General features: G+C 38.0%; 1 protein-coding gene across 1 annotated transcript; it reads left to right on the plus strand.

The window, feature by feature from the left end:
- Nucleotides 1–22,932: 22,932 nt before the first annotated feature.
- ATP6V0A4 (ATPase H+ transporting V0 subunit a4) lies at nt 22,933–108,903 on the plus strand. Its single transcript, XM_053718942.1, has 21 exons — nt 22,933–23,071; nt 31,286–31,459; nt 31,775–31,853; nt 35,279–35,376; nt 36,308–36,433; nt 40,499–40,596; nt 41,358–41,484; nt 46,847–46,929; nt 48,157–48,250; nt 52,574–52,786; nt 53,394–53,544; nt 55,148–55,287; nt 67,394–67,551; nt 68,193–68,286; nt 69,585–69,703; nt 81,842–82,058; nt 83,846–83,953; nt 86,370–86,516; nt 86,999–87,116; nt 88,706–88,877; nt 108,404–108,903. Exons 2-21 carry the CDS (start codon nt 31,337–31,339, stop codon nt 108,495–108,497), a joined length of 2,559 nt encoding a protein of 852 aa, XP_053574917.1. The 5' UTR covers nt 22,933–23,071; nt 31,286–31,336; the 3' UTR covers nt 108,498–108,903.
- Nucleotides 108,904–144,179: the final 35,276 nt, after the last annotated feature.

Consider the following 144,179-nt stretch of genomic DNA (forward strand, 5'->3'; position numbering starts at 1 on the left):
AAATAAGGGGGCAGTCAGCAGAAGCTTAGATACAAGGTAATCACAGAGGTAAAAAGTATATTAATATAACTGTGTTGGTTATGCAAAACTGGGGAATGGGTAATAAAGGGAATATCTTTCTTTTTAAACAACAAAAATTCTGGTGTTGACTGTCTCTTTAATACCTTTACTGTAATTATCACTAGATATTCAAGTAATGTTATTACAGATATCAGCCTTCATCAATTTAATAATATTTTTACATTATATTCTTATGATTACATTTGATAAATGAAAGCTTAGTTCACCTTTTACCATTTTTTATGAATCTCACAATGTTAGCAGCACAGGTTGTGGGGAGGTAAAGTCTGATGCTACTGGTCAGATGGGAACGCACCAGTTTACTGTTTACAAAACAGCAGTTTAGTGAATGTGTACACAGCTTGATAAAGGTGACCTGCTAAGTAGATAGAACTGAAACCACTTATAGCTTTCAGTGACATCTACATTTCTTTTCAAGTGCAAAATAGTTCCTGACCTTTTAAAGCAGAAACTTGAATTGCTAAAATGTGTTAATTTCAATTGAATTATTTGGGGATAACAAATTTTTTAAATAATAAACCGCAGTATCACAGCTAGGAGTTATTCTATTCCTATGGATGTGAGACAGTATTGAGGCCTGAATCTGCACCCACCTAGCACTGACATATAATTTTTTGTTAAAGGAACATTAAACAAATTCTAGATAGAATGATGCATTCAAAGAAAAGATTAGACTGAGAAGAACATGTAGATGTATTTTAAAGTTTAATTAGCTGTTTAAATATAGACAAAATAAGTATTGTGTTAGTGTCTATAAAACAATGGGACAATGGGAGTTGCCATGTTACCTTCTCTGCTGTGGCCAATTAGGGAGAGTTATAAATAGGTCACTAGAGTGTGCAGCCAATGGCTGTGTGGAATAAAACAGTGTTCTGCACTTCCATTTCTTACAGGAACTGAAAAGCGCGCAATTTCAGAATGGAATTACAGGAAAAGGAGACAAAATACAAAATAAAAGTATATTGCAGAGTTTTATTTATATATACGATTTATCATTTTATATTACCATCTCAAAATGTTTAATGTCCCTTTAATGCTAAAAAATTTGAACATAATCATCAAACATTTCACAATTACAGGTTGCTCTGACGTTTTAAAAAGCCTCTGGAAAAATGACACTACTAATACTGATAAATAAAATGTCACATCATGGAACATTACAAATAAGATCATCTTGATATGGTTTGATTTAGTTGAAATATTTAACACTAAAAGGACATTAAACCAATTTGTTTGTTTAAGCCCATGTTTTTTTTAAAACAAACAAAAAAAAATCAGGAAAGCAAATTGCCAACTGGTTAATAAGGATATATCTATTAAAGGGATATAAAGGTCAAAATTAAAATAACCATGGGTGCATTTTAGCTTTAAAAAGAAGCATTTTTTGCAATATACTTCCATTAGCAAAAAAAAAAAAGCGAATAGTTTTGGGACTTGGCTCCTCTGCTGTTGTCAGCACCCCGGTAACTGTGAGGAAGTTTTTCATCATGATTCTCCTGCTGGGATCTGTTACCATGAGTTTGTGTGTTTTAAACTCGCATGTCCACTTAGAACCATGAAAATGTAATTATTTAATTATGTCCCTTTAAATTCAGCTGCAATGCACTATTGGGAGCAAGATAAACGCATCTCGTGAGCAAATGACAAGAGGCATCATCAGATAGGTCATAGTAATGCATTGCGGCGTCTGAGCCTACCTAGGTATGCTTTTTAGCAAAAGAAAAGAGAATGACGTTAATTTGGTAACAGAAATAAATGTACCAGCTTCTTAGCATTATGTGATCTAGCTGAACCATGAGAGTTTGTTTCTCACTTCCATTTCCCTTTAATTTATTAAAATCTCATTAGTGAGGAACACAGGGTAAGTATCTCATCCAGTTAAATAACAAATAATAGAAATAATACAGAAGTGTAAAGCTTAGAGACATCAAACCCAAACATATTCTTTCATAAGCTCCCAGTAGTGCATTGCTGCTTCTGAGCCTACCTAGATATGCCTTTCAACTAAGGATACCAAAAGACTGAAGCAAATTAGATAACAGAAGTAAAATGGAGAAAAAAAATGGGGTTCATGTCCCTTTAATATATTATTTAAAAAACAATTCCTAAGAAGGGCTGAATCTAAATCCATGTTGTAGGGAGTTGCAAGACGTTGATGATATATTAGTGAGCCCAGGAGAAAGGCAGGAAGATCTAAGAGGCCCATTAGCAAGTTTTCATTTCAGCTGAGACATTATAATAAAAAAATGACATTCTATAATGTGTCATTTTAGCAGTAGTGCCCCTGCAATGCTATATGTTTAACCCGGTAAAGGGATTATTGTTAAAGTACCATTCAGAGCATTGCTGCACCAAAGCAGATACAGCTGGTGATCCAATTATCAGAGGCGGCTGAATGATCCAGCTGTGTGTTTGGCTCACCAGCTGCGTCTGCTTGGGACCAGCAGTTCTCTGCAGCTCCTTAGAGGTACCGTAATTATGTAATTAACCCCTTGGCAGAGGATAAACATATAACTTTGCATGGTTGATAGGGCTAACATTACATGGTCTAATGAATTATATCCCTTTAAAATATGCTTTGACAGCCATGTATTTTCTGTTCTGATGGAAACAGATCTAATAACATTTACATCTTTAACATGTATATTTTATGTAAAATAGTTACACAAAATTTGTGTTTAAATAAATGTAAATGGTATTTCATATACAAGTGTGTATATTTTACGTCTGTGGCTTTTTACTACAGGACCACCCAGGGTGCAGATCCCAGAGAATAAATAGATAATGATTGGTGTATGTACGGTGAATGAGCTTCAGTAACAGGGTGTAAATTACAAAACTTGTGTCTGTATATATTACTGTCATTTGTCATCCAAATCTGTAAAGGAAAACGCAGACGATACAGCATGTACAGGAAGACATGGCATTTTGTTCTGAATTGTTGTATTTAGGTATTTAGGTTTGGAGGCTGAGCTATATACTCTCAGCCTCCAAACCTGACACATTGCCCTCTGCCTTATCTCTACACAAGCCTCATGCTTACAGATGCTAAACACATGTCTCTGTGCCCACCTCTATTCCATCTATATGCTATATAAAAGTCAAATTTCCCACTATACAGTGTTTATTCAAATTATGCAACCATAGACCCAGGACCAGATGCATGGCAGTGTGTAACTGCCCTAGGCAAACATCTTCCAACCTAGACAAATACTCCTATCACTACTATATGCCAACTAAATACTCAAAGACCCTAGGCCAATTGACTCCTGCACACCCTCTATGCAAGTTAAATCACTGGAGGCCAAGATCCATGTCCTTGTGAACTCCTCTTCTATGCTAGATATATTTCTCTATAAACCCCAGACAGACACATCTCTCCTACACTTGCTCAATCTATATGCTCACAGATCCTAGACCAGACACATTACCCCCTTGTACACCATCTATGCAAATAAATCCATATAGTCCACATACTTGTGCGCCCCTACACATTTTTGTTTTATGCCTATAGACCTTGAGCCTGAAACCAGTTTTTATAGCCAATCTATGTCCGTTATGTAATCTGAGATCCCAGACCAGACACATGATCCTTTGTACCTGTTTTGTGCCAGTGATAAGCCTAAAAGATACAGACCAGACCTATTTTATGTCTTTGGACCCTAAATGTGACACATGGTGTTTTCCACCCAATCTATGCACCAAACACGTATTCCCTTGCACCTGCTCTATGCCAGTAATATGCCCAAAGAACACAGATGAGATCTATGGCCCCATGTTCCTGGTATTTTAGAGGTGCCCACATACCCCTGCACTTGATGATTGTTTAATGTTCACAGACCAAGAAGCAAAAGCTTTAGATGCCCCCTCTATTCCAGGTATGTCTACAGACCTCTGTCCAAACACTACTACACGCACATACCTTTATGCCTTCAATATGTCCCAAAATATCCCATAGAGATGCATACATTCTGCAGACCTTTATACTATGTACAACCCTAATTCCGAAAAAGTTAGGACAGTATGGAAAATGCAAAAAAACAAACAAAAATAGTAATTTGAAAGCTTAATTCACCCTGTACTATTTTGAAAACACATTAATAACACATTTGATGTTTTACTTTGTGAATTTAATGTATTTTTGAAAATATACACTCATTTCAAATCTGATGACTGCAACACGTTCCAAAAAAGTTGGGACAGTCGACTGTTTACCACTGTGTAACATCACCTTTTCTTTTAATAACACTTATTAAGCGTTGGGGCACTGAAGACACCAGTTGGTTAAGTTTAGCAAGCGGAATTTCCCCCCATTCATCTATTATGCACGTCTTCAGCTGCACAACTGTACGGGACCTTTGTTGCCTTATTTTGCGCTTCATAATGCACCACAGATTCTCAATCGGAGACAGTTCAGGACTGCAGGCAGGCCATGCAAGCACCCACACTTTCTGCTTACGCAACCATGTGCTTGTAATCCAGGCAGAATGTGATTTGGCATTGTCCTTCTGGAAAATGCATGGACGTCCCTGGAAAAGACGATATCTGGATGGCAGCATTTGTTGATCCAAAATGTATGCATATCTTTCTGCATTAATGGTGCCATCACAGATGTGCAAGTTACCCATGCCATATGCACTGACACATCCCCATACTTTGACAGACACTGGCTTTTGGACCTGACGCTGATAACAGTTTGGATGGTCCTTTTCCTCTTTGACCCGGAGAATACGACGGCTGTTTTTTTTCCAAAAGCAATATAAAATGTTGTCTCCTCAGACCACAAAACACAATTCCACTGTGCTACTGTCCATCTCAGATGGGACTGAGCCAAGAAAAGTCGACGGCGCTCCTGGACAGTGTTGATGTATGACTTCTGCTTTGCATAGTAAAGCCTTTACTTGCATCTGTGGATGCAGTGGTGAATGGTGTTGACTGACAAAGGTTTACCAAAGTATTCCCTAGCCCATGTCAGAATATCCATTACAGACTCATGACGGTTTTTGAGACAGTGACATCTAAGCGATCGTAGAGCACACGCATTCAGAAGTGGTTTTCGGACTTGCCCTTTACTTACCAAGATTTGCTGGATTCCTTGAATTTTTAAATTATATTGTGCACTGTAGAAGCTGAAATGCACAAAATCCTACCGATTTGTCTTTGGAGAATGTTGTTCTCAAAGTGTTGAATTATTTGCTGATGCATCTGTTGGCAAATTGGGGAGCCTCGACCCATCCTTGCTCTTGAAGGACTAGGCCTTTTTTGTAGGCTCCTTATATACTGCAATTACACGATTGACTCACCTGTTTCACATCACATTCTTATTTCAACTTGTAACATACCTTTTAGTACTAAATTGCCCTTGTCCCAACTTTTTTGGAGTGTGTTGCAGTCATCAGATTTGAAATGAGTGTATATTTTTAAAAACACATTAAATTCACAAAATAAAACATTAAATAATGTGTTAATAATATTTTTTCAATGTAGTACAGGGTGAATTTAATTTTCAAATTACTCTTTTTATTTGTTTTTTTGCTTTTTTCATACTGTCCCAACTTTTTCAGAATTAGGTGTGTACAATCAGACCCAATACATATGAATTACACGTGCAGGTTCTTTATACAAGTTATATAGACCCAAGAGATCCAAGACAAATGCACAGCAAAGATGGCTGATGGGGTGTAGGAATTTCTCCAGTGGTTCTTCATTATTAGGGGAAGTGTGAAACTACAGGGTACAAGGTTAGGCATAGCTCAGAGCCCGGAGGGATACAGGAAAGCTGAGTTAGTACAAACAGCAGTGTGGTTCACTGAAGGCAGCGTGGCACTAACGTGCGCCGTCACAATCCAGCATGGTGCCAGTCAATAGGAATCAATGTAGAGGAAAGACAGCACTCGTTGGTCCGTAAAATTGAAGTTTATTGATGTTCATAAAATCAGACACACTAAACACACAAGGTATGGACAGAGGGGCGGGTCCTTAAGCGTTTCATGCCATGCGGCACTTACTCATAGGATAATCCCCTGTACATAGGGTGACCATATTACTGCTTTAAAAAGGGACACATATAAAAAATACATATGGCAGGGTTCTTATACAAAACATTTGTTTAAACAGCACTGAAAACAGCCCTGACATATGTATTTTTTATATGTGTCCCTTTTTAAAGCGGCAATATGGTCAACCCTACCTGTACACCACTTCCACCATATATGGCAAATTGTACCAATCACAGGCCACAAACAAGCGACCAATCGGACCACAGCCAATAGGGAAGAAGAGGTAACACTGATTGCAATTTAAAAACAACAAAGTGTCAAACTGAAATTCCAAATATTCAAACAAACAAAATTTGTTAGAATGACACAATGTTATATAGTGGAAGTGGTGTACAGGGGATTATCCTATGACTAAGTGCCGCACGGCACGAAATACATAAGGACCCGCCCCTCCGTCCATACCTTGTGTGTTTAGTGTGTCTGATTTTATGAACATCAATAAACTTAAAAAGTGTAAAACTAGCCTTGGCTTCTGCATCACAAAATACATTTATTTGTTTAGCCACACACATAACATACATAGCAGCCTAGCTGCCATACAGATGCAGCAGCCTGGTGTACAGTCTTAAAAGCACTTTCATTCTAAACCCACATAGGTGTCCAATAGGTGGCAGAAAGAGCACACTCTCCAGGGAAGTGGAATGGAAGAGATTAGAGCGTGTAAAACTGGCTGTCATATCTGTAAGGGAATTGTGTTGAAGAGCATGCAAATATTTGAATTGATTTTTGTACAATACAATTAATAAGTATATATATATATATATATATATATATATATATTAAATATATCTATTATGTATCTACTAATTAAAAAATAACACTAATGTATTTTATTTGAATGTATACATTTAATTTTCAACATTCGAAAACACAAAATAACATTTGTTTAGGTTTTTTTTTGTGTTTTTCATCCTTAACATAAACAAATGTCCATGTGAGTATTTGTTCTACCAAATTTTTATTTTTTTTACACATTTGCACATCCATAGTTCTGACTGGTACTTTAACTATGTATTTAACTTTTTTGGGCTAGGTTACAAGTGGAACGCTATTTAGTGCAGCCTCTCGCTCATTAACATCAATAAAATGAGGATTTTTGAGTGCATCGGTTTGCGATTGTATTACAAGTTGAAAGTAAAAAGTTTCCGTGTGTGCGAAACCCGAGACGAGCTAACAAAATATCACGACCGTGTTAACTTCTTCACCCCATAGAAGTCAATGAAGAGCGCAAACTGAAAAAGCCAACAGGAGTTATCAAAATGTTACATTCCAATGTTCTTCAAATACAAAATCAATGTACTTTTTATTGTAAATACATATTTCTATATACAGTATATATCTATATGTACCTATACATGTATATCTATTTCAATCGATATATAGGTATAGATCTCTATTTTACATAAAAATGATCAGAAATTTATAGAAATTTATATTTATTAATAAAATATGTGAAGAACATATGAATGTAAAATATGCGTAACACGCATCTGGGTTTGAAACTTAGTATTAACGTAGTCGGGTTAGCACACATGAAGAAGGTTAGCACACATAAAGAATTGCTATCTTCAAAGCACGTTATTGAAATATTAAAAATAAAATATAAAAAAAATATTTGAAATTATTATACATATTGTAAAAATAATAATAACCACCCAGGTGGTAAATCGCCATAGAACAGGCTAACAATGTTATTGAGCCAGTTGTTCGTTACTGTGAGTGCACTTCTCTCTGTGTATATATATATATATATATATATATATATATATATAAAATTAATTTTTTTTCTATGGATTATTTAGAATATTTTACAGTATGTGTAATAATTTTCAACTCATAATACGCGTGCTATTTACGCTGCACGAAAAGAACCGTGAAATACCCCATATTGCTTGCATGCTACAGCTAGCGCTCCTCTCGTAATGTAACCCATTATCGTTAGTGATAAAATGACATGCTCTAACAAATTAGAACATTTTAATATATGACTATTATGACCCTTTTAATTATTAGATTTTGTGTAGAAGTATGATTTGAACTATACAGTATTTGTAACTTTTTATGAAACAAATTAAAAAAGAGCTACTTTATTAACTGCACATACTTAATACTTTAAAATTAAAAAAAACTAAACATGCAAACAACTAAGAAATGCTACTTATAAAAGACAAACATTTAAAAACGCCCACAACGTAATAATTGTGCAAAAATGGTTTAACAAACATTTGTGTATTTTCTGATCAATTGGATTAGCTGTGACGAATTGTCACACACACCAAAATGCCGGAATGTTCCACAGTCCACACATACAGGCCGCACAACTATCTTCAGTGTAGGCACTGCAAACCTGCAAACACATGGAGACAGGTTGGGTGCGGAACATAAAGGTATAAGAGTCTGAAGAGACTTATGGCATTGGTCAGATCCTGCCGCGCTAGAACGTCAAGCCCGGATAGATGCTCACTTGTGGCATGACTGAGGTAAGGAGGCCAGCCCAGGAACGTCCTTACACAACGTCCTTCACCAATGAAAGATTAGGGACTAAGCCCTAGTTTCCATTGAGGTGGTAAAGTTTGGAAACTGGTGGTAACATGAAAATTCACCATAGACTTTAATGGAGATAAATGTTTTTACCACCAGTTTCCAAACCTTACCACCTCAATAAAAACTAGGCCTAAGAGTTTGTAAGTTATTAGTCATCCTGCTTGAGAAGCTGAGGTCATTATTGTCTACCAGACAGTAATACATGTTTTAGCTTTAGGGAGCACATAGACGTCTTTGTTTCACTTTTAAAAGAACATTCAGGCAGAGATGTCATTCCGGAAGCTCATCTTTTAGAAAAAAGTTTATTGTTAGTAGTGTTGAACAAACTATATAACTAGAAAAATACTTTTTCAAAGATGAGCTCCTGGAAAAATACATTGGCAGCATTTCATTACTTTGTACACCAACCAAACACCAAAGTACTGCAACCTCTGAGTATTTATTCTATTTTGTTCTTTAATATTACTTAGTAGTGTTGAACTGTGTAGACAAATGTTATGTAACAAAATGCTTCCAATCATTTATTTTTGATATCTAGTTACATATATTTGTCAACATACAAGATAGAGGTTGGCTCAGTGGATATCCCATAAGGCAAAGTAAACTCTTTAGAAGTTCCTTCACAGCTGGAAAGGAAAACCTCAAGTAAAGAAATGAGCAATCTTCATATTACTTATACTACTAAAAGGGGCCGTGTACCCTAACATTTTCTCTCCTTTATTTTGTTCCCAATGATCCATTTTACTTGCTGGAGTGTATTAAATTGTTTATGAATATCTAATTTATCTTTATTTTAGAATTTGAAACAGAAGCTTTTGTCTGTGGTATCCCCACCTACACTGAAACTTTCTATAATTAGAGGGTCACTTAACCCAGTAGAATAACATACTTAATACGTTCATAATAAAAATACATTGCAAAAGCACTTTGAATTTCAAATAAGTAGTAGATTTTTTTCGACAAATTTATGTTAGTTACATTTCCTTCCCAGTGCATCATGTGACAACCATCAGCCAATCACAAAATAGAATATACATATGTTCTGTGAATCCTTGCACATGCTCAGTAGGAGCTGGTACCTCAGAAAGTGTGCTTATAAAAATAATGTGCACATTTAGATAATGGAAGTTAATTTTTAGCATTTTTGCCATCACTACATTAAAACAGAAATAGAGCCTTTTTATATATTTACCTATCAAAACTATATATTTTTTTTAGTAGACAACCCAAAGTATTCATCTAGGCCCATTTTGGTATATTTCACACCACCATTTCACCGCTAAATGCAATCAAATAAAAAAAACTTTTTCAGAATTTTAAGTTTCTCACTGAAATTATTTACAAACAGCTTGTGCAATCATGGCACAAATGGTTGTAAATACTTCTCTGGGATCCCCTTTTTTCAGAAATATATGGCTTTGACATTGCTTTTTGGTAATTAGAAGGCAGCTAAATGCCGCTGCGCACAACACTTGTATTATGCCCAGCACTAAAGGGGTTACTTAGGTAGCTTGTAGGGTTAATTTTAGCTTTAGTGTAGAGATCAGTCTCCCACCTGACACATCCCATCCCCTGATCCCTCCCTGACGCCTCTCAAACAGCTCTCTTCCCTCCCCACCCACCAAAGGTCACCCCCATCTTAAGTACTGGCAGAAAGTCTGCCAGTATTAAAATAAAAAGGTTTTTATTTTATTTTTTTAATTATATATTTTCTGCAGGGTAGTATCCCACCTTACCTCCCAACCTCCCTGATCACTCCTAAACAGCTCTCTAACCCTCCCCCTTCTACCTTTTTGCCACCATCCTGGGTACTGGCAGCTGTCTGCCAGTACCCAGTTTGCTACAAATAAGGCAAAAAATGTTTTAAAAATGTAAGTACCCATTTTTTATGTAGTGTAGCTGCCCACCCTCAATAACCTACCCCCCCTCCCAGATCACTTCCCCCCCCCCAACGGATCCCACAGAGGATACCCTTTATTGCCTCTCCTTCCCCCTCACTGTGACTCAGCACCAACACTTTTTTTTCTTGAAAGCCAGTAGCGGGAAGTAGCAGTCCCAACCAGTCCTGCCCTCCTTCCGCCCCCTACAGTGATGGGCCGCCCACCCACCTTCCTCCTTAAACTTCCCACCCACCGATGATTGGCACCACCGCTGCCCGATGCAGAGAGGGCCACAGAGTGGGGCATGCAGAAATAGCGCAGAGAGAAGCCCAGGACTGCAGTGACGTACAGGGTACATTGTTGGTCCTTAAGGGTTGTTAAGGGGTTAAAATTGTGTGCTATATCTGAATCATAAAAGTTTAATTTTGACTTCACTATTCCTTTAAGTATAGGCTAAAGAAAATATGTATAACTTTAGCCAGCAGAAGAAATTAAACTCCCAGTGTGAGGTAAGGGTGTTAAGTAATAAAATGTTAATTTTTAGTTGTTTTCTCTAAGTATTTGGCTTTAGTATACAACCAGAGATAGTATAAAGAAAAATGTGTGTACAGAAACTGATAAAATAAGGAGATGTGATTTCCCTGAAAGCTCAACCCATTTTAATTGGATGTGATCTCAAACAAAAAAAAACGCTATTTCATATACAAAAGTAAACATAACAAAGCTATATCTCATACATTTTATACTCTGCAGCTGGTATTATAAGTCTTCAGAAATGCATTAAGGACAAAAACAATTTTATAGTACATTGTCCTTTTAGGCCACATGAAAATTAACAACACACAAGATTTGTCAATATTTTATAATGTCTATGTAATTTTTATAAGGATGTAATAAGCTGCTTGACAGTTTGTCAACTCACCACCAACACATTTCAAATCTGCTGCTGCTTTAACACTTTATTATTACTGGTGTTGCAGCTGCTGAAAATAAGTATCTGCATATTTATGGGTATGTATGGTCAAAATGCTGACAGGGTTCCACAGTTTATACATTAATACACATAGTGTGACTGCAATTTACTGGTTAGGGCAATAGGCTCTGCCCATGCATTGATCAGACACAACATGCCCCTCATACAGTGGTGGGATTCAGCAGGTTCTCATCAGTTCTTAAGAACCTGTTCCTAAAATGTATAAAACACAAATGTTTTTAATTATAGAGAAGTTATAGAACCTGTTACTAATATTTTGGAATCCCACCACTACACACATATCATGGCCTGACTCAACATGCCCCTCATATCATGGCCCAACTCAACATGCCCCTCATATCATGGCCCAACTCAACATGCCCCTCATATCATGGCCCAACTTAACATGCCCCTCATATCATGGCCCAACTCAACATGTTTCTCACATCATGGCCCGACTCAACATGCCCCTCATATCATGGCCCAACTCAACATGTTTCTCACATCATGGCCCGACTCAACATGCCCTTCAAATAATGGCCCGATTCAACATGCCCCTCATATCATGGCCCGATTCAACATGCCCTTCAAATAATGGCCCGATTCAACATGCCCTTCATATCATGCCCTTCCACACAAGTAATACCTTAGTGGATCAGGTTTTTCCCAAAGCCCCCATGAACCCCAAGGGGGGAGGGAATACACAGAAAGCTCAGAATCGTTATCCCTCAAGGGCTTTGAAAGGAACCAAAAACAAGTATGCACCTTCAGTGTGATTAATTTATCCAGCATTGTCTTGAGTGATTCACAAGTCAAACTTTTAAGTCTAGGATTAGGCTTTGTACCACTTGCCAGATTTGACTTGTTCAAGACGATGTTGGACATTAATCGTTTAGTCCGCAACATAACATTGAAAAAACACTTTTCTGACACAGAGCAAGACATCTTACCCACCGCAGCTGACTCTCCTGGCTCCAATATCACAAGGGTAAATTTAAACAATGACCTTACGTTTTCTGAAACTTGTGATATTATTACTTTGGATTCTATGGATAGGGAGAGTACTGCTGATATGGGAACAGCACATATTGACAAATTTGTTGGCTATAAAAAGCCCTCCACATTTTATCCAGTCCACAGCAGAGGCCCCCTTGTAGAAAAATTCTACAATAGGGTTGAGAAGGATCTTAGGGACCTTGCTCTTCAGGGTAAAAAATCTCCTGATAATTTGTCACAATCAGAGAGAAAAGCCCTAAAAGAGTTAAAGGATAATGACCAAATTGTGATACGTAATGCTGACAAGGGGGGCTCTGTTGTGGTCATGGATACCGTGGACTATAAGAATGAGGCCTTACGTCAATTAAACGATCTTATCCAGTACACACTCCTCAATACTAATCCCACAAAGCGTTTCCAGGTAGAACTTATGCACCTTCTGGATGATGGTTTGGAAAAAGGTTTTCTGGACAGAAATACCTTTGATTATTTATACATTGAGTTCCCAGTAACTCCTGTATTCCACCATCTCCCGAAGGTGCATAAGTCCCTGGAAAATGTCACTGGTCGTCCTATAGTCAGTGGGATCGGATCCCTTTTTGAACATCTTTCAGAGTGGCTTGATGCCATTCTGTGCCCTCTGGTCAAAGCTCTACCAAGCTATCTACAGGACACTAAACATGTTTTGAGGGTCATGGACAACCTGACATGGGATCCTTTGTGCAATTGGTTAACTATTGATGTCACAGCTTTATACTCCTCAATACCCCACACATCTGGCCTTGAGGCTATGGATTATATGTTGACACATTATTCTAATTTGGATTCTGATTTCAAAAGATATGTGATTGAGGTCACAGCATTTCTTTTAAGCCATAACTATTTTGAGTTTGAGGGGGTTTTCTATCTCCAGAGATGTGGGACAGCAATGGGGGCGAAGTTTGCGCCCTCTTACGCCAACCTGTATATGGGTTGGTGGGAGCTGTCCCACGTCTATGGAGATGGGAACCCCTTCAGACAAAGCATTGCATACTACGGTCGCTTCATTGACGACCTGTTGTTAATTTGGCAAGGCAATGCTGGAGATTTGATCAATTTTTTGGCTTACATCAACCAGAACAATTTAAATTTAAAATTCACCCATGAAATACACAGGGATACCATCAATTTGTTGGATATAACTCTCTATGGCAAAACTACAGGTAAAATTGAGACATACATTTACAGAAAGCCTATTTCAGGCAATGCGGTTTTACACGCCAAAAGTTGCCACCCCAAAAGTGTATTATACTCCATAGCCAAGGGCCAGATGATTAGAGCGAAGAGAAATTGCTCGACAGAAAAGGTGTACATGGAACATCAAACAGATCTTGTAGATTGTTTGAAAAATAGGGGGTACCCAAAAAAAGTTATCAATTGGGCAGCTAGGGAGGTACAGTGTATGGATCGCACACCAATGCTACATGAGAAAAAAATCGTTAATAACAAAAAACCAATATTTAATACCAACAAAGTAACGTTTGTGACTGATTATAGTACTGACTATAATGAAGTATGTAGTATTGTTAAAAAACATTTCAAACTCCTTGTAGCAGACGATAAACTCACCAATTGTGTGGCTGAAGGGATGAGGTGTTCTTATCGCCGGAATAAAACTCTTGGCAATTACTTATCACCTACTGTTTTGAGCCACCCTCAGGCCACAGTGAGCTCATGGCTCACCCACAAGGGTATGTTCAGGTGTGGGAGTAGCAGGTTCAAACCGTGTGACTATATAAATACATCTGACACATTCACGTCCTGTGTCACACAACGTACATATGAGATAAACTTTTGTCTAAACTGTACATCTCAGTTTGTAATATATCTCATAACTTGCACTTTGTGCAAGGTTCAGTACGTAGGGCTTACAACACGGGACATAAGGTCTCGTATCAGGGAACATTTATCCACCATTAGAGTGGGGAAATCATCCTCGCCTATAGTCCAACACTTCTGTACCAAACACAACAAAGATGATGCCTCTTTCAAGTGGCAGGCCATAGATCACATACCCACTCCTAAAAGGGGTGGGGATAGACAAAAGCTGCTTGAAAAGCGTGAGATGCTTTGGATTTTTAAACTTTCCACTAAATTACCGCTTGGCCTCAATGCTGAGTACGATTTAATCAACTATTGGGAATGATCCATTTACAATAGGGACATTATCCCATATACCATATACCCAGGTTTGCTGTCTGCGTAGTATTCCTCTTTTAGTGGTATCATTATATATATCTTTATTTCACTTTACCACCTATATACCAATGGGTTCCGGTTTTATTATATTCAGCTATAACCCCTCAGAACATACACATACCATGTATGCAATAGATAACGATTGCCCAATTTATATTTTTGTTGCTATGATTCATTTTCATATCTAATATTCAGCATGGATACTTATATATACATATTCATATATGTCCATCTTAAGCTGCAGCATCATTAATCTTGGGCTCTATTCATCTGTGTTTTTTATTAAAACATTAAAACATAATCTATCAAGATTTGTAGATGCAGGACCGATGTCTATTTTGCTTATTTTGTTCTATACATCTTTTCATTAATGAATGTTCATTATTGCATGGTTGTGTGTATATACATATAGTCACATATGAGCTTTAGGACCTAGGGTTGATCTTATTATTGTTTGTTGTGTTAGACAATTATTCTGACAGGTTCAGAGTCTCATTAGATACAATTGTGTGATGTCATAAAGGAGTATCCTTATTTGAATATGTTTTAACCAATAGGGGGTTTACACACCCTTTTTAAGTTAAGCTCATTAAGTGTTCTTTAGCAGTAGTGATTACGGCACAACGCCGAAATGCATATACTGTCTTATTTCACTTGTATCTTTGCACCTCCATGAACTTTTTAATGCCTTTGCATCAATAAATGCTACGTTTTATTTTACCTCATCGTTGCTGCTCATTGTTCTTTCTTTTTGGGTCCGATTCCACATGCCCCTCATATCATGGCCCGATTCAACATGCCCTTCACATCATGACCTGACTAAACATGCACCCTCATATCATGGCCCAACTCAACATGTTCCTCATGGCCCAATTCAACATAACCTTCAGATCATGGCCTGATTCAACATGCCCCTCATATCATGGCCCGATTCAACATGCCCTTCATATCATGGCCCGATTCAACATGCCCTTCATATCATGGCCCGATTCAACATGCCCCTCATATCATGGCCAGATTCAACATGGCCTTCACATCATGGCCCGACTCAACATGCCCCTCATATCATGGCCCGATTCAACATGCCCCTTATATCATAGCCCGACTCAACATGCCCCTCATATCATGGCCCGATTCAACATGCCCTTCATATCATGGCCCGATTCAACATGCCCCCTTATATCACAGCCCGACTCAACATGCCCCTCATATCATAGCCCGACTCAACATGCCCCCTCATATCATAGCCTGACTCAGCATGCCCCCTCATATCATAGCCTGACTCAGCATGCCCCCTCATATCATAGCCCGACTTAACATGCCCCTCATATCATGGCCCGATTCAACATGCCCCTCATATCATGGCCCGATTCAACTTGCCCCCACATATCATAGCCCGACTCAACATGCCCCCTCATATCATAGCCTGATTCAACATGCCCCTCATATCATGGCCAATTCAACAAGCCCCTCATATCATGGCACCACTCAACATGCCCCTCATATCATGGCCAACTCAGCATGCCCCTCATATCATGGCCCGATTCAACATGCCCCTCATATCATGACTCGATTCAAAAAGCCGCTCATATCATGGCACCACTCAACATGCCCCTCATATCATGGCATCACTCAACATGCCCCCTCATATCATGGCTAGACTCAATATGCCCCTCATATCATGGCCCAATTCAACATGCCCCTCATATCATGGCCAGATTCAACATGGCCTTCACATCATGGCCCGACTCAACATGCCCCTCATATCATGGCCCGATTCAACATGCCCCTCATATCATGGCCAGATTCAACATGGCCTTCACATCATGGCCCGACTCAACATGCCCCTCATATCATGGCCCGATTCAACATGCCCCTCATATTATGGCCCGATTCAACATGCCCTTCATATCATGGCCTGATTCAACATGCCCCTTTATATCATAGCCCGACTCAACATGCCCCCTCATATCATAGCCCGACTCAACATGCCCCCTCATATCATAGCCTGACTCAGCATGCCCCCTCATATCATAGCCCGACTTAACATGCCCCCTCATATCACGCCCGATTCAACATGCCCCTCATATCATGGCCCGATTCAACATGCCCCCTCATATCATAGCCCGACTCAACATGCCCCCTAATATCATAGCCCGACTCAACATGCCCCCTCATATCATAGCCTGATTCAACATGCCCCTCATATCATAGCCTGACTCAACATGCCCCTCATATTTTGGCCCGATTCAACATGCCCTTCATATCATGGCCCAATTCAACATTCCCCCTCATATCATAGCCCGACTCAATATGCCCCCTCATATCATAGCCTGACTCAACAAGCCCCCTCATATCATATCCTGACTCAGCATGCCCCCTCATATCATAGCCCGACTTAATGTGCCCCCTCATATCATGGGCCGATTCAACATGCCCCTCATATCATGGCCCGATTCAACATGCCCCCTCATATCATAGCCCGACTCAACATGCCCCGTCATATCATAGCTCGACTCAACATGCCCCCTCATATCATAGCCTGATTCAACATGCCCCTCATATCATAGCCCGACTCAACATGCCCCTTATATCATGGCCCAATTCAACATGTCCCTCATACCATGACCCGATTCAACATGCCCTTCATATCATGGCCAATTCAACAAGCCCCTCATATCATGGCCCCACTCAACATTCCCCTCATATCATGGCCAACTCAGCATGCCCCTCATATAATGGCCCAATTCAACATGCCCCTTATATCTTGACTCGATTCAACAAGCCCCTCAAATAATGGCCAGATTCAACACGCCCCTCATATCATGGCCTGACTCTACATTACCCTCATATCATCAGTTCTTAAGAACCTGTTCCTAAAATGTATAAAACATAAATGTTTTGAATTATAGAGAAGTTATAGAACCTGTTGCTAATATTTTGGAATCCCACCATTACACACATATCATGGCCCGACTCAACATGCCCCTCATATCATGGCCCAACTCAACATGTTTCTCACATCATGGCCTGACTCAACATGCTTCCAAAAGATGTGGAAAACAGCACACTTTTCTTCTGTTGAGGGGCACGGAATATCAGATTTGTCAAATCCGCTTGTACATCAAAACAGAATGATTCCAGCCTCCAAATTTTATAAAAGTCCTTTATTATTCCATGTAGGGTCCCATACAAACTGACTCAACATGTCCCTCATTTCATGGCCTAACTCAACATGTTCCTCACATCATGGCCCGACTCAACATGCCCCTCATATCATGGCCCAATTCAACATGCCCTTCATATCATGGCCCGATTCAACATGCCCCTCATATCATGGCCCGATTCAACATGCCCTTCATATCATGGCCCGATTCAACATGCCCCTCATATCATGGCCCGATTCAACATGCCCTTCATATCATGGCCCGATTCGACATGCCCCTCATATCATGGCCCGATTCAACATGCCCTTCATATCATGGCCCGATTCAACATGCCCCTCATATCATGGCCCGATTCAACATGCCCCCTCATATCATAGCCCGACTCTTAAGCAGCTTCAGAGCCCAGCGTTTTAGACTTGTGTGAAGTAGATACTTAAGACCACTGCTACTTAAAGGGAAATTAAACACCAACATATTCTTTCATAATTCAGATGCATAATTTTTTACCTAAATTGCTTTATTCTCTTGGTATTCTTTGTAGAAAAGCATACTTAGGTTAGGCTCAGGAGCTGGGAACTAGCTGATAATTGGTGGATGCACATATATGCCTCTTGTTATTGATAATAGAAGTCAATTTGAAATATGCTTTCAAATGCATGCTCTCTCTGAATCATGAAAGAAAATGTTTGGGTTTCATGTCCCTTTAACCTCTCTACCACCTAAGTGGCGGGTTTCAATCATCATCAATCAGATCTGATTGGGATGATTGACAGCTTATGCTGCAGCTTGTGTTAAATGTTGGCCCGCTTGCCACTAGGCTGTGCAGATGAGGTTCATGACAGAGAACCTCATCCGCCCACTGTTTATTAAATGGAGCCCATAGTGGGCATGCGGCTGTTGGGTAATTGATTTCACTAATTTTTATTAGGATAAAATTGCTTATCATTATTTTTTTTAACTGATTGACTAAATTGATTGGGCAGGTAGCATTTGCATCTGTTTAGAGATATTTAGCCTAATGTCATCCACCAACTCTTAAACATTTAACGTTAAACTATAAATATGTTTGTATTAAGAAAGTGGTTTCCATTTTAATATAGTAAGACAAGAGACTGATCTTTGTTGAACATCTAGCACATTAGACCAGAGAAAACACTGTAACGGCTTTAAGAATATACTGTAGTACTAGTATAGAAGGAACACTTCTAGTTCATGGGGCATATCTATCAAGCTCTGTAACTTGGCCGCCTGATCTGAGGCCACGGACAGTAATCAATTGACACCCCCTGCTAGCAGCTGATTGGCTGCAAATCTGCAGGGGGCGTATGCTGTCAGCATTTATCGATGTGCAGCGGACATGATACGCTACTTCATATCATGTCTGCTCACACATTGATTAATATGCCCCTATGTAAAAGACAAACAAACACCAGATTTCTTGCGTGTTGCTATTTCATGCTAGTCTGGAGAAGTGGAAATTTCCAGCCTTGAACCTTTCACTTCAGACCCCTTTATGATTTCACCCCCCCCCCCCCCGTGCTACTTGTACTGAGACCTCTATATCACGTTCCGTCATTAACCAGTACATGCTTCAAGGTATAATTTGGAAATTTCATCATATTGTTAATCATTGTTTCAGACCAGAAGAACAGAGGATACTTGAAAACCAAAAGAAATATTACTGCTTACTATATGTGTGTATTCTTATCCTTGTTTATGATCTGAGTGCGGAAGAAGGTGGCTGCTCAAGGATTTCTTCTTGTCACAGTTCAACTCACTAAGATCTGTACAAATCTAAATCTTAGTGTGTTGCACTTTCACAAAAATAAATCCGTCCCTGAAAAGAGCCGAAGGTCGCGAGCAGCCACCTTCTTCCGCCTTTCATTCCTAAAGAAGTATCCAAACGCACGTCTACTACTTACTGCAATTATTTTGTTTTTTTGGAATCTACACACAAACACACTACACACGCTTTCTATACACACACTCATACATATGCATACACACACATATACACACAGATATACACATACACACACATATACACATACACACACATATACATATACACACACATATACACATACACACACATATACATATACACACACATATACATATACACACACATATACATATACACACACATATACACATACACACACATATACATATACACACACATATACACATACACACACATATACATATACACACACATATACATATACACAAACACACTACACACGCTTTCTATACACACACTCATACATATGCATACACACACTCATACATATGCATACACACACATATACACACATATATACACATACACACACATATACACATACACACACATATACACAAACACACTACACACGCTTTCTATACACACACTCATACATATGCATACACACACATATACACACAGATATACACATACACACACATATACACATACACACACATATACATATACACAAACACACTACACACGCTTTCTATACACACACTCATACATATGCATACACACACATATACACACAGATATACACATACACACACATATACACATACACACACATATACATATACACAAACACACTACACACGCTTTCTATACACACACTCATACATATGCATACACACACATATACACACAGATATACACATACACACACATATACACATACACACACATATACATATACACAAACACACTACACACGCTTTCTATACACACACTCATACATATGCATACACACACATATACACACAGATATACACATACACACACATATACACATACACACACATATACATATACACAAACACACTACACACGCTTTCTATACACACACTCATACATATGCATACACAGATATACACATACACACACATATACACATACACACACATATACATATACACAAACACACTACACACGCTTTCTATACACACACTCATACATATGCATACACACACATATATACACAGATATACACATACACACACATATACATATACACAAACACACTACACACGCTTTCTATACACACACTCATACATATGCATACACACACTCATACATATGCATACACACACTCATACATATGCATACACACACTCATACATATGCATACACACACATATACACACACACACACACATATACACAAACACACTACACACGCTTTCTATACGCACACTCATACATATGCATACACACACATATACACACAGATATACACAAACACACTACCCACACTTTCTATATACACACTGATACATATGCATATACACACATATACACATACACAAATATACACAAACACACTACACACATTCTATGTGCACACATACATATGCATGTACACACACATAGATACATACACAAACACACAAAACTCTACACACACATACATACTCACAAACACTACACACACACTACACGCAAACATACACACAGATACATACATATAGACACACATACACATACTGTACATATATACACACAGATAGACATATACACCAACACCCTACACAATACACACACACCTACCTATACACATGCACACACACATACACACTCACACACATACATACCCATGCACACACATACATACACATGCACATACATACACACTCATACACACATGCATGCACACACACAAATACATACACACTCACACACATACATATATATGCACATACATACGTACACATGCACACACATACATACACATGCACACACATACATACACATGCACATACATACATACATATGCACACACATACATACACATGCACACACATACATACACATGCACATACATACACACTCATACACACATGCATGCATACACACAAATACATACACACTCACACACATACATACACATGCACACACATACATACACATGCACATACATACATACATATGCACACACATACATACACATGCACACACATACATACACATGCACATACATACACACTCATACACACATGCACGCACACACACAAATACATACACACTCACACACATACATACACATGCACACACATACATACACATGCACATACATACATACATACATATGCACACACATACATACACATGCACACACATACATACACATGCACATACATACACACTCATACACACATGCATGCATACACACAAATACATACACACTCACACACATACATACACATGCACACACATACATACACATGCACATACATACATACATATGCACACACATACATACACATGCACACACATACATACACATGCACACACATACATACACATACATACATACATATGCACACACATACATACACATGCACACACATACATACACATGCACATACATACACACTCATACACACATGCACGCACACACACAAATACATACACACTCACACACATACATACACATGCACACACATACATACACATGCACATACATACACACTCATACACACATGCACGCACACACACAAATACATACACACTCACACACATACATATACAATTGCACATACATACGTACGCACACACACACACATATTTAGCAAGCAGCTTTATATATTTACAGTGTGTATATGATGATTATATAGAGTGAGATGTTGCTGATCTCCTCCTAGTTTTACAATACTTGGCATCTGTCCCACAATAACAGTTTTACGATTTGATCATAAAATCTGTTTGCAAGTGCAGCACCTCCTAGTCATTTTATGGGTTAATACACAGAATACTGAAGAGTTATTTGCTGCTCACTGCTACATCTGGGTTAATGGTGGTGGCTTGTTATTACACACAACATTAGCAGCTTTGTCACAACACACAGGTCATTCTGTGCCCCATAGTGAATATGAGAGGTGGGAGGGAGCAGAACTGGACTGGGACTGTTCCTCTCTGCTATATCCAGAATCCTGGACAAGGTGGGTTGTTGAGAGTTCTGTGCAGACACAAGTCCCTCCTGTGTAATAAACCCTCCTATTCTTCTTCATGTCAAAATATCAACACAAACTATCTAGCAGGACATTTATGGCAAAACACTTTAGTTAACATTCAGCTGCACAGCTAATCAAGTGGGGAGAGAGAGAGCCTGGAACCAAAAGGTAATTTTAACTTTATTTATTTTTTTATTTTCTTATTTTTACTATATTTGGAGATTTAAAAATAAATAAATAAAAAAAGTAAACTTTTTTTCCCTAGTAACTATATACTGATTTGCTAATTAAATGTTTTTTTTGTTTATTAACTTTACCATATTAATTATTTTTTACCCTTTACTGTATGTTAGTTATTAATTACAACTGTGATTTATATTTTTATTTGTGTCGCATTGAATGTACTATTTGTGTAGTTATTAAATGTTATGTATTTTAGAATTTAGCTATAATCTACTGGCGTATTTGCCAATAATTAAAGTGACTGTTAAAACATATTTTAGAGCTATTCATCCCTCTCTCTTCAGTGCATTTCTGTCCCTACACACATTACTCACTTTCTTTTTTGTCCCATTCACACGTAGAGCAACACCTGAACAGTGTTTGTCCTTCAGATTTCAGTTTCTCACTCTTTTTGTTTGGGCTAAATGCATTAAAGAGACATAAAGATTCTAAAATAAAATGTACTTTGCCTTTGTGTTTAACCTTTGCAAAGGTGTTAAACACATAGTTAAGGCCAGCTCCAAAGCAATAATACACTGCAGATCCTGAGCTTCATGTAACTGGTGATTAGAGCTCCTGATTGGCTCAGCGACTGTTTTATGCTGGACCACTAGCGCATTGCTGGTCCAGGGGTGACATTAAAGGGACATAAAACCCACATTTTTTCTTTCATGATTTAGATAAAGCACACAATTTTAAAAAAACTTTCCAATTTCCTTCTGTTATCAAATGTTCTTAGTTTTCGTGTTATCCTTTATGGAAAAGCAAAAATGTAAGCTCAGAAGTGCACGTGTCTGCAGCACTTTATGGAAGCAGTTTTGCAACAATTTTATACATTAGCAGGAGCGCTAGCTGGCAGCACTATTTCCTGTCATGCAGTGCTTCAGGCACGTGCACGCTACCTACCTAGGTATATCTTCAACAAAGAATATCATGAGAAGGAGGCAAATTTGATAATAGAAGTAAATTGGAAACTTTTTAAATTGTATTCTCTATCTGAATAATGAAATATTTTGGGTTTAATGTCCCTTTACGTTTTTTGCAATACTATAATATTCTGATGAGCATTTTCTTTTTGCATAATTACTTTTCTTTAAAGTAATGAGAGTCTTATATAACACAGCTAGTTACTCGCCAATAAGCTTCAAGCTGATTGCAAGCTTTGTTGTACCAGCATCCGCAATGAGTATAAAATCAGATTTGTCTATACATTTTTTTTTAGAAAATAATCTAATAATGAAACCACCTATTTTTAATTTGTGTATTTGTTTCATCATCATATGAGTTATTTAAAACACAAAGGGCAAACTCAGCAGCATTTTAATGTCAAGGCAAAGGAGGTGTTAGATTGTAATCCTAGGCACACAGTTATACCCTATACACAGCAAAAAATAAACACCAAGGTAAAGAAAACACACATTTGCATGTATTGTACAGCACTTTGCTTGATATGCAGAGAGCACCAAACCTCCTAACGTTATAGGGACAGGGAGGTAAGGGGGACTTGTGGGCAGGGACCCACGAGTGTCAGAAAGGGTGGGGCCACATGTGTTATGGGCGGAGCATAATATATTGTGGGTGGGGTTGCCACTTCAGCCATGTTTTCTAAATACATAAATACACACATACATATATATATATATATATATATATATAAATATATTGACTCACACACACATATATATATATAAATACCTTGTAATATACCATATACATTTAACCCTTATGAAAACATTTTTTTTAATATTTATATTAATAATTTTTATCAGTGTATACATGAGTGTAAAACTTTATTTTAATATATTTAGTTTGTGTTTGGTGAGTTAGTGATAACCTCAAATTTTTGTATGTAAAGCCTAAAATATTTTGCCATTGCATTTGTTATTACTAGTCATTCTTAAAGTATACGTGTTAAGAAATAAGATGCACAAATCTTACTATTGTATTAGTAATAAAAGTGAAACACTAAGGTTGATTGCCCACCTTGTGGGATGATAATACCAACAGCCAGCGTGCATTACACATTTGCTTACTTATTTCAGATATGGAGTCTGTTATACAGCACAGCCAACATGCATACACACTTGATCGCTTATACAGCTCAAGACCCCCGATAAATTAAAGGGATACTGAACCCAAAATGTTTCTTTCATGATTCAGATAGAGCATGGAATTTTAAGCAACTTTCTAATTTACTCCTATTATTATTTTTTCTTCGTTCTCTTGGCATCTTTATTTGAAAAAGCAGGAATGTAAGCTTAGGAGCCGGCCCATATTTGGTTCAGCACCTTGGTAGAGCTTGCTTGATTGGTGGCTAAATGAATCATGAAAAAAAAAACATTTGGGTTCAGTATACCTTTCAGCAGTGTTGCCAGCTGGCTAGTTAGCTCCACTGCTATACATATGAGTCCAAAGTACAGAGAAGGAAATAATACATAAAACCTATGTGAGAATACTGGTTTGTCCTGTTGGAAAAAAGTCTGTGTCCGACTTATATAATGAGAAGCCAAAGCATAGTTACCCTATACCAGTGATGTAAGTGGGCATGTGCAATATGATATGCCCATTTATTGTTAGAAGGGTTTGTAGAGAGAGGAGCGCCAATTAAGTCAAGGTCTAGTGTGTGTGTGTGAGTGATGTGTTCACACTGGAACAGAAGAAATCCCTTATGATGGGGGTTATTTCTAGTGTTAATTGTAAATGCTGATATAGTAATAGAAGTAGATATGAAATGTATAGTTTTACACAATTTATTACAGATACAATGTATGATTCATAGACATGGATCCATGGTACAAAAAAATGTATGTTAAAAATATAAAATATATAAAGGTGATAAGATGACTAAAAAATCAATAACTGATTGGTGGATTGGTGTCCACTAAATTTAAGACTGATTTGGGGCAAGATAAGTCTCGGAAAAATGTCCTATATAAACATAATCTTATACATATATAAGCAGAACTAAACTCTAAATAATGTGTCGATGAGGGTCATATGTGGAAAAAATAGTAGTATGCAGTGAAATATATGAAAAATAAAAAATAACAAATAAAAAATTCTTTTGACAAAAATACAAAAAATGAAAATAGTGTTTAAAAGCAAACTAGTGTGTACACATCTAGAAAACTGTGATATCCAAAAACAATGTGATATCAAAATGTGATTAAAGTGATTTAATCTCAAAAATATATAAAAATTTAAAAATGGAAAAATTAAAAATTAAAAATCCAGGTGAGTGAGAGTATGTGTCAACAAAAAATGTGACAATATGTGTCAAAGAAAATGTGAAACAATACACACTAAATCGACAATAGTAGCTAAAATAATAGCTAAAATAAGGCAGTTAACAATGTTTTAGCATAGATAATAAACAGATATATGGATAAACAGATAAATATACAATCAAAGAATTATACAGAATTTTCTACAAAATCGTAGCAATGTGGTATATGTCCTAGTAACTGTATGTCCTAAAAAAGTCCTTTTGAAATGTCTCTTTTCTTCCAATGCGTCCTATTTATCTAATGTTAGGGTGTAAAAAGTATTTCAGATGCCTCAATTCCCAGGCATTAGAGATAAAAAAAATGGCATTTGCAAATAAAAAGGTATAGAAATATAAAAATGTGACGATGATGGTAACAATGAAAGGGCTGGGATATCCTCAAAGCCTAAAAATTTCTTTATTTTTAGGCTTTGAGGATATCCACTTCTATTACTATATCAGCATTTACAATTAACACTAGAAATAACCCCCATCATAAGGGATTTCTTCTGTTCCAGTGTGAACACATCACTCACACACACACACTAGACCTTGACTTAATTGGCGCTCCTCTCTACAAACCCTTCTAACAGTATCCTTTTGTGGGCAGTGGGGGCCCACTCCAGATAGGAGCTACAGGTCCTTCTAGCGCTGTGAGTACAACATACATCTGATATGCCCATTTATACCTCATCTATATAGGCAAGAGCAGGGATTGGTTGGTGGTCCCCATGTTGTTTAGGAAGATACAATTCCTAAACAAAGCTTGTACATAAGATGAGGAAGCCAAGGTGAGTTATTTTGTATGCATACAATCATATATGTCAGAAACATGTTTAATGTAATTGCCCTTTAAAAAGGGGAACATGGACGTTTGAGATTTAGGAAAGAAAAATTAGCAATAAACTAGAAGTTTTTACATGTTTTAAGTGGTGCTGTGACAAAATGCCGATGGACATTTGGCCAACAGCATTCTATCTGACAGAGACATTTGGCTGATGGACAGAATGCCGAAGCATGTTCTCAGTTCGGCCGAGGGCAGATACGCTCCAGAGTGCTCTGTTTTAATCAGAGCCTCGGGCGCCACAACCGCCTCTGGGAACCTAGCCATGGGTCCCAGCCCGCACGTCTTGTAATTCTCTTTCTGGGAAATTATCTATCTATCGAATCTATCTATTGAATGTATTTATCCATCTATCTATCAAATCTATTTATCTATCTAATCTATCTATCTATCAAATCTATCTCGTGGCTGGACTGTTATCTGACAGACACTTGTGTGTCAGACTATTATTCTTTGGCCAAATGTCCATCGGGTAAATGTTCGTCGGCCAAATGTCCGTCGGCTAACAGTCCGGCCACAGTTTTAAGTACAATAGAAGATCCTTTGTATAGATGGCTTGTTTATAGAAACAGAGTTTTGTAGTCAAGTGGTTAAGGCCATTTTTTTTCAATTATCGTTCTAAAATAGGGGAATTAAAGGGCACAAAGATTATTTTCATGCTAGAGTTTATGTTTATCTCGGCTAAATTTTGTTTCTGTGCTTATGAGACATATCACTGTCAACCAATAAATTAGTGGGAGTTCTTCTTATCAACCAATGAGCAATTAGACCCTTTTGCACTTCCTGTTAGCTTTAAAATTAAAATAAACAGCGTTCATATTACCATCAAGCTTTGTTTTTACTTAAATACCTCTTCTCATGGTCTTTGATAGTTTATTTTTACATTTTGAGAATGCAGGTATTAGTGCCAGTTGGAAGCTATACCACCTGACCCACATAAACTAAGCACAATGACCTCACACTGCCCTTATTTAGTGTCTTGGAATGCCCATACATGCACTGTAGATTCATAATCCTAAACGCTGGCACTGTAGGTAAGATCCTTACACCAATGAGCAAGGTAACAGTAGCAAGCTCTGCCTTGTTTGTAACACCTAACTTCTAAAAAATGTAAAATAACAGGATATGGTAGGAGAAAACGTACATAAACAGGGTTAACAGTTATCTGAATTATCTAGGGGCTTCAGTTGGAAACAAGCCTGATTAAAGGGACATGAAACCCAAAAAAATATTTTATGATACAGATAGAAAATAGAATTTGAAACAACTTTCTAATTTACTTCTATTATCTAATTTGTTTCATTATCTTGGTATAATTTGTTGAAGGAGCAGCAATGTACTACTGGTTTCTTACAAAACACATGGGTGAGCCAATGACAATTGGTATATATATGCAGCCACCAATCAGCTAGAACCTAGGTTTTTTGCTGCTCATGAGCTTTTCAAGATAAATCTGTCAGCAAAGGATAAAAAGAGAAGGAAGCAAATGAAATAATAAAAGTAAATTGGAAAGTTGTTTAAAATTGTATTATGTGTCTGAATCATAAAAGAAAAGTTTTGGGTTTCATGTCCCTTTAAGTATTTGAATGTTCAGTGTTCCATTAAGTTCAAGTCCATTAGACAGGCCTGCCCATTGGACAGGGCAAGAGGGGTACCCAGGGCCCCACGCATTGGGGGGCCTCGCACTTTCAGGGTTCAGAGTATGAGAAGGTGCTTTATATATCCTGTTTTGGTTTATTAAGAAGTGTTAAAGGTATGAAAAGATGTAATATATAATGTTATAATTGATATAGGTAAAACTGGCTGTTGGGTCAGGGGTGGGCCATACACGGGGCAGGATATACAGGGGAGGGGAATAAGAGTGCTGGGATGTGGGTCCTTGCAAATTTGTCTTGCCCAGGGCCGCACAAATTCTAAGGGTGTCCCTGCCCTTAGAAGATTGTTTACACCAGGATTTTCTGTGTTTTACAAATAACTTAAACTCTAGCATACATGTTGGATCTATAGATGATGTGCTCCTCTTCCTACCTGGATCTGCATGTGATTTAAATAAAACTGTCAAGGGGGAGGCAGATTTAATTATCACACAGACTAAGGTGCACAGAGTTATTCAGAAAGGGGTCAATTTAGTTAGAACCTCACAATCTTCTCTAGATTCATTCACACATCCCTATGTTGTTCTACAGAGCTCACTGACTAAACCTCACATACCTCTCCATTCCATAAATGCACTCTACTGAGCAACATAGCGCTTGTAAGACTGAGCAGGTCAGATAGACTGTTAGTGAATACAGCTCAGGGAGAGAGAGCAAGAAAGAGACAAACCCAAAGATACACTCATTGCCACCAGCACATGTAAAGAGGAATAGATCAGACAGAAGAACCTGCCTTGCTGATATTCTCACCAACTGACAACACCATTATGGAGCTTTCAATTCTATTTCTGTTTTTCTTGCCGTTAAACACCATTAGTAGGATTAGATTCTGGAAAATAATTACACTACTCAACTGTTAGGTAGTTTATGACATCACCAGAAACCATTGGCTGCATTATAACATCATATTATACATGAACTGTTTTATGTTACTTGTGTGATACATATGATAATTCATTATTCTAGATCTTCCTAGTAAGCTACACATTTTCACTGTAAAGAATAGAGACATTCTGGCCAAAGGTATGTACTGTCTATTAACCTTGAAAACAAATCTGATGTGTTAAGCCTTAAAGGGACATTATACACTCATTTTTTCTTTGCATAAATGTCTTGTAGATGATCTGTTTATATAGCCCATAAAGTTTTTTTAAAAAATAAATGTATAGTTTTGCTTATTTTTAAATAATATTGCTCTGATTTTCAGACTCCTAACCAAGCCCCAAAGTTTTATGTGAATACTGTCAGCTACCTTCTCCAGCTTGCTCCTGTTTGTGTAAAGGGTCTTTTCATATGCAAAAGAAGGGGGAGGGGGGGAGTGTCTTATTTGCCACTTGCAGTGGGCTTTCCAGCTACCTTTTCAACAGAGCTAAACTGACAGCTTCTAAGTAAGTTTTTAAACAGTTTTATACTGGATTTTTATATCAGTATCTGTGCATCTTATTCTTTATAGTAGTGTCTATTACATGCAGCTATATGAAAATGAGTGTATACTGTCCCTTTAAGATTTGAAACTGTATCATCTGTATCAAATGGAGTAACAGGAAAATTATTGGGCAGACTTATCAAAGGGTGAATGTTTATATCTGTTGCAGGCTTTCTCATGTCAGCCTGCAACTCCTAAACACTCTCTGTCACCCTATGAGGTGGCCGATTAAATTCACCCCCAATTGATCTGACTGAGTGATTGACAAGCCATGCACTCAGTTGTACAAGATTAAAGGGCAGTGCTGCACAAGCTTCCACTTGAGCAGTGATTAATACGGGCAGCAAATGTTTCCTGCAAGTTGCTATCCCAGGTAGACAGGTTTCCTTATCTGTGTGGACAATAATAATGCTGCACCTACGTATGTTTAAATAGTCTTTGGCGTATACATTAGACATGTGCGTTTCTATTCGGAATGAATCGAAATTCGGAAGACGAATTTGTTAAATTTGGAGATTCGGATCGATTTGAATTTCCGAATTACGGTAGTATCGAATCTACCGAATAAATCCGAATTAGTTCTGATTTATTCGGTAGATTCGGATGGCCATGGATTACACTAGTATTGTACAGTATATTTGGTTATATCACTCTGCTATGGGTTACACCTAATATACAGTACATAATACTAGTCTAATACACAGCACATCCCACCTAACACATACCGAAATTCCAAATTTCCGAATCCAGACGAATTTATTTGAATCCGAATGAATCCGAAACGAATCCGAAACGAATGCATTCGCTTTTTCCAAATTCGAATCGATCAGAACCGAAATTCGAAAACATCCGAATCGATCCGAAAAGAACCGATTTTTTCCGCCATGCACAAGTCTAGTATACATTTACTGCTATTGTTATTGTATCATTATTGTTATTTACATTGTTTAATTATTTATGTTTCATGCAGGGTCCGAAAGCTCTAGCCTTCTGTGTTCCAACCGAGTGAGGTGCAGTCACCATGGGTCCCGGGTCCCTATTCCGGAGTGAGGAGATGTGCCTGACCCAGCTGTTCCTGCAGGTGGAGGCTGGGTACAGCTGCATTGCAGAGTTGGGAGAGCTAGGACTGGTGCAGTTTAGAGATGTGAGTGTCATTTATCTTGAAAACACATTTTTACTGCTGTGAACACAACTGCTATCTATCCATTGTATTGATCCAGTATCGTGAGCCAGGCGCATACTTTGGCCAAACTAGCTAAGCCTGTTCCTTGAAAAGCAGGATATGAGAGTCATCAATTTTTTACAAGAATTGCCAAATATTGTTGAGGGTGAAGGAGCTTGATGGTGCAGTAGACCTCATAGTGCTTAGGGCAGCACACAAATTACACCACTGAGAATGCTATAACATTGTATGTTTCTATATAGTCTATATAAATCACAATCTTATGTTTTGCTCTAGCTAAATGCCAGCACTAATAACTTCCAAAGGAGATTTGTGAATGAGGTCCGCCGGTGCGAGGGGATGGAGAGAATTCTTCGTAAGTAGAGTGAAGAGCCAGATTTAATGTCAATCAGATTATTAAATGGATACTAAACCCAATTTTTTTCTTTCATGATTCAGATAGAGCATGATATTTTAAGCACCTTTCTAATTTACACCTATTATCAATTTTTCTTTGTACTCATGCCAGTGGCGTATTTAGGTTTTGTGCTGCCCTAGGCACTCAAAATTCTGCTGCCCTCCCCCATAAAGGTTTTAGGCCTGTTTTCGCCTTAATATTTTTTTGGGTCAGTTTGATTTGCATGCATCTCATACCCTTTTCTCCCTGAGAGAAGGGAGAGAAAAGAAGGGGAAGGAAGGGGGAGAAAAGGGAGGGAAAGGAGGGAGAGAGAGAGAGAAGAGAAAAGGGGGAAGGGAGAGGAGAAAGGGGGAGGGCAAAAAGGTAGGTAAAGAAAGGATTGAAAGAAGCGAGCAAGGGAGGGAGTTGAGAGAAAGAAGGGAGGGAAAGCAGGGAGGGAGGTAAAGAAATAAGGAAGGCAGTAGGATTTAGTTGCGGGAGGAAGGGAGTTGAGGGAGGAAGGGAGATAGAAAGGGAGGGAAAGAAGAATACACTTTGAAACAATCACTGCCCTTTACATGCAACAACATACAGTAATTACCATCATTCAAGTAATGAAACTTTTTTAAGTGTCAGTTTACTATTTACTCTGTGGTTCATGAATGCAGACAAAGTTAACCATTAGTAGCTAACATACATTAGCACTGAGAGTTTATTATTAGACATCACAAGCTGATCTAAGCAGTGCACAGACACATCCAGTCTGTTATTTACTAAGACCTGCAATAAGCACTGCGCTTGCAGAACCACCACAGCTGACAAGTGGAGGCAGCATATCAGCACAAGGTCTTCTCCTCCAGCCTTACCTTGTAAGCATATCCCCGGGCAATTTTCTCACCAAAAACGCTTCCACTGCAAAAATGCTGGCGGCTCTAAATGAATCAATGGTTTAAAGGAGTACTGGCTGTGAAGAGCGACCTTAATCAGCGCACGTGCCTTGTCTTTTCTGTAAAAGCCTGCACTTTATCACTCACTGTACTGTGTGCTGGCTTTTAGAGAGAGAATAGGGCAGATGTGCTGCCCCTCCCAAATCTGCTGCCCTAGGCACCGGCCTTGTTGGCCTAGGCCATAATACGCCCCTGACTCATGCTATCTTGATTTGAAAAAGCAGTACTGTAAGCTTTAGAGCCAGACCATTTTTTGTTCAGCACCAGGGTAGCTGATTTGTGGCTAAATGTAGCAAACCAATCAGCAAGCTCTACCAAGGTGCTGAAGTTCTGAACTAAAAATGGCCTGGCTCCTAACCTTTTATTACTGCTTTTTCAAATCAAGATAACATGAGAACAAAGCAAATTTGATAATAGGAGTAAATTAGAAAGTTGATTAAAATTGCATGCTCTATCTGAATCATGAAAGAAAAAAATGTGGGGTTAGTATCCCTTTAATGAATGAATATTGGGGGACATACAATATTAGGGATAATGTGTATGTGTATATATATATATATATATATATATATATATATAATTTTAATGTGCAAAAGGTCATTGTAGCCTCTAATACTGGAGTCTATTTTTTGACTAATTTGTTATAATAAGGATTGATGTGTTTCATGTATAGCATACAAATTAGCTCTATGACAGCATATTAATGTATGCTCAAGGGCATGCACGTGTTAAGCATTATATGACAGCAGTGTTTGTATCAATGTTATTCAGTGCTTAAAGGGACTTAAAAAAATGTTTCATGATTCAGATAGAACATACAATTTTAACAACTTTCCAATTTACTTCTCTTATGTGATTTTCTTCATTCTCTTAGTATCCTTTTTTAAAGAAGCAGTAATGCACTACTGGGAGTTAGCTGAAAACATCAGGTGAGCCAATGACAACAGGCGTATAAGTTCAGCTACCAATCAGCATCTAGCTCCCAGTAGTGCATTGCTGCTCCTAAGCCTATCTAGGTATGCTGTTTCACAAATGATAGCAAAGAAAACAAAGCAAATTGGATAACAGAACTATATTGCAAAGTTGTTAAAATTGCATGATCTATATGAATCATGAAATATATTTTTTTGTGTTTTACGCCCCTTTAAGACTCCCATAAACTCCTGAGCCTACCTCAGAATTTTTTCTTGGAAAGATCCAAAGTTCAACCAAGGAAACTAAGAAAAAGGGGTCATTTGGATAACAGAAGTAACTTGGGAAGCAGTTTTCAATTTTATGCTCTGTATGAATCATTCAAGTTTAATTTTTACTCCCATATTCATTTAAAGGGACATAATACTCATATGCTAAATCACTTGAAATTGATGCAGCATAAATGTTAAAAGCTGACAAGAAAATATCACCTCACAATTTCTTCAGCTCATCAGAGTAAGTGTTGTGCAAACAGTTATACTTTAGCTGCTGTCCATCTGCAAGTTTAAAAGAAAAAAAAAAGAAAAAACTAAAATAGCCAATCGGCATCAGCAGTGCTGAGGTAATGATTTTTCCTTTGCTGTGATCTCATGAGATTTCATAGAACTTACTTAAAGAGACAGTCTACTCCAGAATTTGTGTTGGTTAAAAAGATAGATAATCCCTTTATTACCCATACCCCAGTTTTGCATAACCAACACTGTCATGGACAACGCTGCGGAATATGTTGGCGCTTCATAAATAAAGTATAATAATAATATTAATATTCTTTTTAGCTTTGTGATTACCTTGCATCTAAGCCTCTGCAGACTGCCCCCTTATTTCAGTTATTTTGACTTGCAATCAGTGCTGACTCCTAGGTAACAACATGGGCATGAGCACTATGTTATCTATAGCACACATGAACTAACACCCTCTAGCTGTGAAAAACTGTCAAATGCTTTGAGATAAGAGGCAGCCTTCAAGTGCTTAGAAATTAGCATATGAGCCTACCTAGGTTTAGCTTTTAACAAAGAATACCAAGAGAACAAAGCAAATTTGATGATAAAAGTAAATTGGAAAGTTGTTTATCTATTTATGCCCTATCTGAATCATGTAAGTTTAATTTTGACTAGACTGTCCCTTTAAACTAAATAGGAAAATAACATGACTGTGCCTGCACATGCCAGATGCACATTCCCTTGCAAGTCCTGGGACAAGCATCCTGACTGGCTGCTTAAAATCTCTTTACAGTGGGGTGTGAAAACTTAGGAATTTTGAGGTAAAACATCTTCCTTTTTTACATAGAGATGTTCAGGTGATATTTTCTAGTCAGCGTTTTACAGCTATGATGCATCACTTTCAAATGTTTCAACATTTGGGTATCATGTCCCTTTAGGAAATTAAATAAACGTGCAAGACTTTCAGACCCCATGAGTTATAGAAATAACATTGATGGGGTTTTCAGATATGTTTATGTATGTCTCATTTACTTTTTTGATGCAGGATTTCTGGAGAGTGAGATGGTTAATGACAAAATTGAGATGCGGGTCCCTGAAAAACCACCACAGACCCCACTGCCACGAGAAATGATTGACTTGGAGGTAAATGATGATGATATGGTGCCAAATAATGTCCCCTTTCTCTGTTACACTAATAGTACACAACATTTATTACAAGCACTAGATTTATCATCAGATTGACAAGGTTCACATGTTGTGTGCACATTTATTTCCCCATATTTAGAATTACATTTACTCTCGTTAAATGCGCCTGGGGGGACTTTATCCACTGAAAAATTAAAGATTGGGGTACACTCCTGTATAACTGCCTCTGGTTACACTAAGCAAATGAGGCCGCTATTCTCTGTTCTATGAATAGGTACAGGCTAATATTTTTCAATTCAATTGGCCACATTTGTTCATACAAGTGGAATAGTGAAAATGTCAGCAACAATCCATCATGTATTTCTTAAAATGAAGTATTCTAATGACACCCAACATTGAAATATTACATTTTATTCATTAGACTATTATGTTTCATTGACCTGTTGATCACAATATTCACCTATGGGTGTTACTTATTGCTCATTTATATGTCTCACAAATGATTTATATGTCTCACAAATGATTTATATGTCTCACAAATGATTTATATGTCTCACAAATGATTTATATGTCTCACAAATGTGTGTTGAAAGCAACAGAAATCTATGAGGAACAAACTCCATATGTCACATTGTATTATGGATTTATGGACTTATAGTGATTTTGAGATAAGCCTATATCAATAAACAGGCACATAACATAGCACTTGAAGGATTCTGCAAGTTCAAATTCAATTTAAGATAAAATATTCAATATAGTGAAATGTAGCTTCTGATTCAAGGGAAAATATCTGCACAAGAAAAATTAACATTAGGTGAAGACTTCAAATGATGTTTGCTCAGTAGAAACATTTTATGGCACCTTATGTTTTGCCATTTGAAGATAACAACAGCTTCATATTTTAACCCCTGTGTTCCCTGAATCACAGACTGTCCTGGAGAAGCTGGAGGGGGAACTACAAGAGGTGAACAGGAATCAGCAGACACTTAAACAGAACTTCCTGGAACTCACAGAACTCAAACATCTCCTGAAAAAGACCCAGGATTTCTTTGAGGTATTTTACAATTTAAATGGATATTAAAGTGATTTTATATGTTATATTTATCAGCAGTCAATCACATTTTAAAAGCATGGTATACATTGTATTGCAATCCAGGGATACACCCCTTGAAAAACTATTTGAGTATAGATTATCTTATCTCCATTGCTGTGGTTAATTAGGGAAAGATATAAATGTGCTTCTGCTTATATCAGACACACATTATGCAGCATCTAGTATGGTCAGAGCTCTTGATCCTTCAAAGGACAAGAAACACAAAAAGTTTGTTTAATAATTTAGGTAGAACATACAATTTTAAACAACTTTCCAGTTTACTTCTAATATCAAATTTGCTTAATTCTCTTGGTATTATTTGTTGAAGGAGCAGCAATGCACTACTGGTTTCTAACTGAACACATGGGTGAGCCAATGACAATCGGTATATATATGCAGCCACCAATCAGCAGCTAGAACCTAGGTTCTTTGCTGCTCCTGAGCTTACCTAGATAAACCTTTCAACAAAGGATAACAAGAGAAGGAAGCAAATGAAATAATAGAAGTAAATTGGAAAGTTGTTTAAAATTGCATGCTCTGTCTAAATCATGAATGTCTAACTATGAGTTTTCTGTCCCTTTCAGGTAGCACTCCAACATATCTGGGGCAGGGAAAACCATAAATTCGTGACACCTAGATTACGAGTTTTGCGTTCGTGTTTTAACGCTGAAAAAATGTCAATTTCAGCGTTAAAACAGTAACGCAGCCATTACGAGTCTTGTCGGTATAGCTGTACCGCAAGCATTTTAGTCTGTAACGCAACGTTAGTCCCGCACTCAAAAAATGATGTTTTTGCGTGGGATTTCCATAGCGCTGCCATTACAAGTTTTGCGGTGAGGCTAAAAAGCTTGCGTTACACCCTATACCGACACGATCCGTTCCGCAATCTGAGACCAGTAGTTAATGAGTTTTACGCAACAAAACTGTTACACAAAACACTAACACCCATAAACTACCTTTTAACCCCTGAACCGAGGCCCTCCTGCATCGCAAACACTATTTTAAAGTTATTAACCCCTAATCTGCCGCTCCCGATATCAACGCCACTAATAAAATGTATTAACCCCTATTCGTCCGCTCCCCAACATTGTCACCACAATACTAAAGTTATTAACCCCTATTCCCCCGCACCCCAACATCGCCAACACTACAATAAAGATATTAACCCCTATTCCGCCGCACCTGTCATCGTCGCGACTAAATAAAGTTATTAACCCCTAAACCTCTGGCCTCTCACATCACTGCCACTAAATAAACATATTAACCCCTAAACCGACAGCCCCCCACTTTGCCAAAAACTAAATTAAACTATTAACCCCTAAACCTAACAACACCCTAACTTTAAATTAAAATTAAAAGATCCCTATCTTAAATAAATAAAAACTTACCTGGGAAATTAGACAAACTTACATTTAAACTATATATTAAACTAACTACTATTATATTAAATAAATTAATTTACAAATTATAAAAACCTAACACTACTAAAAAAATTAAATCTACAATTACAAAAAATAAAAAACACTAAATTACGAAAAATAACAAACAAAATTATCCAAAATAAAATCAATTACACATAATCTACTAGCCCTATACAATTAAAAAAGCCACCCTCCAAATTAAAAAAATCTCTTAGCCTACAATATACTATCAATAGCCCTTAAAAGTGCATTTTGTAGGGCATTGCCCTAAAGAAATCAGCTCTTTTCCCTGAAAAAAAAAATGCAAAGACCCCCCCAACAGTAAAACCCACCACCCAACCAACCCCCCAAAATAAAAAACCTAACTCTAAAAAAAACCTAAGCTACCCATTGCCCTGAAAAGGGCATTTTTATGGGCATTGTCCTTGAAAGGGCATTCAGCTCTTTTTCTTGCCCTGAAAAGGGCATTCAGGTCTTTTAAAAAAAGCCCAATCCCTAATCTAAAAAAAACACACCCAAAAAAAGTTTAAAAAAACCTAACACTAACCCCCGACGATCCACTTGCAGTTTCGGAAGTCCGGACATCCAGGTGGCGAAATCCTTCATCCAGGCGGCATCTTCTATCTTCATCCAGACGGCATCTTCTATCTTCATTCTGGCAGCACGGAGCGGGTCCATCCTGAAGACATCCGGCATGGAGGATGAGAGCTACTGAAATTCTATTCGATGATTTGAATAGCCAATAGAATTTCAGTAGCTCTCATCCTATTGGCTGATTTGAACAGCCAATAGGATTTCAGTAGCTCTCATACTATTGGCTGATTTGAATTTCAAAAATCAAATCAGCCAATAGGAATGCAAGGACACCATTTTCAAAAGGCTCCCTTGCACTGCAGATTCATTATACAGTGGCAACCATATGAAGAGGATACTCCGTGCCGGATGTTTTCAAGATGGACCCGCTCCACGCCGGCGGGATGAAGATAGAAGATGCCGCCTGGATGGATGAAGACCTCGCCGCCTGGATGAATACGTCTCGCTGCCTGGATGAGGATGGATGTCCGGACTTCAGAAACTGTAAGTGGATCGTCGGGGGTTAGTGTTTTGTTTTTTCAACTTTTTTTGGGTGGATTTTTTTTTTAGATTAGGGTTTGGGCTTTTCTTAAAAGAGCTGAATGCCCTTTTCAGGGCAAGAAAAAGAGCTGAATGCCCTTTTAAGGACAATGCCCATACAAATACCCTTTTCAGGGCAATGGGTAGCTTAATTTTTTTTTAGAGTTAGGTTTTTTTTATTTTGGGGGGTTGGTTGGGTTGTGGGTTTTACTGTTGGGGGGTCTTTGTATTTTTTTCAGGGATTTCTTTAGGGCAATGCCCTACAAAAGGCCCTTTTAAGGGCTATTGGTAGTTTATTGTAGGCTAGGGTTTTATTTTATTTTGGGGGGCTTTTTTATTTTTATAGGGCTATTAGATTAGGTGTAATTGTTTTTATTTTGGATAATTTTGTTTGTTATTTTTCATAATTTAGTGTTTGTTATTTATTGTACTTTAGTATTTTTTGTAATTTAGTATTTTTTTTGTAATTGTAGATTTTTTTTTAGTAGTATTAGGTTTTTTAATGTGTAATTTAATTTATTTAATTGATAGTTATTTTAATTTTAGTATAATAGTAATGTTAGTTTAATTTATAGTTTAAACTTAGGTTTTTTAATTTTCTAGGTATTTTTTTTTTTTTTTTTAAGATAGGTATCTTGTAATTTTAATTTAAAGTTAGGGGGTTGTTAGGTTTAGAGGTTAATAGTTTAATTTAGTTTTTTGATGATGCGGGGGGCTGTTGGTTTCGGGGTTAATAGGTTTATTTAGTGGCAGTGATGTGGGAGGCCAGAGGTTTAGAGGTTAATAACTTTATTTAGTGGCGGTGATGTCGGGGAGTGGCAGAATAGGGGTTAATATCTTTATTATAGTGTGGGTGATGTTGGGGTGCGGTTGAATAGGGGTTAATAACTTTAGTATAGTGGCGACGATATCGGGAGCGGCAGATTAGGGGTTAATAAATTTATTTCGGTGGCTGCGATGTCGGGAGCGGCAGATTAGGGGTTAATAACTTTATGTAGGTGTCGGTGATGTCGGGGGCGGCAGATTAGGGGTGTTTAGGCCTGGGGTTTATGTCAGGGTGTTAGGTTTAAACTTAACTTTTTTTCCCCATAGACATCAATGGGGTTGCGTTAAGGAGCTTTTCATTCCGTGATTGTAGGTGTTATTTTTTTTCTAACACTCTCTCCCCATTGATGTCTTTGGGGAAAGTGTGCACGAGCACGTCAAAGCAGCGCTTGTATTTTGTGCTGTATGGAGCTCATCGCCACCATATCGCACGCACAAGGCTGCTTTTAAAAAAACTTGTAATGGCAGCGCTATGGACGGTGAAATAACGCAACTTTTGTTGCGTTTGTTTCGCACCCTCTATAGCGCAAAACTTGTAATCTAGGTGTGGGTTAACAAAGTGATAATGTCATTTACTTCTTGATGACAATTCTCTTCTTTACCCAACATCTCTCTGACCTTTTTCACAACCATAATAACAGATAGGATACATGGTCCTGTTTTACAGGCAGAAGGAAACCTTCCTGATGATTTCTTTACTGAAGACACCAGCAGTCTGCTGGAGCTTAGGACAGTCCCCTCTGCTGCTGCAGCTGGAAAACTGGGGTAAGGGATACTTTAAAAAGACAATAAAGGTAAATAATTTCTCAATAACCAATAGGCTGCCCTTAAAGGGACACTGAACCCAATTTTTTTCTTTTGTGATTCATATAGAGCATGCAATTTTAAGCAACTTTCTAATTTACTCCTATTATCAATGTTTCTTCGTTCTCTTGCTATCTTTATTTGAAAAAGAAGGCATCTAAGCTAAGGAGCCAGACAATTTGTGGTTCAGAACCATGGGCAGCACTTGTTTATTGGTGCTCTCCAATCAGCAAGGACAACCCAGGCTGTTCACCAAAAATGGGCCGGCATCTAAACTTACATTCTTGCTTTTCAAATAAAAATACCAAGAGAATGAAGAAAATTTGATAATAAGAGTAAATTAGAAAGTCGCTTAAAATTGCATGCTCTATCTGAATCACAAAAGAAAACATTTGGGTTCAGTGTCCCTTTAATTGCAGCCCTCAAAGAATTTAATCTCTCCAACCAAAGCTGTTTTTATATTTAATTGGCCGTACCGCTTGAAAAAAATACCCACAACTTAAATGGGCAATAGTCAAGTTGGAAACACTGAAAGGCGTTGAGGGGTTTTATTAAGATTAGTCTTTTGGTTACTAAAGATACATGATTTACTTTAACTGTCCCTTTAACAGTCTCTCTGTTAAAGGTGGCATTAGACTCCTTTCTATTGTGCCCTTTCTATTTGGTTAAACTCATTTGATTGCTTGTCCCTTTAACGTGAGTCTGTTTTATATCCTCACTAGATTCACAGCTGGAGTTATTGGCAGAGAACGCATGTCAGCATTTGAGAGGTTGCTGTGGAGAGTTTGTCGGGGGAATATTTATCTGAAATACAGCGAACTGGAGACAACACTGGAGGATCCTGTAACAGTAAGTTTGTAGAATCACTCTAAAGCAGGGGTGGGCAAGAGGTAGATCGCGGTCTACCAGTGGACCACAAGTGAATTTTGAGGTGACCGCCTGTAAGATTTCAAAAGTCTGCATAATAAGAGAAAGATTTCTCAGACATCTACGGCGGCGAGGTTCTTCACTTAGAATCTAGATTCTGAGTGAAGAGCCTCGCCACCCTAGATGTGTGAAAAATCTTTCTTTTATACTCTTATGTGTAGGACAGCGGTATGGGCACTGTACTTCAGCACGCGCGACCCAGCTGTAGCTGAACTCGCTGCCCAAGCTTTGGTTACAGGACCTGCCCCCTAATCAACCTGACATGGCGTCCAGCCAATAAAACTACTTTGTAGAATGAGTCTCGAGCCGTCTTGATTGCGAGACTACTTATCATACCCAGGCGTGCAACACAGATAAGGTTGCTTGACGGTCCCAGCGTGACGTAAGGAGAGAGCTATCGCAGTAAGTAAAGACAGAGCGCTGCTGTATTATTATTATTATTATTATTAAAGAGCGCGGATGATTTTTAAAGCGGTATTATTTGTGTAAAAAATAAAATTTTCAGCCAGCAGGTCCTATTTACGACAAAAATAAAATTTTTGCACCCGGTTACACAGTGTGTGCTGGACTATTCTTTGTGTTTTTTCAATAAATTACATTATTGTAATCATTATTCTCAAAACTGGGTTTTTTTTTTAGTTAGGTGACCACGTCACTTATAAATAAAATTAGAGGTAGCCCTTGCCTTACAGAAGTCTGCCCACCCCTGCTCTAAAGTATCTCAGCTCCTTTGTTTTTGTTTTTTTTGTATATGAAATAGCTGGCTTTGTTCTTAAACAGCACAATCCAATAAAATGGACCGAGTCAGGGTCAGATTATGAGTGGATCACTATCATTTGCGCGCAAGGGATACTGGGTTTTTGCAACTCTTTGCGTGCAAGTTAAATTAAGCTCGTATTACAAGTCAAAAGTAAATGTGAATGCTTGACTGCAATCGCGATTTACGCTAGAATGATTAATGCGACCTCAGAGCAAGTAAAAAAAGTGTCACACAAACATCAAAATTACATTTAAAAAGTACAGTTACACTCATAATAAAACCATCTACTAAAAATGATTAAAATAAAATGTTCAAAAAGTTATATGGGCTCAAAGATATGAGCTCTCAGGTGTTAGAAAAAAAAAGGCTGGCAAAGGGTTTTGACATTGAGATACATGCATATAAATGTCTAAATATGTATATGTATGTATATATGTGTATACATATGTATTTATATGTGTATATATGCTTTTACAGACATATATACACATATGAACATATAAATACATATATATATATATATATATATATATATATAAATACAAAAGATAAATGAACCAGTAGAAGGAATCCACTGGATCACTCCTAGGCGCTCACTATCAAATAGAAGCTATGCCACAGTGTATATATTCTATACCGAGCACCTCATATAAAAATTCTAGCAAGATATGTCCAGCTGCCAAACCCCAAATAACAGAGGAGACCTATCACCCCTCTAAAAGAAATGAAAGTAGGAAGAAGCAGGGTGGCGCAGAGAACCCAGGCTAGAAAACACAACAAATATAATAAACAGAGATAATGTAACAAATTGTGGTTAAAACAATACAAATATTAGTAAATAATAAAATGAAATAAATAAATAAATAAAAATACAAATACAAATAAAATGAAAAGAGAACTGGAATGATCCAGAGCACATCAAATGTAGAGAACACAGTCTTCAAGCGATACTCCCCTATTAGATGTACACTTACTTCAAAGAACCTCAATCAAATGAGGTAAGAATGAAGCACTTTCATAAATGGGCAAGGCACCTCCTGTAGGATAGATGTAGAACGATCAACTGGGTCTCCCAGTGTATGGCCTTCTGTGTCTTGCAATACAGATAGTAGAACCCTCCAAGTATCCTCGTGCTCTCTTCGGCAGGCAGACAGTTACTATGCTAAGCAGCGCACAGCACTTGAGGAGCCTGCGATCATGTGCCAAAGTACTTAGTACTTTGGCACATGATCGCAGGCTCCTCAAGTGCTGTGTGCTGCTTAGCATAGTAACTGTCTGCCTGCCGACTCCATGAGGCTTTCTTTAGAAAGATCAGGAAGCCAGAGCTTAGAATTGTGTTGGATGAAGGGACCGATCTCAGCTGACAGGCAAGAGTCACTTGCTCACTGTGCTGGAAGCCGGTCACTGACATCTTACCGGACACCTATACTGGAATTGGAAGTCACTACTCACTAAAGAGAGCATGAGGATACTTGGAGGGTTCTACTATCTGTATTCCAAGACACAGAAGGCCATACACTGGGAGACCCAGTTGATCGTTCTACATCTATCCTACAGGAGGTGCCTTGCCCATTTATGAAAGTGCTACATTCTTACCTCATTTGATTGAGGTTCTTTGAAGTAAGTGTACATCTAATAGGGGAGTATCGCTTGAAGACTGTGTTCTCTACATTTGATGTGCTCTGGATCATTCCAGTTCTCTTTTCATTTTATTTGTATTTGTATTTTTATTTATTTATTTATTTCATTTTATTATTTACTAATATTTGTATTGTTTTAACCACAATTTGTTACATTATCTCTGTGTATTATATTTGTTGTGTTTTCTAGCCTTGGTTCTCTGCGCCACCCTGCTTCTTCCTACTTTCATATATATATAAATGCATTGGAGCCCTTTGCAGTCAAGTAGATAAAAACATGTAAAAGCATAATTATGCTATATTCATATTTAATAAAGTGTTTATGTATTTACTGTAAATATTATACATGCCAATGTTGTTCACATAAAGGGATATATTCTATGTATTTGAAATAGATATTCATATATATCTGTATACATCTATACCTATAAATAATTATGTATATACTGTTTATATATACAGGGAGTGCAGAATTATTAGGCAAGTTGTATTTTTGAGGATTAATTTTATTATTGAACAACAACCATGTTCTCAATGAACCCAAAAAAACTAATTAATATCAAAGCTAAATAGTTTTGGAAGTAGTTTTTAGTTTGTTTTTAGTTATAGCTATTTTAGGGGGATATCTGTGTGTGCAAGTGACTATTACTGTGCATAATTATTAGGCAACTTAACAAAAAACAAATATATACCCATTTCAATTATTTATTTTTACCAGTGAAACCAATATAACATCTCAACATTCACAAATATACATTTCTGACATTCAAAAACAAAACAAAAACAAATCAGTGACCAATATAGCCACCTTTCTTTGCAAGGACACTCAAAAGCCTGCCATCCATGGATTCTGTCAGTATTTTGATCTGTTCACCATCAACATTGCGTGCAGCAGCAACCACAGCCTCCCAGACACTGTTCAGAGAGGTGTACTGTTTTCCCTCCTTGTAAATCTCACATTTGATGATGGACCACAGGTTCTCAATTGGGTTCAGATCAGGTGAACAAGGAGGCCATGTCATTAGATTTTCTTCTTTTATACCCTTTCTTGCCAGCCATGCTGTGGAGTACTTGGACGCGTGTGATGGAGCATTGTCCTGTATGAAAATCATGTTTTTCTTGAAGGATGCAGACTTCTTCCTGTACCACTGCTTGAAGAAGGTGTCTTCCAGAAACTGGCAGTAGGACTGGGAGTTGAGCTTGACTCCATCCTCAACCCGAAAAGGCCCCACAAGCTCATCTTTGATGATACCAGCCCAAACCAGTACTCCACCTCCACCTTGCTGGTGTCTGAGTCGGACTGGAGCTCTCTGCCTTTTACCAATGCAGCCACGGGCCCATCCATCTGGCCCACCAAGACTCACTCTCATTTCATCAGTCCATAAAACCTTAGAAAAATCAGTCTTGAGATATTTCTTGGCCCAGTCTTGACGTTTCAGCTTGTGTGTCTTGTTCAGTGGTGGTCGTCTTTCAGCCTTTCTTACCTTGGCCATGTCTCTGAGTATTGCACACCTTGTGCTTTTGGGCACTCCAGTGATGTTGCAGCTCTGAAATATGGCCAAACTGGTGGCAAGTGGCATCTTGGCAGCTGCACGCTGCAGGCATAATTATATATTTAAGCAAAAATCTCTGTTAAGGACATATGACGGAATTTTTCCGTCATAAAACAATTGAGCAAACTGAAAGCTGTGTCCTTAAAGGGTTAAAGTCTATGGGTAAATGCGATGTTGCGTTCTTGACTTCTCATAATCTCTTTGTTACTGCAATGTTATAAATTTGTGAGCATAAACTTTTTACTTTCAATTTTTTAATATGAGCATGAATCTCCGAGTGCAAGAAACTTACTTCTAACGGTTTTAACGCTCGACTGTGAACACAAAATACTGCACAACTCATAACCTAGCCCTCTGTAGGGAAATCAGATCTCAATATGTTTATAATTTTTTATACACACAAATGTTCAAAATTTACAGTACACTGTCCCTTTAAACAATTTTACTGACAACCCATCCCAAATACAGGCGAGTAGTTAGGGTTATGGTTAGGAGTAGAGCTGAGGTTATGATAGCTGTAAGCAGGACACAGTATGTAGTTATACTGTGCAAGAGACAAGCAGGAGAAAATGGCTGGGAGCTGAAGATACTAGCAGGTAGTATAGAGAAGAACTGAACAACAGAGGGAGACTTGTGCTCTCTTGTGGGACCATTAAATACAGTAGACTTGCATAATCAGCAAATACATTATAAAGCGTTAATGCAACAGCAAGATTATTGACAGGGGTGAATGCCTCGATCGGTTGCAGGTTCGCTCATTTGAGCTTGCCACTGATATTTATGAAGTAGTGGTTTAAACCGCTGCTTCATAAACTCTCTCTGTCAAACTGGAGTTGGCAGATGGAAATCACCCGGATTTATTAGACTGGGGTGATTGACAAGTCCTATTCTCAAGCAATTGGTTGCGTGAGGGTAGGGAGTGTTCCATTGTGTAATGATAAATAAGGGGAACATATCTGCCCCACAATTTCTGATCAAGTGCGGACAGGTTCACAAATTGATCAATCTTGCCCTTATTATGACTTTCTAATGAGTAGTAGATTATTTTATGACAAACTTCAAAGCTAGTTCTAGTCTCCCTGCATCACGTGACAGCCATCAGCCAATCACAAAATGCATAAATACTATAAATTCTTGCACATGGTCATCAGAAGCTGGAACCTCAGAAAACGTGCATATAAAAAAGATTGTCCACATTTTGCTTATGGAAGTGAATTTGAAAGTTGTTTAAAATGATGTACTCTATCTGAATTAAGAAAGTTTAATTTTGACGTTAGACATTACAGCTATAGTTTCCACTGATAACGTATTTGTTTCCTGTTTCTCTGTAGCGGGAAGAGGTGAAGAAGAACGTATTTGTGGTATTTTACCAGGGGGACCAGCTTAAACAGAAAATCAAGAAAATTTGTGATGGGTGAGAAGGGTTTTCGAAGTGTGTGATTATGATTAAGGGGGCAGGTACATTTTTTTTGGAAAAAAAAATATGATGTTTGAGTGTTAAAATAATGATTTCCCATAATATTTGTTTCCACCATTGATTTTTTTATGAAACAAATGTTAACTAATACTACTTTGAATTTCCTTTTAGAAAATCAAAATTGCAAGATGTAACATTCAACTATTTCTGCTCAGAGATTTAAAGGGACATAAAACCCCAAAATTTTCTTTCATGATTTAGATAGAACATACAATTTTAAACACCTTTCCAGTTGGAAACACCTAACACTCGCATGCTAACCCGACAGGAGTTATTAATATTTAACATTCCAATGTTCTTCACATATAGGAACATTATAATTTTTATTGTAAATACATATTTCTGTATATATTGTAAATACATATATCTGTATATACCTATGCCTGTATATGAATTCCTATAGAAATATAATTATTGATATCTTTTTTTACACACACACACATATATATATATATATATATATATATATATATATATTTAATAATAAAAATTTAAAAAAAATTCTACATGAAGAACATAAGAACGTAAAAATTTAGGTCAAATGCGGTGTCGGGTTAGTGCACATGAAGAATTGCTAACCTGTGTGCGTGTTATTGAAATATTACTTATAAAAAATATAAAAATATTAATACAAAATATTAAACATTATTATACATACTGTAAAAATGCTAAATAATCTAAAGAATATATATATATATTAGCCCGCCACTTGTAATTTAGCTTTTAGATGGAAAAGGCTTTGAGAGTTCAAATCAAATTAATAATATTAATAATAATTTAGCAATTTCCTTGTCAGTTGACTGATTAGTGTTTCAGTCAATAAGCATACACTTTACTTTTGGTTTTGGCCAATTCTGACACCATCATTTTTTTTTTTTAAATAACTATCTTTTGCGTGTGTGCTGCTGCTGGCATGTAGCTGTAACACTATCTACCCTGAAGACATTCCCTTTAAGAAATAATAGTGGATGAACAGATATTCATTTACAAACTCCTACCGACCCCATGATCTAGCATCAGACAAAAAAAAGTTTTTTTTTTATTTAACCAAAAATATATTTTTTTGGTATATCTAAATCTTTTAAATTTTTGTTGCTGGATCCCACGTGATCCACTTTACTAGCACTATTTAATTTCATCAATAACTTTTTTTTCTCAATGCAGTTTTAAAGCCACTGTCTATCCCTGTCCTGAGTCTGCCAGTGAACGGAGGGAGATGGCAGTCGATGTGAACACAAGGATTGAAGACCTGAATACAGTGAGTGATAATTATCCCTAAGCTCTCAATTTAGTTACTGTGACAAATAAGCATCCATATCACTGTTACTATATCCAAACACATATTAATCTTTCCATATCCTACACCTTGTCATCCACTAAAATCTGCATAAAAAAAATCACGCTTTATAAGTGATTAAAACTGGCATTTGGTTAGTTCAATTTGCAGGGTTTTGCACCTTAAGAACATTCCAGGGATAAACCCTGTGAGTAACTTTGCATTATCTCATTTGTAACCAATCAGAGGCCAAATTAAAATAAGCTCCTATTTTCAACTAAGCAATAGCTGTATAGGATGAATCAGGGCCAGATAAACTAAAGCATTTTTAAAGGGACATTATTGTTAAAAAATGACATGCTATAATTCATTAGTAATTTTTATACTAGTGACCCTTTAATGCTATAGGTTAATCCTCGGAAGGGGGTACACACATAGTAGAAGTACAGCTCAGAACCTACAGAGCTCTGCATGACTCAGATGTGTGTCACTAGTGCTGTTGATTGGATCTGCCTCAGTTTCTGCTCTTTGCAAGGGTTAAACACATACGCCTAGATTACGAGTTTTGCAGTAACAGGGGTGAGGTATTAACTTGCACGTTATTCTCACCGCTCACTTTCATGCAACGCTAGTATTACGAGTTTTCAGAAACCCGGCGTTAAAAGACAAAAAGTGAGCGCAGAGCAAAATTTTGCTCCAAATCTCACTTCAATACCAGCGCTGCTTAAGTCAGCGGTGAGCTGGTGTAACATGCTTGTGCACAATTTCCTCATAGGAGTCAACAGGGAGAGCCGGCTGAAAAAAAGTCTAACACCTGCAAAAAAGCAGAGTATAACTCAGTAACGCAGCCCCATTGATTCCTATGGGGAAAGAAAATTTATGTTTACACCTAACACCCTAACATGAACCCCGAGTCTAAACACCCCTAATCTTACACTTATTAACCCCTAATCTGCCCCCCCAACATCGCCGACACCTACATTATAATTATTAACCCCTAATCTGCCGTCCCCTATGTCGCCGCAACCTACTTACATTTATTAACCCCTAATTTGCTGCCCCAACGTCGCCGCCACTATAATAAACATATTTACCCCTAAACCGCCGCACTCCTGCATCGCAAACATTAGTTAAATATTATTAACCCCTAATCTGCCGTCCCTAACATCGCAACTTACCTACATTTATTAACTCCTAATCTGCTGCCCGCAACGTCGCCGCCACTATATTATTATTATTATTATTATTATGTATTAACTCCTAAACCTAAGTCTAACCCTAACCCTAACACCCCATAACTTAAATATAATTTAAATAAATGTAAATAAAATTACTATCATTAACTAAATTATTCCTATTTAAAACTAAATACTTACCTGTAAAATAAACCCTAAGCTAGCTACAATATAACTAATAGTTACATTGTAGCTATCTTAGGATTTATTTTTATTTTACAGGCAACTTTGTATGTATTTTAACTAGGTAGAATAGTTACTAAATAGTTATTAACTATTTAATAACTACCTAGCTAAAATAAATACAAAAATACCTGTAAAATAAAACCTAACCTAAGTTACACTAACACTACACTATAATTAAATAAATTAAATACAATTACCTAAATTAAATTAAATTTGCTAAAGTACAAAAACAAACAAACACTAATTTACAGAAAATAATAAACAAATTGCAGATATTTAAACTAATCACACCTAATCTAATAGCCCTATCAAAATAAAAAAGCCCCCCCAAAATAAAAATAAAAACCCTAACCTAAATTAAACTGCCAATAGCTCTTAAAAGGGCCTTTTGTGGGGCATTGCCCCAAAGTAATCAGCTCTTTTACCTGTAAAAAAAAATACAAACAACCCCCCCAACAGTAAAACCCACCACCCACACAACCAACCACCCAAATAAAAACCTAAATAAAAAAACCTAAGCTCTCCATTGCCCTGAAAAGGGCATTTGGATAGGCATTGCCCTTAAAAGGACAGTTAGCTCTTTTGCCGCCCAAACCCTAACTTAAAAAAACCCCCACCCAATACACCCTTAAAAAAACCTAACACTAACCCACTGAAGATCGACTTACCGGGAGACGTCTTCATCCAAGCCGGGCCGAACTCCTCAACAAAGCCGGGAGAAGTCTTCATCCAAGCTGGGCCGAAGTCCTCAACGAAGCCGGGAGAAGTCTTCATCCAAGCCGGGCAAAGTGGTCCTCCAGACGGGCAGAAGTCTTCATCCAGACGGCATCTTCTATCTTCATCCATCCGGCGCAGAGCGGGTCCATCTTCAAGACATCCGACGAGGAGCATCCTCTTCATCCGATGACTAAAGCTGAATGAAGGTACCTTTAAGTGACGTCATCCAAGATGGCTTCCCTTAAATTCCCTTAGACTTCAATCCTATTGGCTGATCCAATCAGCCAATAGGATTGAACTTGCATTCTATTGGCTGATTGGAACAGCCAATAGAATGCAAACTCAATCCTATTGGCTGATTGGATCAGTCAATGGGATTGAACTTAAATCCCATTGGTTGATTGCATCAGCCAATATGATTTTTTCTACCTTAATTCCGATTGGCTGATAGAATTCTATCAGCCAATCGGAATCTAAGGGACGCCATCTTGGATGACGTCACTTAAAGGTACCTTCATTCAGCTTTAGTCGTCGGATGAAGAGGATGCTCCGCGTCGGATGTCTTGAAGATGGACCAGCTCCGCGCCGGATGGATGAAGATAGAAGATGCCGTCTGGATAAAGACTTCTGCCCGTCTGGAGGACCACTTCGCCCGGCTTGGATGAAGACTTCTCCCGGCTTCGTTGAGGACTTCGGCCCGGCTTGGATGAAGACGTCTCCTGGTAAGTCGATCTTCAGGGGTTAGTGTTATTTTTAAGGGTGTATTTGGTGTTTTTTTTGTACTTTAGCTAATTTAATTTAATTTAGGTAATTGTATTCAATTTATTTAATTTATTTAATTATAGTGTAGTGTTAGGTGTTATTGTAACTTAGGTTAGGTTTTATTTTACAGGTACTTTTTTATTTTAGCTAGGTAGTTAGTAAATAGTTAATAACTACTTAGTAACTATTCTTCCTAGTTAAAATAAATACAAAGTTGCCTGTGAAATAAAAATAAAACCTTAGCTAGATACAATGTAACTATTAGTTATATTGTATCTATCTTAGGGTTTATTTTATAGGTAAGTATTTTGTTTTAAATAGGAATTATTTAGTTAGTGATAGTAATTTTATTTAGATTTATTTAAATTATATTTAAGTTAGGGGGTGTTATGGTTAGGGTTAGACTTAGGTTTAGGGGTTAATACATTTAATATAGTGGCGGCGATGTTGGGGATGGCAGATTAGGGGTTAATAAATGTAGGTAGGTGACGGCCCTGTTAGGGACGGTAGATTAGGGGTTAATTATATTTAACTAATCTTTGTGAGGCGGGAGTGCGGCGGTTTAGGGGTTAATATGTTTATTATACTGGTGGTGACGTTGGGGCGGCAGATTAGGGGTTAATAATTATAATGTAGGTGGCGGCTGTGTCCGGAGCAGCAGATTAGGGGTTAAAAAATGTATTTTAGTGTTTGCGATACGGGAGGGCCTCGGTTTAGGGGTTAATAGGTAGTTTATGGGTGTTAGTGTACTTTTTAGCACTTTAGTTATGAGTTTTGTGCTACTGCATTGTACATAAAACTCATAACTACTGCATGCGGTAGGAATCTTGACGGTTTAGGGTGTACCGCTCACTTTTTGGCCTCCCAGGACAGACTTGTAATATCAGCGCTATAAAAGTCCCATAGAAAAAAGACTTTTATGAAGTTTTTGTAAGTCGTTTTGCGGTAAGGCCAAAAAAGTGTGCGGTGCCCCTAAACCTGCAAGACTCATCATACCAGCGGTAGTAAAAAAGCACCTGTTAGCACCTGTTAACGCTGCTTTTTCAGCTACCGCAAAACTCGTAATGTAGGCCTTAGTATTTAAGGGTTCCTAGTCTTAAAATAACATGCTGTAACATATTTTATATGGTATATATATATATATATATATATATATATATATATATATATATGTGTATATATATATATATAAAGCATAGAAATAAAAAAATTAAAAAATGATTCACTGATTAAACTCTTAAAAACATAAACTTACCTTTATATTTTAGGTCAAAATAGATTTAAAAAAAAAAAAAAAAACCCATTATAAACAAACAATAAAAACAACTTATGAAAAGTAAAACAAACAAAAAAAACACATTATATGGAGATGGATCACTTTTATAGGCCTCTTTCTTTATTTCAGGTGATCACCCAAACTGACTCTCACCATCAGCGTGTTCTGCTAGAAGCAGCTCACATCATTTGCAACTGGAACATTAAGGTCAAGAAGATGAAAGCTGTGTACCATGTGCTGAACTTGTGTAACATTGATGTCACCCAGCAGTGCATCATTGCTGAGATCTGGTGCCCTGTAAATGACAAAGAGCGCATCCAACGCGCGCTTCACCGAGGCATGGTAAGCACAGCTAGACTTTGTGCCCCATCTAACACTCCATTAAATCAAGGCTTTAAAAGGAGCCTTGCAAAATCCTGAGTCTGTGTGCAAAACCTGCATGCACTTTCCTGTCAAGCAGAAATGTATACACCAATCAATGTTTGAACATCCTCCTGAAATCTGTACAGTGGGAGTATCTTTTTTTTAATGGAATATTTAACGCAAATTTGCTTTGCAAACTATTCAAGAGCTATAAAATAATTTAAAGAAAATACAAAATATACATTACAAGAACAATTTTACTAGAATTTTATTAGAACTGGAAAAAAGTTTGGATTTTAGAGTAGTTTTGATTATGGAATATCTGCATATTTGCATTTGAAAAATGTGACAGTTTGGAGAGTGGACTAGAACCAAGTGTAAACAATATCTTGTTATTTAGGCAATATTTACATGAACTTATATTTAACTAAAGGTAGTTTATATTATTTTTCAAATTTTTCATTTTTATACATAATTATTTAATGCTTCATAGTTTTACTTAAAATTTTATTGTAAATCTGTTTAAATATTAAAAAATTGGCAACACAAGTTTATTGTCATATTAAATTTTTCTGATTTATTGCAGGAGCGTAGTGGTTCCACCATTGCTCCTATTTTAACTAACATTACTACGTCTTTGGATCCTCCAACCTTCAATCGTACCAACAAGTTCACATCAGGATTCCAAAATATTGTTGATGCTTACGGGGTTGGAAATTATAGAGAGATGAACCCAAGTAAGACAATTACCAAAATAAATACAAAATATTTACGATGACAATTTGATAACAATGATAATTTGTATTAGTATAAAAAGATTTTTTTTAGGTCAGTTTGCTTCTTGACTTGCTTAAAATTACTGTAGTAAAATTTTTCCTTTAATTTAGGCCAATGAAAAAATATATAATTAAAGGGCTACTATAGTAAAAAGAATATACGTTCTCTAATTCATTAGAGTATGTAATTTTAAGGCTAGCGCCTCTTTAAATGCTATGGGGTTTACCTCCGCAAAGGGTAAAACGCATAGTACAAGTACCACTTGGAATTCACAGAGCAGAAACTGCCACTGATCCAGTCAGCAGTATTGTGACTAGTACTACTGATTGAATCACCATAACGAATTAGGAGCATGTAATTTTTTTACTATAATGACCCTTTAATAGACACGTGTACTTGGATACGGCAAATCCCCCCCCCCCCAAAAAAAATAAAAATAATTAATTTTGCTCTATTCTTTGCATTTGTTTCAAAATGAAAAACAAGCCCCATTTCATAAATAAACAAAGGTGTGAATTATAGTGAACCAAAAAAATAGTTCCTGTGTTTATGCCACTAAAACTCTTACTCTAAAGGTGGGAATAGTTCTTCAGGTTGGAAAGGTTAAAATTTACACTATTCATTAATATTTCCAGCAATTTTTGTGTTGCTTCTGGCTTGTAGTATTAGCACTAGCTACTGCTGTTAACTTTAACTTTATTTCAGTTTAATCTCTTATCCAACTAGCACTCTGCTGCTATGAAGATGTTCTCCATGTAAATAAGTGGCAGCCAGTTTCATTCCTCACTACCCTTCATAGGTCTGGTCTAGCTGATTATTATTCCTGCACATAATTACCTTAGCAACAAACTAGTCATTGCTGTGAGTCCGTAGATGAAACTTAAACTGCTTACACTACTTCCTGACAAGTTAGTTTACACAGCTACAGCCATTTAATATGGAAAAGGTTTTTTTTAGACAGCTTAAACAACCTGTCAGTGCAAGGTATGTAAGATACATCTGCAAACTCACTGTAGAGACTGAGGTAACTCTGTGCAGGAATGATAATCAATTAACGCAGGGCTATCAGGGACAGGGAGTTGGCAGCTGGTACATTTTTTTTGGAAACCTACATTTTTTTTGCAAATGTAATAGAATAGAATCATGTGCACATCTAGCATTATTACAGCCAGTCATGTCTTGGCCACTGAGTAGGTGGTCCTGCATATGTAATACAGCTAGCTAGGGAGCTTAGGAAAACAATGATTTTTATGGAAAAGTAACAATGCAATAGTGTTATACAGCTTATAACAAGGCAAATTTATTCTTAATTTTAGCTGCAAAAGTAAAAAATTTAAAAAATAAAAATAAATAATAATAAAATAAAAAATATATATATATATCAAAAATCCTATGTAAATCATCCTTTGTTTTCTGACTACAGTGTCCCTAAGTGCTCCTTAAATTATCAGCACAGGCTTAGCTCCCTTATCCTGCCCCTGACATAATCTGTTAGCCCAGAGATGTTGTATTTACCTTTCAATATTGACTACATGTTTAATGGTTGCTGTTTTTTTCTTGCAGCCCCCTACACCATCATTACATTCCCCTTTCTCTTTGCTGTGATGTTCGGGGACTTTGGTCATGGTGCGGTCATGCTGGGATTTGCCCTCTGGATGGTCATGAATGAAAAGAATTTAATGTCTTCAAAGGGCAGCAATGAGGTGATAAAACACAGACAATGGGGGATATTTATCAAAAGTATGGCGGACCTGATCCGACAGTGCGGATCAGGTCTGCAAGACCTCGCTGAATGCGGAGAGCAATACGCTCTCCGTATTTAGCATTGCCCTAGCAGCTATTGTGAGCTGCTGGTGCAACGCCGCCCCCTGCAGTTTCGCGGGCCAATCACCCGCCAGCAGGGGGGTGTCAATCAACCCGATCGTACTCGATTGGGTTGATTTTCGGCGATGTCTGTCTGCCTGCTCAGAGCAGGTGGACAGGTTATGGAGCAGCGGTCTTTAGCGGTCTGGAGGCTCGCCAGAAACACGGGCCCTCAAGCTTCATCCGGAGCTTGATAAATGGGCCCCAAAATCTTTCTTTGCCATGTCTAAGCTTCCCACTGATCCATTCATATCATTCAACAGTGGGCTCGATTCCAATCCATTTGAAGGGCCTTGCAAAGTAGCTCACATTTTGCAGGGGTTTTAAATTCTGTGCTATTCCAGTCTATTTGAAAACAAATAGAAAACACAATTTGTTTTATCAATGACTTTTGCATTGCATTAAAGGGTCATGAAACCAAAAGCGTTTCTTTCATGATTTAGATAGAACATATCACTTTAAACAAATATCCATCTATACTCTAATTTGCATTGTTCTCTTGGTATCCTTTGTTGAAATACATACCTAAGTAGGCTAAGAAGCAGCAGTTTAGTACTGGGAGCTAGCTACTAATTGGTGGCTGCACATATGTGCCTTGTGTGATTGGCTCACCTGATATGTTCAGCTAGCTCCCAGTAGTGCATTACTGCTCATTCAACAAAGGATACCAAGAGAATGAAGCTAATTGGATAATTTAAGTAAATCTAAAAAATTGTTTAAAAAATGCAAACTCTATATGAACCATGAAAGAAAAATGTTGGGCATCTGTCCTCCATTATTTTAAAGGGACATAAAAGTGCAAAAAGAATATGCTCGAAATCTTACATAATTTGTTTCTCTAATGAATGTATATAACTATTGGTTAATCACAATCCTTTGGGAAAACGTATCAAATGACTTATCTACAAAGATTCCCAAATACTTTAATAGTAACTTTCTGCAGAAAAAACATTAGATATGATTTTCTAAAATAAATAAATAAATAATAATAATAAAATAATAAAATCAGCTCCAGAGCAGCAATGCACAACTTCTGCTTAGAAAGATGAACACATCTGGTAAGCCAATGACAAGATGTGTGTGGCCACCAATCACCAGCTAGCTCCCATTAGGACATTACTGCTCTCGAGCAGTAAATTTGCTAACTGAAGGAAATTGAACATTTTCTTAATACTGCTTACTCTATCCAAATCATGAAAGTTTATGTTTACATTTTGTTCCCCTTTAACTGTTGTCTATTTTTAATATTAAAGTACAATTAATTGCATTTGATTTTGACACAAATGTTACTGAGGAGCATAGAATGTAAATAATATAGTTATTACTTTTAACTCATTTTGATAAATCAGTCTACTAGTATTTATCTGCTCAGATATTTTACAAGCTTAGTGTTGTTCATAACTGTGTTGTAACCGATGGCCTATATTTATAGATTCAATGCTGGATAGCAAACAAATGTGATCATAGATGAGAATTAGAAAGTTGCTTAAAATTAAATGCTCTATCTGAATCATGAAAGTTTAATTTAGACCTTGTGAACTACAAGCAACGGGGGCGAGAGACAATTGATAAACATGTCCACACTTGATCGCACATTTTGGGGCAGATATGTTCCCGATATTTATCATTGCATGAGGGAGCACTCGTGCAATGCCGCCCCCTAACCTCACTAAACCAATTGTGTGAGAGTAGGACTTGTCAATTATTATTATCAGTTATTTGTTTAGCGCCAACATGGGTCTAATATGCAAGGTGACAATTATGGGAGACAAAGGGATAGAGAGGGCCCTGCCAAGAGTTTCACTGTTGTAAATCATCTCTCATGAAGGTGATCTACAAAGCAGCTAGGCTTGTAGGCTTACATGCTAAGGTGGTTCAAGGGGATAGCTAAAGGAAAGGAACCAAGATAAGAAAATATTAGCATATATTATGTGATCCCTTAACAGTAGAGTCTTTAAAGGGACATTGTACACTAGATTTTTCTTTGCATAAATGTTTTGTAGATGACCCGTTTATATAGCCCATCTGGGAATGTTTTTGTAAAAATTTATAGTTTTGCTTATTTTTTAAGAACATTGTGCTGATTTTCAGACTCCTAACCAAGCCCCACAGTGTCAGATGTATACATGCGTTTACAGACTCCTGCTGGCTTCTGTTTATGTTAACTGTCTTTTCATATGCAGAGAGGGGGGAGGTGGGAAGTGACTACTTTTTTTGTTTACCCAGCCCCTTTCAGTGGGTCTCCAAGATACCTCATTAACAATGCTAAACTGTGAGCTTTAAAATAAGTTTTTAAAAGGTTTTACACTGGATTTTTAGATCAGTATCTGTGCATATTCTTCTTTATAGTAGTCTTTTACATGCTACCAAATTTTGCAGTGTTATACAAATAAATGATAATAATAATATACTGTCCATTTAAGGAGTCCTTGATAGTTTGAAAACTAGGGGTAAGTCTTGTGGAGCGAGGCAGAGAGTTCCAAAAAATAGGGGCCAATCTGGAAAAGTCTTGTAGACAGGAATGTGAGGAGGTAACAAGAGAGGAGGAGCAAAGAACTTCATGAGCAGAGCAAAGGTGACAGGAGGGAGAGTATCTGGAGACGAGGTCGGAGATATATGGTGGAGCCATGTTATTAAGAGCTTTGAAAGTTAGAGTCAGGATTTTGTGTTTTATTCTGGAGGTTAGAAGAAGCCAGTGTAGAGACTGACAGAGGTGCAGCCGATAGTGTAAGGAAGATCAGCCGGACAGAGGCATTTATTATGGATTGTAAGGGAGATAGACAGAAGCTAGGGAGGCCAGAGAGGATGGAGTTGCTATAGTCAAGGCAGGAAATGATGAGAGAGTGGATTAAAGTCATAGACCTAGATTTGGAGTTTGGCGTTAGCCGTGAAAACCAGCGTTAGAGGCTCCTAACGCTGGTTTTAGGCTACCGCCGGTATTTGGAGTCACTCAAAATAGGGTCTAACGCTCACTTTTCAGCCGCGACTTTTCCATACCGCAGATCCCCTTACGTAAATTGCGTATCCTATCTTTTCAATGGGATCTTTCTAACTCCGGTATTTAGAGTCGTTTCTGAAGTGAGCGTTAGACATCTAACGACAAAACTCCAGCCGCAGGAAAAAAGTCAGTAGTTAAGAGCTTTCTGGGCTAACGCCGGTTTATAAAGCTCTTAACTACTGTACTCTAAAGTACACTAACACCCATAAACTACCTATGTACCCCTAAACCGAGCCCCCCCCACATCGCCGACACTCGAATAATTTTTTTTAACCCCTAATCTGCCGACCGCCACCTACGTTATCCTTATGTACCCCTAATCTGCTGCCCCTAACACCGCCGACCCCTATATTATATTTATTAACCCCTAATCTGCCCCCCACAACGTCGCCACCAGCTACCTACACTTATTAACCCCTAATCTGCCGACCGCAAAGCGCCGCCACCTACGTTATCCTTATGTACCCCTAATCTGCTGCCCCTAACACCGCCGACCCCTATATTATATTTATTAACCCCTAATCTGCCCCCCTCAACGTCGCCTCCACCTGCCTACACTTATTAACCCCTAATCTGCCGAGCGGACCTGAGCGCTACTATAATAAAGTTATTAACCCCTAATCCGCCTCACTAACCCTATAATCAATAGTATTAACCCCTAATCTGCCCTCCCTAACATCGCCGACACCTAACTTCAATTATTAACCCCTAATCTGCCGACCGGAGCTCACCGCTATTCTAATAAATGTATTAACCCCTAAAGCTAAGTCTAACCCTAACACTAACACCCCCTAAGTTAAATATAATTTAAATCTAACGAAATTAATTATCTCTTATTAAATAAATTATTCCTATTTAAAGCTAAATACTTACCTGTAAAATAAATCCTAATATAGCTACAATATAAATTATAATTATATTATAGCTATTTTAGGATTAATATTTATTTTACAGGTAACTTTGTATTTATTTTAACCAGGTACAATAGCTATTAAATAGTTAAGAACTATTTAATAGCTAAAATAGTTAAAACAATTACAAATTTACCTGTAAAAGAAATCCTAACCTAAGTTACAATTAAATCTAACACTATACTATCAATAAATTAATTAAATAAACTACCTACAATTACCTACAATTAACCTAACACTACACTATCAATAAATTAATTAAATACAATTGCTACAAATAAATACAATTAAATAAACTTGCTAAAGTACAAAAAATAAAAAAGAACTAAGTTACAAAAAATAAAAAAATATTTACAAACATAAGAAAAATATTACAACAATTTTAAACTAATTACACCTACTCTAAGCCCCCTAATAAAATAACAAAGCCCCCCAAAATAAAAAAATGCCCTACCCTATTCTAAATAACTAAAGTTCAAAGCTCTTTTACCTTACCAGCCCTGAACAGGGCCCTTTGCGGGGCATGCCCCAAGAAGTTCAGCTCTTTTGCCTGTAAAAGAAAAAATACAATACCCAAGCCCCCCAACATTACAACCCACCACCCACATACCCCTAATCTAACCCAAACACTAAGCCCCTGAAGATCTTCCTACCTTATCTTCACCATACCAGGTTCACCGATCTGTCCTGAAGAGCTCTTCCGATGTCCTGATCCAAGCACAAGCGGGGGGCTGAAGAGGTCCATGATCCGGCTGAAGTCTTCATCCAAGCGGGAGCTGAAGAGGTCCATGATCCGGATGAAGTCTTCTATCAACGGCATCTTCAATCTTCTTTCTTCCGGATCCATCTTGCAGACCTCCGACGCGGAACATCCTGCTGGGCCGACGGACTAAAGACGAATGACGGTTCCTTTAAGGGACGTCATCCAAGATGGCGTCCCTCGAATTCTATCAGCCAATCGGAATTAAGGTAGGAATATTCTGATTGGCTGATGGAATCAGCCAATCAGAATCAAGTTCAATCCGATTGGCTGATCCAATCAGCCAATCAGATTGAGCTCGCATTCTATTGGCTGATCGGAACAGCCAATAGATTGCGAGCTCAATCTGATTGGCTGATTGAATCAGCCAATCGGATTGAACTTGAATCTGATTGGCTGATTCCATCAGCCAATCAGAATATTCCTACCTTAATTCCGATTGGCTGATAGAATCCTATCAGCCAATCAGAATTTGAGGGACGCCATCTTGGATGACGTCCCTTAAAGGAACCGTCATTCGTCTTTAGTCCGTCGGCCCAGCAGGATGTTCCGCGTCGGAGGTCTGCAAGATGGATCCGGAAGAAAGAAGATTGAAGATGCCGTTGATAGAAGACTTCATCCGGATCATGGACCTCTTCAGCTCCCGCTTGGATGAAGACTTCAGCCGGATCATGGACCTCTTCAGCCCCCCGCTTGGGCTTGGATCAGGACATCGGAGGAGCTCTTCAGGACGGATCGGTGAACCTGGTATGGTGAAGATAAGGTAGGAAGATCTTCAGGGGCTTAGTGTTAGGTTTATTTAAGGGGGGTTTGGGTTAGATTAGGGGTATGTGGGTGGTGGGTTGTAATGTTGGGGGGCTTGGGTATTGTATTTTTTCTTTTACAGGCAAAAGAGCTGAACTTCTTGGGGCATGCCCCGCAAAGGGCCCTGTTCAGGGCTGGTAAGGTAAAAGAGCTTTGAACTTTAGTTATTTAGAATAGGGTAGGGCATTTTTTTATTTTGGGGGGCTTTGTTATTTTATTAGGGGGCTTAGAGTAGGTGTAATTAGTTTAAAATTGTTGTAATATTTTTCTTATGTTTGTAAATATTTTTTTATTTTTTGTAACTTAGTTCTTTTTTATTTTTTGTACTTTAGCAAGTTTATTTTATTGTATTTATTTGTAGCAATTGTATTTAATTAATTTATTGATAGTGTAGTGTTAGGTTAATTGTAGGTAATTGTAGGTAGTTTATTTAATTAATTTATTGATAGTATAGTGTTAGGTTTAATTGTAACTTAGGTTAGGATTTCTTTTACAGGTAAATTTGTAATTATTTTAACTATTTTAGCTATTAAATAGTTCTTAACTATTTAATAGCTATTGTACCTGGTTAAAATAAATACAAAGTTACCTGTAAAATAAATATTAATCCTAAAATAGCTATAATATAATTATAATTTATATTGTAGCTATATTAGGATTTATTTTACAGGTAAGTATTTAGCTTTAAATAGGAATAATTTATTTAATAAGAGATAATTAATTTCGTTAGATTTAAATTATATTTAACTTAGGGGGGTGTTAGTGTTAGGGTTAGACTTAGCTTTAGGGGTTAATACATTTATTAGAATAGCGGTGAGCTCCGGTCGGCAGATTAGGGGTTAATAATTGAAGTTAGGTGTCGGCGATGTTAGGGAGGGCAGATTAGGGGTTAATACTATTTATGATAGGGTTAGTGAGGCGGATTAGGGGTTAATAACTTTATTATAGTAGCGCTCAGGTCCGGTCGGCAGATTAGGGGTTAATAAGTGTAGGCAGGTGGAGGCGACGTTGTGGGGGGCAGATTAGGGGTTAATAAATATAATATAGGGGTCGGCGATGTTAGGGCAGCAGATTAGGGGTACATAGGGATAATGTAAGTAGCGGCGGTTTACGGAGCGGCAGATTAGGGGTTAAAAATAATATGCAGGTGTCAGCAATAGCGGGGGCGGCAGATTAGGGGTTAATAAGTGTAATGCTAGGGGTGTTTAGACTCGGGGTACATGTTAGGGTGTTAGGTGCAGACGTAGAAGTGTTTCCCCATAGCAAACAATGGGGCTGCGTTAAGAGCTGAACGCGGCTTTTTTGCAGGTGTTAGGTTTTTTTTCAGCTCAAACAGCCCCATTGTTTCCTATGGGGGAATCGTGCACGAGCACGTTTTTGAGGCTGGCCGCTTGCGTAAGCAACTCTGGTATTGAGAGTTGAAGCTGCATTAAAAATGCTCTACGCTCCTTTTTTGGAGCCTAACGCAGCCTTTATGTGGACTCTCAATACCAGAGTTATTTTTATGGTGCGGCCAGAAAAAAGCCGGCGTTAGTTTTTCGGGTCGTTACCGACAAAACTCCAAATCTAGCCGTTAGTTTTGTCTTGTATGAGGAAGTGGCACATTTTGGAGATGTTGTGACCCCAAGACACCAGGCATGCTGGGTTGGGGGTACTGATGTTATTATCAATAGTTGGGGGGTAGGGATTTTGGAAGAAAGGGGGGGGGACATACGGAGCTCAGTTTTTTTAAGATTTAGGTTAAGGTAGTGAAAGCACATCCTGAATGAAATATTACAGAGACAATTAGTGACATGAATTAGTAAGGAAGGGGATAGGTCTGGTGCAGAGAGGTAGATTTGGGTATCATCGGCATACAAATGATATTTAAACCCATGGGACTTTATTAAGGAACCTAAGGGTGAGGTACAAAAAGAGAAGAGAATGGGACCAAGGACAGAGCCTTGTGGTACCCCAACATAAAGTGGTAAAGGGTCAGAGGATATGCCAGAGAAGGTTACACTAAAAGTCAGGTTAGACAGGTAGGAGGAGAACCACAAGAGGGCTTTGTTGCATATGCCAAATGATTGGAGGGTTTGGAGCAAGAGAGTGTTGTTAACAGCGTCAAAGGCTGCAGACAGATCAAGAAGGATTAACAGAGAAAAGTGGCCTTTTGATTTTGCTGTAATTAAGTCATTAGTAACCTTAATGGTTGCAGTTTTCGTGGAGTGTTGGCAGTGAAATCCAGATTGCAATGGATCAAGCAGGGAGTTAAAGGGACAGTCTACACCAGAATTTTTATTGTTTAAAAAGATAGATAATCCCTTTATTACCCATTCGCCAGTTTTGCATAACCAACATAGTTATATTAATACACTTTTTATCTCTGTGATTATCTTGTATCTAAACCTCTGTAAACTGTCCCCTTATTTCAGTTCTTTTGACAGACTTGCATTTTAGCCAATCAGTGCTGGCTCCTAGGAACTCCACGTGTGTTAGCACAGTGTTATCTATATGAAACACACGAACACCCTCTAGTGGTGAAAAACTGTCAAAATGTCCTGAGATGAGAGGCGGCCTTAAAGGGCTTATAAATTAGCATATGAACCTCCTAGGTTTAGTTTTCAACTAAGAATACCAAGAGAAAAAAGCAAAATTGGTGATAGATGTAAATTTGAAAATTGTTTAAAATTACATTCTCTATCTGAATCATGAAAGTTTGTTTTGGACTAGACAGTCCCTTTAATGTGAGGAAATGTGATAAATGTGTATATACGAGTCTTTCCAGAAGTTTTGAGGCAAGGGGGATCAGAGAAATAGGGCAGTAGCAGGATCGGGTTGATGGATCAAGGGACATTTGTTTTGAGTATAGGTGTGCCTTGTGCATGTTTAAGGGATGAGGTTAATATACCAGTCCTGAGGGAGAGATTAAAAATATGTGTGAGGATTGGAGCTTTGGGAGAGAGAGGGCAGTAGTTGTGAGGGGATGGGATCAAGGGGACAGGTAGTAAGGTGAGAGGTGGATATAAAGGCAGAAACGGTTTCCTCCGTAGCAGGAGCAAAAAATCTGAATCTGTGGCCTTGTGGGTTTTGGACATCAGCGAGTGGTTGAGGGGATTGCAGACTGGGAGTATGTTAAGAAATGAATACATTTCTGTTGGAATCTATTTTGTTGGTGAAGTGGTTGGCAAAATCTTGAACTGAGAGGGAAGTGGAAATAGGATGTGGGGGTGAGCGGAGAAGGACATTAAAAGTGGAGAACAGACTTTTGGGTTTGAATAAAGAGTAGAGAAGTCTGCTGAACACTAGGATTTTCTCCAATGTTGCCCAGCAGTATAGTATTCCATGGCTACAGACGAGTGCATTAATTTTGGTGGTATTATAGTAACAGTTTCATTGGTCAGGACAGGAAAAGGAGGAGATGGAAGAGAGCAGAGGTTTGAGATAATTTTAAAGATGTTGCTGATCTAGTGACTAAATGCTTCTGTGAAGTTTAGTGTGAGGGTTAGAATGAGGGAGTGAAGGAGGAAATGAGGAGATGATGGTCAGAAAGACGAAAAGGGGAATTTGTGAAGTTTAATAGAGTGAATCCTTAGCTGAAAATCAGATCAAAGGAGCGTACATCTTTGTGATTAGGAGAGTCGGACCATTGTGACAGACTGTAAGTGAGCTGGAGAGGTTTTTTTTGCAGCAAGGGCTGCGGGATCCTTGACAGGGAGTTTGAAATCCCAAGAATGAAGGCAGGGATGTCTGAGGAAAGGTAGCCAGGATGCAAAATGATCGTGAAATTGAGTTGAGGAGCGATATATATAACCACAACATGTAGAGAGAGAGAGGAGAAAATTAGTGAATCATGTGGGTTTCGATTGAAGAGAATGTAAAATACATACACCAGTACCTTCTTGCCTGTTTCCATGCCTCGGGGTGAGTCAGAAGACCCCATGTGACAGTGCAGCAGAGGAAGCTGTGTCTGAGGGAGAAATAAAAAAAGCTAAAGGTGAGTGCACAGAAATAAACCGCAGAAACTCAAGGTTGAAACCAAGGGCCGCATCGGCGCCTCTCCCGACACAGGACAGACCAGTCAAACAAAAATAAATGTAAGCAATGCAAACATTTCCCTTTATGTGGTGTACAATCAAGGTGAGGTGAAGTAAAGTTCATATTGGAAGGCACATGAAGCACTTTAGACGGAGGGATATAAAAAGTTCATACCTTTTATTTCATTGTTTAAGAAACACACAGCATTCACAAGCTTAGTGATTACCAGGAGACACAAGTGCTAATGGAGGGTGACGTTATCTGACGCGTTTCACGCCTTACTGGCGCTTTGTCAAAGATATCTTTATCTATATATAAGCACTTTTTTATTGGTTGATGAATTTATCCATCAATCAGCAAGGACAACCCAGGTTGTTCACCAAAAATGGGCCGGCATCTAAACTTACATTCTTGCATTTCAAATAAAGATACCAAGAGAATGAAGACAATTTGATAATAGGAGTAAATTAGAAAGTTGCTTAAAATGCCATGCTCTATCTGAATCATGAAAGAAAAAATTTGGGTTCAGTGTCCCTTTAAGAAATGTAAACATTTGCCATTATGAAATTGCACACTACCAAGGCAATGCACCACCAGTGCGAATGAATCCAGGGGTGATTTTTATCCGCCAACTCCAGTTTGGCGGAGAGAGTTTATTAATAAATGTTTTAAACCACTGCTTCATAAATATCAGTTGCAGGCTCAAATGAGTGAGACTGCAACTGATCATGGCATGTCCGTCAGACATCGCTGAATGCCGACAGCGTATGCTGTCGGCATTTAACATTGCACAAGCAGTTCTGGTGAACTGCTTGTGCAATGCCGCCCCCTGCAGATTCCCGGCCAATCCTCCACTAGCAGGGGGTATCACTCAGCCCGATCATATAGGATCAGGTGGATTGATGTCCGCAGCCTCAGAGCAGGCGGACCGGTTAAGGAGCAGTGGTCTTAAGACCACTGCTTCTTAACTGCTGTTTCCTGCGAGCCTGAAGGCTCGGGCCGAAACATGGGCATCAGGGGCCGTTCGCCCTTGATAAATTGGCCCCATTGCCGTTCTTATTTTAGCTAGCATCTATCTAGATGTCTGTATTAGACCTGAAAAAAAAACAAGTTGTTAAACAGATACTTTTTAGAATGAACATTTTTAGATTTTAAAAAAAGAGCTGCACGCTGCTATAGTTACAATGTTCCTACACTTTATTAAAGGGACAGTAAACACCAAAAATGTTATTGTTTACAAAGATAGATAGTCCCTTTATTTACCATTCCCCCGTTTAGCATAACTAACACGGTTATAGTAATATACTTTTTACCTTTGTAATTACCTTGTATCTAAGCTTCTCCAGACAGCCTCCTTATCTCAGATTTTTAGACAGACTTGCATTTCAGGCAATTAGTGCTGACTTAAATAACTCCACAGGCATGAGCACAATGTTATTTATGTGAAACACATACCCTCTAGCTGTGAAAAACTGTCAAATGCATTCAGATAAGAGGCAGCCTTCAAGGGCTTAGAAATTAGCATATGAGCCTACCTAGGTTTAGCTTTCGACTAAGAATACCAAGAGAACAAAACAAATTTGATGATAAAAATAAATTGGAAATGTGTTTAAAATTATATGCCCTATCTGAATCATGAAAGTTTAATTTGGATTTTACTGTTCCTTTAAATCAATGACCTAGGCTGTGACACAATATTTTGCAGATAACAGCACTCTTCATCAGCATGAGGCAGATGGAGTTACTTTCCTTGAAATATTGTGTCACAGGCCAGCCCAGGTGATATGTCTGAATAAAGTGTTGTATTATCACTATGACGATGTGCAGACAAGTAATTATATTGTACTATGTTATATTGTATTATATTGTGCAGGATATCAAATTGTGTTTTCAGGTGTGCGTTCCATAGCTCAATGACTTCACATTCACGTCTTTATCTAGTCATTCACCTCTCAAACGGTTTATATCTTAAAGGTATATGAAAATCAAAATTAAATGTCCATGGTCCAGATAGAGCTTGTAATTTTATTAGACTTTTTAATTAAATTTCAATACTAATTTACTTTGTTCTTTTGGTATCCTTTGTTGAAAAGCATACCTAGGTAGGCCCAGGAGCAACAATGCACTGGTGGGAGCTACACACACATGCCTCTTGTCATTGGCTCACAAGATGTAGTCAGCTCTCTCCCCTTAATGCATTGCTGTTCTTTAGAAGTCTTTTACTATTTGTTTTTGCACATTTATTTTGATTTAACTCGGCAATATTTTTGTCTTGCTTCTCAACCACAATGAACTCTTTAGATACAAATATTTAACTTATTAGTTTTATTATCCTATAACATGTTATAATTTTCTCAGAAGTATGGTAAGATCATTCATGTGTTCATCGAAATTACTGCTAGTGAATATGGAACCCAGAGCACTTGACAACAGTTCGTATTCTTTCCCACTTGCAGATCTGGGATACATTTTTTGGAGGACGATACTTGATTCTTCTCATGGGTATTTTCTCCATATACACCGGCCTTATCTACAATGATTGCTTCTCCAAATCCCTCTCCATATTTGGCTCTTCTTGGAGTGTTCGACCAATGTTTACAAGTGGCAAATGGGAGTATGTATTTTTTTCTATCTCACCAGGATTATACATTGACATAATTATTTAATTCCACACAAAGTCTTTGGTTTCATATACATTCTACAACATACCAAAACACCTATAACTTCTTCACAATATTTATTGCATGGTACCGCTCCTATGGCCCAATCCCCAGCCAAATACTTTCAACAAACAAACACATGCAGTGTGTAAGGATCAATAGAAAAACATAGCTGAAGCTATGTATATGGTGTGCTGGCTGGGACACAGTGTGGTATATTTACTCTCTCTATTATACTTGACTCATTTCAAAGAATGTACGTAATAAAGATGGTATTTTTTTTAATGACATTGGACTTCCTCATATTCTAATGGGGTTAACATTACTGGTCAAGGAAAGAGCTTCCGCTATGTTTTTCATATACATGCTTGCCCTATGCTTATAATATTGGACTATAAATGGGCATAATTAAATATATAATTTTATCAAAACACAGCTTTATTGACCTATTATAAAATGACAAATAGACATAATACTAACATTAGGCTGTTACACAATCTAACACCCGAGCATCACTTCTGTTATATTTCATCTTGGTGTCTATACTCATAAAATACAAAAAAAACAACATAGTACATGTCTTTTTCTTTCCTAGTGACCATCTGTTACATTCAGTCGCCCAGTTGCAACTGGATCCTGCAGTTAAAGGGGTGTTCTCAGGAAACCCTTATCCTTTTGGCATTGACCCTGTAAGTACTTCTGAAATATTGTAAAAATACAAATGACTGGATGGTGGAGTAACTATGTGATCATAGGTCATTAAAGGGACATTGTACTGCAAAAATTAAGTTCCAATTAATTCATCAGAGCTCAAGTTGCTAAGTGTCCAGTATTCAACCAGTCAGTCCAGTATTTAGCAGGCTATCCATTAAAATCTTAACAAAAATACTGGACCCTTAAAAGCAAATACATAGCACTTTGTATTAAAGGAACAGTATACTATAAAATTGTTTTTCCGTTAATGTGTTTCCAATTACTTTTTTACCAGCTGCAGAGTATAAAATGTATGAGAATTTGCTTTTTAAGGTTTATTTGTGTATATGAACTGGCTGATTTTGTGTTTTGAAGCCACAACCTAATAAAATGTGTTGAGCTTGTAGGTATAATCAGATCTCATTACTTTATCACATTGTGTACATATAGCTGCTTCTTTATCTTATATCTGTCTCTAAACCAAAGACTAATACTTGGAGAGAAAATTGGAAAATTACCATGGGAGTGCAATTTCATATGCTGGCTGTGTTTGCACATCTTATCTATAGCTTGGACCTAAGTCTAGAAACTTTCAGAATAGGTGGGGATACCACAGTTTAAATCAACTATTCCAATGCCAATATAAGGGTAAAGGAAGTACTTGTAAACAATTTAATACACTCCAGCAGGTAAAGTGGATCATTGGGAACAAATTAAAGGGGATCATTTTTTTGAGTAAACTGTCCCTTTAAGCTATGCATTACTGGGCATATGTAATTTGCTGTATATAGCTATATGTAATAGACAGTACATAGCACTTTGTATTAAGCTCTGCATTAGTGTATGTATGTAATTTACTGTATTTAACTATATGTAATAGACAGTACATAGTATTTTGTATTAAGCTGTGCTGTATTGTATGTATGTAATTTTGCTGTATATAGCTATATATAATACACAGTACAGAGCTCTTTGTATTAGGTTGTGCATTACTATATGTATGTAATTCTCTGTATATAACTACATGTAATAGACAGTACATAGTACTTTATATTATACTGTGCATTGCTATGCGTTTGTAAGATTCTGTATATAACTACGTATATGTTAGGGAGCTAATATATGTGTTTGTAACTGTTGTCTTGTCTCTTACAAGTTTTATATCATTGTTTTATTTAAATGAATTGTATCCATGGACAGTGCTGTGTAATATTTTGGCGCTTCATAAGTAAAGTATAATAATAATAAATGTCCTTGATACAATATAACTTATCTGTCTCCTTGACAACCGCAGATCTGGAACATTGCAAAAAACAAGTTAACCTTCCTCAACTCCTACAAGATGAAGATGTCTGTGGTCATGGGGATCACTCAGATGATCTTTGGTGTTGTTCTTGGACTTTTTAACCACGTGTAGGTTTTTTGTTTTTATTCATAAATGGGGTCATTGCCTATTTCTTCTATATCTTCATTCATTTCTGACTACAGAAGTGTTTTATTTTCATTATATAACTGAGGATACAAAATATGTTTAATTTTGACTCTGTAGGGACATAAAACCCAAAATGTTTCCTTCATGATTCCGATAGGATAGGGCATATAATTATAAACACCTTTCTAATTCACTTTTATCTTCTAATTTGTTTCATTATCTTGGTATCCTGTGTTGAAGGAGCAGCAATGTACTGCTGTGAACTAGCGGAATGGGTGAGCCAATGAAAAGAGGCATATATATGCAGCCACCAATCAGCAGCTAGCTCACAGAAGTACATCAATGCTTTTAAGCCTACCTAGGTTTACTCTTCAGCAAATTATACCAAGGGAAGGAAGCCAAATTGATAATAGAAATACACCTAAAAAGTTGTTTCAAATTGCATTCTCTATCTGAATTGTGAAAGTTAAAATTTGACTTTAGTGTCCCTTTAAAAAACGGATATTGAAGTCAAATTAAACCTTCACGATTCAGACAGAGCATACAATTAAGAAAGTTACAAGATACAAGAATTTATATGTAAATGGTGTTTCTTTCATGTAAGTGGCAAGAGTCCATGAGCTAGTGACGTATGGGATATACATTCCTACCAGGAGGGGGCAAAGTTTCCCAAACCTCAAAATGCCTATAAATACACCTCCTACCTCACTCATACATTAGTTTTACAAACTTTGCCTTAGTTGGAGGATGGTGAAGCAAGTTGTGCTTGATTTCTTCTGTAATAGGGGCTTCTAAGCATTTTGAAGACCAAATTCCTCTCAAAGTACAGTGTTTGTCTGAGGGATGTGAAGGGAGTATTGCCTGATGATGCTATGTTTTCACCTATGGGAAAGCTATTCTAAGGCTCTCTGTAATCGGTTGCAGGGATTCATCTGCTGCCTCCCTTTACAGATTGACATTATACTCCTCTACCATTACCTCTGCTGATATGTTTCAGTACTGGTTTGGCTGTCTGCTATATGTGGATCAGTGTATTCTGGTAAGTATATATCTTTTTTTAAGACACTCTCAACTATGTTTGGCGCTTTATATTATAAAGTTTTAAATGTATATTGTATATATTTGCCATGAGTCAGGTCTGTGTATTTCCCTTTGCAGTTTAACAGTTTCAGCATGGAAATTATGTTTATGGGAGATTTTAGGTATTTTGTTTCTTACCTGGGGTTCCAGTCAGTTGTAACTTGGAGTCTGTTTTTCAAAATTTCCGTGGGCTAAGTAGGCCCGCTATGACGCAAAATGCTACTTTTTATTGTGTCATTTTTTGCGGGAAAATTTTTTGGCGCAAAGTCGCGTATGTTGTGATGCGAGTCATGTAATTTTTTGCGTTTTTATTGATGCAAATTTTTTGCGTCATTCTTGCCCCAAAATTGGCGTAATTCTTGGCACCAAAATCTTGGCGCCTCTTTTGCTCTCTGTATTTATTTGTTTATAGAGGGTTTTGATGTTTGCTTTTGGTTTTACTTTTGTATAAGAATTTTATCATAAGCATTTTTTTCCCATTCCTGAAATTGTTATTTTGAGGAAATTGGATATTTTGTTTTATTGTTATTTTTTCTTTTACATTTTGTAAGATGTCTCTAACAGATCCTGCCTCTGATGTTACTTTAGGAACTAATTTGCCTGAACACAGTTCTACCAAAGCTAAGTGTGTTATTGTAAATACGCTGATTTTATTTTTTCAGCTCGATTATGTGGCACTTGTTTATTGCATGTTGATAATGTTTCTATAAGTACAATTACATCTACTGTTATTTTTTCTCAGTTTAATGTACCTATATGAAATTTTTTATTTCTGCAGCCATAAGAAGGCTATGACTGCTATTTTGTCTTCATATAAACGTAAAGGTCTTTCCAAACTTGTCATAGATTTAATGAATTTTGTACTGACCGAAAATATACTAAAGAATTCTCTACTGCATCAGAGCCAGAAATTGACAAATCTTCTTTTTTATTTTTTCATTTGAACATATTTGTTCTCTATTAAGGAAGTATTGTTTACTTTAGGTATTAAGGAGTCTAGTCCTTCTATTTGCTAAGCTAATAATCATTTACATTATGTGTTTAAGAGTTCTGAGGTTGCTATCAGTATAATACGATTGTTTAAGAAGTGTCTTAACCTGGTATCTTTTACTTATGTCTAGTTTAGAGTTTTGAGAACGTACTATTATTTCAATGGAAGATAGTACTTCTTTTCAGGATCCTTTAAGGAAGCCTGAATCTTTCCTTAAAAGAGCATATTTTTATACTAGTTATATTCTTAGACCGGCTATTTTTATGGCTGAGGTTGCTGCTGCTTCAACTTTCTAGTTGGACAGTTTAGCACATCAGTTATTAGATCCTGAAGTATATAACTGTGTTCTTTTATTTCAAAATACATTATTTTTATTTATGTTGCTATATTTGATGTTATTTAAATTTAATGTCAAATCTATATTTTTAGCTATTCTGACTTGAATAGTTTTATGGCTTAAATCTTGAATTATTGACATAGTGTCCTAATCTGAATTATTATTTCTAACTTTCCAGGGAAATAATTTGTTTGGTTCCTCTATATCTAGGGGTAAGTTAGTTTTTTGGGGTTTTTTTGGACTTAGACAAGAAATTTAAGAGTAAATTTTAAGTTCTCAATTGTTTTTGTTCCTTTCGTCTGTATAGAGAACTGAAAACCTCTCATTCCCCTAAAGCCTCTGGCTCTATTTGGAGACCACCTCCGAATTGGAATAAATCCAAGCCTTATAAGGATCCAAATCCGGTTTCTAAGTCTGTACGAAGGTGGGGCCCTCTATTAAGTTCTTCTGGTGAGGGGCAGATTAAGTTATTTCAAGACATTTGGACAGTTTCAGTCCAAAATTAATTGAATATTGTTTCTCAAGGGTATTGAATAGGTTTTTTAGAATAAGACTTTCCATAGGAAGATTCTTTTTTACTCAGGTTTTAACAAACACTGTGAACACTCAGGCTTTTCTGAAGTGTGTTTCAGACCTAGAGTTTTCTGGGGTGTTTGTACCAGTTCCTCAGCAGGAACGGGAATTGGGTTTCTATTCAAATCTATTCATTGTCCCAGAAAAGGATGATTTTTTCAGACCTATCCTGGATCTGAAAATGTTAATCATTTTGTAAAAGTCCCCAACTTTTTAGATGTTGACTATAAGGACTATTCAGTTTTTTTGTTCAGTAAGCTCATTTTATGTCCACAATAGACTTACAGGACACTTATCTTCATATTTTGATTCATCCAGAACGCTATCGTTTTCTGAGATTGTCTTTTTAAGACAAACATTACCATTTTGTCGCTTTTCCTTTTGGTCTAGCAACTGCACCAAGAATTTTCTCAAAGGTTCTTAGTGCTCTTCTTTCTGTAATCAGAGAGCAAGGTATTGTGGTATTTTGGATGATATCTTGGTACTAGCTCAATATTTTTATTTTGCAGAATCTCACACTGAACAACTAAATGTTGTTTCTTCTAGACATGGTTGGATGATCAATTTATCAAAGAGTTACTTTATTCTTTAGACATAGGTTACATTCCTAGGTTTCCAGATAGATTCAGTGTCCATTATTTTTTCTCTTACAGACAAGAGATGAATGAAGTTGGTCTTAGCTTGTCTAAACCTTCAGTCTCTATCATTCTCTTCAGTGGCTAGGTGCATGGACGTTTTAGGTCTCATGGTTGTAGTATCGGACGCAATCTCCTTTGCTCATTTTCATATGAGACCTCTACAGTTTTGCATGTTGCACCTGTGGTGCAGGGATTATACTCAGATATCCCAGTTGATATACTTAAATCCCAACACTTAACTCACTCTGTTTTTTGGGTTTAAACCATCACCTTATTGTTCAAGGCGCCTCCTTTGTTTGTTCTTCCTGGACTGTGATCTCAACAGATGCAAGTCTTGTAGGTTGGAAGCTGTCTGGGTATCTCTGACAGCACAAGGGGTTTGGAATCCTCAAGAGGCGAGGTTACCAATAAGTATTTTAGAACTCTGTGCTATATTTAGAGCTCTTCAGGCTTGGTCTCTATTGAAGAGAGAACTTAACATTTGCAGACCATATCACAACAGTGGCATATGTCAATCATCAATGGGGGACTCGCAGTCCTTTAGTAATGAAAGAAGTATCTCTGATATTTTCTTGGGTGGAATCCAACTCTTGTCAAGACTCTGCGATTCATATCTCAGGTCTAGACATTTGGGAAATGGATTATCTTAGCCGTCATTCTGTACATCCGGAGGAGTGGTTTCCTTTTCCAGATGTGTTTTTTCAACTTGTATAGATGTGGGGTCTTCTAGATCTGTTGGCCTCTCGTCTGAACAAGAGACTTCAGATACATTTCCAGGTCCAGTGATCCTCAGGCAGAAATAATGGATGCTCTAGCAGTTCCTTGGTTTTACCAATCTGCTTACATTTTTCCGCCTCTGGTTCTTTTTCCAAGGGTGATCTCTAAGATCATATTGGAACAATTTTATGTGTTTCTGATAGCACCAGCATGGCCTCTCTGGTTTTGGTATGCGGACCTTGTCTGAATATTCAATTGCCAGCCTTTGTCATTTTTTATAAGACCAGACCTTGGGTCTCAAGGCTTATTTTTTCCATCTAGATTTCAAATCTTTGAATTTGAAGGCATGGAAATTAAACGCTTAGTTCTTAAGTCATAGAGGTTTCTTTGATTCTTTAATTATTTCTATGATACAGGCTCGTAATTCTGTTTCAAGTAAGATTTATCAATTTATCATAGGGTTTGGTAAACCTATATTTCATGGTGTTCCACTGATGATTATTCTTGGCATTCTTTTGAATTCCTAGGATTTTACAGTTTCTTCAGGATAGTTTGGATTAAAGGTTTTGTCTGCAAATATTTTGTAGGACAAACCACTGCTCTTTCTGTCTTATTTCATAGAAAGATTGTTACGCTTCCTGATATTCACTGTTTTATTCAGGTTTTGATTTGTATCAAGCCTGTTATTAAATCAATTTCTCCTTCTTGGAGTTTTAATTTGAGTTTTAAGATTTTGCAGGCTCTTCTTTTGAGCCCATGCATTCTTTGGATTTTTATCTACTTTCTTAGAAAGTGTTATTTCTTTGGTTATCCCTTCTGCTAGAAGAGTTTTCTGAATTGTTTGCTCTCTATTGTGAATTTTCTTATCTGATTTTCCATCAAGATAAGCTGTTTTGCAGACTTTGTTTTTAATTTCTTTGCTTTAAGTTGTGAATTCTAACAACTTCTATATTGAGATTTTTGTTTCTTCCTTGTGTCCTAATCCTAAGAATACTTCTAAAAGGTCTTTTCACTCTTTGGATGTGGTAAGAGCTTTGAAAAATTATGTTGAGGCTACTATAGATTTTAGAAAGACTTCTAGTCTATTTGTTATTTTTCCTGGTTCCAGAAAAGGTCAAAAAGCCTTTGTCATTTCTTTGGTATCTTGGTTAAAGTTTAGATTCACAAGGCTTATTTGAAGGCGGGGCAGTCTCTGCTTCAGCGTATTACAGCTCATTCTACTAGATCAGTCGCAATATCTTGGGTTTTCAAGAATGAAGCTTCAGTTGATTAAATTTGCAAAGCAGTAACTTGGTCTTCTTTGCACTCATTTCTTTATTTTACCATTTTGATGTGTTTTGTACTTTGGTAGATAGGTTTTTCAGGCAGCTGTCTCAGTTTGATTCTAGTGCCTATGATTTGAGTTTTTTTTTATTTTTTAAGAAAACTTAATTATTTTTTGGGATTTATTTTCTCAGCGGAAATAGCTGTTTCTCTTGTAAGGTGTATCCAGTCCACGGATTCATCCTTTACTTGTGGGATATTCTCCTTCCTAACAGGAAGTGGCAAAGAGAGCACACAGCAGAGCTGTCCATATAGCTCCCCCTCTAGCTCCACCCCCCAGTCATTCTCTTTGCCGGCTCTAAGCAGTAAGGTCCCTTTCGGGAGGGTAAAGTGAATGTGGTGTTAGAATTGTAGTTTTTAATTTCTACAAGCAAAAGTTTGTTATTTTAAATGGTACCGGTTTGTACTATTTACTCTCTAGCAGAAAAGAGATGAAGATTTCTGCTGAGAGGATGATGATTTTAGCATGTTGTAACTAAAATCCACTGCTGTTCCCACACAGGACTGAGGAGTACCAGAAAACTTCAGTTGGGGGGAACGGTTTGCAGATTAGACTGCAATAAGGTATGTTCAGTCATTTATTTCTAGACAAGACTGTGATAATGCTAGAAGAGACTGACAAGATCCCCATGAGGGAAGGGTAAGCTTTATTCAGAGACTAAGTATGGAATTACAAGCTTATATGACAGGGCTAATTTATGCTGGTTGACACTATTTTATGGCAGGTTGACACTTTTTTATGGCAAACGATTTTTACTGATAAATAATCGTTTTTTGAGACAATTTGAAGGTCCCTTTGGGTTTCTTTCAGGGGTTACTACCCACATGGCTATTATTATAACTCTTGGGAGTGTTTCTTTAGGCCTCACAGCACCGGAGTAAGTTGGGAGGGGCCTAATTTCATGCCTCAGATGCGCAGTTAGTTTGACTAGATCTTCAGGCTGTGTTCACATGCAGGCTCCTGCTAAAGTTGTTTTGACCGGTCTGTTAGCTTATTAGTGATCCGGTTTGGGCATTAAGGGGTTAATCACTTTTATTGCTAGTTGTGCAATCTTACCAATGCTTTAGGTACATACTGTGAAAATTTCAAAAAGTCTGGTGCATTTTTCACTGTTTTGGAAAATTGTGTGCCCTTTTTATCTCTTAAAGGCACAGTATCGTTTTTTTTGCAAAGTGTGTTTTTGCTTCATTAAACTGATTTCTAAGCCTGTTTGTCTTACTACTAGTCTGTTAAACATGTCTGAGTCCAAGGAAAATCCTTGTTCAATGTGTTTAGAAGCCATGGTGGAACCCCCTCTCAGAATGTGTCCCACTTGTACTGATATGTCTATACACTTTAAAGATCAAATTGTTGCACTTAAAAATGTGGCCCAAGATGATTCTCAGACTCAAGGTAACGAGGGTAGCCCGTCAACCTCTCCCCAAGTGTCTCAACCAGTTACGCCCGCTCAAGCGACGCCTAGCACCTCTAGTGTGTCTAACTCTTTTACCTTACAAGAATTAGCGGCAGTCATGGATAATTCCCTTTCAGTATTCTTATCTAGACTGCCCGTGTTACCTGCAAAGCGCGATAGCTCTGTTTTAAGAACAGATTATGAGCATTCTGACGCTTTAGTAGCCGTATCCGATATACCCTCACAACGCTCTGAAGTGGGGGCGAGGAATTTGATGTCTGAGGGAGAAGTTTCTGATTCAGGAAAGGTTTCTCCTCAGACAGATTCAGATACATTGGCTTTTAAATTTAAACTAGAAAACCTCCGCTTATTGCTCAGGGAGGTATTAGTTACTCTGGATGACTGCGACCCTATGGTGGTTCCAGAGAAATTGTGTAAAATGGACAAGTACCTAGAGGTCCCTGTTTACACTGATGCATTTCCGGTCCCTAAGAGGATTGCGGATATCGTTACTAGGGAGTGGGATAGACCAGGTGTTCCCTTTGTTCCCCCTCCTGTTTTTAAGAAAATGTTCCCCATATCTGACCCCATGCAGGACTCATGGCAGACGGTTCCTAAGGTAGAGGGGGCTGTTTCTTAACTTGCTAAACGCACAACCATACCAATCGAAGACAGTTGTGCTTTTAAAGACCCTATGGATAAAAAGTTTGAGGGTTTACTTAAGAAAATTTTTGTTCAACAAGGTTTTCTTCTCCAACCTATTGCGTGCATTATTCCTGTAACTACTGCAGCTGCTTTCTGGTTCAAGGCGCTGGAAGATGTGCTCCAGACGGAGACCTCATACGAGGACATTATGGATAGAATTAAGGCTCTAAAGCTGGCTAATTCTTTTATCACAGATGCTGCTTTCCAACTAGCTAAGTTAGCAGCAAAAAATTCGAGTTTCGCCATTTTGGCGTGCAGGGCGCTATGGCTAAGGTCCTGGTCGGCCGATGTGTCGTCAAAATCCAAGCTCTTGAACATCCCTTTCAAAGGAAAGACCCTCTTCGGGCCTGAATTGAAAGAGATTATTTCAGAAATCACTGGGGGTAAAGACCATGCTCTCCATCAGGACAAGTCCTTTAAGACAAAGAATAAACAAAATAATTTTCGTTCCTTTCGGAATTTCAGGAGCAGTCTCGCTTCATCCTCCCCTGCTGCAAAGCAAGAGGGTAATGCTTCACAACCCAAGGCAGCCTGGAAACCTTACCAAGGCTGGAACAAGGGTAAACAGGCCAAAAAGCCTGCAGCTGCCACCAAGACAGCATGAAGGGGTAGCCCCCGATCCGGGACCGGATCTAGTAGGGGCAGACTCTCTCTCTTCGCTCAGGCCTGGGCAAGAGATGTACACGATCCCTGGGCATTAGAGATTGTATCCCAGGGATATCTTCTAGAATTCAAGGACTCTCCTCCAAGGGGAAGGTTCCACATTTCTCGTCTGTCTACAGATCAGACAAAGAAAGAGGCGTTTTTACACTGTGTAGAAGATCTACATACAATGGGAGTGATCCACCTAGTTCCAATTGCGGAACAAGGGCTGGGTTTTTACTCAAATCTGTTTGTGGTTCCCAAAAAAGAAGGAACTTTCAGACCAATCCTGGATCTCAAAATTCTAAACAGATTCCTCAGGACCATTCGGACAATCTTACCAATGATCCAGGAAGTTCAATATATGACTACCGTGGATCTAAAGGATGCATATCTGCACATTCCTATCCACAAAGATCATCACCAGTTTCTCAGGTTCGCTTTTCTGGACAAGCATTATCAGTTTGTGGCTCTTCCTTTCGGGTGGGCCACTGCTCCCAGAATTTTTACAAAAGTGCTAGGGTCCCTCCTGGCGGTTCTAAGACCGCAGGGCATAGCAGTGGCACCTTATCTAGACGACATCTTAATTCAGGTGCCGACTTTCCAAAGAACCAAATCTCACACGGAAATTGTGTTAGCTTTTCTGAGGTCTCACGGGTGGAAGGTGAACATCAAAAAGAGTTCTCTCTCCCCCCTCACAAGAGTTCCCTTTCTAGGAACTTTGATAGACTCGGTAGAAATGAAAATATTTCTGACGGAGGTCAGAAAGCCAAAACTCTTAACTACTTGCTGAGTCCTTCACTCCATTCCTCGGCCATCTGTTGCTCAGTGCATGGAGACAATCGGACTAATGGTAGCGGCAATGGACATAGTCCCTTTTGCTCGAATACACCTCAGGCCACTGCAACTATGCATGCTCAAACAGTGGAATGGGGATTATGCAGATTTGTCTCCTCAAATACAGTTGGACCAGGAGACCAGAGATTCTCTTCTCTGGTGGTTGTCTCAGGATCACCTGTCGCAGGGAATGTGTTTCCTCAGACCAGAGTGGATCATCGTAACGACCGACGCCAGCCTGTTGGGTTGGGATGCAGTCTGGGACTCCCTGAAAGCTCAGGGCTTATGGTCTCGGGAAGAAGCTCTCCTCCCGATAAACATTCTGGAACTGAGGGCGATATTCAACGCTCTTCAGGCATGGCCTCAGCTAGCTGCAGCCAAATTCATCAGATTTCAGTCGGACAACATCACGACTGTAGCTTACATCAACCATCAAGGGGGGACAAGGATTTCCCTAGCAATGATGGAAGTAACCAAAATAATCAGGTGGGTGGAGGACCACTCTTTCCACCTCTCAGAAATTCCCATCCCAGGAGTAGACAACTGGGAGGTGGATTTTCTAAGTCATCAGGCTTTTCACCCAGGGGAGTGGGAACTCCACCCGGAGGTGTTTGCCCAACTGACCCAGCGATGGGGCACTCCTGAGTTGGATCTGATGGCATCCCGTCAGAACACCAAACTTCCTCTCTACGGGTCCAGGTCCCGGGATCCCCAGGCGGTACTAATAGATGCTCTAGCAGTGCCTTGGTCCTTCAATCTGGCCTATGTTTTCCCACCGTTTCCTCTCCTCCCTCGTCTGGTCGCCAGAATCAAGCAGGAGAAGGCTTCGGTGATTCTGATAGCGCCTGCGTGGACACGCAGAACTTGGTATGCAGACCTGGTGGACATGTCATCTGTCCCACCTTGGACTTTGCCAATGAGGCAGGACCTTCTAATACAAGGTCCTTTCAAGCATCCAAATCTAATTTCTCTACGTCTGACTGCTTGGAGATTGAACGCTTAATTCTATCAAAGCATGGTTTCTCTGAGTCGGTTATAGATGCTCTGATTCAGGCTAGAAAGCCTGTCACCAGGAAAATCTTCCATAAGATATGGCGAAAATATCTTGTTGGTGTGAATCCAAGGGTTACTCATAGAGTAAGATTAGGATTCCTCGGATATTGTCCTTTCTCCAAGAAGGATTAGAGAAAGGATTGTCAGCTAGTTCTTTAAAAGGACAGATATCTGGCGTTTACTCAGGCTTTAGTCAGAATCAAGCCTGTTTATAGACCTGTGGCTCTGCCTTGGAGTCTAAATTTAGTTCTTTCAGTTCTTCAGGGGGTTCCGTTTGAACCCTTACATTCCATAGATATTAAGCTTTTATCTTGGAAAGTTTTGTTTTTGGTAGCTATCTCTTCTACTCGCAGAGTTTCAGAGTTATCTGCCTTACAGTTTAATTCACCTTATCTGATTTTCCATGCTGATAAGGTAGTTTTGCATACCAAACCTGGTTTTCTTCCTAAGGTTGTGTCTAATAGGAATATTAACCAGGAAATTGTTGTTCCTTCTCTGTGTCCTAATCCTTTTTCGAAGAAGGAACGTCTGTTACACAATCTTGATGTGGTTCATGCCTTAAAGTTCTATTTACAGGCAACTAAGAATTTCAGACAAACATCTTCTCTGTTTGTTATCTATTCTGGTAAGAGGAGGGGTCAGAAAGCGACTGCTACCTCTCTTTCCTTTTGGCTGAAAAGCATCATCCGTTTGGCCTATGAGACTGCTGGACAGCAGCCTCCTGAAACAATTACTGCTCATTCTACCAGAGCAGTGGCTTCCACATGGGCTTTTAAACATGAGGCTTCTGTTGAACAGATTTGTAAGGCAGCGACTTGGTCTTCGCTGCATACTTTTTCCAAATTTTACAAATTCGATACTTTTGCTTCTTCGGAGGCTATTTTTGGGAGAAAGGTTTTGCAAGCAGTGGTGCCTTCCGTTTAAGGTACCTGTCTTGTTCCCTCCCTTCATCCGTGTCCTAAAGCTTTGGTATTGGTATCCCACAAGTAAAGGATGAATCCGTGGACTGGATACACCTTACAAGAGAAAACAGAATTTATGCTTACCTGATAAATTACTTTCTCTTGTGGTGTATCCAGTCCACGGCCCGCCCTGGCTATTAAGTCAGGTAGATTTTTTGTTTAAACTACAGTCACCACTGCACCCTATGGTTTCTCCTTTTTCTTCCTAACCTCCGGTCGAATGACTGGGGGGTAGAGCTAGAGGGGGAGCTATATGGACAGCTCTGCTGTGTGCTCTCTTTGCCACTTCCTGTTAGGAAGGAGAATATCCAACAAGTAAAGGATGAATCCGTGGACTGGATACACCACAAGAGAAAGTAATTTATCAGGTAAGCATAAATTCTGTTTTTTATTTTATCCTTCCCTCTCTAGTGACTCGTGGACTTCCACATCTTGGGTATTATATCCCATACGTCACTAGCTCATGGACTCTTGCCACTTACATGAAAGAAAACATAATTTATGTAAGAACTTACTTGATAAATTAATTTCTTTCATAGTGGCAAGAGTCCATGAGACCCACCCTATTTTTTGTAGTTATGATTTTTTTTAGTATAAAGCACATTATTTTTCCAGTTCCTCTTTTTAATGCTTTTTACTCCTTGTTTTTTTTTACACCTCACTTCTTGGCTATAGGTTAAAATAAGGTATGAGTGAGGTGGGAGGTGTATTTATAGGCATTTGAGGTTTGGGAAAATGTGCCCCCTCCTGGTAGGAATGTATATCCCATACGCCACTATGAAAGAAATGAATTTATTAGGTAAGTTCTTACATAAAATATGTTTACAACTTGCTGTTACATTATTTAATACATTTTTTTTCCCATAGGAACTTCAAGAGAACAATGAATATCCTTCTGCAGTTCATCCCAGAGATGATATTTATCCTTTGCCTCTTTGGCTACCTGGTCTTTATGGTTATCTTTAAGTGGTGCACCTATAACGTGTACAACTCCCAGGCTGCTCCCAGTATCCTCATCCACTTCATCAATATGTTCCTCTTCAATTACAATGATCCAACTAATGCTCCTCTCTATGAACATCAGGTATAATGTCTATATTTATAAATAGCAGTAAAGTATGAAGCTATGTTAGCACTTCCCTTCAGATACTCGCTGCCAGCCCCGGTTCTCCCAGACCGTATTCAGAAACAAGAAATATTGAATGTGGCAGTGCTGTGTCACCTCAGGGGATGCAAGCTGCTCTTTTCCTCTGTGAAACGCGTTTCGGCTACTCCAACTTGCTTTGACATATATTGATTTTATGCTCTTGAGAAAGGCTTGTTTTGCCGAAACGCGTTGAGCTATATTTTAATAAAATCTGAAGATACCCTTGAGATAGTTTTAATAAAAGGCTGATTTAAAACTGAAATCCTGTGAGTATGACCTGTTTGTGCGCCTACCATTTTATTTGAAATGTGCTACACCATTGTGAGCTTTTTATTTTGGAGGTGAAAGAAGGCAGGTTTTACAGAGGAAAAGAACAGCTTTGCATACTCCAAATGTGAATGGTGTGCTGTAGCCAGGACAAAAGGAATTTAATGTTGTAAAAGACAATGGATTTAATTCACTAAAACCCATTTATAGAAAAAAATAATATCTCACAGAAAAATCTTTCCACATGTGACTTGCAAAATTCAAAGACATTTGTACCTACACTAGCCCGGCAAGTTGTGTGTTAATCTCTATTTTAATCAATAGAACTGCATCTATCTCTCTTCATAGAATAGGTTGATTGTTAAGGAAACTGGCCTTGGAAAAATGCCTTAAAAAATCGTACACAACATATTAATAAAAGCAAAGGAAAAAAATGTCCTCTCTTTAAAATATTCCAGTCTAATATATGCACAAAACAAAACTGAAAAAAGTGAAACAAAAATTATACTTTACGGCAGCGTTTCTTAACCCCCAAGTACCCCCAACAGGCCAGGTTTTCATTATAGCTGTACTAGAGCACAGGTGAAATAACCAGCTGATCGGTAACCATGACTACTAACCTGCTCTCACCCATCAACTGATTATTTCACCTGCGCTCTAGTTCGCTATAATGAAAATCTGGCCAGTTGGGGTTACTTGAGGACCGCGGTGGAGAAACACTGCTTTACGGGAGATATAAATTCTTTCTGAATTCCACATGCTGGTCTGAGGTTCAGGTGAAAAATTCTCATCACACCACCAGAATGCCCATGTTTACTCCTGGGTTCAGTCTATAAAGTTTCAAAGATACCTTTTGTTTCACCCAACAAACATGTGAATATCCTACACTGACATTTACATTCATCACGTTTCAAGAATTGTTGCTGTTGTAATTGTTTTAGCAGCTTAGAAATAAGTTATCATTGCATGTGCGAGATTTCATGTATAATGGAAGAAATGGCCACAAATGATACAGAACATGTCACTCTTGATGAATTTTGTGCCATTTAACTACTATTACTGTTAATGTTGTGATGTTAACACATTTAAGTGATATTTTAAAGCAGTGTTTCCCAGCTCCATTCCTAAAGTGCCTCTTACAGGCCAGATTTTCCTAAAGCACAGGTGAAATAATCAGCTTATCAGTAACCATGGTTACTAACCTGCTCTCACTTATCGGATGATTATTTCACCAGTGCTCTAGTTAAGATTTCATGAAAATCTGGCCTGTTAGTGGCAACTTAGGACTGGAGTTGAGAAACACTGTTTTAGAGAACCAACTGAAGATTGTTAGTGAAGTACAGTGATAAAGGAGCAAATGTTTTAAAATGAAAAAACAACAACTGATTACCTGTTAATAAATATATTGTAGTTCTTTTTGCAAATGATATCCAAATAAAAATGTGAATCTTTTACAGAAAGAGGTACAGAGCTTCCTGGTCATCTTTGCCCTTATTGCAGTGCCCTGGATGCTTCTAATTAAGCCTTTTATCTTACGTGCCAACCACAATAAAGCACAACGTATGGTAAGTTTTTCTGTATATAATATTCTATGCAGCCAGATTTTTCCTAACCTTTTTTTGCCTTGAATTGGTGATAATCTTCTAAAATATTGTTTTCAGGTAATGGTGATCCAGGAACAACCTTGCATGTTGTGTGCCACCAAAAGATTTTATATTCCATTTCTGGACTTAAGCTAATATAGAATGTTTTTTAAACATTCTGATATATATTTTTTTCTATCAGATGTTAAAGGGACATTGCAGCCAAAATTTGAGTCCACATGAATGCATTTCAGTTTTGAATAGAAGCATTTTTGTACTATACATGTATTAATAAAAATGATTCTAATAAATGTTATAGCTGTTTCAAAAGTGTATGCAAGTATTTATATAGTGCACCAGCATTTTATACATATCACTTGCTCAGAGAGCCGAAGGTGCTTGTACTATCTGGTAATGACTCAATTTGTTAATTGGTGACATGATTACAAGCCCCACTGTCGCTCTGAGCACCTGCGGTATTTAAAATGCTGGTGCACTGAGAATATCTATCTATACCTCACATGCACGTGCAGAGAACAATGTTAATACTAAAACGGTGATAACTTTTAATAGAAACATAATACATGTATATCGTAAATATGTTTCTGTTCAAAGATGTAATTCATCTATGTGCATTTAAATATTGACCGGAATTTCCCTTTAAATTGTAGTTCATTAAAATTAATCTTTAGCAGTGCAGCGTGTTTCTATTTTAAAAGTCCATTTGAAACAAAAACAAGCAGCTCTATCAGACACAGATCTACTGCGGTTGTTGATGGGAGGGTATAAAAGAATGCTATCTGGGGGGTTGTAGGGATGGAACATAATGCTTATATATTTTTATGTTTAAATATTTTTTATTGTCATTATTTTGAAACTTTGAAAACAATTACAGACATACCTTCCCCTCCATGTAATTCCCTCTACATGAAGGTTAAGAAGAAGACATTCAGTATAACATCATTTATATAGCAAACAATATAGCTAATGTGGTAAGGTTTACAGTGCTCTACTCATTCCCAATGAAATTTGAATGTCCTTTTGGTTTCTGAGATGAAAGATAGGTGGTAATATTCGTAGGTCATCTTTTTTCGCATGATGATTTGAGTATCTTCCGTGGTGTTAGGGACCCTCTCTTAAGGGGTAGAGCAAATATCTAATTTAACTTCCATATTAACCTGTTGTTGAGTTACGATAGCCATTTCACAGTATCTGAGGTCACCTGAATTAACTCTACATAAATTAACTTTAAAGAGGTATGTCCTCCTTAGGAGGTAAAATTATATAAATAGGATATAAAGAAAAAAAAAAAGGGGAAGGGGGGGATGGGGGGGGGGAGGGGAGTGACGACACAACCTGATGTGATTATTAGGGAGTGATTTCGCAGTAGGTAAAATCACTCGTTATTTTTGTGTTTCAATTTTTTATTTATTTAGCTATCCAGTAATACCATATCGCTAGGAAAGTTTCTCTATTGTCTAGGGTGTGAGATGCCAGCTCATACATAGTATATGTATATTGGATTTTATTATAAATTTCCGTCCAGGTTGGGCTGCCTGTCTTCCAATAATGCTTATATATTTTTAAAGGGACAGTAAAGTGAAAATTAAACTTTGATGATTCAGACAGCATACAATTTTAAACAAATTTTTATTTGATTTCTGTTATCTAATTTGTTTTGTACTCTAGGTGTCCTTTGTTGAAAAGCATACCTAGGTGGGCTCAGCAATGCACTACTGGGATCTAGCTGCTGATTGTGGGGGCTGCGCATATATGCCTCTTGTCACTGGCTCACCTGATGTGTTCAGCTAGCTCCCAGTAGTTCATAACTTCTCCTTCAACAAAGGATACCAAGAAAATGAATACAATTTGAGAAAATTGGAAAGTTGTTTAAAATGGTATACTGGGTTTTATGTCCCTTTAAGCAAATGGCAGATTTTAAACCAAAAGTGCTCAAAGCAATTTCTTTTTGTTTAGAACAATTTGAATGTCAAATATGAATTTTAATACTGCAAGTTACATTAAAAATTGGGAAATTTTATATTTATTTTACATCATTCAAATGTGTTTAGAACAGAAAAATGATACTAACGCTTTTGCTTCACAGTTTAAAATGATTCACCTAATGGGGCCTGGGCATGCTGCAAAAAAAGAAGGGGTGGACGTGACCCAATAAAAAGCATTTTGTAACCCAGTGTTGGGTCCAAACCCTTAACTTAAATGAACCCTTCATGTTCTTGGCCACTCCCATAATTCATCACTTTAGTTTTATTAGTATAGTGCTAATTTGGATCAGCCATTGTAAAAGCTTAGTATTTTACCACTAAGCTTGCTCCTCGCAGTGATTGTTTAGTAAGAGAACCTTTTGGGATCTAATGTGACTTCTTCTCTTTTGAAGCTGCAGGCATCACCAACGCATGAGGAAGAAGCTGAAGAAATTGATGTTGAGAATGGGCAGAGCAATCACTCCAAGACTAAAAAAGAGGAGGCTGCTCAAGGAGATCACGGTGGACATGGAGGAGGGCACGGAGATCATGGTGGAGAGGTATGAGTGAAGGGTTGGTGGAGTTACTACTAGGCAACATCATGTTCCGTTATATGTTTATTTGACTGTTTCCAGGAAATAATTTCAGTAGATGCAGATGAGATTTTTACCATATAACGGTAGTGGTGATAGAAATCCTACATCTGTAACCCAATTAATTACAATACTTGTAGTACCCTCACATCTCTTGGCCACTTAAAGTGACGGTAAACTCTCCCGTTTATAAAAACAGATGCGGAATGTTAGTGATGTTTTAGATGCAGTTTGTCATTAGTTGTATTTAAGATGCGCTGTAACTTACTTTCTAATATAGATATGGAATTCAAATTCTCCGAGCATTGTATTTTATTATGTATTTTTCGATTATGCAATTCTACTGTATTTATTAGTTCTTGAATTTGAAGTGTACAATCTCATTGTATAAGACAATTATAAACTAAATGGGTGTGTCATTTTGTAATTTCCTCTTCTGTCATTATCAGTTTGATTTTGGAGACATCTTTGTCCACCAAGCCATTCACACCATAGAGTACTGTCTCGGCTGTATATCCAACACCGCTTCCTACCTGCGTCTCTGGGCTCTGAGTTTGGCGCATGCACGTAAGTTTCTGTTTTTTGTTCTTTATTATATTAAAAGAGTTTACAAATATACAATGTCATGCCTACTTAAAGGGACAGTCTACACCAGAATTTTTATTGTTTACAAAGATAGATAATCCCATTCCCTAGTTTTGCATAACCAACACAGTTATATAAATACACTTTTTACCCCGGTGATTACCTTGTATCTAAGCCTCTGCAAACTGGCCCCTTATTTCTGTTCTTTTGACAGACATACATTTTAGCCAATCAGAGCTGGCTCACTGGAACTCCACATGCGCGAGTACAGTGTTATCTATATAACAAACATGAACTAACACCCTCTAGTGGTGAAAACTGTCAAAATGTCCTGAGAGAAGAGGCGGCCTTCAAGGGCTTAGAAATTAGAATATGAACCTTCTAGGTTTAGCTTTCAACTAAGAATAACAAGAGAACAAAGCAAAATTGGTGATAAAAGTAAATTGGAAAATTGTTTAAAATTACATTATCTATCTGAATCATGAAAGTTTATTTTGGACAAGACCCTTTAATTGATATCATCTTGAGAACTAGGATGTAAGGCAGCTTTGTAATTCTACTTAATAATAAACCAATTAAAGGAACATGAAACCCCAAACATTTATTTTATAATTCAGATAGAGCATTCAATTTTAAACAACTTTCCAATATACTTCCATTATCAAATTTGCTTTGTTTTCTTGGTATCCTTTAATGACTTAGGAGCAATGCATTACTGGGAGCTAATTAATGCTTTGGGTCAGCCAATAACATGAGGCATATATGTGCAACCACCAATCAGCAGCTCATGAACCTACCTAGGTATACTTTTGAACAGAGGATACCAAGAGCACAAAACAAATGAGATACTAGAAGTAAATTGGAAAGTTGTTTAAAATTACATACTCTATCTGAGTCATCAAAGAAAAAAATTGTGTTTCATGTCCCTTTAAATTATATATACTACTGACTATTATACCCTGTTGTGGTAACGGCTCGGCAGCTATATAGATGACATTTAGTCAAGGTGGAATAATGTTCCCAAGAGTGCATAGAGTTACAGTACTATTTATGAGTACACTAAGTGTGTTCAAAACATAGTGTGCAAATAACTGCAGATGATTCATGATTGACAATTATTAGCTAATATTGTTAAACATTTATACATTGATATTTTCTCCACTGATTTAGTGCAATCAGTACATTGAGATTTTGCATCCAATGTGTGTGTTGTTTACTCAGGTCAAATGCAGAACAAAAAAATAAATTGAGTTTGATGGCCACAATAATATTTGCTCTGCGAGATGGTCCAGATGCTTCTAATATCAGACACGGTCTACAATACTACTAGGTACATTAGTTACTCCGTAAGTGTTTTGGACTCACGCCATTTTCCTTTGTTAATAATACACTTACAATAAACAAAGGTCCATCATTTACAAAATAAATGATAACACAATCTATAAACAGCAGCTTAGCAACCCAAAAAAGAATGTGCATTTATTTGCGATTAATTATTTTAATCTGCAATTAATTTTTTATCATTGTGACAGTATGTTTATTTTTATTTTTATCTGCTTTTCTCTTGCCAGAGTTGTCCGAGGTGCTTTGGAGCATGGTCATGCACTATGGCCTGAATAGTGCAGGATGGGGAGGGCTCGTTGGCGTCTTCATTATCTTTGCTGCTTTTGCTGTCCTTACGATAGCCATCCTGCTGGTCATGGAGGGGCTCTCTGCCTTCCTGCACGCTCTTAGGCTTCATTGGTAAGTTCCATATTAATACCCATATTGCATACAACATCTGCCTGAAACAAGAATGCTTTAGTGAAAGATCCTTAATTCTACTAATTATTGTATCTATTAATGATCCACATTTCCAGTCATTACTTTTTTGTGTAGGGTTTTTAAATTCAAACCCATTTAAATCCATTTAAGAAACCAAGGCCTAGATTTGGAGTTTTGTCGGTAACGACCCGAAAAACTAACGCCGGCTTTTTTCTGGCCGCACCATAAAAATAACTCTGGTATCGAGAGTCCACATAAAGGCTGCGTTAGGCTCCAAAAAAGGAGCGTAGAGCATTTTTAGCGCAGCTTCAACTCTCGATACCAGAGTTGCTTACGGACGCGGCCAGCCTCAAAAACGTGCTCGTGCACGATTCTCCCATAGGAAACAATGGGGCTGTTTGAGCTGAAAAAACCCCAAACACCTGCAAAAAAGCCGCGTTCAGCTCCTAACGCAGCCCCATTGTTTGCTATGCGGTAACCCTTCCTACGTCTGCACTTAACACTCTAACATGTACCCCGAGTCTAAACACCCCTAACCTTACACTTATTGACCCCTAATCTGCCGCCCCCGCTATCGCTGACCCCTGCATATTATTATTAACCCCTAATCTGCCGCTCCGTAAACCGCCGCTACTTACATTATCCCTATGTACCCCTAATCTGCTTTCCCTAACACCGCCGACCCCTATATTATATTTATTAACCCCTAATCTGCCCCCCACAACGTCGCCTCCACCTGCCTACACTTATTAACCCCTAATCTGCCGACCGGACCTGAGCGCTACTATAATAAAGTTATTAACCCCTAATCCGCCTCACTAACACTATCATAAATAGTATTAACCCCTAATCTGCCCTCCCTAACATCGCCGACACCTAACTTAAATTATTAACCCCTAATCTGCCGACCGAATCTCGCCGCTATTCTAATAAATGTATTAGCCCCTAAAGCTAAGTCTAACCCTAATACTAACACCCCCCTAAGTTAAATATAATTTAAATCTAACGAAATTAATTAACTCTTATTAAAAAAATTATTCCAATTTAAAGCTAAATACTTACCTGTAAAATAAATCCTAATATAGCTACAATATAAATTATAATTATATTATAGCTATTTTAGGATTTATATTTATTTTACAGGTAACTTTGTATTTATTTTAACCAGGTACAATAGCTATTAAATAGTTAAGAACTATTTAATAGCTAAAATAGTTAAAATAATGACAAAATTACCTGTAAAAGAAATCCTAACCTAAGTTACAAATAAACCTAACACTAGACTATCAATAAATTAATTAAATAAACTACCTACAATTACCTACAATTAACCTAACACTACACTATCAATAAATTAATTAAATACAATTGCTACAAACAAATACAATTAAATAAACTAGCTAAAGTACAAAAAATAAAAAAGAACTAAGTTACAAAAAATAAAAAAATATTTACAAACATAAGAAAAATATTACAACAATTTTAAACTAATTACACCTACTCTAAGCCCCCTAATAAAATAACAAAGCCCCCCAAAATAAAAAAATGCCCTACCCTATTCTAAATTACTAAAGTTCAAAGCTCTTTTACCTTACCAGCCCTGAACAGGGCCCTTTGCGGGGCATGCCCCAAGAAATTCAGCTCTTTTGCCTGTAAAAAAACATACAATACCCCCCCCCAACATTACAACCCACCACCCACATACCCCTAATCTAACCCAAACCCCCCTTTAATAAACCTAACACTAAGCCCCTGAAGATCATCCTACCTTGTCTTCACCATACCAGGTTCACCGATCGGTCCAGAAGAGCTCCTCCGATGTCCTGATCCAAGCCCAAGCGGGGGGCTGAAGAGGTCCATGATCCGGCTGAAGTCTTCATCCAAGCGGGCCAGAAGAGGTCTTCCATCCAATTGAAGTCTTCATCCAAGCGGCATCCATCCGGAGCGAAGCGGCAGCATCCTGAAGACCTCCACCGCGGAACATCCATCCTGGCCGACGACTGAACGACGAATGACGGTTCCTTTAAATGACGTCATCCAAGATGGCGTCCCTCGAATTCCGATTGGCTGATAGGATTCTATCAGCCAATCGGAATTAAGGTAGGAATATTCTGATTGGCTGATGGAATCAGCCAATCAGAATCAAGTTCAATCCGATTGGCTGATCTAATCAGCCAATCAGATTGAGCTTGCATTCTATTGGCTGATCGGAACAGCCAATAGAATGCGAGCTCAATCTGATTGGCTGATCGGATCAGCCAATCGGATTGAACTTGATTCTGATTGGCTGATTCCATCAGCCAATCAGAATATTCCTACCTTAATTCCGATTGGCTGATAGAATCCTATCAGCCAATCGGAATTCGAGGGACGCCATCTTGGATGACGTCATTTAAAGGAACCGTCATTCGTCGTTCAGTCGTCGGCCAGGATGGATGTTCCGCGGTGGAGGTCTTCAGGATGCTGCCGCTTCGCTCCGGATGGATGCCGCTTGGATGAAGACTTCAATCGGATGGAAGACCTCTTCTGGCCCGCTTGGATGAAGACTTCAGCCGGATCATGGACCTCTTCAGCCCCCCGCTTGGGCTTGGATCAGGACATCGGAGGAGCTCTTCTGGACCGATCGGTGAACCTGGTATGGTGAAGACAAGGTAGGATGATCTTCAGGGGCTTAGTGTTAGGTTTATTTAAGGGGGTTTGGGTTAGATTAGGGGTATGTGGGTGGTGGGTTGTAATGTTGGGGGGGGTATTGTATGTTTTTTTTTACAGGCAAAAGAGCTGAATTTCTTGGGGCATGCCCCGCAAAGGGCCCTGTTCAGGGCTGGTAAGGTAAAAGAGCTTTGAACTTTAGTAATTTGGAATAGGGTAGGGCATTTTTTTATTTTGGGGGGCTTTGTTATTTTATTAGGGGGCTTAGAGTAGGTGTAATTAGTTTAAAATTGTTGTAATATTTTTCTTATGTTTGTAAATATTTTTTTATTTTTTGTAACTTAGTTCTTTTTTATTTTTTGTACTTTAGCTAGTTTATTTAATTGTATTTATTTGTAGCAATTGTATTTAATTAATTTATTGATAGTGTAGTGTTAGGTTAATTGTAGGTAATTGTAGGTAGTTTATGTAATTAATTTATTGATAGTCTAGTGTTAGGTTTATTTGTAACTTAGGTTAGGATTTCTTTTACAGGTAATTTTGTAATTATTTTAACTATTTTAGCTATTAAATAGTTCTTAACTATTTAATAGCTATTGTACCTGGTTAAAATAAATACAAAGTTACCTGTAAAATAAATATAAATCCTAAAATAGCTATAATATAATTATAATTTATATTGTAGCTATATTAGGATTTATTTTACAGGTAAGTATTTAGCTTTAAATTGGAATAATTTATTTAATAAGAGTTAATTAATTTCGTTAGATTTAAATTATATTTAACTTAGGGGGGTGTTAGTATTAGGGTTAGACTTAGCTTTAGGGGTTAATACATTTATTAGAATAGCGGCGAGATTCGGTCGGCAGATTAGGGGTTAATAAATGAAGTTAGGTGTCGGCGATGTTAGGGAGGGCAGATTAGGGGTTAATACTATTTATGATAGGGTTAGTGAGGCGGATTAGGGGTTAATAACTTTATTATAGTAGCGCTCATGTCCGGTCGGCAGATTAGGGGTTAATAAGTGTAGGCAGGTGGAGGCGACGTTGTGGGGGGCAGATTAGGGGTTAATAAATATAATATAGTGGTCGGCGGTGTTAGGGGCAGCAGATTAGGGGTACATAAGGATAACGTAGGTGGCGGCGCTTTGCGGTCGGCAGATTAGGGGTTAATAAGTGTAGGCAGGTGGAGGCGACGTTGAGGGGGGCAGATTAGGGGTTAATAAATATAATACAGGGGTCAGCGGTGTTAGGGGCAGCAGATTAGGGGTACATAAGGATAACGTAGGTGGCGGTCGGCAGATTAGGGGTTAAAAAATTTTTTTCGAGTGTCGGCGATGTGGGGGGACCTCGGTTTAGGGGTACATAGGTAGTTTATGGGTGTTAGTGTACTTTAGAGTACAGTAGTTAAGAGCTTTATAAACCGGCGTTAGCCCAGAAAGCTCTTAACTACTGACTTTTTTTCCTGCGGCTGGAGTTTTGTCGTTAGATGTCTAACGCTCACTTCAGAAACGACTCTAAATAAAGGAGTTAGAAAAATCCCATTGAAAAGATAGGATACGCAATTTACGTAAGGGGATCTGCGGTATGGAAAAGTCGCGGCTGGAAAGTGAACGTTAGACCCTATTTTGAGTGACTCCAAATACCGGCGGTAGCCTAAAACCAGCGTTAGGAGCCTCTAACGCTGGTTTTCACGGCTAACGCCAAACTCTAAATCTAGGCCCAAGAAAACACATTTATTGCAAGTTATTTAAATGCTTCCCTTGCAGGCTAACCTTGCATTAGAAAGAACTGGAACCCTATATATAGCGTAGCTACCCTTATAACGAGATATATCCACACATCTCTTAAATTGAAATGCAAACCAAAAATAAGTGTGCGCTTAAAAAGAGAGCTATAAAATCATGATAGATATAAAAATATATAGGAGTCAGCTATGGGCTAGATTACAAGTGAAGCGCTAGTTTATCGCGCGCCCGCAGTGGCTGGTTATTGCTCGCGGTAGCATTTAGCACTTATAAAATTAACCAGAAATCAGATCATTTCACATTGCACCTCACCTGTAATACCAGTGCATAGTTGCGTGCACTGGTATTACAAAGTGGAGCACAAATATAAAGCAATTTCACTTGTCTGAATGTGTTCAACTTCAAACTTGTTCTAAGATCTGTTCTGAAAGAGAAGAATCACTCACTGGAATCCAAAATCCATATACCTTAAATTTCTCTGCTCGCTCGTTTAATACTGTAGTAACGGCATGTAACATCCCTCTACCTTAGTGTTCTCCAGAAAAAGGTTCAGGCACTTCCGTCATCTGTGAGGGTCACGTTTTGCTGCTCAGCCAACCAGGGGAGCGGATTGCCGGTACAATAATATAAGTTCTCTGTATCTAATCTACAGCACTGGAGCAACTTTTTGCATTAGTACAATTCCACAGCTGTGTTCAAATCTATAAGAAAAACTATTTACAAATGGCTAGATTACGAGTTTTACGTTAGCCTTAAAAAGCAGCGTTGAGAGGTCCCAACACTGTTTTTTTCCTAATGCTGGTATTACGAGTCTTGCAGGTACAGGTGTACCGTTCTCTTTTTTTCCATGACTCGAGCATACCGCAAATCCATTTACGTAAATTGAGTTTCCTATCTTTTCAATGGGATTTTCCTAACGCCGGTATTACGAGTCTTGGAAAAAGTGAGCAGTACACCCTCTCCTGTCAAGACTCCTACCGCATTTAAAAGTCAGTAGTTAAGAGTTTTATGGGCTAACGCCGTAACATAAAACTCTTAACTAAACTGCTAAAAAGTACACTAACACCCATAAACTACCTATTAACCCCTAAACCGAGCCCCCCCCCACATTGCAAACACTTAAATACATTTTTTAACCCCTAATCTGCTGACCGGACATCGCCGCCACTTCAATAAATATATTAACCCCTAAACCGCTGCACTCCCGCCTCGCAAACATTAGTTAAATATTATTAACCCCTAATCTGCCGTCCCTAACATCACCGACGCCTACCTACATTTATTGACCCCCTAATCTGCCGCCCTCAACGTCGCCGCAGCTATATTAAATGTATTAACCCCTAAACCTAAGTCTAACCCTAACTCTAACACCCCCTAACTTAAATATAATTTTAAATAATCTAAATAAAATTACTACAATTAACTAAATAATTCATATTTAAAACTAAATACTTACCTATAAAATAAACCCTAAGCTAGCTACAATATAACTAATAGTTACATTTATATCTAGCTTAGGGTTTATATTTATTTTACAGGCAACTTTGTATTTTTTTTAACTAGGTACAATAGTTACTAAATAGTTATTAACTATTTAATAACTACCTAGCTAAAATAAGTACACATATACCTGTAAAATAAAACCTAACCTAAGTTACAATTACACCTACTACACTATCATTAAATAAATTAACTAAATTAACTACAATTAATTACAATTAAATTAAATAAACTAAAGTACGAAAAAAAAACAAACACTAAATTACAGAAAATAATAAAATAATTACAATTTTTTTAAAACTAATTACACTTAATCTAATCCTCCTAATAAAATAAAAAAGCCCCCTAAAATAAAAAAGCCCTACCCTACACTAAATTACAAATAGCCCTTAAAAGGGCTTTTTGCAGGGCATTGCCCCAAAGTAATCGGCTCTTTTACCTGTAAAAAAAAATACAATACCCCCCAACATTAAAACCCACACACCCAACCCTACTCTAAAACCCACCCAATCCCCCCTTAATAAAACCTAACACTAACCCCTTGAAGATCACCCTACCTTGAGACGTCTTCACCCAACCGGCCGGAAGTGGTCCTCCAGACGGTCTGAAGTCTTCATCCTATCCGGGCAGAAGAGGTCCTCCAGACGGCCAGAAGTCTTCACCCAGGCGGCATCTTCTATCTTCATCCATTCGGAGCGGAGCGGGTCCATCTTCAAGACATCCGACACGGAGCATCCTCTTCTTTCTGACGATTAACACTAAATGACGGTATCTTTAAGTGACATCATCCAAGATGGCGTCCCTTCAATTCCGATTGGCTGATAGAATTCTATCAGCCAATCGGAATCAAGGTAGAAAAAATCCTATTGGCTGATCCAATCGGCCAATAGGATTGAAGTTCAATCCTATTGGCTGATCCAATCAGCCAATAGGATTGAGCTTGCATTCTATTGGCTGATTGGAACAGCCAATAGAATGCGAGCTCAATCCTATTGGCTGATTGGATCAGCCAATAGGATTTTTTCTACCTTAATTCCGATTGGCTGATAGAATTCTATCAGCCAATCGGAAATTGAAGGGACACCAACTTGTATGACGTCACTTAAAGGTACCGTAATTTAGTGTTAGTCGTCGGAAAGAAGAGGATGCTCCGCATCGGATGTCTTGAAGATGGACCCGCTCCACTCCGGATGGATGAAGATAGAAGATGCAGCCTGGATGAAGACTTCTGGCTGTCTGGAGGAAGTCTTCTGTCTGGATAGGATGAAGACTTCTGCCCGTCTGGAGGACCACTTCTGCCCTGTTGGGTGAAGACGTCTCAAGGTAGGGTGATCTTCAAGGGGTTAGTGTTAGGTTTTATTAAGGGGGGATTGGGTGGGTTTTAGAGTAGGGTTGGGTGTGTGGGTGGTGGGTTTTAATGTTGGAGGGGTATTGTATTTTATTTTTACAGGTAAAAGAGCTGATTACTTTGGGGCAATGCCCCACAAAAAGCCCTTTTAAGGGCTATTTGTAATTTAATATAGGGTAGGGATTTTTTTTTTATTTTGGGGGGCTTTTTTATTTTATTAGGGGGATTAAATTAGGTGTAATTAGTTTAAAAAACTTGTAATTATTTTATTATTTTCTGTAATTTATTGTTTTTTTCCGTACTTTAGTTTATTTAATTTAATTGTAATTAATTGTAGTTAATTTAGTTAATTTATTTAATGATAGTGTAGTGTTAGGTGTAATTGTAACTTAGGGTAGGTTTTATTTTACAGGTAAATTTGTACTTATTTTAACTAGGTAGTTATATAGTAGTAATAACAATTTAATAACTATTGTACCTAGTTAAAATAAATACAAAGTTGCCTGTAAAATAAAAATAAACCCTGAAATAGCTACAATGTAACTATTAGTTATATTGTAGCTAGCTTAGGGTTTATTTTATAGGTAAGTATTTAGTTTTAAATAGGAATTATTTAGTTAATAATAGTAATTTTATTTATATTTATTTAAATTATATTTAAGTTAGGGGATGTTAGGTTTGACTTAGGTTTAGGGGTTAATATATTTGTTATAGTGGCGGCGATGTGGGCGGCAGATTTGGGGTTAATAAATGTAGTTAGGTTGCGGCGACATTAGGGACGGCAGATTAGGGGTTAATAAATATAATGTAGGTGGCGGTGATGTTGGGGGCATCAGATTAGGGGTTAATAAGTATAATGTAGGTGGCAGCGGTGTCCGGAGCGGCAGATTAGGGGTTAATAATATAAAGCAGGTGTCGGCAATGTCGGGGACGGCAGATCAGGGGTTAATAAGTGTAAGATTAGGGGTGTTTAGACTCAGGGTTCATGTTAGGGTGTTAGGTGTAGACATAACTTTTATTTCCCCATAGGAATCAATGGGGCTGCGTTAGGAGCTGAACGCTGCTTTTTTGCAGGTGTTAGGTGTTTTTTCAGCCGAATCTGCCCATTTGATTGTTATGGGGAAATCGTGCACGAGCACGCTTAGCCAGCTCACCGCTACCGTAAGCAGTGCTGGTATTGAGGTGAGATGTGGAGCAGCTCACTTTTTTGCGGCTAACGCCGGGTTTAAAAAAACCTGTGATGACAGCGTTGTCTGTAGGTGAGTGGTGAGCTGAAACTGTTCGTTAGCCCCGCAAGCCTTACCGACAAAAACTCGTAATCTAGTCGTATATTTTTTCAAGTTTTCCTTGGGTAATTTTTGCCTGTTTCAAGTAGCATTTCTTGGCTGTGTGCGCAGCATTCTTGCACATGCACATTTCATATCTTTTATTAAAAAAAAAAAAGAGAAATACTAATACAAAGCTATAGTGAACTGTTTAAGCATACAGGGACATAAAAGTGCAAAAATAAAATATATTTTTCTGCGTTTTATTGTTGCATTATATTGCTTGTATATAACTATGTGTTTAACTCCTGAGAGAGGGTAAACATATAGTTCCATTTAAGAAGCTACATGCAGACATGGTTCCCAGGCAGGGAAATCATGATTGGGCAAGACCATTTTTACACACTCCCACAAGAGCAGGGGCTGTTAATCCGCCTAGTTGGATCAGTTTGGGTGATTTTAACCCACCGCCTCTCAGAGAGGTTAGGAAGCAGCAGACTTACAATCACTTAATGCTTTTTAAAGGGACAGTAAACTCAAAATGTAAATGATTTGGATAGAGCATGATATTTCCAGTTTACTTCTATTATTAATTTTGCTTAGTTCTCTTGGTATCGTTTATTAAAGAGTAATCCTAAGTGCTTTTTTTTTAAATTCTTTAATTCATTTTTTCTTAATTTTCTGCAGTGTAGGATCCCCCATTTCCCTTCCACCTCTATAATCCCTCCCAAACAGCTCTCTAACCCTCCCCCCTTCCAATGATGTCTGCTATCTTAGGTACTGGCAGCTGTCTGCCAGTACTCAGTTTGCATTAGTTTATTATTTGTATTTATTAATTAATAAAACACATTTTTCTGTAGTGTAATTAAATACAAGTTATAGAGAGTTGCGCCCCTAAGGATATCAGGGCTGAAGGTTAACTATTTTATAGTATATATCCAAAGTATAAATTATGGCATATATATAGACTCTTACAGAAACTTATATAAAGAAAACTTATATAAAAAAACTCATATAAAGAATTCATATGCAACCATTTGATCAATCAGTTAAATACATAAAGAATTTTTTAATAATACATATAATAAAATACACTTCTAAAATGCAGTTGGGGCCACAACTAACTAAATGAATAGTTGGATATTCCCAGCAGAAAATATAAAAAATATATATAAAAAAGTTTTAATAGATGTATCTATATAGACACCTTTTTAAGTCTTCAAAAAGTGCAATCAATCTGTGCAAAATGGATACTTGCTGATTTAATCTATGTCGTTATTTATATTTGGGGCAGAATTTGCAACAACCTCTTTGTAACAGCTTGTGTTTATATAATGTGGCGTTCCTCAGCCGTTATTTACTCTGAAACAGCTGTGATAGATTTTTAGCCAATCAGCTTGTTGGTCATTCGAATGTTCAGTTTTTAAATGTAAAAGCAGTTCTTAAATGTTTCACAAAAGAACGGTATGTTTCCTTTACACTTTTTCAAAGTCTCTTCATGCAATAGTCTCTTATTGGTGCAACTTTCTAACCGCTCGTAACATAAAGGGGCTCTTACCTCGTATGCTCTGATGTGTTCCGGAGGCGGCTTCTTTATTCAAGCCTTACCTGAGCCTTCCACTTTAGTTACCGGGTATCTTGGAAAGTGCCCATATGATTCCATTGTTTTGATATTAAGCTGCAGCTTGTATTTGGCTTTTGTAGAACTTATTGTATAGGGTCTTCAAACAGCAGAAAGCTTTTCCTATTGCCTTCAGTGAGGTAACTTTTTTTATATATATTTTTTATATTTTCTGCTGGGAATATCCCACTATTAGTTTATTCATTTACACCTAGATTTAGAGTTCTGCGTTAGCTGTCAAAAGCAGCGTTAAGGGGTCCTAACGCTGCTTTTGGCCGCCCGCTGGTATTTAGAGTCAGGCAGGAAAGGGTCTAATGCTCACTTCCAAGCCGTGACTTTTCCATACCGCAGATCCCCTTACGCCAATTGCGTATCCTATCTTTTCAATGGGATCTTCCTAACGCTGGTATTTAGAGTCTTGGCTGAAGTGAGCGGTAGACCCTCTACCGACAAGACTCCTAACGCCAAAAAAAGTCAGTAGTTAAGAGCTTTATGCGCGAACGCCGGTTTATAAAGCTCTTAACTACTGTGCTCTAAAGTACACTAACACCCATAAACTACCTATGTACCCCTAAACCGAGGTCCCCCCACATCGCCGCCACTATAATAAATATTTTTAACCCCTAATCTGCCGACCGCCGCCACCTACATTATACCTATAAACCCCTAATCTGCTGCCCCTAACATCGCGGACACCTACATAATATTTATTAACCCCTAATCTGCCCCTCCGAATGTCGCCACTACCTTACTACACTTATTAACCCCTAATCTGCTGACCAGACCTCGCCGCCACAATAATAAATAACCCCTAAACCGCCGCACTACCGCCTCACAAACACTATAATAAATTGTATTAACCCCTAATCTGCCTTCCTTAACATCGCCGCCACCTAACTTCAAGTATTAACCCCTAATCTGCCGACTGGACCTCACTGCTACTATAATAAATGTATTAACCCCTAAAGCTAAGTCTAACCCTAACACACCCTAAATTAAATATAATTTTAATCTAACGAAATAAAATAAATCTTATTAACTAAAGTATTCCTATTTAAAACTAAATACTTCCCTGTAAAATAAACCCTAATATAGCTACAATATAACGAATAATTATATTGTAGTTATTTTAGGATTTATATTTATTTTACAGGTAACTTTGTATTTATTTTAACTAGGTACAATAGCTATTAAATAGTTATTTACTATTTAATAGCTACCTAGTTAAAATAATTACAAAATTACCTGTAAAATACATCCTAACCTAAGTTACAATTTAAACCTAACACTACACTATCAATAAATTAATTAAATAAATTACCTACAATTACATACAATTAAATAAACTAAACTAAATTACAAAAAAAACACACTAAATTACAAAAAATAAAAAAAGATTACAAGAATATTAGGCTAATTCCACCTACTCTAAGCCCCCTAATAAAATAAAAAAGCCCCCCAAAATAATAAAGGTCCCTACCCTATTCTAAATTAAAAAGTAACCAGCTCTTTTACCAGCCCTTAAAAGGGCTTTTTGCGGGGCATGCCCCAAAGTAATCAGCTCTTTTGCCCCCCAACATTAAAACCCACCACCCACATACCCCTACTCTAACCCAAACCCCCCTTAAATAAACCTAACATTACCCCCCTGAAGATCTCCCTACCTTGAGTCGTCTTCACCCAGCCGGGCCGAAGTCTTCATCCGATGGGGCAGAAGAGGACATCCAGACCGGCAGAAGTCTTCATCCTATCCGGGCAGAAGAGGACATCCGGACCGGCAGAAATCTTCATCCAAGCGGAATCTTCTATCTTCATCCATCTGGAGCGGAGCGGAGCCATCTTCTTCCAGCCGCGGATCCATCCTCTTCAACCGACGCCTACTCGCCGAATGAAGGTTCCTTTAAATGACGTTATCCAAGATGGCGTCCCTCGAATTCCGATTGGCTGATAGGATTCAATCAGCCAATCGGAATTAAGGTAGGAAAAATCTGATTGGCTGATTAAATCAGCCAATCAGATTGAGCTTGCATTCTATTGACTGATCAGAACAGATTAGGGGTTAATAAGTGTAGGTAAGGTAGCGGCGACTTGGGGGGGGCAGATTAGGGGTTAATAAATATAATATAGGGGTTGGCGGTGTTAGGGGCAGCAGATTAGGGGTTCATAGGGATAATGTAGGTTGCGGTGGTGTACGGAGCGGCAGATTTGGGGTTAATAATATAATGCAGGTGTCAGCGATAGCGGGGGCGGCAGATTAGGGGTTAATAAGTGTAAGGTTAGGGGTGTTTAGACTCGGGGTTCATGTTAGGGTGTTAGGTGCAGACTTAGTGAGTGTTTCCCCATAGGAAACAATGGGGCTGTGTTGGGGGTTAACGCTGCTTTTTTGCAGGTGTTAGGTTTTTTTCCATCCCAAACTGCCCCATTGTTTCCTATGGGGGAATCGTGCACGAGCACGTTTTGCCAGCTTACTGCTACCGTAAGCAACGCTAGTATTGAGGGTTGAAGTGGAGCTAAATTCAGCTCAACGCACCCTTTTCTGAGCCTAACGCAGCCACTCAGACAACTCTCAATACCAGCGTTGTCTTAAGGGTGCGTTGGGAAAAAAAGCTGTGTTAGCTACGCGGGTCTTTACCGACAAAACTCTAAATCTAGGCGTTAGTTAGTTGTGGCCACAACTGCATTTTAGAAGTGTATTTTATTATATGTATTATTAAAAAATTCTTTATGTATTTAACTGATTGATCAAATGGTTGCATATGAATTCTTTATATGAGTTTTTTATATAAGTTTTCTTTATATAAGTTTCTATAAGAGTCTATATATATGCCATAATTTATACTTTGGATATAGACTATAAAATAGTTAACCTTCAGCCCTGATATCCTTAGGGGCGCAACTGTCTATAACTTGTATTTCATTTTAGAAAACTTGAACGTTTCTGAGGGGATAACATATTGTTTGAGTGTGCATAGAAGGTGCCCCTAATTAGTGAGATCTAGAGGAACCAATTGTATGATTTTTATAGTTCTGTATTGTAATGGTCCCCCCTCTGTGTCACTGACTGTACTGATGATCTGGCTTCCTATGGTAAGGGAAGTGTGATCATTGCTCCCTTACCATATGAAGGCAGATACATTCTGCATGTGCCTCTGTGTTGGACGTAGGTACTACATAAACAGGGTGTTTCTGGACAAAGTACTCTGTGATATAATACCTATGCCTATTTGGCACAAGGGGTTAATGATTACTTTTAAGGTTTCCCTTCACTGGGAACAAGGTGGACAAAGGGTGTTAATGAAAATGTGCAAACCAAAAGACTTGTAATACAATAATATTGTCAGTTGCAATATACTAGCTGAAGCAAACAGTCTACCACCTCACATTACACTACTGGTGTAGTTAGTCCCCATGTTGTGTAGGGCACCTTTGGATATTGACTTGATCATTGAGACATACATATATGTACTTGACAGGATAACATCTAATGTTGGTTTCTCCAACATAGGTGTGTCCGGTCCACGGCGTCATCCTTACTTGTGGGATATTCTCTTCCCCAACAGGAAATGGCAAAGAGCCCAGCAAAGCTGGTCACATGATCCCTCCTAGGCTCCGCCTACCCCAGTCATTCTCTTTGCCGTTGTACAGGCAACATCTCCACGGAGATGGCTTAGAGTTTTTTAGTGTTTAACTGTAGTTTTTCATTATTCAATCAAGAGTTTGTTATTTTCAAATAGTGCTGGTACGTACTATTTACTCAGAAACAGAAAAGAGATGAAGAATTCTGTTTGTATGAGGAAAATGATTTTAGCAACCGTAACTAAAATCCATGGCTGTTCCACACAGGACTGTTGAGAGCAATTAACTTCAGTTGGGGGAACAGTTTGCAGTCTCTTGCTGCTTGAGGTATGACACATTCTAACAAGACGATGTAATGCTGGAAGCTGTCATTTTCCCTATGGGATCCGGTAAGCCATGTTTATTACGATTGTAAATAAGGGCTTCACAAGGGCTTATTTAAACTGTAGACTTTTTTTTGGGCTAAATCGATTGATATTAACACTTATTTAGCCTTGAGGAATCATTTATTCTGGGTATTTTGATTTAATAATATCGGCAGGCACTGTTTTAGACACCTTATTCTTTAGGGGCTTTCCCAAAGCATAGGCAGAGTCTCATTTTCGCGCCGGTGTTGCGCACTTGTTTTTGAGAGGCATGGCATGCAGTCGCATGTGAGAGGAGCTCTGATACTTATAAAAGACTTCTGAAGGCGTCATTTGGTATCGTATTCCCCTTTGGGTTTGGTTGGGTCTCAGCAAAGCAGATACCAGGGACTGTAAAGGGGTTTAAAGCTTAAAACGGCTCCGGTTCCGTTATTTTAAGGGTTAAAGCTTCCAAAATTGGTGTGCAATATTTTCAAGGCTTTAAGACGCTGTGGTGAAAATTTGGTGAATTTTGAACAATTCCTTCATGTTTTTTCGCAATTGCAGTAATAAAGTGTGTTCAGTTTAAAATTTAAAGTGACAGTAACGGTTTTATTTTAAAACGTTTTTTGTACTTTCTGATCAAGTTTATGCCTGTTTAACATGTCTGAACTACCAGATAGACTGTGTTCTGAATGTGGGGAAGCCAGAATTCCTATTCATTTAAATAAATGTGATTTATGTGATAATGACAATGATGCCCAAGATGATTCCTCAAGTGAGGGGAGTAAGCATGGTACTGCATCATTCCCTCCTTCGTCTACACGAGTCTTGCCCACTCAGGAGGCCCCTAGTACATCTAGCGCGCCAATACTCCTTACTATGCAACAATTAACGGCTGTAATGGATAATTCTGTCAAAAACATTTTAGCCAAAATGAACCCTTGTCAGCGTAAGCGTGGCTGCTCTGTTTTAGTTACTGAAGAGCATGACGACGCTGATATTAATATCTCTGAAGGGCCCCTAACCCAATCTGAGGGGGCCAGGGAGGTTTTGTCTGAGGGAGAAATTACTGATTTAGGGAACATTTCTCAGCAGGCTGAATCTGATGTGATTACATTTAAATTTAAATTGGAACATCTCCGCATTTTGCTTAAGGAGGTATTATCCACTCTGGATGATTGTGAAAATTTAGTCATCCCAGAGAAACTATGTAAAATGGACAAGTTCCTAGAGGTGCCGGGGCTCCCAGAAGCTTTTCCTATACCCAAGCGGGTGGCGGACATTGTTAAGAAAGAATGGGAAAGGCCCGGTATTCCTTTCGTCCCTCCCCCCATATTTAAAAAATTGTTTCCTATGGTCGACCCCAGAAAGGACTTATGGCAGTCAGTCCCCAAGGTCGAGGGAGCGGTTTCTACTTTAAACAAACGCACCACTATTCCCATAGAGGATAGTTGTGCTTTCAAAGATCCTATGGATAAAAAATTAGAAGGTTTGCTTAAAAAGATGTTTGTTCAGCAGGGTTACCTTCTACAACCCATTTCATGCATTGTCCCTGTCACTACAGCCGCATATTTCTGGTTTGATGAACTGCTTAAGGTGCTCGATAGTGACTCTCCTCCTTATGAGGAGATTATGGACAGAATCAATGCTCTCAAATTGGCTAATTCTTTCACTCTAGACGCCTCTTTGCAATTGGCTAAGTTAGCGGCTAAGAACTCTGGGTTTGCTATTGTGGCGCGCAGAGCGCTTTGGTTGAAATCTTGGTCGGCTGATGCGTCTTCCAAGAACAAGCTACTAAACATTCCTTTCAAGGGGAAAACGCTGTTTGGTCCTGACTTGAAAGAGATTATCTCTGATATCACTGGGGGTAAGGGCCACGCCCTTCCTCAGGATCGGCCCTTCAAGGCAAAAAATAGACCTAATTTTCGTCCCTTTCGTAAAAACGGACCAGCCCAAGGTGTTACGTCCTCTAAGCAAGAGGGTAATACTTCTCAGGCCAAGCCAGCTTGGAGACCAATGCAAGGCTGGAACAAGGGAAAGCAGGCCAAGAAACCTGCCACTGCTACCAAGACAGCATGAAATATTGGCCCCCGATCCGGGACCGGATCTGGTGGGGGGCAGACTCTCTCTCTTCGCTCAGGCTTGGGCAAGAGATGTTCTGGATCCTTGGGCGCTAGAAATAGTCTCCCAGGGTTATCTTCTGGAATTCAAGGGACTTCCCCCAAGGGGGAGGTTCCACAAGTCGCAGTTGTCTTCAGACCACATAAAAAGACAGGCGTTCTTACATTGTGTAGAAGACCTGTTAAAAATGGGAGTGATTCATCCTGTTTCATTAAGAGAACAAGGGATGGGGTTCTACTCCAATCTGTTCATAGTTCCCAAAAAAGAGGGAACGTTCAGACCAATCCTAGATCTCAAGATCTTAAACAAATTTCTCAAGGTCCCATCGTTCAAGATGGAAACCATTCGAACTATCCTTCCTTCCATCCAGGAAGGTCAATTTATGACCACGGTGGATTTAAAGGATGCGTATCTACATATTCCTATCCACAAGGAACATCATCGGTTCCTAAGGTTTGCATTCCTGGACAAACATTACCAGTTCGTGGCGCTTCCTTTCGGATTAGCCACTGCTCCAAGGATTTTCACAAAGGTACTAGGGTCCCTTCTAGCGGTGCTAAGACCAAGGGGCATTGCAGTAGTACCTTACCTGGACGACATTCTGATTCAAGCGTCGTCCCTTCCTCAAGCAAAGGCTCACACGGACATTGTCCTGGCCTTTCTCAGATCTCACGGCTGGAAAGTGAACGTGGAAAAGAGTTCTCTATCCCCGTCAACAAGGGTTCCCTTCTTGGGAACAATTATAGACTCCTTAGAAATGAGGATCTTTCTAACAGAGGCCAGAAAAACAAAGCTTCTGGACTCTTGTCGGATACTTCATTCCGTTCCTCTTCCTTCCATAGCTCAGTGCATGGAAGTGATCGGGTTGATGGTGGCGGCGATGGACATAGTTCCTTTTGCGCGCATTCATCTAAGACCATTACAACTGTGCATGCTCAGTCAGTGGAATGGGGACTATACAGACTTGTCTCCGAAGATACAAGTAAATCAGAGGACCAGAGACTCACTCCGTTGGTGGCTGTCCCTGGACAATCTGTCTCAAGGGATGATGTTCCACAGACCAGAGTGGGTCATTGTCACGACCGACGCCAGTCTGATAGGCTGGGGCGCGGTCTGGGGATCCCTGAAAGCTCAGGGTCTTTGGTCTCGGGAAGAATCTCTTCTACCGATAAATATTCTGGAACTGAGAGCGATATTCAATGCGCTCCAGGCCTGGCCCCAGCTTGCGAGGACCAGGTTCATACGGTTTCAATCAGACAACATGACGACTGTTGCGTACATCAACCATCAGGGGGGAACAAGGAGTTCCCTAGCGATGGAAGAAGTAACCAAAATTATTCTCTGGGCGGAGTCTCACTCCTGCCACCTGTCTGCTATCCACATCCCAGGAGTGGAAAATTGGGAAGCGGATTTTCTGAGTCGTCAGACATTGCATCCGGGGGAGTGGGAACTCCATCCGGAAATCTTTGCCCAAGTCACTCACCTGTGGGGCATTCCAGACATGGATCTGATGGCCTCTCGTCAGAACTTCAAAGTTCCTTGCTACGGGGCCAGATCCAGGGATCCCAAGGCGGCTCTAGTGGATGCACTAGTAGCACCTTGGACCTTCAAACTAGCTTATGTGTTCCCGCCATTTCCTCTCATCCCCAGGCTGATAGCCAGGATCAAGCAGGAGAGGGCGTCGGTGATCTTGATAGCTCCTGCGTGGCCACGCAGGACTTGGTGTGCAGATCTGGTGAATATGTCATCGGCTCCACCTTGGAAGCTACCTTTGAGACGAGACCTTCTTGTTCAGGGTCCGTTCGAACATCCGAATCTGGTTTCACTCCAGCTGACTGCTTGGAGATTGAACGCTTGATTTTATCGAAGCGAGGATTCTCAGATTCTGTGATCGATACTCTTGTTCAGGCCAGAAAGCCTGTGACTAGAAAGATTTACCACAAAATTTGGAAAAAATATATCTGTTGGTGTGAATCTAAAGGATTCCCTTGGGACAAGGTTAAGATTCCTAGGATTCTATCCTTCCTTCAAGAAGGATTGGAAAAAGGATTATCTGCAAGTTCCCTGAAGGGACAGATTTCTGCCTTGTCGGTATTACTTCACAAAAAGCTGGCAGCTGTGCCAGATGTTCAAGCCTTTGTTCAGGCTCTGGTTAGAATCAAGCCTGTTTACAAACCTTTGACTCCTCCTTGGAGTCTCAATTTAGTTCTTTCAGTTCTTCAGGGGGTTCCGTTTGAACCCTTACATTCCGTTGATATTAAGTTATTATCTTGGAAAGTTTTGTTTTTAGTTGCGATTTCTTCTGCTAGAAGAGTCTCAGAATTATCTGCTCTGCAGTGTTCTCCTCCTTATCTGGTGTTCCATGCAGATAAGGTGGTTTTACGTACTAAACCTGGTTTTCTTCCAAAAGTTGTTTCTAACAAAAACATTAACCAGGAGATTATCGTACCTTCTCTGTGTCCAAAACCAGTTTCAAAGAAGGAACGTTTGTTGCACAATTTGGATGTTGTTCGCGCTCTAAAATTCTATTTAGATGCTACAAAGGATTTTAGACAAACATCTTCCTTGTTTGTTGTTTATTCAGGTAAAAGGAGAGGTCAAAAAGCAACTTCTACCTCTCTCTCTTTTTGGATTAAAAGCATCATCAGATTGGCTTACGAGACTGCCGGATGGCAGCCTCCCGAAAGAATCACAGCTCATTCCACTAGGGCTGTGGCTTCCACATGGGCCTTCAAGAACGAGGCTTCTGTTGATCAGATATGTAGGGCAGCGACTTGGTCTTCACTGCACACTTTTACCAAATTTTACAAGTTTGATACTTTTGCTTCTTCTGAGGCTATTTTTGGGAGAAAGGTTTTGCAAGCCGTGGTGCCTTCCATTTAGGTGACCTGATTTGCTCCCTCCCTTCATCCGTGTCCTAAAGCTTTGGTATTGGTTCCCACAAGTAAGGATGACGCCGTGGACCGGACACACCTATGTTGGAGAAAACAGAATTTATGTTTACCTGATAAATTTCTTTCTCCAACGGTGTGTCCGGTCCACGGCCCGCCCTGGTTTTTTTAATCAGGTCTGATATTTTATTTTCTTTAACTACAGTCACCACGGTACCATATGGTTTCTCCTATGCAAATATTCCTCCTTAACGTCGGTCGAATGACTGGGGTAGGCGGAGCCTAGGAGGGATCATGTGACCAGCTTTGCTGGGCTCTTTGCCATTTCCTGTTGGGGAAGAGAATATCCCACAAGTAAGGATGACGCCGTGGACCGGACACACCGTTGGAGAAAGAAATTTATCAGGTAAACATAAATTCTGTTTTTTGTGTCTCTGTAGGGTGGAATTCCAGAACAAGTTCTACTCAGGCACTGGCTATCTTTTCAGTCCATTCTCCTTCCAGGGAATCTTGGATGGAACAAGTGATGATTAAATTGGAATGCTGACCCAAAAATAACTCATCTATTTATTAATTCCAATTCCAGATGGAATTGTTCTAAATTACTTTCTCTATTTCAAATAAGCACACACCTTCTGCAGAAGATCCTCACTACATGGGATTTATACCCTTCTAGAATTTGTACTGAAAAATCCCAGAATGCTAATGTTAAAAAGCAAGAAAATTTGGAAAAAAAATTGGCTGCAGAACTATTTAATGTACAAAAAGAACAATTAGAATAACAGTTGTTTAAAAAATAAAGTGTAATTTGTTTTTCTACTTGCATCCTAGACTTTATATTAAAAAAACATTGTCTTCTATGTGTGCTTATTTTGCTTTGAAAGTAATAATTCTAATGTATTTGATTGTAGCAAAAAATATATTTATTTTTTCTCCCGGTGATGTGATTTTTTTTATAACTTATAGAAAATATATCAAGGACACTGAAGTCAAAATGTACCTTCCATAACAAGCTTAAAAACGTTCTAATTTATTTCTAGCGCCTTTACTTATTTAGCTTGGTACACTTTGTTGAAACTTCTCCATAGGAGCATACTGAGGTAGGCTTATGGAGCCTGCATGTTTCTTGAAAACTATATGACACTAATGTTGCAATACAATACCATTTTATACTACGTGTTTTTATGTCAAAATTATGTTTATTTGTTTTATGCGATTTTTAGATGACCAAAAAATGGTGTGAGACATATTTTAAGGTATACGTCTCCTTCACATACTAAAGGGACATAGTACAATTTGTACTGTAGATTTAGTTTACAACTTTTAATAGTAGATACAGAGTATAAATGTATTGCAAATTGCTTCATTAGGTTTATGTTTGTATATGAAATGGCTGTTTTTGCTGATTAAAACCTCAATCCTTTGTTCTCAAAAACACGCCCATATAATTGGCCTGAGCCTGCAGAAATACTAGACCTCCTAATCTTATCTTCTATCTATTTTTCTATATTGATGACAAGAATTTTATGGCACAATTTATGTATCCAAGAATTTCTGTATTTGGAAATCACAGATGATTTTTTTTGCATGATGTACCGAGTCCACAGATTCATCCTAACTTGTGGGATATTGTCCTTCCTGACAGGAAGTAGCAAAGAGAGCACCACAGCAGAGCTTTCTATAAAGCTCCCCCCTTAACTCCACCCCCCAGTCATTCTCTTTGCTGGCTCTAAGCAGGAAGAGTAAAGAGAAGAGGTGTTAAACTGTTAGTTTTATTTTATCTTCAATCAAGTGTTTTGTTTTTTTTAAATGGTACCGGTGTTGTACTATTTACTCTCAGGCAGGACATAGATGAAGATTTCTGCCTGGAGGATGATGATCTTAGCATTTGTAACTAAGGTCCACTGCTGTTCCCACAGAAGCTGAGGAGTATAGGAAAACTTCAGTGTGAGGAACGGTTTCTTGCTATACAGCAATGTGGTATGTTCAGTCATATTTTCTGCAGAGACTGTGTTAACTCAGAAAGGCTGACAGTGTCCCCATTAGGGGAAGGGTAAGCAGTAATCCTAGTGTTATAAGAGGTTTTTACTAGCTTGCATAAAGGGTTAATTTTTTGTGGGCACTGGGAGTAACGTTTTCTGTTTTATGGGACATTTGCTTGAGGGTTCTTTGGGGTTGTTTATAACCCACATGGCTTTCAGGCAGGGTTTGTTAGTTTTGGGTAGGCCCCAGCAACATCGAGTGAGGTAGGCGGGGCCTACATTTCCAAGCAGCAAGCAACTTCTCCTGAGGTCCTGATAGTCTTCTGAGGGACTAATTGAAGCTTTAAACCCCATATTATCGCTTCCTAAGGGCAGGTAGGGCCACAGCAGAGCTGTGGCAAGGTGCGTTAGGGGTTTTTAACCGGTTTTAGACATATTTCAATCCGTTTTTTTCATTTGGGGGTTTATTGCTTATTAACTTGTGGTGCAATCCTTCTAAAGCTTAGTGGGTACACCGTTAAAATTTCAGAAAAATTTAATCAATTTTAACCTGTTTTGCTGTTTGTGTATGCCTTTTTTTCTCTTAAAGGCACAGTACCGTTTTTGCAAATTGTGTTTTTTTCATTAAATAAAGTGTTTTCCAAGCTTGCTTGCTTTATTACTAGTCTGTTAAACATGTCTGACACTGAGGAAACTCATTGTTCAATTTGTTTAGAAGCCATAGTGGAACCCCCTCTTAGAATGTGTCCCACTTGTACTAATATGTCTATAAATTGCAAACAGCATATTTTGACTTATAAAAGTTTGGCATTAGATGATTCTCAGACAGAAGGAAATCAGGTTTCGCCATCTAGTTCTCCCCAAGTGTCACAACCAGAAAAGCCCGCACAAGCGACTCCAAGTACTTCTAGTGCGTCTAATTCTTTCACCTTGCAAGATATGGCTTCAGTTATGAATACTACCCTCACAGAGGTTTTATCTAAACTGCCAGGGTTGCAAGGGAAGCGCAGTAGCTCTGGGTTAAGAACAAATGCTGAGCCTTCTGACGCTTTAGTAGCCGTATCCGATATTCCCTTACAATGTTCTGAAGTAGGGATGAGGGATTTGCTGTCTGAGGGAGAGATTTCTGATTCAGGAAAGATGTTCTCTCAGACAGATTCAGATATGACGGCATTTAAATTTAAGCTAGAGCACCTCCGCTTATTGCTCAGGGAGGTTTTAGCTACTCTGGATGATTGTGACCCTATTGTAGTTCCAGAGAAATTGTGTAAAATGGACAAATATTTAGAGGTTCCTGTTTACACTGATGTGTTTCCGGTCCCTAAGAGGATTTCGGACAGATGGCATCATACATTCCAATCAGCCAATAGAATGCAAGCTCAATCCTATTGGCTGATTGGATCAGCCAATAGGATTTTTTCTACCTTAATTCCGATTGGCTGATAGAATTCTATCAGCCAATCGGAATTGAAGGGGCGCCATCTTGGATGATGTCACTTAAAGGTACCGTCATTTAGTGTTAGTCATGGGAAGAAAGAGGATGCTCCACGTCGTATGTCTTGAAGATGGACCCGCTCCGCTCTGGATGGATGAAGATAGAAGATGTCGCCTGGATGAAGATTTCTGCCCGTCTGGAGGACCTCTTCTGCCCGGATAGGATGAAGACTTTGGACCCTCTGGAGGACCACTTCTGCCCGGTTGGGTGAAGACGTCTCAAGGTAGCGTGATCTTCAGTTGGTTAGTGTTTGGTTTTATTAAGGGGGGATTGGGTGGGTTTTAGAGTAGGGTTGGGTGTGTGGGTGGTGGGTTGTAATGTTGGGGGGGGGTATTGTCTTTTTTTTACAGGTAAAAGAGCTGACTACTTTGGGGCAATGCCCTGCAAAAAGCCCTTTTAAGGGCTATTTGTAATTTAGTATAGGGTAGGGATTTTTATTATTTTGGGGGGCTTTTTTATTTTATTAGGGGGATTAGATTAGGTGTAATTCGTTTTAAAAATTGTAATTATTTTATTTTTTTCTGTAATTTAGTGGGTGTTTTTTCCCGTAATTTAGTTTATTGAATTTAATTGTAATTAATTGTAGTTAATTTAGGTAATTTATTTACTGATAGTGTAGTGTTAGGTGTAATTGTAACTTAGGTTAGGATTTATTTTACAGGTATATTTGTATTTATTTTAGCTAGGAAGTTATTAAATAGTTAATAACTATTTAATAACTATTCTACCTAGTTAAAATAAATACAAAGTTGCCTGTAAAATAAAAATAAACCCTAAGATAGATACAATTACACTACACTATTAGTTATATTGTAGCCATCTTATGGTTTATTTTATAGGTAAGTATTTATTTTTAAATAGGAATAATTTATTTAATAATGGTATTTTTATTTAGATTTATTTAAATTATATTTAAGTTAGTGGGTGTTAGGGTTAGACTTAGGTTTAGGGGTTAATAACTTTATTATAGTGGCGGCGACGTTGGGGGCGGCAAATTAGGGGTTAATAATTGTAGGTAGGTTGCGACGACATTGGGGGCAACAGATTATGGGTTAATAAATATAATGTAGGTGTCGGCGATGTTGGGGGCAGCAGATTAGGGGTTCATAAGTATAATGTAGGTGGCGGCGGTGTCCGGAGCAGCAGATTAGGGGTTAATAATATAATGCAGGTGTCGGCGATGTCGGGGGCGGCAGATTAGGGGTTAATAAGTGTAAGCTTAGGGGTGTTTAGACTCGGGGTTCATGTTAGGGTGTTAGGTGTAGACATAAAATGTATTTCCCCATAGGAATCAATGGGGCTGCATTAGGAGCTGAACGCTGCTTTTTTGCAGGTGTTAGACTTTTTTTCACTCGAATCAGCCCCATTGATTCCTATGGGGAAATCGTGCACGAGCACGTTTAGCCAGCTCACCGCTACAAGACTTTTTTTCACTCGAATCAGCCCCATTGATTCCTATGGGGAAATCGTGCACGAGCACGTTTAGCCAGCTCACCGCTACCGTAAGCAGCGCTGGTATTGAGGTGAGATGTGGAGATAAATTTTGCTCTCCAATCACTTTTTTGCGGCTAACGCTGGGTTTAAAAAAACCTGTAATACCAGCGTTGTTTATAGGTGAGCGGTGAGCATAAACTGTGCATTAGCCCCGCAAGCCTTTACCGTCAAAAACTCGTAATCTAGCCGATTGTGTGCTAGTGTGTGAAATTAGAATAGAAATTTTAAAGATGCGAATCTCGTGTTTCAAGATATGTTTAAAGTGAAAAAGTTATGGAGATTAGGCGCTTAATCTGCAAAAGGGATAAAGGTGTGTATGGAGGTCGTTAGCTAAATATGTAGAAAAAACTGGACCTTGGACAGAATAAGTGAAAAATTCTTCTACAATTTATTTTCAAAATAAAAACATGATAATACCAAGATAAAATAAATCACGATCCCTAAGTGTTGCAACACTATATCGATCAATTCATAAAATTTCTAAAATTCAGATATACATTTGTTTCATACACAAATAAAAGGATTTATCTGCTCTTTTGTATCCTTTGTTCAAAGATTTTAGATAGAATGTATTCTTTTATTTCAACACAATTAATAATATTTGTCTCTATTTGATATTTTATATCTATATTTCATCAACTTTAAAATTACAAATATGTAGCAAAAACTAACAATTAGTTAAAACAATTTAAATGCAAGATTATAAATGGTGTCCCCACAATGGCTGTTTACTTATATTGGTTGTAATTTTGTGTATCTAAAAAGTTCATCAAAGCATTTGTAAGTAATTGGAGATAAATTACTGAGGGCTGTGTTCTTTATCCTTATATTTATGTTGTGATATATTACGGTTTCACAGTTACCTCTTTGTATCCTCAGTGAGCTTAATTTGTAGAAAAGGAATGTTCCAAACAGTGTTTAGGGGTGATTTTCTTACCCTCTCTTGTGAGCTGTTACTACTCACGGCTTCCCAGCGGTTCCTATGTGTCCTCAGTTTGACTCTCAGACAAGGGGTTCCGGTAGGTAATTTTCTTTGTGTTACCTTGTCACTGGTCTTTGTAGAAGTGCTCTGATTACAGCACCAAACTGTAGACAATCCTTTTGTTTCTGTAACTTGCGCAAGTTAGCTTTTGTGTTTGTAGTTCCTCAATCTCCTGCACTTAAGTACTTCTGTACGCAGGAAAAAAACAGGCTTTTTCTTTCTTGGTGTTCACACAGATATCAACATGTTTCGCCAGCAACCCTGGCTTTATCAAGCTTGATACCAGTGACAAGGTAACACAAAGAAAATTACCTACCGGAACCCCTTGTCTGAGAGTCAAACTGAGGACACATAGGAACCGCTGGGAAGCCGTGAGTAGTAACAGCTCACAAGAGAGGGTAAGAAAATCACCCCTAAACACTGTTTGGAACATTCCTTTTCTACAAATTAAGCTCACTGAGGATACAAAGAGGTAACTGTGAAACCGTAATATATCACAACATAAATATAAGGATAAAGAACACAGCCCTCAGTAATTTATCTCCAATTACTTACAAATGCTTTGATGAACTTTTTAGATACACAAAATTACAACCAATATAAGTAAACAGCCATTGTGGGGACACCATTTATAATCTTGCATTTAAATTGTTTTAACTAATTGTTAGTTTTTGCTACATATTTGTAATTTTAAAGTTGATGAAATATAGATATAAAATATCAAATAGAGACAAATATTATTAATTGTGTTGAAATAAAAGAATACATTCTATCTAAAATCTTTGAACAAAGGATACAAAAGAGCAGATAAATCCTTTTATTTGTGTATGAAACAAATGTATATCTGAATTTTAGAAATTTTATGAATTGATCGATATAGTGTTGCAACACTTAGGGATTGTGATTTATTTTATCTTGGTATTATCATGTTTTTATTTTGAAAATAAATTGTAGAAGAATTTTTCACTTATTCTGTCCAAGGTCCAGTTTTTTCTACATATTTAGCTAACGACCTCCATACACACCTTTATCCCTTTTGCAGATTAAGCGCCTAATCTCCATAACTTTTTCACTTTATACACCTTTCTATCTGGGAAGTAGATAGTAGGAGAATAGGGCAAGGGATATTAACTCTCAAGATATGTTTACCACACTATATTTCAAATATTTTGAAATGCGTAATTATTATTTATAATGGACATAACTTGGATTAATATGTTTTATATTTTTAAAGTTAAAATCAACATTTGTTCATTATTATTCAAATAAAATTGAGCTTGTATTGGTCTGAACTGCTCATATATATTTATTTTTGCAACGGTGTCTTTATTTTTAGTTGAAATAGTTTTTATTGATTTTCAATTTATAAACATAGAACTTAGTCAAACAATACAATACCTGGTACACATGAGGTAGTCTGCCAAAAATACATTACAGACCTTGTTAAACCATTCTTGTTTTAATACATCTTACTTAAATTATCAACGGTCTTGTAGAATGAGCCCCATACTTGTACCATAAACCTTACTTAAACCCAACCTTTAACCCCTCCTCCCCTCCCTACCACCCTCCCCCTCAAGTGGTGCCAATTCTTCTAGGTTTGAAGTGAATGACAATTCGTGTATATGTTATATAAAATACTCATTAAAGTCACTAAATTTGAATGTCAATACATTAGGTTCCTTTATCACGTGTTCCAATGGGTGGCTACCTCATTTCTAGCTTCCACTGCCTGTTCCGTCTACCTCTTCCTCAATATCCAATAGTACCATATCTTCTGGAACTGTTCGGGATGGCCCTGTGTCCAGGCCGCTAATTCTGACATATTAAATGTGTCCGATATTTTATCCTCTACCTCTTGCCATGAGGGTGTCCCCACCTTCCAATGCCTAGCCACACATATTCTCAAGCAAGTACAAAGAATTTTAATAAACTTATTAATAGACGCATTGAATGGTCTCACCCTGTCGTGCAGAAGTGCTTGTGGCATCGTCAAATTGATTTTTTCGTCTAACATAGACCCTATCAAGTCTGAGAGTCTCCTCCACAGTGATTGGACCCCTGGGCAATCCCACCACATATGTTTATAGGTCCCCCTATCTTGGCAACCTCTGTAGCAGTTGCCTTGTTGTAATGAGGTATAGTGTGCTGTCCTCACAGGTGTCAGGTACCATCTAAAAGAAACCTTAATGCAGTTTTCCCTCATGTCCGCACTTATCAGTCCCTTGCTTGCATTTAGCATCAATTCGTCCCACTCGCTCTTTTCCCAAGTTTCCAGTGTGTCTCTTTCCCATCTCTCTAATAGGGGTGATTTGGTGTTATACTTGGCCTCCTGAATTAACAGGTAGATCTGGGATATCAGTCGCTTACCCCTATTAGGGGCTCTAATCAGTCTCTCGAGTCCCGTTGTCGGATGTATCTGTTTGTGTGTCATGAATTTTGATATCGCAGAGGAGATCTGCAAGTACATGTACCACTTTAACTGTTCTGGTTCTATTTTCTCTCTGACCTGGACAAACGTGAGTTTACCTGAGCTATCTAAAAAGTCTGCCACCCTATACAGTCCCTTATTTTCCCACTTGTTTACTACTTTTCTCAATTCTGAGGGCAATAAGAATTTAAGTGGCATAGTCAGAGATTCTGTCCTACATAATTTTAATTCCTTCGTAATCTTATTCCATAATTTGACTGAGTCCGAAGTGACTGAGGATTTGTACCCCCTCGACCTCTTATGTAGCTCCGGGTCCCACAATATATCTGCTGAACTATTACACCCTACCAGTTCCGCCTCGATCTTTGGCCAAATTAAGTCATTATTAACTTGGCTCATTACCACCGTCTGTGCTAATCTGGAGGCCTGGTAATATTCTACTAAGTTAGGAGCTCCTACTCCCCCTACCTGTCTGTGTTGTTTCAGCAATTGAGAGGCTATTCTTACCTTCCCATCCCCTCTCAAAAATCTCAGTAACTCTTCCTGTAAGCCTCTTAGTTCCGGTATTGGGATTTTAATAGGCAGGGCTCTAAAAAGGTACATTAGCCTGGGCAGGACATTCATCTTGATGGACATGAGCCTCCCGTACCACGAAAAGTAGCCTCTCCTCCACCTTCCTAAGTCTTTTTTAATAGCTTTAAAGGTAGGTATATAATTTAACCTATATAAATCCTCAATCTTTCCGTTCAACTTAACCCCTAAGTATGTTATGTTAGTTTTTGCCCAGGTAATGGCAAAGTTCAGTTCCACAACTTTCTTAGTGTGGGGGGGTAGACAAATCGGCAAAGCTTCGCACTTGTCTCGATTTATCTTATACCCTGAAATATTTGAGAACTCCTCCAATACTTTGTACAGATAGGGTAGGGAATGCAGTGGCTTAGTGAGTGTTAGCAGAACGTCGTCCGCAAACAACATTAGTTTATATTCAGAGGAGGCTAATTGCACCCCTGAGATATTTTCCTCGTTCCTAATGTATGCCGCCAGTGGCTCTATACATATTGCGAACAATAATGGCGACAGTGGGCACCCCTGACGGGTTCCATTCAAAATATCTATTGGTCTCGACAGGTATCCTGCCGCCCCCACCAACGCCGTCGGTTTCGAGTAAATACCTCTAAGTGCCTGTATAAACTCTCCTTTAACTCCCATGGTATTCAACACTTGAAACATAAAATCCCAGTCTACCCTGTCGAACGCTTTTTCTGCGTCTAGCGACAGTAGTAGAGCTGGTTTCTCAGTTGCCATCAAATAATCTGTTAGGGTCACCACTCTCCTTACATTATCCGGGGCCTCCCCCCCCATAATGAACCCCACCTGATCTTGATGGATCAGCGAGGGTAAGATCACCTTTAGTCTGTTTGCCATAATTTTTGCGAATATTTTGATATCATGATTTATCAATGATATCGGTCTGTAGTTATGACAGTATTTCACATTTTTCCCGTTTTTTGGTATCACTATAATCTTTGCTTGCAGTAACTCTTGAGGCAACATCCCCCCTTCCATAATCCCATTACAAAAGCTGACCAAATGGGGTAGTAGTTCATTTTTAAAGAGTTTGTAGTATTCTCCAGTCAGTCCGTCTGGGCCTGCCGCCTTCCCTACTTTTAGATCTCTAATCACCCCCAAGACTTCTGCATTCGTGATTTTCGTATTGAGACTCTTAAGGTCACTGTCTTCTAACACTTTCAGTCCTGCCTTGTCTAAGAATCTAGTTGTCTGTTGTGTTATATTCCCTGGGGCCACTTTCTTCCCGTCATAGAGGTTCTCGTAATACCGTGCAAAGCTATCCATGATTTCCTGCGGATTCGAGGTCAGTTCCCCGGTATCCCGGAATAATTTAGGTATAGAGAAGAATTTGTTCCGTTCTCTCAATTTATGTGCCAGGTATCTATCCGGTTTGTTGGCAAACACAAAGTACTGGGCTTTCAGCCTTAAGGCCGCTCTTATAGATGTGTCGTTTTGTATTTTGGCCAATTCCCTCCGTTTAGCGGTCAGTGTTCTATATGTCCTGTCAGATGTAGTTCGTTGGTGTTCCTTTTCCAGTTGTTCCACCTCCCCCTGTAATGTGTTTATTAATTTAACTGATTGTTTGTTTTTGATCGACTTTTCCTTAATAAGAAGTCCTCTCAAGTAAGGTTTATGAGCAGCCCAGCTTACTAACGGGTTTTTAACTGATTTTTCATTTATTTCCCAGTATTCCCTCAGTGCTTTTTGTATTCTCCCGTGAACCCCGGGGTCCCTTAATAATGTTGGGTTGTATGTCCAAGATCTTTGTCTGGTGAAGTCTAAGAGCCCCGAGAGTTCTAAGTAGACTAGTGAGTGGTCTGACCAGACACATGTCTGGGTTCCTGAGTAAACTAAGTTAGGAGTAAGTATCTGGCTCACGTAAATATAGTCTAGAGTGGTATAAGATTTATGCGCTGGAGAGTAGTAAGTATAATCATGTTCTGAGTTGCCCACTGCTTCCCACGAATCCACCAAATTATGTTCTGACAGTGAGGTTTTAATGGATTTTATTATGCTGTTAGTTCTGTGTTGTTTGCTTGTCATTTTCCCGCTGTCTGATCTCCCTATAGGAGCTATATTAATATTAAAGTCGCCCGCCAGAATTATTCTATCTTGTGACCATTGTGTGAGTCTTTGTGATAGTTGAGAAAAGAAAGCGTTTTGAGTTTCGTTTGGAGCATATATATTACAGAGCGTTATTTTAGTATTTTGCATCGTACCCTGAACTATCACATATCTACCCTCCTTGTCCTTGCGTACTTTATCCGCTATAAAGTCTAAAGATCTATGTATCAATATAGATACCCCCCTTTTTTTAGTATCAGCTGTGGAATGAAAGTGGTGTGGGAAGTGATTTGACCAGTATCTTGGGATTGTCGACTCTGTGAAATGTGTCTCCTGTAAGAAAATTATTTTAGCCTGCAGTTTCAGATATTGTGACATAGCAGTTCTACGCTTTATATCTGTATTAAGACCCCTTGCATTGTGTGAAATTAAGATCAAGCTATTTGTCATCTAAACACGTTACCCCTCCTTTCCTCCAGTTCCCTAATCTCTCTATGTCTGAAAAGTCGGCCTGTAATGTGAGCGTACCTCTTTAACTTGGAGCCCCATATCCCCTCTAGCCACCACACCTTTTTCTGAGTCTTATGAACCAGGACCTTACCATTGAACGGCACCACCTGAGTAAAAAAATGAGTGAATAAAAATAACAATAACAAACATAAACCTTGAATATGAACAATAACATTTTCAGTCTTAACTGACCAACTAAGCATCTTAACTAAAAGGGCAGTTACAATACTTCCTCTTCTGTCTTAAACTATGACATTGGCTTTTAAATCATTAAAACTATACATCTAATAGCTGTTTCTGATCTTGTAAAGTGTCCTTGGATTTTGGTCCTGGAACGGGCCCTACAACCGGGGAAGAGATAAGCTCTTCTAAGTTTTGTTAGATAGTTCCGGGTGATTACCCACTTTGGTATACTAATAGATGAGTCACTCGGCGGATTAGGTCTTTCGCCACTTGTTTAGGCCACCTACTGTAATAGAAGGCCCCAAGGCCTTATCACGCCATATTTTGTAACAACATAAAAAAGGGGAAAAAAACATACATATGTCTAAATATCATACTCATCTGTCCATCGAATCAGTGGTTGTGCATAGTCAGTGTCCCCAGAAAACGGAAACCATTGATCCATAGTCCTAACTACGAGCTCTTCAAAACTCGCCACAACATTACCAGTGTACTGTCGCTCTCATGTCTTCACGTTTTTCTTTTCTTTTCCGGGACTTTAGTCCATTTCCTCTGAAACGGTTGTTTATTCTGGAAATCGCTTCCAGTAGCAGGCCTCTGTGGTTGAAGGGTCGGGGGATCTAGCTTCAATCTTTGGCATGTCTCCAATATCTCCTCCGGATCCTTGATGGAGAATATTTTATTTTCCCATGAGATGTGGAGGGCAAATGGGAAACCCCATCTGTACGGGATTTGGTTCTTTCTCAACATAGATGTGAGTGGCCTGAGGGCCCCCCTCCTCTGTAGTGTCCTCAGACATAAGTCCTGAAAAAATTGTATAATGTTTCCCTGGTGCTTATATGTGGGGTGTCTGCGGGCTGCAGCCAAGATTTCTTCTTTCTCTTGGTATCTGGGCATCCGAACAATAATGTCCCTTGGCGGTTCTTCTCCTTTAGGCTTTGGTCTAAGAGCCCTATGAGCTCTCTCCATCTGAAATTTTTCCTCTCCTCCAGCACCAGTGATACCCTGAAATAAGTTGACTAGATATGTGTTGAGGTCTTTAGGGCCCACAGTTTCAGGAACGCCCTTCAGGCGTATGTTACAACGCCGACTGCGGTTCTCAAGGTCTTCTAGCTTATCGTGAATACTTTCAATTTCCTGCTGCTGCAAAGACACTTGAGATGTAACATCATTCAGGCCCTCTGACAATGCGTCACCACTTTCTTCAAGTGAATCTACTCTGGAGCCTAAATCTACTATTTCCTGCTTTAGTTCCGCAAGGCTGCTAGTTACAGTATTCTGCAGGGTTTCCATTTTGTCTAGTAATTTCTCAAAATTAGTGGAAATGTCTTGCTTCGTCATTAAATGTTCAAGATCAGCTCTTGTTATTGGTGCTTGACTATCTGCCTCAGTTTGTTGTCTGGTAACTGGGTCTCTCTCCTCATCTGACTGTGGAGTTTGCTGTTCTGGGGATTTTTCACCCCTTGAGGATTTAAAGAACATTGAGGCTGATGTTTGTTTACTCACAGGTGTAGCCTTTATGTTGCGTCTGGCTGCCATGATGTAATCTTTCATCTATTTGTTTAGGCCTCTTCCCAGTCTCAGCCGTTATGGATGCTAAATGGTGACCCTTAATTGTTTTCTGCCTTGCTTGCTATCTGTCTCCCACTGATTACTCAAAATTCTGAGTATCCATCATTATAAACTGTTCTGTTGTGTGGTCTGACTTTTCTCAGCTTGCGTGGCTGCCAGTTCCGGTTATTAATATGTCTTCTGCAGACCTTATATTTAACTTTGTAAGTGCTAACAATCACTGTTTCTATGCTTTTCCACTATGGCACATCCTCACCTTTCAAGCAGGCTTAGGGAACATCTGTGATCATTAAATATGTTGCATATCTGTCTTTTAGCCGCACCGCATACCTGCTTCTTTCTCCCCAGTTTTTATGTGAGTGGCTCCGGGTGTCTCGTGCTCCGCCGCCAGTCTCCTTCTAGCCTTATGCAGTCATCCTTGAGATGTCACTTATTCCTCACTTGTATACTCCGGTGTCGACTGCGATGCTGATTAAGTTAACACCCGTGCCGATGCCCATCTCCCAGGAAAGGAGACCTTTCAGACTTGCCACGAGGTATTTTTTTCCAAATATGGCCGCCGGCCTGCGGTTCTGTAGCGTTCTGCAAGTCTGACCTCTTTGTCGACCAAGCTGTCAAGTTGTGTTACTCCGAAAGGTTCACTGATGGTCCGGTCAGTCTCATAATACTTTCGGTCCTTTATGCCAGCTATTATTATGCCACAATCGCCTTTAATCCATATTGTCTGCCCGGAGCTCGGCACTTATGCGACCATTCTTGTGCCTCTCAAGGCTCCGCCCCCCGTGTCTTTATTTTTAAAGGGACATTACACCCAAATATTTTCTTTCATGATCCAGATAGAGAATACAGTTTTAAACCACATTAAAATGTAACTCTATCTATTTAGCTTAATTCTTTAGATATCCTTTACAGAAGAAATAGCAATGCCCATGGTTGAGCCAATCACACAAGGCATCTCTGTGCAGCCACCAATCAGCAGCTACTGAGCATATCTAGATATGGTTTTAAAGGAAAGTATATCAAAAGAATGAATATAGAAAATACCGTTTTAAACCACATTAAAATGTAACTCTATCTATTTAGCTTAATTCTTTAGATATCCTTTACAGAAGAAATAGCAATGCATATGGTTGAGCCAATCACACAAGGCATCTCTGTGCAGCCACCAATCACCAGCTACTGAGCATATCTAGATATGGTTTTAAAGGAAAGTATATCAAAAGAATGAAGGTAATTAGATAATAGAAGTACATTTGAATGTTTAAAATTATATTTTCAATAGGAATCATGAAAGAAACGATTTTGGATTAATGTCCCTTTAATGAGCTGATATGCAATATTTAAATTTATCTAAAGACATCTGTCTAAACATTGTAAATATGCATTGTTGGCCACCCACAAATAAGTCGATATTTCCCAGTAATGCTTTGCTGATCATAAGCCTATGCACCTCGTCTGTGCAAACTTAGAATAACATGAGAATGAACCATATGTGATTATTAAAGTCCATTTTTATTTTAGATTCAAATCTGCTCTGTCTGAATCATGGAAGATTAGATTGTTTTGTCATTTCCCTTTCAATAAAAATGAAATAAGCCATCACAAGCTCTAAACTAAAACTAAGTTTATTTTTTAAATATGCAATCATGTGTGAATATGAAAAATATATTTAAATATATGATTTTATATACATATAAAAGGGACAGTAAACCAAAAAAGATATTTACTTTAATACACTACTAATTATTGCCTATTCGATCCTGTTATATGAATATACATTTGACCTGTGTGAGAACCTTGTTTGTAAAATGTCCACTTATCTCCATCCTTTGATGGAGTTTTTAAATGATTCAGTGCAGACTCTTAAAGGGACATTATACTATAATATTTCTAAAAATGAATGTGTTTACATTCCTTATTATTTTATTATCAGCAGAGTATTTAATGTATGAAATTAAATTGTTCATGTTGGTCTATGAATTATTATTATTGGGAAGCGAAAACCACAAATATGTGTATTAGTTTGTATAGATAGTCTGATCTCCTAACTTTATCCCATTGTTAGACATATACATACTTATTATATCTGCCAAACAATCAACATAAAACATTTGTAATTTGTATTACCTTATGTATTGTTTGCCCTACTGTGAGTGAAATATCTTACAATGACTGTATTTATACAGCTTTGCCTTAAGGACAAAACCATTAGGAATAGGTGGAGATAACATTGGAGAAATAAACTAAATTAAAATCAAAGGTAACAGAAATACTTATATAAATTTGATACACTCCAACAGGCAAAGGGTATAATTGTGAGAAAATATAATTTATGTAAGAACTTACCTGATAAATTCATTTATTTCATATTGGCAAGAGTCCATGAGCTAGTGATGTATGGGATATACAATCCTACCAGGAGGGACAAAGTTTCCCAAACCTCAAAATGCCTATAAATACACCCCTCACCACACTCACAATTCAGTTTAATGAATAGCCAAGTAGTGGGGTGATAAAGAAAGGAGTAAAAAGCATCAACAAAGAAATTTGGAATAATTGTGCTTTATACAAAAAATCATAACCATCATAAAAAGGGTGGGCCTCATGCACTCTTGCCAATATGAAAGAAATGAATTTATCAGGTAAGTTCTTACATAAATTATGTTTTCTTTCATGTAATTGGCAAGAGTCCATGAGCTAGTGACGTATGGGATATCAAATACCCAAGATGTGGAACTTCCACGCAAGAGTCACTAGAGAGGAAGGGATAAAAAATAAACAACAGTCAAAAGCTGAAAAAATAATCCACAACCCAAATATAAGTTATTCTTATGAAGAAAAGAAAAACTTAAAATAGCAGCAGAAGAATCAAACTGAAAAAGCTGCCTGAATAACTTTTCTACCAGAAACTGCTTCAGAAGAAGCAAATACATCAAAACGGTAGAATTTAGTAAATGTATGCAAAGAGGACCAAGTCGCTGCTTTGCAAATCTGATCAACTGAAGCTTCATTCTTAAAAGCCCACGAAGTGGAGACTGATCTAGTTGAATGAGCTGTAATTCTCTGAGGCGGGGCTTGACCCAGCTCCAAATAAGCTTGATGAATTAAAAGCTTTAACCAAGAGGCCAAGGAAATAGCAGAGGCCTTCTGACCTTTCCTAGAACCAGAAAATATAACAAATAGACTAGAAGTGTTCCTGAAATCTTTAGTAGCTTCAACATAATATTTCAAAGCTCTTACCACACCAAAAGAATGTAAGGATCTTTCCAAATGATTCTTAGGATTAGGACACAAGGAAAGGACAACAATTTCTCTAGTAATGTTGTTAGAATTCACAACCTTAGGTAAAAATTCAAATGAAGTCCGCAAAACCACCTTATCCTGATGAAAAAATCAGAAAAGGAGATTCACAAGAAAGAGCAGATAGATCAGACACTCTTCTAGCAGAAGAGATGGCCAAAAGGAACAACACTTTCCAAGAAAGTAGTTTAATGTCCAAAGAATGCATAGGGGGGTAGTTATCAAGCCGTCAACCTCAAATACGCTGGAATTCCGCAGCGTATTTGTGGCGAGGCTGATTCGCCTTAGTTATCAAAGGCTAGAGACCGGCAAAAGTAGAATTTTGTGACGTAAACTTCGATCCGCCGGACTCAGTCCGACACAGATCGATTCTTACGTCACTACAGATGTTCCGCACACAAGTGCGGCACAATCTGACCACTTTTGCTAGTTATCAAAAAACTAGCAGGTACGCTCGGCACTTTTCCGGCCCAGCGTACCTGGTTTTCAAACCGCCACCCTGGAGGCGGCGGATCCCATAGGAATCAATGGGAGTCTGACCATAGCGAAAGTACAAGTTCGCTGCTGCCAGACATCCCATCGATTCCTATGGGAGCTGTCTACACCTAACACCCTAACATGTACCCCGAGTCTAAACACCACTAATCTGTCCCCCCTACACCGCCGCAACTAAATAAAGTTATTACCCCCTAAACCGTCGCTCCCGGAGCCCACCGACACTATAATAAATATGTTAACCCCTAAACCGCCGCTCCCGGAGCCCACCGCAAGCTACTCTATACATATTAACCCCTAAACCGCCGCTCCCGGAGCCCACCGCCACCTACATTATACCTAGTAACCCCTATCCTGCCCCCCCTATACCGCCGCCCTCTATAATAAATTTATTAACCCCTATCCTGCCGATCCCGCACCTCGTCGCAACTAAATAGTTTAACCCCTAAACCGCTGCTCCCGGACCCCCGCAACCTATATTAAATTTATTAACCCCTATCCTGCCCCCCCTACACCGCCACCACTGTAATAAATTTATTAACCCCTAAACCTAAGTCTAACACTAACCCTAACACCCCCCTAACTTAAATATTAATTAAATACATCTAAATAATATTTCTATTATTAACTAAATTAATCCTATTGAAAACTAAATACTTACCTTTAAAATAAACCCTAATATAGCTACAATATAAATAATAATTATATTGTAGCTATCTTAGGATTAATTTTTATTTAACAGGTAACTTTGAATTTATTTTAACTAGGTACAATAGCTATTAAATAGTTATTAACTATTTAATAGCTTACCTAGCTAAAATAAAGAGAAATTTACCTGTAAAATAAAAACTAACCTAAGTTACAATTACACCTAACACTACAATATACTTTAATAAATTTGGTTTCTTGAAAGGCTTGGATTTATTCCAATTTGAGGAAGGCTTCCAATTGGAAACAGATTCCTTGGGGGAAGGATTAGGTTTTTGTTCCTTAAGTTGTAGAAAGGAACGAAAACGATTAAAAGCCTTAGATTTACCCTTAGGTTTTTTATCCTGAGGCAAAAAAACTCCTTTCCCCCAGTAACATTTGAAAAAATAGAATGCAACTGAGAACCAAATAAATTATTACCTTGGAAAGAAAGAGATAGTAATATATACTTAGATGTCATATCAGCATTCCAAGATTTAAGCCACAAAGCTCTTCTAGCTAAAATAGCCATGGATCTAACATCAATTTTGATAATATCAAAAATAGCATCACAAATAAAATGATTAGCATGTTGCAGTAAGCAAACAATGCTAGATATGTCAGAATTCAATTCTTGTTGTGCTAAATTCTCCAACCAAAAAGTTGAAGCAGCTGCAACATCAGCCAAAGTAATTGCAGGTCTAAGAAGATGACCTGAATATAAATAGGCTTTCCTTAGATAAGATTCAAGCTTCCTATCTAAAGGATCTTTAAAGGAAGTACTATCTTCCATAGGAATAGTGGTTCATTTAGCAAGAGTAGAAATAGCCCCATCAACTTTGCAGATTTTTCCCAAAACTCTATTGCAACCGCTGGTAAAGGATACAAATTTTTTAAACCTTGCAGAAGGATTAAAAGGAGTACCTGGCTTATTCCATTCCTTAGAAATCATATCAGAAATAGTATCAGGAATAGGAAAAACTTCTGGAGTAACCACAGTAGGTTTAAAAACAGCATTTAAACATCTACTAGTTTTAATATCAAGAGGACTAGCTTCCTCAATATCCAAAGTAATTAACACTTCTTTTAACAAAGAACGCATATACTCTATTTTAAATAAATAAGTAGATTTGTCAGTGTCAATGTCTGAGGAAGGATCTTCAGAATTAGATAGATCCTCATTAGAAGTGGATAATTCATTATGTTGTCAGTCATTTGAAATTTCATCAACTCTATGAGAAGTTTTAAAAGACCTCTTACGCTTATTAGAAGGTGGAAAGGTGGAAATGTAGACAAAGCCTTCTGAATAGAATCAGTAACGAATTCTTTAAAATTCACAGGTATATCATGTACATTAGAAGTTGAAGGAACTGCAACCGGTAATGTACTATTACAGATGGACACTCTATCTGTAAAAGTTTATCATGACAACTAATACAAATGACATTAGGAGATATAATCTCCACAATTTTACAACAAATTCACTTAGCTTTGGTAGAACCGATGTCAGGCAGCAAAGTTCCAGCAGATACTTCTGAGGCAGGATCAGATTGAGACATCTTGCAGAATCTAAAAGAAAAAACAACATATAAAGCAAAATGATCAATTTCCTTATATGTGTCAGTATATTTATGAAAATCTTAGTAGTGCTCTCCAAGTAATATATCAGCTTATGGCAGGGTTATAACACAATACAAATAATAATTATCCTTAAAAATAGGAACCCTTAGCCAACAAGAAACCATACAATTAATAAAAATATCTGAATTCTTTTATTTAGTTAATATCCATGAACATTTTTGAAATTTATTTGCAATATCAGAATATGACACAATATTATATATGTTAAAACCAACTATTAAGATATGCTATCCTGCTTACAAAACCCAGAAAAATATACCTTCACAATTCAGCCTTATTTCAGAGCTGCATTTAAAATATTACAATGAGACTAAAATCTTTCGCTTTTAACATCCAAACAATACAATCCTAAACAGTGCTCTTAAACAATAGGATAATATATATATTATGCTATTTAACTGCAATTTATCCTAATACAATATTGATTTAAAACACCAGAACTTTCACAGATAAATCACTTAGTCTACCAGATACAAATTTAAACAATAATACAATATACACTTCTGAATTATTATTATATATTTGCATAGATAAACAATTTAAGATTGGGATTAGTTTAACAATACTTAGGCTATGAAATACTAGCTTAAAACCCAAACTATTTCTTTAACTCTGCTACATACAGCAATAGTAAATGTTTGTTTTAAATTGTTTTGCATGCAAAAGATAAATTTTATCCTACACAGGGCTATGAATATACGCAAAAATACAGACAATTTTCTTCAAATCTATTTATTATAACTTGATTATGTTCTTACCAATAATCTTGAATACTTTACCAAATAAAGAGCAGTTGATATCCAATATTCCTTAATAGGAATTCTTTTACCTCAGATCACCAATAAGTGTATATCGCAATCAATGAGAAAGTGGTAGATCAGCTTTGCCAAAGTAAAATGGTCTTTTTCGCGCCAACAGGAACCAGTTACAAGTTTAGATCAGCAGAATCTGTTCTTCTCTCTATTGCATTCACTTTTTTTTATTAGTTTTCCATCATGGGTAAATTATGGGTGGCCCTCCTGGTCCCTTCTGATTGGATATTTGGAATAGTATACATTGTTGTTATGGAAACGCATCCTTTAAACAGTTAAATCTCTTAACTGCTATACTGGTTTTGGCCCTTCGGTGGCAGCGTTGCAACACAAACAAATACAACAATACCATTTCTAAAACATTTTTTTACAAGTTAATTATTCTCATAACATGGATATTTAATCAGATGTGTCAATGAGATAGGGGGCGCCCTAAAAAATAGCACTAGATTAACTATAAAGTATAAATATTAATGGTGGGTGTGAAGTACAAAGGAGGTCAGTACCAATAAACCAAAGGCCAATAAAAATTAACAAATATAAATTCAGCACAAAATAAAATACAGCACAAAATAAAATAAAATAATAAAGTTGTGTAAGAAAAGTCTTTGATATAAAGCTGGGTGATGAAGAGGCAGCAATCTGTAGAGGACCCGGCCTGGATCCAAAGGATGATCTAAAAACAGAGAAAAAGACAGATGCGCCACATGGCCCAATATTGTTTGATCCACAGAATTCAATTTCCAGAGCTATATGCTATCAAACTCACAATTTTAAAAGTACTCCAAGTAGTGCAGTGGGAGCAGTCTGGGATCTATAACAGTCACCCAGCAGACCGACCTCTTGGGTGAAGATAGATGTTCTGTAGTGAAACACAAAGGGACACAAAGGTGCCTATATGGCCTAGTACAGTCTTATACAAGAAGCAGTAGTATGTGTGGTAAGATATATACTCACAAAAAGTGAAGCATCTCTGTTGATGCTAATCAGACAGGATGGGGTCAATGTAGTCACCCAACAGACTGTAGCAAGGCTTCCACAGGAGGCAAACAGCAGAGGTCCGATGGACAATGTTTTGATACAAATGAGACACAGTAGCAAGTGTTTGAGTTAAAAAGATATAAAACTTTACTGATATAGATTAAAATACAGCGACGCGTTTCTCAGTCACAGACTGTTTCCTCAGGCTTAATAAAATAATTTCCAAACACTTGCTACATATACCTAACCAAACCAATTAACATAATTGCTAACACCTGTAGTGGGTGTGATTTATGACATCATAGTTGTCCTAGTTACAAGTTTGTTTTGACAGCAAATCAATTAATATGCAGTATGTTAAATAGAAACAAAAAAATAAAAAAATACACATTATAACCAAAAAAACAATTTGTGTTATTACACATAATTGCAATTTCCACATCTTTTTAATATCCCTCTTAACTTGTAGAGGTGGTATGGTAAGGACTAAAGACAATTCATATGACACATAATGGCAGAGATACTCAATATTAAACATCTAAGTAGTGTTTATCAGATTTCTTATTTAGCTATTCTTTTTTATATGTTTATCTAACATGACCATTATTTCATATATTTAAACCTTTCAATTTGATGATCCAAATTATTCCTACTCTGTTTTCTCTGTTAATCTATTTAATTTATTGTACAAATCAAATCAAATGTTATAAAGATCATTTCACATGTTTGTACCCTTCAATGTCATGATCCAGTTTGCTCTTAGTGATTATTATATACATAAAAGTTTGTTAGATTAACTAAACTCGATCACTTACTTTATGTTGTTACACATCTCCAATAGAGTGTCTGGATGGCGTGCACCTCGCGCTAATGCGCATGTCAGTGCTGTGACCATAGTAACCATATAACACTTTTGATTCGAATGAGGAGCTGTGACCTAATAGGTCAGTATTGCTCCTTAATTCAATGTTATGATTGGCTTTGTTGCGGCCGTTCGCATTAGAAATCATTTAGTAGTCGGCTTTGCTTTATATTAAAGCGCTATAGGAATTTTTTTGACTGACGTGCGTGTGGCGCTTAATGCGCATGTCAGTAGTCTAGCCATAGAAAACGAATGGCTTATTCGGCTCTGTATCGAGGTGTAAGCTATATGCTAACACCTGATAGGTCCATGTGATATTTAGCCGAGTGTAATGATTGGCTGTGTTCTAGCCACTTGCATTAGTGTCAGTATAATGAGGCTTATTCAGCACGGCACTACTTAATAAAAAAGCAATTGCATAATAGGATAGTACTATCCTTAACTGTAGATAGCCAATGTCTATATTTTATCTAATCGTTCAGTGATAATATAAGTGTTGCGGTCAAAGACTAACTGTATTAAATCAGTCTTTAAATAATAATATTTAGTGAACAGTAAACCAAGTGTTTTCTATAATAAATGTGCCATATGAGACAATAGTTAATTCAATTCTATGTGTAGGAAATGTGAGTGTTATTAAATAAGGTTCTTATCTTATAAAGGAATGACGTTTAATTCAGAACTTAAACTACATCTACTAAGTAATAATTGGTGCAAATAAAATTAAAATTAAAAAACCCTATTCCTTAAATACAATAGGCATTTAATGTTTGTATTCGTATAAGTGCTCCTTAGTAACTATCTTATATAAAACTAATGGGATATGTGTAATCATTCAGTACCTAAGTGACTTGGTGTTAAATAATTAATATGTGAATTGACTAATACCAATATAGTAGTTTTGTCTATATTGTGGTGTTGTTGGAATGTATATAGTGATGATGATTAGTGTGTTCAGTTCCTTATGATAATGGTGATGTATTAATAATATGTGTGATATTAATAAGTATTAATAAGGGAATCAGTAGTGGTGATAGATAGTTCTGTATGGATTATAGTTATCTTAAATGGTGTGTTGTGTTCCCTGAGTGATGGAAAAGCTTTTGGGATATATGATGTTATAAGCAATGAATGTACAAATGTTGGTTACAAATCCAGGTGCTCACTAGATTAAATGGTAATATTTTATACCTCAAAGGTTGTATTTTAGGGTGTTTGGGCAATGTATATATATAAAAAAATGGACAAGTAAGGACTTAGAGTGGATATAAGTATTCTTATCATATCTTTATATGATCTCTCAAATGACATATATGGGCCACCAGGTTGAATGATGTTTAGACCAAACTATATTCCAAATGACTAGAGGCTACAGTAACCATATCAATGTGAAATAATAGATGACAAGAGCTAACTATACTCTGGTTGACTGAGGGACAACAATAACCTTATCAGTATGCGAGATGGAGACGACTGAAACAGTGTGTAGCTATAATACCAGAATACAGTCTAATATGAAATGAGGAATAGGAAATGTCCTTCAATGTCCTAGGATATAACTAGGGGGTAAAATACCCTTAATTGATGCCGTATTGATCTCAAGGGGTATCAATTTGAGTATAGATGAAGTCTTGAATCATATTCATGACTTCATCTATACTCAAATTGAGTCGTCTCCATCTCGCATACTGATAAGGTTATTGTTGTCCCTCAGTCAACCAGAGTATAGTTAGCTCTTGTCATCTATTATTTATGGCCGAATAAGCCATTCGTTTTCTATGGCTAGACTACTGACATGCGCATTAAGCGCCACACGCGAAGCCGACTACTAAATGATTTCTAATGCGAACGGCCGCAACAAAGCCAATCATAACATTGAATTAAGGAGCAATACTGACCTATTAGGTCACAGCTCCTCATTCGAATCAAAAGTGTTATATGGTTACTATGGTCACAGCACTGACATGCGCATTAGCGCGAGGTGCACGCCATCCAGACACTCTATTGGAGATGTGTAACAACATAAAGTAAGTGATCGAGTTTAGTTAATCTAACAAACTTTTATGTATATAATAATCACTAAGAGCAAACTGGATCATGACATTGAAGGGTACAAACATGTGAAATGATCTTTATAACATTTGATTTGATTTGTACAATAAATTAAATAGATTAACAGAGAAAACAGAGTAGGAATAATTTGGATCATCAAATTGAAAGGTTTAAATATATGAAATAATGGTCATGTTAGATAAACATATAAAAAAGAATAGCTAAATAAGAAATCTGATAAACACTACTTAGATGTTTAATATTGAGTATCTCTGCCATTATGTGTCATATGAATTGTCTTTAGTCCTTACCATACCACCTCTACAAGTTAAGAGGGATATTAAAAAGATGTGGAAATTGCAATTATGTGTAATAACACAAATTGTTTTTTTGGTTATAATGTGTATTTTTTTATTTTTTTGTTTCTATTTAACATACTGCATATTAATTGATTTGCTGTCAAAACAAACTTGTAACTAGGACAACTATGATGTCATAAATCACACCCACTACAGGTGTTAGCAATTATGTTAATTGGTTTGGTTAGGTATATGTAGCAAGTGTTTGGAAATTATTTTATTAAGCCTGAGGAAACAGTCTGTGACTGAGAAACGCGTCGCTGTATTTTAATCTATATCAGTAAAGTTTTATATCTTTTTAACTCAAACACTTGCTACTGTGTCTCATTTGTATCAAAACATTGTCCATCGGACCTCTGCTGTTTGCCTCCTGTGGAAGCCTTGCTACAGTCTGTTGGGTGACTACATTGACCCCATCCTGTCTGATTAGCATCAACAGAGATGCTTCACTTTTTGTGAGTATATATCTTACCACACATACTACTGCTTCTTGTATAAGACTGTACTAGGCCATATAGGCACCTTTGTGTCCCTTTGTGTTTCACTACAGAACATCTATCTTCACCCAAGAGGTCGGTCTGCTGGGAGACTGTTATAGATCCCAGACTGCTCCCACTGCACTACTTGGAGTGCTTTTAAAATTGTGAGTTTGATAGCATATAGCTCTGGAAATTGAATTCTGTGGATCAAACAATATTGGGCCATGTGGCACATCTGTCTTTTTCTCTATATTTAATCAGATCACACTCTTTGCATTAATCATATATAACCCCAATTATAGATGGTTAATATTAGGTTATTTTTTCTGATTATTCTGATACCAAATATGTTATATTATTAACATTTTATTATATTAAGGCAATTTAATACTGCTAATTATTAGCTTAAAATGCATTATAATTGTATCAGTATCCTGGCATTTCTATACAAATAACAGTCTATTTTTATATTTCCAATAGTTCTGTCTGCATTGTGTTCTAACATGATCCATCTGGAAAATAGGAAAGCATGTTATATATACATGTAATTCAAATATGGTATTATTAAAATTTTTATTTAATCTATAATAATTCTGAATTTATTTCCTATATAAATGTCCCATGCAGCAATTATCTATTAATACAATGTGTTTATATTTATTATCATATAAAAGACAGTCACATATCCATTAAAAATATATATATTTTCTTATAATGCTGAAATGTATTTTACTTGCCTATAACATAGTTGTTTTAAAATTTCATTGTGAGCCATTTGCTTTCTCTGTGTTGTCCTAAGGTCTTCACTGCCCTTTCCTCTAACTCAGTTCCCAGACTCTTCGTCTCTTACTCACCACATGGGGTCCGTTTGTATATCTCAGTGTTAGCAGCCACACAGTATGAGCCATTCAACAAATTTGTGCTAATTATCAGCTCCTTTGTTGGCAGGAAGTCCATATATGAGTAGGTATCCTGATCTATGCATCAAAATGCTGTCTTTGGTTCAGCCTGGAGATGTGTATTCAGAATTTTACCTGTGTTAATTTTCAGTTCCTTGTGGTTAGACAATTGCATAATTTAGCATATTGAGTGTGGGAGATCTCTTGGAAACAATCCTTGTTCTACAAACAATCCATTTGATAATATTATTTAATAATATTTCAAATACCTTGACATAAATTCCCCTTCCAATTTTAAATATATGTAGGACACATGTATTTAAATTGGCTTAAAATCAATGGTACTTTGTGAGGATGTTGACCATACACACCATAGACAGTCTTCTATGTAGATAGTCTGTCAATTTTTGAGCCTTCATGCTCATCAGCTGGTCATCTTTAAACTACAGTATGTCTTTAGTGCATTTGGGGATATGACACTTCATTCTCCCTCTATGACTTGTAGTTGGGATCTGGGATGACATGCCCGCAATTGATTGATATGGACCCATTTATCTATGAAACTTTCATTTTTGGGGATCCTTATTTTATAGGCCACTGGAGATATTTTGTCAGTAATGACAAAAGGACCTTTCCATGAGGGGAGAAATTTCTTCTCCCTAACCCGACCTCTTCCAAAGTTATAAAGATAAACTTTATCATTTATTTTATATTCCTTTTTGGACGTTTTGAAATCATAATAGGTTTTAGTGGCAGTTGCGGCTCTTTCTAAATTCCTTTGAGCAAATGCAAAGGCATATTGCAGGTGCTTTCTTAGGTTCTCCACATATTGATGTGTATTGGCAGCGTTTATCAAGTTTTGGTCTGATGTACGGTACAGCAGATGCTGAGGTAGAACCATTCTTCTACCAGTCATCAGTTCAAAAGGTGACATCTTGGTAGCACTACTTGGAGTTGCTCTTAATGTCATTAAGACTAGAGGTAGTTTTACATCCCAGTCTTTACCCGTTTCACTCACAAACTTTTTGAGGTTTTTAACAATGGACTGGTTGTAACGCTCTACACCACCACTTGAGACAGCTCTATAAGCAATATGGAGCTTTATTTTAACCCCTAGTATTTTCCACATTTTGGTCATCACTTCGCTAGTGAAGTGGGTCCCCCGATCTGACTCGATTCTTTGGGGTAAACCAAATCTGGAAAATACGTGGTTGATGAGCAACGCTGCACATGTTTCAGCACTATTGTTAGGTGCACTAATGCACTCTACCCATTTAGTGAACAGGCATGTCACTGTTAACATGTACTTGTTACCTCTTGATGACCTTGTTACCGGACCAATAAAATCAATTTGTAGATCTGACCATGGCATTACCATCCCCCTTTTCTGCAATGGCACTCTATGCGTTGGTGCAGTGGGTTGGAATTGTGGGCAGATTAAACACCCTTGACAGTAGGTTTGAACATCTTTCAACATGTGTGGCCAAAAAGCATAATCACGTAATATTTCATACGTGAGTTTGGCACCACGATGACCAGATGTGGGAGCATCATGGGCATGTTGAAGCATTAGACCTCTGAACTTGGTGGGTACTACCCATTGCTGAATGCCAGTTTTGGAGGTTCTAATTAACAAACCATCATGTAACTTGAATTGGGATCTGGATTTCATTAAGATTCTAAGATCTTCTTTGCCAATACAATCATCTTTTGAGATGGGGTTGCCTTCAGGATCTTCTATGTGTTTATAGAAGGTGCCTACAATGGGGTCTTCTTTTTGACTAGTGATCAAGTCCTCACTAGGAGAATCCTGACTCCATTGTACCAAATTAGGCTCACTCTGTTGTTTTGCCTGGTTTCTGGTGATGGCCTCTACCTGAATTGCACCCATTAAGTGGTCAATATTAAGGAGTTCTCCAGTTATGGCTCCTTGTTTGGCTAATGAATCCGCAAGATCATTTCCTTCCTTATCAGGACCTAGAACTCTGGAATGACCCTTGGTCTGTTTTCAGTGTATGGTTAAATCATTGGATACCACCAGATTATCAATCTCTGTTATAACCATAAAAAGGTTTGTTGCTCTTTTGCAGAATCTCCCCTAAATGTAGAGTCTCAGTTTTAGGGAAAGATATGCTGTGAGCGTATTTATATTGAAATGGATTAATGTCTCAAGTATAGAGTAACCTTTAGTAATATCTTAGGCATGTAATTTAGTATTTGTGGATATTTCCCAGAATAAATGTACAAGTAATCCAGTAAACAAAGTGACTTAAGCTTTTAAAACAAACAGTCCCGCATACAACCGTCTTCACACACTCACACAGGCAATATATTATATACAAGTATTTACATTGAGGATCCGGTTACATGAATGAGCGGAGTCTAAGCGGAGAAAGTGAAACTTTCCGGTATACAGGAGTAAGGATATTATATCGCTTACCGGAGCTTCCAGCTGAAGATAGAAAGTGAGATTAGTGCGCTCAATACTCAGCGTCTGCAGCATGTGGAGCGGAACGCTGTGTGAGTGTGACTTCCGGGTGTTGCGTAGGAGAGATCAGCTGGAGCAGGCTGAGCAGGAGAGTAGGGAGACTCGGCAGATGATCCGGAATGAGATCAGAGACAGTGAAGGGGATTCCCAAATGAAGGTAATTCCTGGAAAGGAATTATAGCGAAATGACCTGAAGATTATGTAGAGAGGTTCAGAGTTTCAGAAATAAGTGTACTCTAAGAATCAACACCAATAATCAGGCAGGGATAAGGTGTTAACAGGTGGTTTATATAGAGAGAGGAAGTAGGTGGGAGGGATATACCTTAAAGGTATATCACAGTTCCCCCCACTCAAGGGACCCCCCTCAGAGAAGCCGGACAAGGCTTGAAAGGATTCCTGAGATGGAAACGTTGCAGAAGAACTGGAGCATGAACATCAGAATGAAGCTGCCAGGAATTTTCCTCCGGTCCGTAACCCCTCCATTTCACAAGATATTCCAAACGTCCGCGACGTAACCTAGAGTCAAGAATTTTCTCCACCTCAAATTCTTCCTGACCATCAAGAACAACAGGAGTCGGAGGAACTGTGGATTGTCCAAGAGGATCTGATTTATAGGGTTTCAGTAGAGACACATGAAACGAATTGTGTATCTTGAAATCCCTCGGTAGAGTTAGTTTAACTGCATTGTCATTGAGAATCATCTCTATGGGGAATGGACCTAAAAACTGATTAGCCAGTTTTTTTACTAGGCAGTTGCAATCTGAGATGTTTTGTGGACAAGAGTACCAAATCTCCAGTTTTATAAACTGGTGTTTGTCTGTGTCTTCTATCATAATAAAACTTCTGCCTTTCCTTTGCTTCAGTGAGATGGGTTTTTAATAAATCCAGTCTTGCTTGTAGAGTAGAGGCATAATCCAAGGCACTTGGAGAATTTACAGGTGACTTAGCGAGAGTGATGGATGTTGGATGATAACCGTAGGTTGCGAAAAACTGTGTCATTTTTGTGGATGAGGAGATGGAGTTGTTGTAGGAAAACTCAGCTAATGGTAAATAGGAGATCCAATCATCCTGCAAATGGGTGATGTAACACCGGAGATATTGTTCCAACGTTTGATTTAATCTCTCCGTTAAGCCATTAGTCTGAGGGTGAAAGGCCGTGGAATACCTAACGTCAATTTTCAAAAGCTTACTAAGGGATCTCCAAAAAGAAGAGGTGAACTGGGTTCCACGGTCAGAGATTATGACTTTGGGTAACCCATGAAGACGTACAATTGAGTCTATAAAAGCTTGAGCAGTGATTTTAGCAGTGGGTAACCCTTGTAAGGGGGTGAAATGAGCTAATTTAGTCAAATGATCTATTACCACAAATATAGTATCGTATTTTTTGTGATTTGGGTAGATCAACTATAAAATCCATTGATATTACGCTCCAGGGTTTATCAGGTATCGGTATGGATGTTAATAAGCCAATTGGTTTTTTGTGTTCTGATTTGTTGCGAGAACAAACATCACAATAGGAAACATAATCATATATATATTGATCAATTTGTGGCCACCAGAAATACCTTTTTGTTAATTCTATTGTCTTCTGTATGCCTGTATGTCCAGACAAGACATTATCATGGGTATAGGACAAAACGGTTTTTCTAAGCTGAGGTGAAATATACAATCTGTCTTTGTGATAGAATAAATTATTTGATGGATCTTTAATACAAGAGTCTGGTATCTCTGTATCTTTGGAGAGAGCAGTTAGAACTTCCGTTTCGAAAGTAGTGAGGGCTCCAATAATCTTATTCTCAGGTATTATTGGAGTAGTAGTAGTGAGATGTGGTTGATTATCATATTGTCTGGATAAGGCATCAGCCTTAATGTTTAAAGTTCCAGGCTTGTATGTCAATTGAAAATTAAATCGATCCAGAAATAAGGACCATCGGACTTGACGGGCAGAGAGGGTCTTATTTGTTTTAAGGAATTCTAAGTTTTTGTGATCAGTATAGATCTTGAAAGGTTCTAATGTACCTTCCAAGAAATGCCTCCAATGTTCTAACGAGTTTTTTATAGCTAAAAGCTCTTTATCACCTATGCTATAGTTTTTTTCAGCAGGTAAATAAGTTTTAGAGTAGAAGGCTATGGGGTGGAGATCGTTAGTATGTTTATCTTGCTGTGACAAGACTGCTCCTATACCAGAGTTTGACGCATCTACTTCTACTATAAAAGGTAGTTGATAATCAGGTAAGCTTAAGACTGGTGCTGTGGTAAAACTTTTCTTTAAAGTATCGAAAGCATTTTGAGCCTCATCTGTCCATAAGTATTTGTTTTTACAACTAGTTAAAAACGTCAGTGGTTTTACTATGGAAGAGAAATTTTCAATAAACTTTCTATAAAAATTTGCAAATCCTAGAAACCTTTGTAAAGCTTTAATGTTTGTAGGAATTGGCCAATCTAGGATAGTGGTGATTTTATCTGGGTCCATTTGGACTTTATTTGGTGTTATAATAAATCCCAAAAACTTTATGTGATTAGTGTGAAATATACATTTTTCCTGTTTTGCATATAACTTATGTTCTCTGAGTCTTGTTAGAACCCATCGTACATGTTTCTCATGATTGGCAAGTGTTTTGGAATATATCAGGATATCATCTAAGTAAATGATAACACATATGTCAATTAAGTCATGGAATATTTCATTAATGAAATATTGAAAGGTTGCCGGGGCGTTGCAAAGACCGAAAGGCATTACATTGTATTGATAAAGCCCGTACCTAGTTCGGAATGCGGTCTTCCACTCATCGCCCTTTTTTATTCGGATCAAATTATAGGCACCTTTTAGGTCAAGTTTTGTGAAAATTGTGGCCTCAGACAGTCTTTCTAGTAATTCTGGGATTAATGGTAGGGGGTAACGATTTTTTATTGTGATTTTATTTAGAGCTCTATAATCAATAATTGGTCTTAGTGTACCATCTTTGTTTGTTACGAAAAACATACCGGCTGCAGCAGGTGATGTGGAATGAGAGATGAATCCTTTTTTGAGGTTTTCATCTAAATAGGAACGTAAATCAGAAAGTTCTTTTTGAGACATAGAATAAACTCTTCCATGAGGTATTTGAGAGCCAGGGATTAAATCAATTGGGCAGTCAAATATTCTATGAGGAGGGAGGTTTTCAGCCTCCTTCAAGTTGAACACATCCTCCAAATCCTGATAAACCACTGGTATCGGTTGGATACTAGCAATGCTTGTATGAGGATAGCAAGTATTCTGACAATAACCAGAATTTAATGAGATTTTATGGAGTGACCAGTCTATTGAAGGGTTATGGGTTTTTTACCAAGAGTAACCTAGAATTATGTTGTGCATAGATATTGGTATTATATCAAAAGATAAGTACTCTGAATGTGAAGTAGATATTGTAATCTGAAGTGGTATAGTGTGATGTGTTATGGGTCCTTTTTGTATGGTGGAACCATCTATTAATGTAACATACACAGGATTTTGTTTGCACACCGTGGGTATTTTATTAGCAATAACATAATTTGTGTCAATATACACCCCAGAAGCCCCTGATTCGACAAAAGCATTAGTCTGAAGATTGTTTTGGTCCCACTGTAAAAAGAGAGAGGTGATTAATTGATCTGTTTTGTTATCATTGTATAAATGTTCTAAAGTTATTTTCTTACCCTTCTTTTGTTTTTCCAACAAAGGACAGGTTGAGACTGCATGCTCTTTATTTGAGCAATATAAGCACAAATTGGAAAGACGGCGCCTGGTCTTTTCTTCGGGGGATAGTGGACCCCTAATGGTTCCTATCTCCATGGGAATGGAACTTGTAGGAATTTTTTCATGAAGTGGATTTGATGAATAGAAATGTTTAGGAGGATTCTCAAGACTTCCTTTCTCTGCCTGTTTCAGGGAGCGTAGTTTAGTCTCGGCTATAATTTGAGTGTGGGTATCTTCATATAATTCAGACATGGCTGAAAAGAAATCCTCTAGGGAATCTAATATAGGGTTATTAGACTCAAAAAAGCGATTTGCCCATGTTCTGGGTTCACCTGTGAGATATGAAATTGCTGTGCACACTTTTATTCTTTCAGAATGATATGTGCGGGGCTTGAGAGAAAATAATAACCCACATGCATTTTTAAAATCCCTAAACGTCAATCTTTTACCAGAGAAAGGGATAGGAGGCTGAACCTGTGGTTCTGGTATTTCTGAAGGTTTAGGGGTTAAACACTCTTTCATTAGAGTTCTTAAAGTGGCAGTCTCTGCTTGTACCTCTGTTAACCCACGAGCCAGATAATCCAATTTTTGATGGATATTATTAAAGACAGTCTGAATCTCTGTGGGGTCCATTTTATTATGGATAGATATACAGCAGAGATTTTTTAGGCCTGATTATACTGTTATAACCATAAAAAGGTTTGTTGCTCTTTTGCAGAATCTCCCCTAAATGTAGAGTCTCAGTTTTAGGGAAAGATATGCTGTGAGCATATTTATATTGAAATGGATTAATGTCCCAAGTATAGAGTAACCTTTAGTAATATCTTAGGCATGTAATTTAGTATTTGTGGATATTTCCCAGAATAAATGTACAAGTAATCCAGTAAACAAAGTGACTTAAGCTTGGAAAACAAACAGTCCCGCATACAACCGTCTTCACACACTCACACAGGCAATATATTATATACAAGTATTTACATTGAGGATCCGGTTATATGAATGAGCGGAGTCTAAGCGGAAAAAGTGAAACTTTCCGGTATACAGGAGTAAGGATATTATATCGCTTACCGGAGCTTCCAGCTGAAGATAGAAAGTGAGATTAGTGCGCTCAATACTCAGCGTCTGCAGCGTGTGGAGCGGAACGCTGTGTGAGTGTGACTTCCGGGTGTTGCGTAGGAGAGATCAGCTGGAGCAGGCTGAGCAGGAGAGTAGGGAGACTCGGCAGATGATCCGGAATGAGATCAGAGACAGTGAAGGGGATTCCCAAATGAAGGTAATTCCTGGAAAGGAATTATAGCGAAATGACCTGAAGATTATGTAGAGAGGTTCAGAGTTTCAGAAATAAGTGTACTCTAAGAATCAACACCAATAATCAGGCAGGGATAAGGTGTTAACAGGTGGTTTATATAGAGAGAGGAAGTAGGTGGGAGGGATATACCTTAAAGGTATATCACAATCTCGCAGAACAACTTGCCATGCTTGACTGGTTTGTTATTGCTTTTCTGCATGCCATTTCTTTTCCAAGTTGGCAGGTATTCAACAAAACTGTCACGCACATAATTTGAGTCAGTTATGATCACAAATTCATGAATACCATGTTCAATAGCCATTTCAATGGTTTTTAGAACAGCAGTTAGTTCTGCAACTTGACTGGATCTTGGTCCAATGTTGAAACCTATAGATATATTTGGGAATCCGTTTGCTCCAGTTATACCAATGCCAGCGACTAATCTGCGCTCATTATCAATAGTGGCATGGTAAGAACAACCATCAACATATACCCAAGGTAATGTTTGACAATGGTCCTCATTGTATATTTTATATGGGGAAAGCAATTGTTCCTCCAGAAAATGATTTTCTGATAATTCTTCCCCAGGATCTCTAGCAGTACAGTCGTGGAGCTCAGCAAGCTCTTGTGCGACTGGATTCTTTTTATTCTGCTTGTAGCGAATTTCTAAGGGCCAGCCTTGTAAGGAAAGAGTCCACGCTGTTATGCGGCTATTAGACAAATTCCCATCTCTTATTCTCTCACTTTGCACATATAGCAAAGGCTGGTGGGCCATTTATACAATAATTTTCTCGCCCTGTATATAGTTGCGGAAATTTTGTAGAGCCCATACAGTAGATAAGAGGGCTTTTTCGTAATTGCTAAATTTAATTTCTACTGGGGATAGATTTTTGCTCGCATAAGCAATGGCTTTGTTTAAATTATCATGCTTTTGGTATAAAACAGCACTCATGCTTACATCTGTGTACCCTGTTTCTAAGTAGAAAGGTTTACCACCTTTAGGGTATGCTAGGCAAGGTGCTTGAGTGAGTTTTCTCTTCAACTCTTTGATGGCTGTCTCTTGAGACTCATTCCAGTGCCATTTCACATCCTTCTTTAGAAGAAGTAGTAGTGGTTTAGCTAACTCTGCATAATTATCAATGAATTTGCGAGAATAATTCGTCATACCCAGGAATGATCTCAATTCCTTTAAGTTAGTCGGGTTTTTAGAATTTACTATAGCTTCAACCTTTTTCTTCTGGGGATTTAATCCTTCAGAAGTAACTTCATGTCCCAAGAAGTTTACACGAGTGCGGCACCATTGAGCTTTTTGTAGGGATAATTTGACACCTGCCCTTTTAAGTTGGCTGAGGACGTGTTTAAGCTCTGCGATGTGTTTTTCAAAGTCGTACTTTTGATTAAAACATCATCAACATAAGATAAGGTCCCCCTTTCCAGTGCATCAGGCATAGCCTTATGCATGAATACAGCAAATTCATGTCCAGAATTTATGTATCCAAATGGAAGTCTCTGGAATGCATATTGGACCTTTGGGAAGGAGAATGCTAGCTTATATTGGTCCTCTTCATGTACCTTTATGGTCCAATATCCCTGTGCACAATCAATGGCAGTGAATATCTTGGATCCCTGCATTTGTGCTAGGCACTGGTCAATGTATGGTACAGGCCAGCCAGACATGTATACTCGTTAGTTTAGCTGTCTTAAGTCAGCACACAAACGCCATTGTCCATTGGGCTTAAGGACACCTAAAATAGGATTATTATAAGAGCTGTGCACCTGTCTGATAATACCTCTTTCTTCAAAATTCCTTATGATCTCTGCAAGAGAATCATATGAGGCTAAGGGAAGTCTGTATTGTTTGACAAATACAGGTGGTGCATCAGGATCTGTTTGTATCCTTGCAATGTGCAAGTCTGTTGTACCACAGTCATAAGAATCCTTAGCAAAAATATCCTTGGACTCCATCAGGAGTTCTCGCAGCTGTTGGCGTTCATCATCGCTGGAACAGCCATTAGCTAAGGATATTTGCTCTTCGACTATTTGCTGAAATCCTGGAAAGATTTCAGGCTGTCCTATTTCATAGGCTTCTTCCAACCTAGAGGTGAGATCCCCTTGACTCTGGGAATTGGGGTAATCTTGCTGTTTGATTGGCTGATCAAACACTAGAGAGGCTTCTTCAATTTTACAGATGCCTTCCTCTGAGCTGAAGGAATAAATTGACTGAATATTAAATAGACCCTCTGGCATAGATGCAAAGGATTGTTCTATTAATTGTTCTTCAGTTAAGTATCCTTCAGGTATTAGCCCAATTACATTATTCTGGAATCCAAAAGTGTAATAACTTGATTCCAGTGCATATCCTATGGTAGTTCCCTTGGATAATGTTATATCCTGTGGGGTCATGTTATGTACAATAATATGTATTGGAATAGTTCCAATATTCACCATAGGAGTGTAGGTTACTGTGACACCCAGATTTTGTATTCTATGGGAGAGGCAAATCAGTGTTTCAGAAGTTTTTAATTTCTGACCTCTCTTTACCTGTAAGGGTAAAAGAAATTTATCAGCCCCAGCAGGAATTATAACATCGCTAGATACCTGCATATTCACAGCATATGGCAATTGCTGGTTTGATTTCAGGGCTGCATTTTCATCCTGAAATACTTCAGGGTCCCGCTTTAACCTGCTCCAGAGGAAACAATTAATCAAATCTATTTGTATGGTATATCTATGTAAGATATCATTGCCAATGTATATTTGATTATGGGGAGCATTTAAAACTAAAAACAGGTGCTTCACTGACTTATTACCAATAGAGATATATAATAAGCACTTAGCTGTGACGTTATAGCTTTCAGAAAAGTTATCCAGGTTG

This window comes from Bombina bombina, chromosome 6, assembly GCF_027579735.1.
Source record: "Bombina bombina isolate aBomBom1 chromosome 6, aBomBom1.pri, whole genome shotgun sequence".
NCBI lineage: Eukaryota > Metazoa > Chordata > Amphibia > Anura > Bombinatoridae > Bombina > Bombina bombina.

Bases quoted from the DNA above. Each gene is read 5' to 3' on its own strand.
- ATP6V0A4 (XM_053718942.1), top strand. From the start codon at position 31,337: ATGGGTCCCGGGTCCCTATTCCGGAGTGAGGAGATGTGCCTGACCCAG. The intron at 67,552-68,192 runs GTATGTATTTTT...TTTCTTTCCTAG, and splicing joins TTTACAAGTGGCAAATGGGA to TGACCATCTGTTACATTCAG. The intron at 69,704-81,841 runs GTAGGTTTTTTG...TTTTTCCCATAG, and splicing joins CTTGGACTTTTTAACCACGT to GAACTTCAAGAGAACAATGA.